Source organism: Salmo salar, chromosome ssa10 (genome assembly GCF_905237065.1).
Source record: "Salmo salar chromosome ssa10, Ssal_v3.1, whole genome shotgun sequence".
Classification (NCBI taxonomy): domain Eukaryota; kingdom Metazoa; phylum Chordata; class Actinopteri; order Salmoniformes; family Salmonidae; genus Salmo; species Salmo salar.
In genome coordinates, this window is record NC_059451.1 from 92,707,488 (window position 1) to 92,851,666 (window position 144,179).

At 43.6% G+C, this 144,179-nt stretch overlaps 1 protein-coding gene and 1 pseudogene across 1 annotated transcript; one reads left to right on the plus strand and one right to left on the minus strand.

Moving 5' to 3' along the window:
• The first annotated feature begins 27,242 nt into the window (after positions 1-27,242).
• LOC106561222 (endosome/lysosome-associated apoptosis and autophagy regulator family member 2-like) lies at positions 27,243-51,561 on the plus strand (annotated as a pseudogene).
• A 4,687-nt stretch (positions 51,562-56,248) lies between these two features.
• On the minus strand, positions 56,249-117,884 carry grm3 (glutamate receptor, metabotropic 3). Its single transcript, XM_014124894.2, has 13 exons — positions 117,642-117,884; positions 105,605-105,670; positions 91,575-92,205; positions 90,904-91,047; positions 86,897-87,166; positions 85,846-86,470; positions 63,703-63,945; positions 63,252-63,441; positions 61,139-61,448; positions 60,791-60,984; positions 60,522-60,654; positions 60,034-60,211; positions 56,249-59,886 (listed from the first exon to the last, which is right to left on the minus strand). The coding sequence occupies exons 3-13, from the start codon at positions 91,893-91,895 to the stop codon at positions 59,816-59,818; spliced, it is 2,679 nt and encodes an 892-aa protein (XP_013980369.1). The 5' UTR covers positions 91,896-92,205; positions 105,605-105,670; positions 117,642-117,884; the 3' UTR covers positions 56,249-59,815.
• Positions 117,885-144,179: the final 26,295 nt, after the last annotated feature.

Genomic DNA, 144,179 nt, shown 5'->3' on the forward strand with positions numbered 1-144,179 from the left:
CACAAGAAATGTTGTTTTTGTTCGAAATAATCCATAGTTATGTACAAATACCTCCGTTTTGTTCATGCGTACAGATCACTTATCCAAAGGCATAACGCGCGAGCGCGGAACGAGAGACGAAAAGTCAAAATGTTCTATTACCGTACTTAGAAGCATGTCAAACGCTGTTTAAAATCAATCTTTATGGTATTTTTAATGTAAAAGTTTGATAATATTCCAACTGGACAAGAGAATATTCATTCAAGAAGAAAAAGAAGGAACGGCGTTCTCGCGTGACCGTGCATATCCAATCCCTTTGTTGCCAGGCAGACCACTCAGTGAATGAGCTCCTATACTCTGCCCAGTGACAGGAGAAGGCTCAAGTCACTTTCTGAAGGCTTTAGACAGCCAATGGAAGCCTTAGGAAGTGCAATGTCCCCCACAGACACTGTAGTTTCGATAGAGAATCAAATGAAGAATTACAATTCTCAGACTTTCCACTTCCTGCTTGAATTTTTCTCAGGTTTTTGCCTGCCATACGAGTTCTGTTATACTCACAGACACCATTCAAACAGTTTTAGAAACTTCAGAGTGTTTTCTATCCAAATCTACTAATAATATTTATATTCTAGTTTCTGGCCCAGAGTAGTAACCTGTTTAAATTGGGTACGTTTTTCATCCGGCCGTGAACATACTGTCCCCTAGCCCAGACAGGTTAAGGAGAAGTGTATCTTTCAAATGGTGTAAAATAGTCGCATGTTTGAGAAATTGAAATTATTTGATTTTTGAGGTTTTGTATTTCGCGCCGTGCTGTTCCATTGGGTGTCGCTAGCGGAACGCCTGTCCTCAACAGGTTTTAACTAACCTCCAGACGAGCTTCAATGCCATACAACTCTCCTTCCGTGGCCTCCAACTGCTCTTAAACGCAAATAAAACTAAATGCATGCTATTCAACCGATCATTGCCCGCACCTGCCCGCCCATCCAGCATCACTACTCTGGACGGTTCTGACTTTGAATACGTGGACAACTACAAATACCTGGGTGTCTGGCTAGACTGTAAACTCTCCTTCCAGACTCATATTAAGCATCTCCAATCCAAAATTAAATCTAGAATCGGCTTCCTATTTTGCAACAAAGCATCCTTCATTCATGCTGCCAAACATACCCTCGTAAAACTGACCATCCTACCGATCCTCGACTTTCGGCGATGTCATCTATAAAATAGCCTCCAACACTCTACTCAACAAACTGGATGCAGTCTATCACAGTGCCATCCGTTTTGTCACCAAAGCCCCATACACTACCCACCATTGCGACCTATACGCTCTCGTTGGCTGGCCCTCACTTCATACTCGTCGCCAAACCCACTGGCTACAGGTTATCTACAAGTCTCTGCTAGGTAAAGCCCCGCCTTATCTCCGCTCGCTGGTCACCATAGCAGCACCCACTCGTAGCACGCGCTCCAGCAGGTATATCTCACTGGTCACCCCCAAAGCCAATTCCTCCTTTGGTCGCCTTCCAGTTCTCTGCTGCCAATGACTGGAACGAACTACAAAAATCTCTGAAGCTGGAGATTCCCATCTCCCTCACTAGCTTTAAGCACCAGCTGTCAGAGCAGCTCACAGGTCACTGCACCTGTTCATAGCCCATCTGTATACAGCCCATCTATCTACCTCATCCCCATACTGTATTTATTTATTTATTCTGCTCCTTTTGCACCCCAGTATCTCTACTTGCACATCCATCTTTTGCACATCTACCATTCCAGTGTTTAATTGCCATATTGTAATTACTTTGCCACCATGGCCTATTTATTGCCTTAATTCCCTTATTTTACCTAATTTGCAGTCATTATATACAGACTTTTTGTTTTCATTTTTTTCTCCTGTATTATTGACTGTATGTTTTGTTCATTCCATGTGTAACTCTGTGTTTTATGTGTCTAACTGCTATGCTTTATCTTGGCCAGGTCGCAGTTGCAAATGAGAACTGAGCCAGAACTGCCAACTATCATGTCCTGTCAAACGGGTTGCATTTCTTGAACATGGCTAAATAAAGGTGAAATAAAAAATATTTAAAAAAATAAAAATAAAAAAAATCAAGGTGTTAGAAAATAACATGCTATAGGTTTCCTCTCCTTTCACCTTCAATGTGGATAACGTTCAGACTGACCTAAAACTTGAGCTTATCGATCTGATGCAGTGATTGAAGAACTATTCAAAACAATGTCATTGACGAGGTTCTATGCATCTCTCGATGAACAAAACTTTCCAAAGATTAGGAGTCATGCTCAGAAGATGTTTGGGTCAACCTATGTATGTGAACAGACATTTCCAGTGATGAAATATAACAAGTCAAGGTACAGATCATCTCTTACTGACTCTCACCTCTCAGCAATCCTGCGCATAGCGACGTCAGACTTCACTGCTCTAGTCAATGCCCATCAGAGACCTCACTCCTCACACGGACTGAGTAGTTTAAATGTAATGTTGAGCTCTCTCTCTTTCTTGTGTTTTTGTGCATACCTATTAAGAAGAGTTCTGTCCATGGGGCTGAATGCACCGTGTATTTTCCCTACGTGTAGTTCATTGCATGTTTAATAATGAAAATACCTACCAAAAGGAAAACATGGATGTGGTTCATTTCTGTGCATGTTAAAAAGTTAAATAAGTATCATATCTGGATGTGATTTACATTTAATATATCTGTCTACACAGTCATACACATGATGTATAATCCTGTAATAGGATTCCGGCCCGCAATGGTAAATATATTCTAATGTGGCCCTCCATGGAAAATAATTGCCCAGGCCTGGTATAGGCAGATGTTATCTCTCCTGACCAAGATAGTCAAACTACAATAATGTTCTGTATGTCATGTCCTGACCAGTAAATGGGTCATTTTGTTATTGTAGTATGGTCAGGACGTGGCAGGGGTGTGTTTGTTGTGTGTTGTTGGGATTTTTGGGTACTGTTCTATGTCATGTATTTCTATGTTTGTATTTCTAGTTCTATTTCTATGTTCAGGGTTTTGGTTTGGCCTTCAATTGGAGGCAGCAGTTCTTCGTTGCCTCTAATTGGAGGCCATATTTAAGTAGGGGTTTTCAGCTTGTGTTTTGTGGGTGGTTGTTTCCATGTATAGTCATAGTACCTTACAGGACTGTTTTTCGTCATTGTTTTGTTTCAGTGTTTTGTATCCTCTTAATAAATAAGAAGATGAGCATTCACATACCCGCTGCATTTTGGTCCACTCAATATGATGATTGTGACAGAACCACCCACCAAAAGAGGACCAAGCAGCGGAGGAAGGAGCAGCAGAGGAGCTATAAGGAGTCATGGACCTGGGAGGAGATCCTGGATGGGGCAGGACCATGGCACCAGGCTGGGGAGTACCGGCACCCTAAGGAGGAGCTGGAGGCAGCTAAGGCGGAGCGGCGCCATTATGAGGCGTTACACACACTGATTGGTAAGTGCAAGAGGCAGCCCCCAAAAAATTTTGGGGGGGGGGGCAACACGGGTAGTATGGCTAAGTCAGGTCGGAGTCCTGAGCCAACTTCCCATGCTTATTATGGGGAGCGACGGATCAAGAAAGCACCGAGCTATGCGGAAATGCGCACTGTATTGCCCAGACACATTCAAAGGCCGGTGCGATCGGTGAAAGCTCCTCAGCGTTGCCAGGCTAGGTTGAGCACTCAGCCAGGAAGGGTTGTGCAGGCTGTACGCTCCAGACCTCCAGTGCGTCTCCAGGACCCAGTGTACCCTGTTCCTGCTTCCCGCACTAGCCCTGAGGTGTGTGTTACTAGGCTGGCGCCTCCAAAGCCAGCGCCACGCATCAGGCCTCCAGTGCGCCTGCCCAGTCCAACACGTCCTGGTCCTGCTCCTCGCACTAGCCCTGAGGTGCGTGTCCCTAGTCTGGCGCCTCCAAAGCCAGCCCCATGCATCAGGACTCCAGTGCGCCTGCCCAGTCCAGTACGTCCTGTTCCTGCTCCTCGCACTAGCCCTGAGGTGCGTGTCACTAGTCTGGCGCCTCCAAAGCCAGCCCCACGCATCAGGCCTCCAGTGCGCCTGCCCAGTCCAGTACGTCCTGTTCCTGCTCCTTGCACTAGCCCTGAGGTGCGTGTCACTAGTCTGGCACCTCCAAAGCCAGCCCCACGCATCAGGCCTTCAGTGCGCAGTCCCCGTCCATAGTTTCCGGCGACAGTTCCCCGTCCAGAGCTTCCGGCGACAGTTCCCCGTCCAGAGCTTCCGGCGACAGTGCCTCGTCTAGAGCTTCCGGCGACAGTGCCCCGTCTAGAGCTTCCGGCGACAGTTCCCCGTCCGGTGCTTCCGGCGACGTTCTACAGTCCGGAGCCGACAGAGACGGCCCACAGTCCGGAGCCGACAGAGACGGCCCACAGTCCAGAGACGGCCCACAGTCCGGAGCCGCCAGAGTCGCCCTCCAGTCCTGCGCCGCCAGAGTCGCCCTCCAGTCCGGCGCCGCCAGAGTCGCCCGCCAGTCCTGCGCCGCCAGAGTCGCCCGCCAGTCCGGCGCCGCCAGAGTCGCCTGCCAGTCCGGCGCAGCCAAAGTCGCCCGCTGCGAGGGTCCCCAGTCTGGGGTCGGCGAGGGACCTCGCTCTAGAGGCGCTACCAAAGTGGGGTGAGCCAGTGGTGGAGCGGGGTCTGCGTCCCGCTCCTGAGCCACCTCCGTAGGGGGGAGGATTGGGAAGGGGGGGTGTTTCACAAGAACCGTCGGTGACGGTGGCCACCCTCCCTTCCTTCCCTTTAGTTTGGGGTTATTGTTTTTGTGAGTTTTTTTTCTCAGGTGCATTCGGGGTCTGCACCTTTGGGGGGGGGTACTGTCACGTCCTGACCAGTAAAGGGGTCATTTTGTTATTGTAGTATGGTCAGGACGTGGCAAGTGTGTGTTTGTTGTGTGTTGTTGGGATTTTTGGGTACTGTTCTATGTCATGTATTTCTATGTTTGTATTTCTAGTTCTATTTCTATGTTCAGGGTTTTGGTTTGGTTTTCGTTTATTTTTCTTCTAGATTGTTCTGTTGACCAGTATACAGGGTTTTGGTTTGGCCTTCAATTGGAGGCAGCTGTTCTTTGTTGCCTCTAATTGGAGGCCATATTTAAGTAGGGGTTTTCAGCTTGTGTTTTGTAGGTGGTTGTTTCCATGTATAGTCATAGTACCTTACAGGACTGTTTTTCGTCGTTGTTTTGTTTCAGTGTTTTGTATCCTCTTAATAAATAAGAAGATGAGCATTCACATACCCGCTGCATTTTGGTCCACTCAATACGACGATTCTGATACTGTATGATAACCTTCACCACAATTTCTCTCTCACTCTCACTCCAATTTCAATTCAAGGGGCTTTATTGGCATGGTAAACATATGTTAACATTGCCAAAGCAAGTGAAATAGATAATAAACAAAAGTTAAATAAACAATAAAAAATTAACAGTAAACATTACACTCACAAAAGTTCCAAAAGAATAAAACCATTTCAAATGTCGTATTATATCTATATACAGTGTTGATGATGTGCAAATAGTTAAAGTACAAAAAGGAAAATAAATAAACATAAATATAGGTATTTACAATGGTGTTTGTTCTTCACTGGTTGCCCTTTTCTTGTGGCAACAGGTCACAAATCTTGCTGCTGTGATTGAACACTGGTACTTCACCCAGTAGATATGGGAGTTTATCAAAATTGGATTGGATTACGAATTCTTTGTGGGTCTGTGTAATCTAAGGGAAATATGTGTCTCTAATATGGTCATACATTTGGCAGGAGGTTAGGAAGTGCAGCTCAGTTTCCACCTCATTTTGTGAGCAGTGTGCACACGTAAGTTTGAGTCAGTCACAGTGGTCAGGCATTCTGCCACTGTGTACTCTCTGTTTAGTGCCAAATAGCATTATAGTTTGCTCTGTGTTTTTGTAAATTCTTTCCAATGTGTCAAGTAATTATCCTTTTGTTTTCTCATGATTTGGTTGGGTCTAATTGTGTAGCTGTCCTGGAGCTCTGTGGGGTCTGTTTGTGAACAGAGCCCCAGGACCAGTTTGCTTAGGGGGCTCTTCTCCTGGTTCATTTCTCTGTAGGTGATGGCTTTGTTATGGAAGGTTTGGGAATCGCTTCCTTTTAAGTGGTTGTAGAATTTAACTGCTCTTTTCTGGATTTTGATAATGAGCGGGTATCTGCCTAATTCTGCTCTGCACTTGGAATTTTACGTTGTACACGGGGGATGTTTTTGCAGAATTCTGCATGCAGAGTCTCAATTTGGTGTTTGTCCCATTTTGGGAATTCTTGGTTGGTAAGCGGACCCCAGACCTCATAACCATGAAGGGCAAAGTATTTTTAGCCAGATCCTAATTGGTATGTCGACGTGTATGTTCCTTTTGATGGCATAGAAGGCCCTTCTTGCCTTGTCTCTCAGATCGTTCACAGCTTTGTGGAAGTTACCTGTGGCACTGATGTTTAGGCCGAGGTATATATATATTTTTTTGTTTGCTCTACGGCAACGGTGTGGAGATGAAATGTGTATTTATGGTCCTGGCAACTGGACCTTTTTTGAAACACCATTTCTTTTGTAATACTGAGATTTACCGTCAGGGCCCGGGTCTGATAGAATCTGTGCAGAAGATCTAGGTGCTGCTGTAGGCCCTCCTTGGTTGGGGACAGAAGCCCCAGATCCTCAGCAAACAGTAGACATCTGACTTCAGATTCTAGTAAGGTGAGGCCGGGTGCTGCAGACTGTTCTAGTTCCCTCACCAATTCATTGATGTGTGTCTGTTAAAAATATATATATATATATATATATATATATATATATATATATATATATATATATATTGAAGAGGGTGGGGCTTAAGCTGCAACCCTGTCTCACCCTCCGACCCTGTTGAAAGAACTGTTTTATTATTTTTATTTTAACTGCACACTTGTTTGTATACATGGATTTTATAATGTCGTATGTTTTTCCCCAACACCACTTTCCATCAATTTGTATAGCAGACCCTGTTGCCAAATTGAGTCAAAAGATTTTTTGAAATCAACAAAGCATGTGAAGACTTTGCCTTTGTTTAGGTTTGTTTGTTTGTCAATAGGATGTGCAGGGTGAATACGTGGCCTGTCGTACGGTACTTTGGTAAAAAGCCAATTTGACATTTGCTCAGTATATTGTTTTCACTGATGAAATGTATGAGTCTGCTGTTAATTGTAATGCAGGAGATTTTCCCAAGGTTACTGTTGACGCATATCCCCCGGTAGTTATTGGGGTCAAATTTCTCTCCACTTTTGTGGATTGGGGTGATCAGTCCTTGGTTCCAAATATTGGGGAAGATGCCAGAACTGAGGATGATGTTTAAGTATAGCCAATTGGAATTTGTGGTCTGTATATTTTATCATTTCATTTAGGATACCATCAACCCCACAGGCCTTTTTTGGGTTGGAGGGATTGTATATTGTCCTGTAGTTCATTCAATGTAATTGGAGAATCCAGTGTGTTCTGGTAGTCTTTAATAGTTGATTCTAAGATTTGTATTTGATCATGTACATGTTTTTACTGTTTGTTCTTTGTTACAGAGCCAAATAGATAGGAGAAGTGGTTTATCCATCTCCATTTTGGATAGATAACTCTTTGTGTTGTTGTTGGTTTGAGTTTTCCAATTGTCCCAGAAGTGATTAAATTCTATGGATTCTTCAATTACATTGAGCTGATTTCTGACGTGCTGTTCCTTTTTTTCCGTAGTGTATTTCTGTATTGTTTTAGTGATTCACCATAGTGAAGGCGCAGGCTCAGGTTTTCTGGGTCTCTATGTTTTTGGTTGGATAGGTTTCTCATTTTTTTCTTAGATTTTTGCATTCTTCATCAAACCATTTGTCATTGTTATTAATTTTCTTATGTTGTCTGTCATAGCGGTCGATGAAAGGGGACCAAAACGCAACGGGTATAGTGCTCATCTTCGTATATTTATCTGATTGGAAACCATACTCGGCCACACAATGAAAACGAACATAGAAAATGAAAACTAGAACAAATCCCCTCTAAATAAACCAACCCCCAAAACACACAAAAACAACACCCCCTGCCACGCCCTGACCATACTACAATGACAAATGACCCCTTTACTGGTCAGGACGTGACATTGTCTGCTTGACATTTTTAGATTTGATAAGGAAGCTGAGGTCAAATATACTATTTAGGTTTTCTACTGCCAAGTTTACACCTTCACTGTTAGTGAAACCTTTTGTCCAGGACATTGTCTAGAAGGGATTGAATTTGTTGTTGTCTAATTGTTTTTTGGTAGATTTCCACACTATTTTCCTTCCAGTTATAGCATTTCTTAATATTATTCAGTTCCTTTGGCTTTGATGCCTCATGATTGAGCATAGCTCTGTTCAAGTAGAGTGTGATTTTGCTATGATCTGATAGGGGTGTCAGTGGACTAACTGTGAACGCTCTGAGAGACTCTGGGTTGAGGTCAGTGATAAAGTAGTCTACAGTACTACTGCAAAGAGATGAGCTATAGGTGTACCTGCCATAGGAGTCCCCTCGAAGCCTACCATTGACTATGTACATACCCAGTGTCCAACAGAGCTGCAGGAGTTGTGACACGTTTTTTTTTTTGTTATGTTGTCGTATTTGTGCCTAGGGGGGCATATGGGGGAGGGAATGCTGTCACCTCCAGGTAGGTGTTTGTCCCCCTGTGTGCTGAGGGTGTTGGGTTCTTGTCCAGTTCTGGCATTTAGGTCGCCACAGACTAGTACATGTCCCTGAGCCTGGAAATTGTTTATCGCCTCCTCTAGGAGGTAGAAGCTCTCATCGTTAAAGTATGGGGATTCTATTGGGGGGATATAGGTAGCACACATTAGGACATTTTTCTCTGTTGAGACTAGCCAGATGTAAAATGTTCCTGTTTTAACAGATTTAATTGAGTGGGTTAGGTCTGCTCTATTCCAAATTAGCATACCCCCTGAGTCATTTCCCTGTTTCACACCTGGTAGTTTGGTGGATGGGACTACCAGCTCTCTGTAACCTAGAGGGCAACCAGTGGGTCCATCTCCTTTATACCATGTTTCTTATAGGATGACAATGTCTGTATTTCCAATTTCTTTCATGAAGTCTGGGTTCCTGCTCTTTAGGCCAAAAGCAGATGACCTCAGAACTTGTATATACCAGGATAAGATAGTAAAAGCTTTGTGTTCCATAGTGTCGAGTTTTGTTTTTGTGTTGTTTCGGCACTCTCTCTCTCTCTCTCACTCTTAAACTCCTCCCCAACTAACTCCTTCTCTTTCACTTATTTCCATCTCTGCCTCTAACCTCTGTCTCTGCCTCCAAACAGTCTGGTCACATTCTTTCCACTGCCTTTCTCCTTCCTCCTGGAGTCTCCTGCTATAGTTCTGGTGCTATAGTTCTGACATATCCTCACTATACGACCAGGGAACCTCAAGAACACCATCATATGTGTGTGTGTTTTTCCAGAATTATGATGTAATGTAGTCACAGGATGCCATCAGTTTGCAGTGAAGACTTTTTTGTATTTCAGCTTTACTTCGAATAAAGTTATGTCTCTCCCTCACGTCCTCAAAAACAGTGTTTCAAATACAGTATCTAGCTGGATTTCACCATGACTAAGCTCTCCCTCTTATGCTGTCAATAAAGGACAGACAATTATTCCTATCCTATTTTGTTCCTTTTTTTTCATATCCTCTCTCTTTCTCGCTGTCTCTCTCTGTCTCTCAGTCTCTCTCTGTGTGTGCATGCGCGTGTTCGATTAGTGTGTGTGTGTGTGTGTGTGTGTGTGTGTGTGTGTGTGTGTGTGTGTGTGTGTGTGTGTGTGTGTGTGTGTGTGTGTGTGTGTGTGTGTAAATCACAATAAAGCATATGCAAGCTGTCACTCTGGCTATAGTTACTGCTCCTGACACACAGACAGATTTACATAGCCATACCATCAACAGCCTTTCCACAGCTTAATGGGTGCCCATGCATTCTAATGAACAGAGCCGTCTCTCTCTCCCTCTCTCCGTGTCACTGTTTTTCATAGACACGGTATCTCACACAACCCAACACAGTCACTAAAACAGAACAGATCAGTCGATTAAGTACCATGCTCATGAGGAGTAAAGAAGTAAAGCACCATTTCTCTCTCTCTCTCTCTCTCTCTCTCTCTGCATCTGTATGCGTGCGTGTGCATTTGCATGTGCATGTGTGTGACTGATCACACAGATTTAGACCCTGCCAGAGTAATCAATAGGAATAAATCCTCTTTTAATCCTGTAAATGCCACAGAGACCTACTGCATGCACAGTGGGGAATCAGTACATGGCTCTGCCTGCTGACTGAGCATAGTCATTCCCAATGGATAAGAATTACTAGAAGTGACATTCCCTGATCTGTAATGGGTGGAACGGCAACCACATTAGGTGTACAACAGGGAACGTTCAAGATTGAATACAGCTTTATGAAGAGCCAAATCAGCTGACATTGAAATATTCAATTATTTTTAGTTGTCTCACTCTCAACACAACCCATACCACTACACCAGAAATGGTTTACTGTTGTTGTGGTGTAAGCTCTGTCTTTCCTGTGTTTGGAGTAAGAGACTAATTGTTTACGTTAGCTGATACTCCAGGGTACACTCTTTCTGTGTCACTTCTAGGCAAACATACTGAAAGCATTTATAATTTAGTTTTCTCTTTATGTTGCTGGTGTATGGGTAAAAACAAGTCTTCAGCCACTGATGTCATTGTCCATACAGTAAGTAGAAAAACACAAAAACTTACAGGAGGGACACAATGAACTGTACCAATAAAAATAACAGTAAAATGTGGGAGGTGAACCTCGAGAAGATAGAAACTCTCTATTGTTATCTCTATCTGACTGTCCATCACTCCATCCGCCCATCTTTCTGGCTGTGTGTGAATAAGCTGAATAAGTAAGATTTCCAACACAGGAAGGAGTTCACAGAGAGGCCTTCCCAAAACACACACCATGACCAAAGGAAAAGACATTGGGAAATCAAGGTCAGTGTGTGACAATGTGTGTGTGTGTGTGTGTGTGTGTGTGTGTGTGTGTGTGTGTGTGTGTGTGTGTGTGTGTGTGTGTGTGTGTGTGTGTGTGTGTGTGTGTGTGTGTGTGTGTGTGTGTGTGTGTGTGTGTGTGTGTGTGCGTCACACTCTCTTTCAAACCACAGTCTGTAGGAAATGGGAACGCACTGTTCCAGTATTGTCAGGAAATAAAGAAACCCCATTGTGTCTGAAATTAATTCTCATACCCTATCTGAAAATAACCGGAAAATAACGAACTTACACCATGACAGGGACAGCCCACTGGGAACAGACCTCAATTCAACATCTAGTTTTGGTTTACATTTGGTTGTCAACTAACAGGAATTCTACGTGAAATTAAACAAAAATGTCACCGTCATTAGATTTATAGTGCATTTGGAAAGTATTCAGACCCCTTCCCTTTTCCCATATTTTGTTATGTTTCAGCCTTACTCTAAAATGGATTTTAAAAAATCCTCATCAATCTATACACAATACCCCTTAATGGCACAGCGAAAACAGGTTTAAAAATACTTATTTACATAATTATTCAGACCCTTTGCTATGAGACTCGAAATTGAACTCAGGTGCATCCTGTTTCCATTGATCATCCTTGTCACGTCCTAAGATGTTATTTTCTATGGTAGAGTAGGTCAGGGCGTGACAAGGGGTGTTTTTCTATGTTTTGTATTTCTATGTTTATGTTCTAGTTTTGGTATTTCTATGTTGGTCTTGTTTGGCATGATCTCCAATTAGAGGCAGCTGGTCCTCATTGTCTCTAATTGGAGATCATACTTAAGTAGGGTTTTTTTCCACCTGGTGTTGTGGGATCTTGTTTTTGTATTGCTCAGTGAAGCCTGCAGAACGTGACGTTCGTGTTTCTTTGTTTATTGTTTTTGTATAGTGTTCTGAGTATAATAATAAATATTTATCATGAGCACTCAACACGCTGCACCTTGGTCTACTCCTTATGATGATTGTCACAATCCTTGAGATGTTTCTACAACTTGATTGGAGTCCCCCTGTGGTAAATTCAATTGATTGGACATGAGTTGGAAAGGCACTGTAACGGTCGTCATATATAGTAGACCAAGGCGCAGCGGGTTGAGTGCTCATTTTAACGTTTATTATAACACTATTATCAGGAAATATTGACAAAACAAGAAAACGAACAAACGCACAGTATTGCAGGCTAAACACAGCAGTGCAAAAACAACTTCCCACAAAACACAAGTGAAAAAAGGGCTACCTAAGTATGACTCCCAATCAGCAACAACGATGTACAGCTGTTCCTGATTGAGAGCCATACCAGGCCAACAAAGAAATACACAACATAGAAATCATAGAAATACAAAACAGAACAATACCCCAAAACCTCGGAACACATAAAACAAACACCCCTCTTACATAAGGACATATCCCAACAAACCTATATAAGGTCCCGCAGTTGACAGTGCATATCTGAGCAAAAACCAAGCCATGAGGTCAAAGGACTTGTCCGTAGAGCTCTGAGACAGGATTGTGTCGAAGGCACAGATCTGGGGTAGGGTACCAAATCAATTCTGCAGCATAGAAGGTCCCCAAGAACACAGTGGTCTCCATCATTCTTAAATGGAAGAAGTGTGTAACCACCAAGACACTTCCTAGAGCTGGCTGCCCAGCCAAACTGAGCAATCGGGGGAGAAGGGCCTTGGTCAGGGAGGTGACCAAGAACCTGATGGTCACTCTGACAAAGCTCCGGTGTTCCTCTGTGGAGATGGGAGTACCTTCCAGAAGGACAACCATCTATGGAACACTGCACCAATCAGGCCTTTACTAAGCCACTCCTTAGTAAAAGGCACATGAAACCTGGCACCATCCATATGGTGAAGCATGGTGGTGGCAGCATCATGCTGTGGGGATGTTTTTTAGCAGCAGGGCTGGGAGACTAGTCAGGATCGGGGGAAAGATGAACGGTAAAGCAAAGTACAGAGAGATCCTTGATGAAAACCTGCTCTAGAGCGCTCAGGACCTCAGACTGGGGCGAAGGTTCACCTTCCAACGGGACAACGACCCTAAGAACACAGCCAAGATAACGCAAGAGTGGCTTCGGGACAAGTCTCTGAATGTCCTTGAGTGGCCCAGCCAAAGCCCGAACTTGAACCCGATCGAACATCTCTGGAGAGACCTGAAAATAGCTGTGCGGTGACACTCCCCATCCAACCTGACAGAGCTTGAGAGAATCTGCAGAGAAGAATGGGAGAAACTCCCCAAATACAGGTGTGCCAAGCTTGTAGCGTCATACCCAAGAAGACTCGAGGCTATAATCACTGCCAAAGGTGCTTCAACAAAGTACTGAGTAAATGGTCTGATACTTATATAAATGTAATATTTCAGTTTTTGCTTTGCCATTATGGGGTATGGTGTGTAGATTGATGAGGGGAAAAAACTCTTGAATCCATTTTAGAATAAGGCTGTAACGTAAGTGGTCTGAATATTTTCTGAATGCACTGTATGTTAAATGTTGGATGAAAAAATATAAAATTCCCTTACATTGATAACTTTTTGCAAATCCAATCAGTTTTCCACGTTGATTCAACGTCATCACATTTCATTTTTTGGTTAAAATTAAGTGTAATGGCCTTCCCTGTAGCTCAGTTCGTAGAGCATGGTGTTTGCAACGCCAGGGTTGTGGGTTCGATTCCCACGGGGGGCCAGCACAGAAAACAAAATGTATGAAATGAAATGTATGCATTCACTACTGTAAGTTGCTCTGGATAAGAGCGTCTGCTAAATGACTAAAATGTAAAATGTGAAAATGTAATAAAAAACTTTCCACCCAGTTTTTGCCCAGTGGGAGGATGTTGGATCTTGGAATAGATTGGACATACTGTATGCCAACATCCTCTATGAGAAGCTTACAGATGTTCTGTCTGTCTGTGTACAGTTAGTGTGTTTATGTGTGTGTCACAGACAGAAAGAGCTGAAGAGGTTAATCCTTTGAAAGTGTCTGGAACATGAACATCTTCTATACTGACAGTTTTTGTTATGGTTTCACAGCATCACTGATCTGACCTGCTGCTTTTCTCTCTCTCGCAATAATACAGTACATTACTCTAAAATCATTGGGCATTTCATTGTTGACAGCAATGCTATATACACACACACACACAAACACACTGGCTGATATTTGACAAAATCAATGCACCTCCCCTTTGTAATGTTAATTGAGGCACAGTGACATCATCAGTAATGGACAGGGAACAAAGGACAGATTGGACAGCCAAAGCCCACTCATGCCCAGTCTTTGTTACCCTTTGTCCCCTGGGTACCACTGGCACGCATGTTTGCACACACACACCCGCACACACACACACACGCACACACGCCCTTGCACACACGCGCACACACACACACCCAAATGATCAGCCTCCCATAGGCCCCACCCAGACATTGCCCCGAGACCCATCACCTAGGTAACCGACAGTACTGAGAATCCCTCAGACATCCTGGCAAGGTGATCAAACACACACAGACACACAAACACACAGTCCTTTTTTCAGCATTCCTATTTGAGACAGACAGAGACGTCCTAATCAGTACTGTAGTTAACTTCAGTCAGACCATAACAAGATATTGAGGGGAAAAGGAAACTCTCCCTCTGTTGTATTTTTTTTTGTAACAAGAGTTTAGATGTGACAGTAAAAGGGAAAACTCTAAGTGAATTGCTCAGATTGTTGTTTTTGAATGCAGTTAAAAATTAATGAAGTCAAACTGTGAATCAATGCAAGCCTAAAGTGGTTTAATGAAGAGAGAGACTGATTTGCGTGAGAATGATATATGCTTATATTTTCCAGGCCCATCTTTCCACACAGACATTTAAAGTTTTGTTTTTCTGTTATGAGGACAAAGCACATGCCAGGGGTTTTCCTCCCTGAATCTATGTCCAGAACTAGGGTGAAATGGGGGAGGAGAAACAAGAGAGGAGGAAGAGAGGAGAGTTCCTTTCTGTACCTGATATTGTCCCATCCTCCATATATTCCAACCTGTCAGATGAAGCTTCCTGGAATTCTGATTCCTGATGAGAACGCCGAGACGAAACAGAAAATAACACTGTCAGTTACCACCCAGGTCACACATACAGATACACGCACACACACACACATACACGCACACACACATGCAACCAGGAACATCAAAACATAAATAATGCAAGAAATAGCAATATAAAGAAATTGTGTTGTGACTTATGTTCAGACTGAAACTTTTTAAATCATTCTGAAAACGGCATATAAGTGTTGTAAAGTTTTATCAATGTCCTGATCTCTTTTTATTCACTGCTTGTTCTCTCTCTCTCTCTCTCTCTCTCTCTCTCTCTCTCTCTCTCTCTCTCTCTCTCTCTCTCTCTCTCTCTCTCTCTCTCTCTCTCTCTGTGTGTCTCTATTCTGACCATCCAGTCTATTTGGTTAATGACAGTGGTTTCCTGCTTCCTCTGTCACAGCGAGATCACTCAAGATTGACTTTGAAATTGGAAGTCTGCCTTACGGGCAGCAGTGAGAGCTATTAGTATTTTGCTAGGGCATTGTGGATGAGGGTGGTGGATAGATGTCATGTGACCCCAGATGCAAAGGTTGTGTGTTCAAACCCCATCCCAAACCTTAACTTCGATATTTGACATTTAGAGCAACTTTGAAATTTGATGTTCGGAGAAAAGTGCAAAAACTTCTGGACTGTGAGAGCCTGTTGTCCTTCAAAAACACATCTGGCTCTGACACACACACACACACACACACACACACACACACAGGGTAGGGGTCAAGAGATCAGAGTCACACTGTGCATCTCTTCCAGTTGATGGCTTAACGAAGATACAAACGATTAGGAGAAAATAATATCACACATCAGAACACATTACAGTATCTGGACAAGGATAGCCTATTTAATGTTTTAATGCAAAACACAAAATGTCAGTATTAGTAGTAGTGTTTATGCGTAGCTCAGTCATAAAGCGGAATAGTGCATATCGTGATTGCAACACTGTCATCCACACACCGTCCTATTTGGCCACCCATCTGATCTCACACTCACACAGGACACTTACCGAGGACACAGTATAATAGGCTAGCTTTTCTTTGTAGTACTGCTGACCTGCCAATCTTTTTGTCTTTGGTGACCCTTACACGCTGTGAGGGTGTCCATGTTTGTGATCATGATTCATGTAAAATGTATGGCTTAACACAAAATAATGGTTTTCGGCATAATCCTCAGGACTGATCTCACTGTACAGACATTCTGCTATCTGACACGTGCTTTTCCTGTACCTCTCTGCATTCCTATTAGACATGGAGCACCCTCCCCGCTCCTGCAGCTTCCATTGATCAGTACTATACTGTACACTGAGTGTACAAAACATTAGGAACACCATCCTAATATTGAGTTGCACCCCTTTTTGCCCTCAGAACAGCCTTAATTCGTCGGGACATGGACTATAAGATGTCGAATGCGTTCTATAGGAATGCTGGCCCATGTTGACTCCAATGCTTTCCACAGTTGTCAAGTTGGCTGGATGTCCTTTGGGTGGTGAACCATTATTGATGCACACGGGAAACTGTTGAACGTGAAAAACGCAGCGGTGTTGCAGTTCTTGACATACTCAAACCAGTGTGCCTGGCACCTACTACCGTACCCCGTTCAAAGGCACTTCAATATTTTGTTTGCCTGTTGACCCTCTGAATGGCACACATACACAATCCATGTCTCAATTATCTCAAGGCTTAAAAATCCTTCTTTAACATGTCTCCTCCCCTTCATCTAAACTGATTGAAGTGGATTTAAGCGGTGACATCAATAAGGGATCCTAATATTTAGTACACTCAGTGTAATGGATCAATCTCAGTGTGACTGCCAGGATGTGTACGACATGGGACATTTCTGCCTTGCTGATGCATGTGAAATAGTGGACCCTTACGAACAGAGGAGGAGACAGGAACACAGACCTGCAACAAGGTCTTCAAGGGCTAAATGGTTCATTTACTGGTGCAGGAGTGCAGGGTGTTCGTAAGAACTGTGATTGAATGATGAAAGACAAAATCTATGTAGACCTACACGAAACAAAAATTAAATTGTCTTATCTGAATAAACTTTTCAAGACATAAATCAACAAATGGCTAAAAACAAATGTGTAAGCTGCATGGAACAGCTCACAGAACCATTGTGCATTGGGCCTGTAGCCCCTCTGTTCCAGAACAACCTAAAGTAAACTGTGTTATGGAGTTTTTCCTAGGGAGTTTTTCCTAGCCACCGTGCTTCTTTCACATGCTTTGCTTGCTGTTTGGAGTTTTAGGCTGGGTTTCTGTACAGCACTTTGAGATATCAGCTGATGTACGAAGGGCTATATAAAAATAAATTTGATATAAAAATAAATTTGATTATGCTGCATTCATGACCAAGTGGGAAAGTGGTTATTACCAGTTGTGAAATATGAGTTGGTGCATTCACATTTCGAACTGGGAAATATCATCAAACATGTAGGTCATTAGAAGACTTCCAGAGCTAATTTCACTTTCTAAATCAAAAGTAAAATGAACAGTTTACATTTTGTATGAACAATTTGTATTTTGTTCATACCATAAACAACAACTGCTGAAGATGTGTAATGCTTGCTGTCTTCTTTTGTTGACAAATGATGTCAGAGAGGTGCAAGTGGGAACCTGGGATGATAGATGAGTTTCCCACTAGTAACTACCAGTTGGAGGGGCGTTCAAGTCGCATGCGTTACGAAATTACGAGATGTTGTGAATGCAGCATTAGCACACAAGGCAATTGCTTATCTCTTCCCTGGACAATATAATCTGGTCCAATAACAGGGGTATATATGGTGCTTTCAAGACAACTCCGAAACATCCGAACCTCCAAATTAAAATGTGCTTTAGTTATTTGCGTAGAGCTTCATCCTGGTTGATTCTGTGCCTTTCCAAGAGGGAAACTCGGGGCTCAACTTTCTACAACGAGTTTTCAAGTCTGAAATTTCGGAGTTTCTGAGTTCTGAGTTGTCTTGAAAGCGGTAAAAGGCCTTCAAACAGATATGCCTAAACTAAGTAGGTGTTCTTAATAATAAACAATTAATTGTTAACAGGAATCATCTCAATGTATTTCCAGTACACAATCAATAATAAACATTAGTGAACATTAGGTAAAAATGTCTTCCGCAATTACATCATACCAATTAATAACAGTGAAAAATAAGAAATAGTCAGGTAATATTCAGGGACTAATGTTGTAGTCCTTGAATGGGGGGATGAATGGAAGAGAATTAGCGCGATTGAGTAATGAAACCTATATGTGCAAATGCCTGTGCTGGCTGCAGTCCACAAAGTCACACCATCCACTGTAGCCTACTAAATAAGAAACTCAAGACTGACAATACATTAGCTACTATACTGAGACAGTAATGTGTGTGCCTACAGATGCACCACAGAATCAAGGCAGACATTGTCAGTCATGTAGAACATGATCTGAGACAGTGTCACTGACACACTATCTGCAGCTACAGGCAAGGGGATAGCTGTGTGTGTGTTTACACGTGTTTTTAATTTTGATGGAGAAAAGGTGATCTCAACTGATATACAAGGGTAGGCTACTGACCCCCCTTGTGGTGGCTTGGTGAACAACATCAAACTTTAAGAATGGCCCAAACCTGGTGATGTCAACAGTATAACATTATCTTAATCAGACCAACATAGTGATAGAGTAATGTCTTGCAAACCTACACAACATACCTTGGGTTGTCTGCTAATGTGGGAGGGTCTGGGGATGATAGGGTACTTTACCGCAACCTCTAAACCCATCACTACCTCAGGATCCCCCTCAGGACTGTCTGACAGGCTAGGGCAAGCCGGAGGGGTCTTAAATATGTGGTTCTCTCTCCCTGCTGGTAGACCGTTGGAGTTGGAGTTGGTACCATTCAGAGTTCTTGTTCTGGTGTGTATAGAGATACAGCTGACAGTTCTGTGATGCGGCTGGTGTTCTACGGGAGCGTCTGGTTTGGGAACCAGCTGGCAGAGAACCGGGCCTACCGTCACAGGGGGTTCTAGATCGGTTCTGCTGGATTGGGAGGGGTCCGGGTCCAGGGACTGTATAGAGTCAGCTGTAACGTCTGGAGGACTGCCGAAACAGTGGCGCAACGCAGAACAGGGGAAACCTTGCATGCTGATGGGATATAGAGTCACAGGAAAAATAACCAAATAAAACCCCCACGACAACACCACTGTCCGGGTAGAGTTTCCCCACAATGGCTCTGTCAGGAGTCAGTCAAGCTTTGTCCCCGTGTAGAGGCTGCTAGAGACACCTGTTCTCTGCTTTGATCAGTCCGTCCATCAGTCTATCAGTCAGTCAATCTCACCCTGGGTGTTTCTGAGTCCTCCAGCTTCAACACATCTTTTTTCTCCACCCATGATTTAGTTTGATCTAAATACTTTGTAAGACAATTCTTTATCTCTGTCTGGCTCAGTCTGGGGGTCCTGGTCTCCACTCCTCTGCCTGGTTGTGAATAGCTCTTTTCTTCCTCTCTCCTCCCTCTCTCTGTGGTAGTATACAGGCTGGAATGAACTTTTCAGCCCATCGAACCCCTCTACCTGCCTTCCTGCTGTGTGTGTGTGTTTGTTTGTGTGTGTGTTTCAGGGGCAGTGTGTGTGCTGGGTGTCTGATTACCTATGCAGATACTCCCCCGTCCGCCAGTCAATTGGTGGAATGCTGGGTCTGGGCCAAGCTGTTCAGTTGCTGCTGGCCTCTGGTTACCCACTGATTCAGAGTCAGCTACTTTTAAACCTTATTTCAATCTTCACAACTCTTTGCTAATGAACACATTGGAACCTAGAACAGGGGTTAGCGTATACAGGGTAAATTGTGTGTTATGGTTGGGTGGGTATCAAGGTCCATGACAGCTCAGGTAAGACCTCCAGTAAAAGAGAGCATTGATGGAAAAAGTACCCAATTTTCATACTTGAGTAAAAGCAAAGATACAGTACATTAATAGAGAATGACTCAAGTAAAAGTGAAAGTCACCCAGTAAAATACTACTTGATTAAAAGTCTAAATGTATTTGGTTTTAAATATAAGTGTAACGGCCGTCATTAGAGAAAGACCAAGGTGCAGCGGAGGATGTGTTCATTTTGAATGAATTTTAATACAAAAGAGAACACTACAAAAATGAACAAAAGACGACAGCAAAACAGTCCTGTTAGGAAATACTCTAAACAGAAACAATCACCCACAAAACCCCAAAGGAAAACCAGGCTACTTATGTGTGACTCCCAATCAGCAACAACGAACTACAGCTGTGCCTGATTGGGAGCCACACACGGCCCAAAACAAAGAAATACAAAAACATAGAAAAATGAACATAGAACGCCCACCCAATGTAACACCCTGGCCTAACCAAAATAAAGAACAAAAACCCCTCTCTATGGCCAGGGCGTTACAATAAGTTTTAAAAGTAAATGTTATTGCTAAAATATACTGACTATACCAAACATTAGGAACACCTTCCTAATATTAAGTTTCACCCCCTTTTGCCCTAAGAACAGTCTTAATTTGTCAGGGCATGGATTCTACAAGGTGTCGAAAGCGTTCCACAGGGATGCTGGCCCATGTTGACTCCAATGCTTCCCACAGTTGTGTCAAGTTGGTTGGATGTCCTTTGGGTGGTGGACCATTCTTGATGCACACAGGAAACTGTTAAGGGTGAAACACCCAAAAGCGTTGCAGTTCTTGACACAAACTGGTGTGCCTGGCACCTACTACCATACCCCGTTTAAAGGCACTTACATACCCTCTTTATGGCATACATACACAATCCATGTTTCAATTGTCTCAAGGCTTAACAATCCTTCTTTAAACTGTCTCTTCCCATTCATCTAAACTGAATGAAGTGGATTGAGCAAGTGACATCAATAAGGGATCATAGCTTTCACCTGGATTCACCTGGTCAGTCTATGTCATGGAAAAAGCAGGTGTTCTTAATGTTTTGTATACTCAGTGTAAAAGTGAAAGTATAAATAATAAAAAATTAGACATCATTTACAAATGAATTTACAAACAAATGTCACGACTTCCACCGAATTCGGCTCCTCTCCTTGTTCTGGCGGTGTTCGGCGATCGATGTCACCGGCTTTCTAGCCATCGCCGCTCCATTTCTCATATTCCATTGGTTTTGTCTTGTTCCATTACACACCTGGTTTTCATTCCATAGTTACTGCATGTATTTAGTCCTCTGTTCCCCTCCATGTCTTTGTGTGTAATTGTTTGTTTTGTTATGTGGATATTGTCAGGCGCTTTACTTTTGCTATGTTCCGTGTTTTTGTCACGTTATTGTTTTTATGTGCTGTCATTATTGGAACGGAATTAAAGTGCGCCTGTTCACTACACTCTGCTCTCCTGCACCTGACTTCGCCTCCCGTACACACCCTTGACAACAAAGCGTTTGTGTTTAGTGAGTCCGCCAGATCAGAGGCAGTAAGGATGACCAAGGATGCGCTCTTTATGAGTGTGTGAATTGGGCCATTTTTCTGTCCTGCTAAGCAAGTACTTTTAGGTGTCAGGGAAAATATATGGAGTAAAAAGTACATTAAAAGTAAAAAAAATAGAAATAGTAAAGTGAAGTACAGATTTAAGTAGTACTTTTAATTATTTTCACTTAAGGACTTTATCTCTCTCTCTCTCAGTGGTGCAGAGAGAGAGCTTGGCATATCTCCCCACAGAACAAGAGAAAGGACAATAGAGGGTCAACTGCTCGGGGTGATTGACTGATACTTAAATATTCATACAGGTGAAAGTGTCCGTTTATCAGTCACTCATCCAGCCCACTCTATCATCACACATGCATATTTTATAACACTTTATAATGCTTTGTAATGATGAGTGGTGAGGCAGCAGCTTCCCATTCAATTTCAAATTGCAAAAACTTTTCCTATCTAGAACTTCTAATTGAGCAAGACAGGATGCACAGAGAGTTTACAGAGGAGTCAATAGTCAACACAGATTAGACAGGAAATAGTAGCAAATAAAGTTATCAAATCAAACTTTATTTGTTAAATGCGCCGAATACAACAAGTGTAGACCTTACCGTGAAATGTTTACTTACAAACCCTTAACCAACAGTGCAGTTCAAGAAGAGTTTTATTTACCAAATAAAAGAAAGTAAAAAATAAACAGTAACACAATAACGAGGCTATATACAGGGAGTACTGGTACTGAATCAGTGTGCGGGGGTACAGGTTAGTTGAGGTAATTAGTACATGTAGGTGGGGGTGAAGTGACAATGCATAGATAATAAACAGCGAGTAGCAGCAGTGTACAAAACAAATGGAGGGGAGGGGTGGTGTCAATGTAAATAGTCCGGTGGCCATTTGATTATTTGTTCAGCAGTCTTATGGCTTGGGGGTGGAAGCTGTTAAGTAACCTTTTGATCCTAGACTTGGCGCTCCGGTACCGCTTTCCGTGCGGTAGCAGAGAAAACAGTCTATGATATGGGTGACTGGAGTCTCTGACAATTTTATTGGCTTTCCTATGACACCGGCTATTATATAGGTCCTGGATGGCAGGATGCTTGGCCCTAGTGATGTACTGGGCCGTACGCACTACCCTCTAGCGCCTTACGGTCAGATGCCAAGCAGTTGCCATACCAGGCAGTGATGCAACCGGTCAGGATGCTCTCGATGGTGCAGCTGTAGAACTTTTTGAGGATCTGGGGACCCATGCCAAATCTTTTCAGTCTCCTTAGGGGGAAAAGGGTTTGTCGTGCCCTCTTCCTGACTGTCTTGGTGTGATTGGACCATGATAGTTAGTTGGTGATGTGGACACCAAGGAACATGAAACTCTCAACCCACTCCACTACAGCCCTGTCGATGATAATGGGGGCCTGTTAGTAATTAGGTTAAAGGTTTTGTCTTTAATAGATAATAATAATTGTATACAGTAGGCCATGACTCATTGACAGACCAAGTCTGTACAAACCATGGAGTAAGCAATAAACTATTTGCCTTTCTGAAATATGATTCACTCTGCAAAGAAACTGTACTTTGAGTAAACTTGGCTGATCCATAAACATGCCTTTGCACTTTCTCTCTCACATTCTCTCTCTGTATCCCTCTCCCCTCCCTTCCTGCCTGGGTTAAGCAGCTTCGTGGCAGGGGAGTGTTACACATGGACAAATTGAACAATGCGCTGGTGATGAAACATGCATGAGCTCCTTTGTCTGAGGATGTAAACAGAGCTTTAGTTTACTCTCACTAACCCGGGTAGTCTATGCATCAGAATACTGCGTTAGCCTGCTGAGCAGAAGCCTAGGCATTACTTTGTGGTCCTGTATGGCCCAGCTATTTTCACAAGTATGTGGTACATTTTCACAACTCTTAATACAAAATGCCAAACTGGTCACACTTGTAACGCAGCCAATCTTTCATTAAAAACCTGTCATTGTGCATTCATTTTGTTCGTATACGTGTATACGTGTATTGTAAAATGTAATGAGAACAACGGTTTAATCACCAACACTGTCACGTCTACTCCCGCTCCCCCGCTCCGCTACTCTCCACCGGTCCTGGCAACCCACCATGAGGCACACCTGGACTTCATCACTACCCTGATTACTTCCCCTTTATCCAGCACTCCGTTGTATCACCCATTAGGTAGTATTGCTTCCTGTTTAGACTCTACTCTTGTTTTTGTATTAACTCCATGTTCGTTCCTATTAAACTCACCGACTGCACCTGCTTCCTGACTCTCTGCGTCTCCGTTACAAACACAACATAATGATGTATTTTTAATGTAGTTGTTTTAACTACCAGTTTATACAATAGCAAACAATGCAAGATACAGTACGTGTTTCAAATCGCTCTTAGAATGCGGAAAGTAATATGCGACAGCACTGTAAATTACAGCAGATTACACAGTTTTCACATTAGGCAATACACTTGACATTGGTCTGCGTTGATGTTGTTGCATGCCTCATCCATGACCAGAAGGAGGGTGGCACGTTCATGGGGATGGCGATTGTACACCTTCCATCTTTATGCTGCAAAATAAATCCTCAATACGGTTGAGGAAAGGAGGGTATGGGGGCAGGTTTTGGGTCATGAATCGGGGATGGGCCCGAAACTATGCCTGTGTAACAGTTGTTAAAGTACTTTGTGAATTTCACCAGGTTCATATATTAATATGGCATGTTGATTTGTTATTATGCACGCCTGCATCCTGGGAGTAGGGGAGTGTTTCCTTACGTTTTGCCCTGCGTGCTCGTGCTCAAATCATTTTGATACACTATGAGAGGTAGGCACGCTTTTTCTGTCGTCTTCAGAAAAGTTTGATTCCTTTAAGTACAAAGTCATACACACAGTGTTTTGTTCATGAATAATGTTGTATATTTAGAGGTTACTCATAAGTGGATGGTATTGGTAAGATGCACTTGTAACTGTACTTTTTAGGATGATATTAACATTCTGAATTCAACATGTGGTTAATAGCTAGCTAAGGTATTAGCAGGCTATTGTATGTGTGAACGCTGGCTAGCTCCTCGAATGATCCCAGGCCCTTGTATTGTGCATCTGTTGTAAAAAGAGGAGATGATTTGCAGAACATATGTGCTCTACAAATGTTTTATTTTCTTTTGGATGCAGGTATGTGGTTTTATCTATGTAAAATATATGTTATGTGTTGATGCATAATAAGGAGAGGCTGTACTAATTTTTGTATTCTAAAATTATTTTGATGCGCTATGAGAGAAAGAGGCGATGATTCGCAGAACATATGTGCTCCACAAATGTTTTATTTTCTTTTGGATGCAGATGCAGGATGCAGAGAGTGAATTCTGCTCAATTAAAACAACCTGATCTCCAAAGTCGACGTCTATAGTCTCAATCAACCACACACAATGCAGAGTAACAGCGGTGCAGTACAGCACCGGTTACACCTGAAACACCTCTGCATAGTGGAACTTGACATTGTCCCACACAATGACATAGGTAACCCCTTCACCTTGACAGGCCTGCTCAATTTCATTGAGAAACACCATGAGGTGTGCAGCGTCGTAGGATCCAAGTAACGGCCTACATCCTACCACACCAACTTCAGAGATAGCTGTGCACATGGAGATGTTTCCCCCACATTGTCCAGGCACTTGGACGGTCGCCCGTTGGCCAATGCGGTTCCACCCACGTTACCGACCTTTGGCCAGGTTGAAGCCCGGTTCATCAACAGAAATATTATTTTGATTGTTCACAGCAGCATCAAGCACCATCACCCTCTAAAAATATATTTTGGTTAGTTATTTTTGACCGTATAGTTACAATATGATATTTTGAAGTAGCATGTGCATCAACTAGTAACAGTAATACAGTATATAGTGCTATACCTGAACATACTCTGCCCGGAGTTGTTTCACCCGGTTGGTGTTTCTCTCAAAATACACCAAGTAAATCTGTTTCATAGATACCTGGTGCCTCTTCAACAGGTGGGCGATTGGTGGTAGGCTGATGGATGCAATATTGGCAAAGGTGTCATCATTTCCTCAATGGCCAGCTTTTTTTCAGACAGTTGTATGTCATTCCTGGTGTAACAGTGTAGGTTCCGTCCCTCTCTTCGCCCCAACCTGGGCTCGAACCAGGGACCCTTGCACACATCAACAACTGACACCCACGAAGCATCGTTACCCATCGCGCCACAAAAGCCGAGGCCCTTGCAACGCAAGGGGAACAACCACTTCAGGTCTCAGAGCGAGTGACGTCACTGATTGAAATGCTATTAGCGCGCACCACCGCTAACTAACTAGTCATTTCACATCGGTTACACTCACCCCCCTTTTGACCTCCTCCTTTTCTGCAGCAACCAATGATCCGGGTCAACAGCATCAATGTAACAGTGTAGGTTCCGTCCCTCTCTTCGCCCCAACCTGGGCTCGAACCAGGGACCCTTGCACACATCAACAACTGACACCCGCGAAGCATCGTTACCCATCGCGCCACAAAAGCCACAGCCCTTGCAACGCAAGGGGAGCAACCACTTCAGGTCTCAGAGCGAGTGACGTCACTGATTGAAATGCTATTAGCGCGCACCACCGCTAACTAACTAGCCATTTCACATCGGTTACACTGGCCCTCACCATTTCCACCACTGCCCACTCCTGCTTGTCGGTCAGCACACGGCCACCACCATGGGGTCTTCAGTCAATTCTGAACAGAGTATACTGTCAGTAGATCATACTATAAGAATACTGTAACACGTTTTGTACATTTACATGCATTACAATATGTAATTTAGTGTAAATGTAATCATTGGCGATTTTAGCATTTAAATCTTGGTGGGGAAAACCCCCAAAAATGTGGGATGCATGCCAGCAAGGCCACTGCACAACACAACACTAAATAATACATTAATTGCACTATAAGAGTGACAAACGGTGCCCACAAACTATTAGGGCTTACATAAGTCCCAACAATAGTCCCAACACTTTAGCACTGCTACACCTGGCTATCAGCAGAGCCTTGCCTGGCAGCGAAACAATTCCTACAGCCTCACCACACGACAACGCCATTCGGTTCGCTGATGCTGAAAGAAAGGAGAAGGCCGGCAGAACGCTGACAGATCTAGGAGAGCAACTGAAAGCACAATCCGACAGGGAGACATTGTTCTGCTACAGCAACCAAAGCAGAACAAGTTGATAACTACCTTTGAACCAGAACCATACACTGTTATGGACAGGAAGGGGAACTCTGTTGTCCTGGAAAGGAATAGCAAGAGGGCCATGCGACATGTTCAACTTCAGCATCGACCCCAAAGACTCAGACAACAAGCTGTGCATCTGAAGGACTACAGTATGTTAGATAGACATGTTGCCATAATGGAGCAAAATAATCTCAACGGCAGTCTACCCCTAGCCATCACAGAAATGTTCTGGCAAGAACTATTGTCAAAGAAACATTGTTAACAAAAGAGTTCCTGAAATGTAACCAGTGTTATGGTTAAAGAAATTAGAAATAAACATTAGAGTATGTTGTTGTTGGAAAATATGTTAATACTGTATACGAGAGATACCTTATTTTGAGTACTAGATAATGTCTTGTTACGTTATAATGCATAGATCTACAGTTTGGAGATGTGCTATCATAGTGGTTCGTCAAGCAGAAGAGGAGGTATGTAGTGTTTTAGCGACACCTAGTGGTGCAATACCAGTGGGGCACTAGAAGTCACGTGAGGAACGGAGGGGGGATGCTTGGTGAACGAGAAATACTTTGGTAGTCAATGATTCTCGTGAGTCCGAGTCAAGTCGACACGTTACAATAACGTTTATCAGACCATTGTTTCATGAGGCGTTAGACATCGCTTTATTTCCTGCTTCCTATTATGCGGTCTCGGTCTTGGTTTATCGGTGGTAGGGCGCTCCTCCTTTCTCTCCAACTGGCAGTCGGGGCTAAGGGACCACATCCATGCACAGAGGTAAGATCCACTCTCAGGACACAGATAATGTGTGTTGTCGGAGTCATTGTTACCATAAGTATTTTCTGTAGGCTAATAATAGGCTATGCATGTTACTGGAAAACACAGGCACGTTATTTACCAGTTTACCCATTCAAATAGAGTCAGAACAGGACTGTGAGTTTAGGCACATACTGAGAACATGACCGCTAATGTAGGCTATTGTTATTCCACCAACCCGAAACTAATACGATTAAGAATTGATGACGCTACACTTCTGGTCAGATTAATATGTTTATCTAATATAAAAACACACAGCATAGAGAGACACACTACTCATCCAACTTCTCAGAGTACCTGTCAGTCATGCCATCAGGCAGTCCTGTCTGTGGGATTCCTGCGGGATTGTTGCTTAGGACACTTGTACTGTTTAGGCCAAGGCAATGCGTGACTTAGTATGGTGAAGGGGTTCAGAGGTGTCTGTCTGTGTGTTTTGCGTGTGTGCTGTGTCTCACCACTCAGGGCGACTCAGTTTCTTGCATGGAGCTGCCTCTCTCTCTCTCTCTCTCTCTCGCTCTCGCTCGCTCGCTCTCTCTCTCTCTCTCTCTCTCTCTCTCTCTGCCGTAGCACAGGGCAGGCAACAACCTCAATTCAAATAAAATTGTATGTCACATGCTTCATAAACAACAGGTGCAGACTAACAGTGAAATGCTTACATACGGGCCCTTCCCAACAATGCAGAGAAATAATAGAAAAGTAATAACACGTTTTAATAAATACACATTGAGTAACGATAACTTGGCTATACACAGGGTAACAGTACCAAGTCGATGTGCAGGGGTACGAAGTTATTTAGGTAGATACTGTTTGTACATATAAATACTGTAGGAATAAGTGACAGATAATAAACAGTAGCAGCAGCATTATGTGATGAGTCAAAAAAGTTAGTGCAAAAATGGTCAATGAAGATAGTCCGGGTAACTATTTAACTAACTATTTAACAGTCTTATGGTGCTGTTCGGGGTCTTGTTGGTTCCAGACTTAGTGCATTAGACACTACAGAGGGTAGTGCGTACGACCCAGTACATCACTGGGGCCGAACTCCCGGCCACCCAGGACCTATATACTATTGTAAGTGGTGTCAGAGGAAGGCCCAAAAAATTGTCAGACGAGTCACCCAAGTCATAGACTGTTGTCTCTGCTACCTCACGGCAAGCGGTACCGGAGCGCCAAGTTTAGGTCCTAGTACCCCCTGTATATAGCCTTGTTATTGTGTTACTTTTTATAATGTTTTTTACTTCAGTTTATTTAGTATATATTTTCTTAACTCTATTTCTTAAACTGCATTGTTTGTTAAGGGCTTGTAAGTAAGCATTTCACGTAAAAGGTTACACCTGTTGTATTCGGCGTATGAGACAAATAAAATTTGATTTGAGATGTATATTGTCCTTGTTCAGCCTCGACTCTGAGAAACATAGTATGTTTCGCCAGTGTGCCCGCACATCGGCCTCTCTTTATGCCACCTTTTTCTTTTTGAGTCTGGGGATTAGGGCCTGGTCCGGGGTGAGTAGTATGTCCTGTGCCTCCGACTTGTTGAAGATGCAATGTTCATCCATTTCGAGCCTGTTTCATTCAGACTAACACAAACTCAGAATTTACTTTGCAGTCAGTAACAGTAACTTACCAGGGCATTGCTCTGCACTTCCACAAGACTACCATGAATCAGAAAACAAGCCCTACATTTAGCCTGGGCCAACTCTCCTCCTGGAGAGCCACTGGATATGCATGCTTTTGCTCTAGTCTGGCCCTTTAGAACACACCTGATTCTGCTAATTAATGTCCCGATGAGCAGCTGCTTGGAATTAAGTATATTAGAGAAGGGCTGGAGCAAAAGCCTGCACACCCTGTAGCTTTGCAAAAGGGTTGGTCACCCCTGGTCTAGTGGAATGTCTTTAGAATGACACCATGTGAAAGTAAACCTGATATAGCAGGGCTTGAGGTTTAGCTCAAAATGATTTCTCCTGAAACAGACTTCTTCTCCTATCAGGTAACACATGACAGACGTGCAGAATATAGCCTCTTCTGTTGAGTCACGGTATGGAGGAATAGATAATGAATGTTTATGGCCTGATTATTGATTGGCATGAATCTTAGTGTTGCATAGCTCAGTCATTCCTAAGAGAAAGAGAGGGGGAAAGTTTAACTTCTTGCGGATTAGTGGGACGCTAGCCATTTCGAAAACTTCCGGTAAAATTGCAGAGCGCCAAATTCAAATTAAATTACTATAAATATTAAACTTTCATGAAATCACAAGTGCAATACATCAAAATAAAGCTGGACTTGTTGTTAATCCAGCTGCCATGTCAGATTTCAAAAAGGCTTTACGGCGAAAGCAAACCATGAGATTATCTGAGGACAGCGCCCAGCACACAAATGCATAACAAATCATTTTCAACCAGGGAGTTGCATCACCAAAGTCAGAAATAGCGATATAATATATGCCTTACCTTTGAAGATCTTCTTCTGTTGGCACTCCAAAAGGTTCCAGTTACATTTCAAATTGACCTTTTGTTCGATAAAGTCCTTTTTTATATCCATAAAAACTCAGTTTAGCTGGCGCGCTTCAGTCAATAATCCACTCGGTTTCCCTCCTTCAAAATGCAAACAAAATGAATCCCAAACGTTACCAATAAACTTATCCAAACAAGGCTATCAACATTTATAATCAAACAATAGGTACCCTAATACGCAAATAAATGATACAATTTAAGACGGAGAATCGTTATCGTCTTTACCGGAGAAAAATACCAAAGAACATGGGAGCCACCTAGAAAAACTACAATTTCTGGCTCATTTTTCCAAAAAACAGCCTGAAACTCTTTCTAAAGACTGTTGACATCTAGTGGAAGCCCTAGGAACTGCAATCAGGCACGATTTCGCCCTATTATAAAAGTGCCAGCCATTGAAATCAGTGGTAGGATGACATTTATTTGGGGGGGATGGTTTGGCCTCGGGGTTTCGCCTGCCATTTCAGTTCTGTTATACTCACATATATTATTTTAACCGTTTTAAAAACTGTAGAGTGGTATCTATCCAAATCTACCAATTATATGCATATCCTAGCTTCTGGGCCTAAGTAGCAGGCAGTTTACTTTGGGCATGCTTTTCATCCGGACGTCAAAATACCGCCCCATCAAAAAGAAGTTAAGACTAATGGTAATAAATAAGTCAAGAAATGATTTGAAATCAATATCATGTGAAACATGGTCTGCATATGGCACTCATTTATTTGCGTCAACCCAATATTGCTGTTGGATGCAAATAGCTTCCGTTTTGAGTAGGGACGGGACGATGCAAGTATCACAATACTCGTTAGTATCGTGGTAAGGAAACAAAGTTGCAAACCTTGGGAACTCAGACATTAAATCTTAGTTGTGTCAGTGTTTAGGGACTTGTTTATGGACAACTACTATCTCCTCCTGTCATTAAACATACCTAGGATCAGTGTTCAGGGACAATCAATCACATTTATTTATAAAGGTGTAGAGCGAGGTCGGTAGGGAGAGAGGTCGGTAGGGAGAGCGCTTAAGCCCCACCCTCTTCAACATGTATATCAACGAATTGGCGAGGGCACTAGAACAGTCTGCAGGACTCGGCCTCACCCTTCTACAATCGAAAACCAAATCTACACCAAATTGAACATGTTTCATTATTTATTTGAGGCTAAATTGATTTTATTGATGTATTATATTAAGTTAAAATAAGTGTTCATTCAGTATTGTTGTAATTGTCATTATTACAAATAAATAAATTGGCCGATTAATCGGGATTTTGGTCCTCCAATAATCGGTATCGGCGTTGAAAAATCATAATCGGTCAATCTCTAGTAGATGACCAGGGATGTTCTCTTTTCCTATCAAAATGCAACGAGTACTTTTGGGTGTCAGGGAATATGTGTGGAGTAAAATGTTTTTTTTTGGTTAGTACTAGAGGTCGACCGATTATGATCTTTCAATTTTTCCAAAAATTGTTTATTTTTTAATAATAATTTTGTACTTTTTTTTATATGTGTATTTGTAATAATGACAATTACAATAATACTGAATGAACACTGTTTAATTTGAACTTAATACACAAATCAAAATCTATTTAGTCTCAAATAAATAATGAAACATGTTCAATTTGGTTTAAATAATGCAAAAACTGTGTTGGAGAAGAAAGTAAAAGTGCAATATGTGCCATGTAAAAAAGCTAATGTTTAAGTTCCTTGCTCAGAACATGAGAACATGTGAAAGCTGGTGGTTCCTTTTAACAAGAGTCTTCAATATTCCCAGTTAAGAAGTTTTAGGTTGTAGTTATTATATGAATTTGGATGCTTTGACTATTTCTTTCTATAGCATTTGTATTTCATGTACCTTTGACTATTGGATGTTCTTATAGGCACTTTAGTATTGCCAGCCTAAGAGCTGCTGGCAAATGCAGTAAAGTGCTGTTTGAATGAACGCTTATGAGCCTGCTGCTGCCTACCACTGCTCAGTCAGACTGCTCTATCAAATATCAAATCATAGACTTAATTATAATATATTAAACACACAGAAATACGAGCCTTTGGTCATTAATATGCTCAAATCCGGAAACTATCATTTCAAAAACAAAATGTTTATTCTTTCAGTGAACCGTTCCGGATTTTATCGAACGGGTGGCAACCCTAAGTCTAAATATTGCTGTTACATTGCTCAACCTTCAATGTTATGTCATAATTATGTAAAATTCTGGCAAATTAATTACGGTCTTTGTTAGGAAGAAATGGTCTTCACACAGTTTGCAACGAGCCAGGTGGCCCAAACTGCTGCATATACATTGACTCTGCTTGCACTGAACGCAAGAGAAGTGACACAATTTCCCTAGTTAATATTGCCTGCTAACATGAATTTCTTTTAACTAAACATGCAGGTTTAAAAAAATGTATACTTCTTTCTGTTCATTGATTTTAAGAAAGGCATTGATGTTTATGGTTAGGTTATTTGTGCAACGATTGTGCTTTTTTCGAGAATGCGCTTTTGTTAAATCATCACCCGTTTGGCGAAGTTGAAGTAGGCTGTGATTCGTTGATAAATTAACAGGCACCGCTTTGATTATATGCAACGCAGGACAAGCTAGTTAACCTAGTAATGTCATCAACCATGTGTAGTTAACTAGTGATTATGTGAAGATTGATTGTTTTTTGTAAGATAAGTTTAATGCTAGCTAGCAACTTAACTTGGCTCCTTGCAGCCACAAGGTCCTTTTGATGCTGCACTCGCGTAATAGGTGGTCAGCCTGCCACGCAGTCTCCTTGTGGATTGCAATGTAATCGGCCATAATTGGCATCCAAAAAAGCTGATTACCGATTGTCACTAAAATCGTCCCTAATTAATCGGCCATGCCGATTAGTTTAGTCCCAGGGTCCTGAGCTTTGAGGGCACTATGGTGTTGAATGCTGAGCTGTAGTCAATGAATAGCATTCTCACGCAGGTGTTCCTTTTGTCCAGGTGGGAAAGGGCAGTGTGGAGTGCAATAGAGATTGCGTCATCTGTGGATCCAATGTTATTCTCATGATGCCTGCACTGCTACATATGTATTTGGACAGTGAAGCTGACATGTTTAATTTGGCTCTATGCTCCAGCATTTTGGATTTGAGATCAAATATTTCATATGAGGCGACAGTACAGAATGTCACCTTTTATTTGATACTTATGTTTTATCATTTAGCAATGAAAGCACTTTATGTATCTAGTCCCCCTTATGTGAATAAGTCATAAGTATTTGGACAAAGTAATTTATCAAAGTTGTCCCATATAGAATAAAACTTTGTTGATCCAGGATGGAGATTTTTATTTGGCATCACCTTACATTAAAAGGGTCACATCACACATACATTCTCACATCACTCACATTTAAAACAGTCAGTCCATCATATTGCATACACTAAAAACATAAAGGATATTCATACATTAACTCACAACTGACTACTGCCCCAACTGCACTGTTAAAATAGATACGTGGATAAGTGCATATACCAATACAATTTTACATTGCATTTAGTAGTCCAACAGCACAGGAATGAATCAAATAACATTTTATTCAAATCACGTTTTATTGGTCGCATACACATATTTAGCAGATGTTATTGCGGGTGTAGTGAAATGCTTGTGTTCCTACCTCCAAAAGTTCAGTAATATCTAACAATTCACAACAATAAACACATCTAAAAGTAAAGAATGGCATTAAGAAATATTTAAATATTAAGACGAGCAATGTTGGAGTCCGGAGTATGTATGCATGTCCAGTGCATTCGGAAAGTATTCAGACCCCTTGACTTTTTACACATTTTGTTACGTTACAGTCTTATGCTAAAATTTATGAAATAGTTTTTTTATAAAACAATTTCACGTAAAAAAAAAAAAATGGGTTCTTGACCATGGCCCTTCTCCCCCGATGGCTCAGTTTGGCCGGTGGCCAGTTCTATGAAGAGTCTTGGTGGTTCCAAACTTCTAACATTTAAGAATGACGGAGGCCACTGTGTTCTTGGGGACCTTCAATGCTGCAGAAATGTTGTGATACCTTTCCCCAGATTTGTGCCTCGACACAAGCCCGTCTCAGAGCTCTATGGACAATTCCTTCGACCTCATGACTTGGTTTTTGCTCTGTCATGCACTGTCAACTGTTTGACCTTCATATAGACAAGTGTGTGCTAGAGATGAAACGGTATGAAAATGTCATATCCCAATTATAGTGACCAGTATTATCGCGATTATCAGTATTATCGCGGTATTGTTAAAATGTGCCGGAAATGTTCAAAAAGTACTGATACACACACTGAAATAATTTCGAAGTTTTATATTGAAAACCAACAAACAACAAATAAAATTAGCAGCACTATGCACTTTTTGTGTGCATAAACATAAAAATAATAACATTAAAGATGGCACCATGTGGCCATGAGGTCAAAGTTTCCCTAGTGCAGTTTAATGAACACTACCTTAAGTAAGCACATCAAATGTGCATATAAAAGCAACACAAGTAAAGCAATGTGCATGTAAGAACAATACAACCATATGTAAACACATCCAATGTGCAGGTGTTGACATTAAAATAACACGACATATGTAAACAAATTAAATGAACAGCCCTGATTGTATGTCTGTTCTCTCCTTCATAAAGAAATAAGGTGCTGCTGGCCTAACATCCTGTATGTATGCATCTTTGTTCACTTGAGATTGAAATATAAAAATGTCAGCATATTTACTTTGTCCAGTTTAAGTAGTGATCTGCAAGGAGAGACAATGTGCCCGCTGCCACTGAACATTCTCTCTGATGGCACGCTGGTTGCTGGGATGCACAAAAGCTTCCTGGCAACCCTGGCAAGGTGAGGCAGCTCTGTAGCGTGGCCTCCACCACACCAGTGGATCCTCTTCTGCTGGAATGGGTGGGGCCCCTCTACCACACCAGTGGATCCTCTTCTGCTGGAATGGGTGGGGCCCCTCCACCACACCAGTGGATCCTCTTCTGCTGGAATGGGTGGGGCCCCTCCACCACACCAGTGGATCCTCTTCTGCTGGAATGTGTGGGGCCCCTCCACCACACCAGTGGATCCTCTTCTGCTGGAATGGATGGCAGAGACAGGTAGACCTTGATCTCTTCTTTCACTCTGTCTTCTGGGGAGGTCGGAATCTGACCCTCTTCACCTCTCTGCTGCCTTGTTGAGGTAATCTTTCTCAGCAATCCAGCCAGGCCTTTCCCTTCCGATGCCGCTGTGGGGATGATGGTGATGGAGGTGCTGCTGGTGCTTTGTGGTTCTACCTGACTTGTGCAGCTGCCAGCTTCAAGGCCTCCTGGACACAGCTGGCAGTGTCAACTTTTGCAGCCCCAGGCTCATCTAAAAAGCTCCTTTTGAAGCGGGGGTCAATGAAACAAGCCATGCGCATGACTCTCTTTCCCATCTCTGTGTATCTGTTGATAAGGTCTTCTCTCATTACCCTTTTCATCTCCTTTGTCAGGGATGGCTCCGTATCCTTTTCCACCAGAACATCACGGGTGATGTGGTCCAGTCAGGCTTGATGGCTGACAGTGTCACTCGTGTCTCTGATGCAAGTGCATCTGTAAACTTGCTCAGAGGTCCATGGAGCTGGCACAGTTGCTCCATGACACTTATGTTGGCATCCTTGCGCATCAGATGCCATGTTCCTCTTTCTCCAGCCAGTGTTGCAGACTGGCTGCTGTTGGCTGAGGAAACACTCAAGCATCTTGTGTGTAGATCCCCATCGGGTCACCACATCATGGATCAGAGCCTTCTGTGGCATGTTGAGGGCAGCTTGCTTTTCTCTCAGTTCTCTCCTTCTCTTCCAGCTCTGCGAGAAGCCTTGGAACAGATGACGGCAGGCCTTGACTGCTGTGTCAACTCCCTGAATTTTCAGAGCCTTTGAGATGGCCAGGTTCAAATTATGGCCAAAGCACCCAAGCCACAGATCTGGGAACTATTTAAAAGCCTTGATCTTGTTTGTGGTTATACACACCAGGTCTGTCTTGTTGATCCCCCACTCTTCCAGCATATTCTCAAAAAACTCTGATGTTGTGATCTTCTGGGAATAAGTGTGTTTCCAGGCAGTTTGATTCCAGTTGCCAGTCTGGGGTGAGGTAATGGATAGTGAAGCTGATGTAGGGTTGACCACCCCCTGCTTTCACTGGTCTAGAGGTCAGTAGTTGCAGCAAACCATGTGCCTTGAGCCAAACTTTTTCCAACATGAGTTTTAACCTGGTTGTACAGGTTTGGGATTTCAGTCTTGTAAAAGAATGTTCATGATGGCACTTTGTAGTGAGGCACGGCAACCTTCATCAGCCTCAGAAAGCCAGGCTTCTCAACAATTTGAAATGGCATCATGTGCTTTGCAATGTAATATGAAAGGACTGCAGTGAGGTCTTGAGCATTTTTTGATGTGGGTGCATAAACAGCCTGCCTTTTAAATGCTTGCTTGAGTGTCTGTCAAAACTGTAGATGAGGAGGGACCGGTAGCATCACTGGGTTTGCCTGCTGCACGCCCACTCTGTAAACAAGGGAATAGCAAATGTATATTATTATTCACTCACACACACAATCTTCTGTGTTGCATTTGAGTACATGCAATGGCCCCATGCACAATTGACATAAATACAGGAGTCTTGTGTAGGAGTCTATAGTGTTTCTCCTGTTGGAACACTTTTACAACCAAGTGGATGACTGCCGGATTTTAAATGAACAAAATATGTTGGTTGGGTGACTAAACTACATAATGTGTTATTGTGTGCAATGGGCGAATAGTATGCAGACACACGATGTAACGAGTGCGCTGAGAGTCGGGAAGCCAGTACAGGGAGTGAGTGTTTTAATAAATAAACAAAACAATAAACACGAAACACAAACAATGCACCGACATGAAAGAGTCAACACCTGAGGAAGATGGAGTCCAGGTGAGTGTCATGAGGCGCTGGTGCGCTTGACGATGGTGACAGGTGTGTGGGATAATCAGCAGCCTAATGACCTAGAGAGGCCCACGACGCATACAGCAGCAGAACAACGTGTAGTGTTTTTACAAGAGTAGGTAACACTGAAAGCTTCAGTTCACATTATTGACAAGCTATTAGCAAGTTAGACAGACAAACATGACATTTTCCCCCATTCTGAAGTCCCCACACCATGCATTGAGCTAAAAGTTAACTTACCTTGCATTCGCTATAAAGTAGTGGGTGATGGTCACGAAGATGATTTATAAAAAAAAAAAATGATGTTCTGCAGTGACCATCTTTGATTAAGTTTCCCTCAGCACTCTTGTAAAACCAAAAATACGACCACACTTCAGATTTGGACCTCTTAGAAGGCAACAAAAAAAATCTCCAGAGCGCTGTCACTGCCTTCCACCATGTTTTCACACAAAACAAAATCCACGTTGCATGCTGTGCCTGCGTCAGACTGTTGCTAACTTTGGTTGATGCTGGACAGTATTTACCGAGAGTTTTTCAAACCACGGTAATCAAACATGGTTTTAATGATAATTAAAATTTGAAATGGTAATACTAACCGTGTGGAATTTTATTGTGAACGCGGTAACTGTGTCATCCCTAGTGTGTGTCTTTCCAAATCATGTCCAAATTGAATTTACCACAGGTGGACTCCAATCAATCTGTAGAAACATCTCAAGGATGATCAATGGAAACAGGATGCACCTGAGCTCAATTTTGAGTCTCATAGCAAAGGGTCTGAATACATATGTAAATAAGCTATGTATTTCTATTAAATTTGCAAAAAATTGTAACGTTTTTTTTCGCATTGTTATTATTGGATATTGTGTGTAGATTGCTGAGGCATTTCTTTTATGTAATCCATTTTAGAATAAGGCTGGAATGTGGAAAAAGTCAAGGGGTCTGTAATACTTTCCGAAGGCACTGTATATATGTGTGTATGTTGCACGGGGCAGGAAGTCCGGTGTCCAGTTGTCCAGATGGGATAGGGCGGTGCGCTGGTGATTGCATCATCTGTGGACCTATTGGGGTGGTATGCAAAATGAAGTGGCCTAGGGTGTCGAGTAAGGTGGAGATAAACACTCCAGCCACCTGGTCTGCACGTGCTCTGAGGATGCTGCTAGCGATGGGCCAGCAACCTTGCGAGGGTTAACATGCTTAAATGTCTTACTCACGTCGGCCACAGAGAACGAGAGCCCACAGTCCTCGGGAGCGGCCCACGTCGGTGGCACTATGTTCTCCTCAAAGCGGGCAAAGAAGGCGTTTAGCTTGTCCTGGAGCAAGACATCGATGTCCGCAACATGGCTGGTTTTTCCTTTGTAGTCCGTGATTGTCTATAGACCCTGCCACACACGTCTCGTGTCTGAGCCGTTGAATTGCGTCTCTGTACTGACGTTTTGCCTGTTTCATTGCATAAAGGAGGGCATAACTGCACTGTTTGTATTCTACCATGTTCCCAGTCACCTTTCCGTGGTTAAATGTGGTGCTTCGCGCTTTCAGTTTTACGCGAATGCTGCCATCTATCCACAGTTTTTGGTTTGGGTAGGTTTTAATAGTCACAGTGGTAACAACATCCCCTATACAGTTCCTGATGAACTCAGTCACTGTGTCAGTGTATGCATCAATGTTATTCTCAGAGGCAACCCAGAACATATCCCAGTCCGCATAATCAAAACATTCTTGAAGCATGGATTCTGATTGGTCAGACCAGCGTTGAATAGACCTTAGCACGGGTACTTCCTGTTTGAGTTTCTTTCTATAGAAAGGGAGGAGCAGAATGGAGTCGTGATCTGATTTGCTGAAGGGAGGGCGGGGGAAGGCCTAGTAGCCATCCCGGAAGGGAGAGTATACATGGCTAAGACTATAATCGTAGATAATTCTCTTGGGAGGGAATACAGTCTGCATTTGATTGGTGAACCAAAGGACTTGAGTTCCTGTACATTTTCCCAATCAGACCATAAGTAGTTAATCATGAAACATACACCTCCGCCTTTCTTCTTCCCAGAGTGTTCTTTATTCCTGTCTGTGCGATGTACTGAGAACCCAGCTGGCTGTATGGACGGGGACAGTATATACAGAGAGAGCCATGATTCCGTGAAACAGTATATGTTACAGTCCCCAGTCCCTAGAATTAATGTTTTGAACATGTTCTTCTTGGCCGTGGGCATTCTGCAGTGCCGGCCAGAGGGAAGCCTCTTGAACTGAGGGTGTAGAGGGTTCGCCAACGACAGCCAGTACCTTCCTTTTGGTTGCCTTGTGGAACAGACTGCTCAACTGTGCCTGAGGTCGACCAATTACTTTGCTGGCTGTGCTTACTATGCTGGTTTTGCTTTTGCTCCTCACTCTCTAATCACCATACCAGACTGTCAAATTAAATGTGAGGATACTCTCCACCAGACGGCTTTACACCCTCTCCAGAACATCCTGGCTGATCCTGAACCCCTTCAATTTCCTGATTAAAAAGAGGTACTGGCTTCCTTAAAAAAAAAAAAAAAAAATTCTCCGCATTCTCTGTAAAGCTCAGCTTGTCATCAATTTGTGGCCCTAGGTATTTAAAAACAACCAATTATTTCCACTGGTTGGTCCTTCAGGTAGAGTTGTTGAGACATTGGCAGGTTGTTGCCATTGATGATCAGCTCATTTGTCTTGTCCACACTGATGTGGAGGCCACTTGACCAGCACCATTCTTGAAGGTTGTTGGCCTGTTTAAAATAGCTGTCCCCATCTGACGTAGCATCTTTAAAAAAAAGCCATGTCATCCGTGTACTTGAAAAGGCACACATTGTTTCCTTGGATCTTCATCTTGTTAGTGTAGATAGAAAACAACTATGGTGAAAGGACACACCCCTGTGTTTAGGGTCAGTTCATCAGAGGGCCCCATTCATGAGAACCCTGTGTGGGTGGGTGGGCGAGCAGTCAGTTAACCTCTTACATCTAGACGTTCCGCTAGCGGAACACCTGCTCCAATATCCAATGATAGGCGTGGCGCGAATGAGAAATTCCTCAAAAATCCCAAAACTTCCATTTTTCAAACATATGACTATTTTACACCATTTTAAAGACAAGACTCTCCTTTATCTAACCACACTGTCCGATATCAAAAAGGCTTTACAGCGAAAGCAAAACATTAGATTATGTCAGCAGAGTACCCTGCCAGAAATAATCAGACACCCATTTTTCAAGCTAGCATATAATGTCACAAAAAACAAAACCACAGCTAAATGCAGCACTAACCTTTGATGATCTTCATCAGATGACACTCCTAGGACATTATGTTATACAATACATGCATGTTTTGTTCAATCAAGTTCATATTTATATCAAAAAACAGCTTTTTACATTAGCATGTGACGTTCAGAACTAGCATTCCCACCGAACACTTCCGGTGAATTTACTTAATTACTCACGATAAACGTTCACAAAAAACATAACAATTATTTTAAGAATTATAGATCTAGAACTCCTTTATGCAATCGCGGTGTCCGATTTTAAAATAGCTTTTCGGTGAAAGCACATTTTGCAATATTCTGAGTACATAGCCCAGCCATCATGGCTAGATATTTTGACACCCACCAAGTTTGGCCCTCACCAAACTCAGATTTACTATAAGAAAAAGTGGATTACCTTTGCTGTTCTTCGTCAGAATGCACTCCCAGGACTTCTACTTTAATAACAAATGTTGGTTTGGTTCCAAATAATCCATAGTTATATCCAAATAGCGGCATTTTGTTAGTGCGTTCAAGACACTATCCGAAGGGTAAAGAAGGGTGACGCGCCCGGCGCGTTTCGTGACAAAAGAATTCTAAATATTCCATTACCGTACTTCGAAGCATGTCAAACGCTGTTTAAAATCAATTTTTGTGCGATTTTTCTCGTAAAAAAGCGATAATATTCCGACCGGGAAACCCTGTTTTCGTTCAAAGACGAAAAAATAAAAACATGGAGTCGCCTCGTGCACGCGCCCCCAGTCTCATTGTTCTCAGATCGACCACTATCCAAATGCGCTACTGTTTTTCAGCCATGGCCTGCAAAGTCATCATTCACCGTTCTGGCGCCTTCTGAGAGCCTATGGGAGCGTTAGAAAATGTCACGTTACAGCAGAGATCCCCTGTTTTGGATAGAGATGATCAAGAAGGCCAAGAAATAGTCAGAGAGGGCGCTTCCTGTTTGGAATCTTCTCTTTTGGCCTGCCAAATGAGTTCTGTTATACTCACAGACACCATTCAAACAGTTTTAGAAACTTTGGAGTGTTTTCTATCCAAAGCTAATAATTATATGCATATTCTAGTTTCTGGGCAGGAGTAATAATCAGATTAAATCGGGTACGTTTTTTATCCGGCCGTGAAAATACTGCCCCCTATCCATAACAAGTTAAGTCCTTGATCCCATCTGCGAGGCCTCCATTGACATTCAGATCCAGTAGCCGATTGAGCAATGTGTGTGTATTTGCATTGCATTAAAATCAAAAGTAACAGTCAGTATCTGGTGTGGCCACCAGCTGCATTAAGTACTGCAGTGCATCACCTCCTCATGGACTGCACCAGATTTGCCAGTTCTTGCTGTGAGATGTTACCCCTCTCTTCCACCAAGGCACCTGCAAGTTCCCGGACATTTCTGGGGGGGAATGGCCCTAGCCCTCACCCTCCGATCCAACAGGTCCCAGATGTGCTCAATGGGATTGAGATCCGGGCTCTTCGCTGGCCATGGCAGAACATTGACATTCCTTTCTTGCAGGAAATCACACATAGAACGAGTAGTTTGGCTGGAGGCATTGTCATGCTGGAGGGTCATGTCAGGATGAGCCTGCAGGAAGGGTACCACATGAGGGAGGAGGATGTCTTCCCTGTAACGCACAGCGTTGAGATTGTCTGCAATGACAACAAGCTTAGTCCGATGATGCTGTGACACACTGCCCCAGACCATGACGGACCCTCCACCTCCAAATCGATCCCGCTCCAGAGTACTGTCCTCGGTGTAACGCTCATTCCTTCGATGATAAATGCAAAAAGTGGTCTTCACTGACAAGTTGCGGTTTTGTCTCGGGGTGGTGAGACAAAACCGCAACTTGTCAGTGAAGACCACTTTTTGCCAGTCCTGTCTGGTCCAGCAACGGTGGGTTTGTGCCCATAGGCAACGTTGTTGCCGGCGATGTCTGGTGAGGACCTGCCTTACAACAGGCCTACAAGCCCTCAGTCCAGCCTCTCTCAGCCTATTGCGGACAGTCTGAGCACTGATGGAGGGATTGTGCGTTCCTGGTGTGACTCGGGCAGTTGTTGTTGCCATTCTGTACCTGTCCTGTAGGTGTGATGTTCGGATGTACCGATCCTGTGCAGGTGTTGTTACACGTAGTCTGTGAGGACCATTAGCTGTGAGGACGATTAGCTGTCCGTCCTGTCTCCCTGTAGCGCTGTCTTAGGCGTCTCACAGTACGGATATTGCAATTTATTGCCCTGGCCACATCTGCAGTCCTCATTCCTCCTTGCAGCATGCCTAAGGCACGTTCACGAAGATGAGCAGGGACCCAGGACATCTTTCTTTTGGTGTTTTTCAGAGTCAGTAGAAAGGCCTCTTTAGTGTCCTAAGTTTTCATAACCGTGACCTTAATTGCCTACCTTCTGTAAGCTGTTAGTGTCCTAACGACCGTTCCACAGGTGCATGTTCATTAATTGTTTATGGTTAATTAAACAAGCATGGGAAACAGTGTTTAAACCCTTTACAATGAAGATCTGTGAAGTTTTTCACCACCCTGAACCCTAACCCCTAAGAACACTGCTACTTCCCCCTCTCTGTCTCTGACACTTCCAACCAGTGGTATAATTCTCTTCTCCATGTTGTGTCCACTTGTAACCCCCCCCCCTCTCCTGGAAGTAAGAGGAATGGACACTAAGAAATGTAGTCAAAACTCCCTCTAGCCTTATTAAGTGGCCAGCCTACTACAGTGTGCAGCAGGTACCTACGCTCTGGGCAGCGGCATTCGCGTCAATGACTGGGAAACCATCCCTACCGGGTTCAGCTCCCTAGCAACTTACCTCAACAACGGTCCCCATGGAAACATCAGCCTCACCTGCAACAGGTGTGTGAAGGGGAGGGGTTAAGCCTGTTCTGATTTAAATCATTTTGGCGTTGCAGTTCTCACATACATCTCATTAATGTCTGCTGTGTGTGTGTGTGCCCAGATCGTCCTGGTTCCCCCAGAGTAGTTACCTGGAGTCTATCAGATGAGTGTGCTGTCTCTCTGATCTATGCTGTCCATCTGAAGGAACAGGGATCAGTCTCCTTTGAACCAGTACACTGACCATAACCTCTTCTTTGACTTCTTTGTGAGTCTTCTACTTCATTCACACATTTCTATGATATCTGCTAGTCTCATCTGCAATACCTTCCAGAACACTAAATATACTGATATTCACAAATGTATTGATTGGTTGATGTTCTTATTGGTTGGCAGATCCAGAATGACCAGTGTCAGGAGATGGACCAGACTGCTGATAAGAAGTGGCTCAAGATCACCAGTCACGGGGAGTGGGCCACACACACTACACTGTAAGAGAAACATACTCGTTTGATAGGTTAGGCATCCTCTGTGAGGTTACAGCACCATCTAGTGTCCAGTCTTGGGATGCTCTTAGTTCGTAGATGTGCATTCCATTCAGTGGTCATTCCATACAGGCCTCTACTACAAAATACATGTGGTAAAACACAGGTTGGATCATTTGTGCATTGATTAATAAGTTGATCAGTTGTGTGTGTGTGTGTGTGTGTGTGTGTTCCAGGTAAATCTGAAGTCTGTCACTAAAATCTTGTACTGGAAGACCGCAGGGGTCCTGGGAGCTAAAGTAATGAAACCTGTTCTGCTGAAGAACGTCCACATCGAGGGTAGGACCTATGTTTGTGTGTCTTTATTGTAGTTGATCATGCCAGTTTCCCTCTGTACTGTACTGTAATATTTTCTCTCTCTCTCGGAGTGGTGTATGCGTCAGTGTTTCCCTTGTAAACCAGGGACGTTCAGTCAAACCCCAGGCTCCTCCACATGTCAGCCCTGCCCCAGAGACACCCACTCTGGCCACGGAGCCAGCTCCTGTACCCCCTGCAACACCACCACACACTATACTCGTAGGTACACATGCATTTAAGCATGCAGACAAGTCTAGGTACACACACCCATACACAGTCTGTTTTTAGAAGTCCTGCGTTAGAACAGGAGTGTGAAATGTTTTAAACGTATTCTCCCTCTCACACATTCTCTCCCCCCTCTTTCCTTCTCTCTTCCAGCGACAGGTGTGTGCAAAACGAGACCACCATGATCCAAGAAGGATTATTTTCAGATCCACACCTCCTGTGACCTCGAGGGCAAGGTCAGAAGACCAACTCACCCTCCCAATACCACATCCATTATTGCTAGATTGCAAGTGCCCATGCAGGGGTTAGCCATTCTAGCTCCTGTATCCCTATAATTTAGTGTCTGTGTCCTCCATGCTCTCTGTATGATTACAGTTTCCTCATCCTCCATGTTGTCTCTCTGTGTGTGTGTGTGTGTGTGTGTGTGTGTGTGTGTGTGTGTGTGTGTGTGTGTGTGTGTGTGTGTGTGGTTTGACACAGGTGATCTACAGGTGGGTGGAGCCTCAGATCTGTCTGGTCAGTGAGGCTGGGGGTGAAACACTGCCCCCTTCGGGTGACCGTGAGACATGCCCCCCTGCAACCCAGGTTTCTATAACAACACAGCTACCTGCTCTCCCTGCCCCCCTGGGACATTCGCTGATGGGGTCAAAGGTAACAAAATAGCCCATTCTCCCTTGTCCTCTTTCTGCTTTCCCAATGGGTGCTGGTTTTTATTTAGGTTTGATTTCTAAAATGTTGATCTCTTTCTCTCCCTCTCATCTCCCCATTCTCTCTCTCTCCCAGTGTGTGAGTCGTGTCTGGCAGGTACTGAGCCTGCTGTAGGTTATCAGTTTAAGTGGTGGAATGTTGTACCAGCCAACATGAGAAGCTCCAAGTGTCACGGCATTAATGGTGGGTTGGTGCAGCTGCTCTCTCTGAGGTCTAGAGGGCACTGTTGCTCTTTACTGTTGTTGACATGTTCCTCTTAGGCTATGGGGTAAGAGGAACAACCCTCCTGGAAAGCTGCTGGGTATGCAGGCTTTTACCGCAGGATAAGAATAAAGAGAGAGTATCTCTCCAGATGGAGGGTTGGGTACCCCTGTCTTCAGCAAAATGCATAGGTGGGCCATGAGACACATTTGAGTTAGTCAGGGAAGACCCTGTTGTGTGTGTGTGTGTGTGTTCTGATATGTATGCATCTCCCTCAGGTTGGGAGGTAGCGGGGGATCATATCTGCAGTGGAGCACGGGGCTCTGATAATGACTACCTCATCCTCAACCTCCACGTACCTGGCTTCAAGTGAGTAATAACCTCAGTCTGTCTGTCACTGTCTCTCGCTCTCTTCCCCTCTCCTTCTTGCGCTCTCTTAATTTGTGTGTGTGTCCATCCTCAGGCCTCAGTAACAAGTGGTGTAGGGACAGTGTTTGACCATATCATCTTTGAGTTTGAGATGGCGTGTTCAGCTGACTGTGAGCTGTACTTTATGATGGTGAGAACAACACAAGATAAAGAAAAACCCACAACTCACTGCAAACTACACAGTAGCATATACACAAGTTTGTGGGTATTTCTATTCCTTTAATATGACTTTTGTAATTGGCTCCTGGAAAATAGTTGGACATGTGTAAACTACTTTTGAATGTGTAAAGGAAATGACATCACTGTGTGTAGGATATAAACAGGAAGTCGTGGGAGGGCAGTAAGGTCAGACAGTCATACACTTACATTGTGACCAAGAACACCTCTGTATCATACACATGGGCCTTCCAGAGGACCAACCAAGCCTCTGACGTAAGTACACAGACACACAATGCAGTAACACAGACACACAATGCAGTAACACAGACACACAATGCAGTAACACAGACACACAATGCAGTAACACAGACACACAATTGTATACTAATAGAGCACTTTCTCTCTCTCTCCTCCTGGTGCGTCAGAATGTGAACGGCATGGTGCATATCTACTCCATCTCAGTAAGTAACACAGTAGACGGTGTGTCGTCAGAGTGTCAGGCCTGTGCCCTCCTCTCCCAACCCTCCGGCTCGCTGTGTGTCCCCTGCCCTCCAGGAAACTACATACACACACACACTAGCCAGTCCACAGAGTGCCCCCCAACACACACCTCACCTCACACAGCACCCAGGGCCCAGAGGCCTGCAAACCCTGTGGACCATCCAGCAAGACTAACAAGGTGTGTTTGTGTGTGTGTGGACGTGTTTAACTATTCTTGCGGGGACCAGAAGTCCCCACAAGAATAGTAAACAAACAAAAAATGGACCAACTGGGGACATTTTGTTGGTCCCCACGATGCTATTTCTAGGGGGTTTAGGGTTAAGGTTCAAATTAGTGTTAGGGTTAGAATTACGTTTAGGGTTAGGAGCTAGGATTAGTTTTAGGTTTAGGAGCTAGGGTTAGGGTTAAGGTTAGGTTTTTGGATTAGGGTAAGGTTTAGGGTTAGGGAAAATAGGATTTTGAATGGGACTGAATTGTGTCCCCCCACAAGGTTAGCTGTACAAGACTGTGTGTGTGTGTGTGAGGGTGGGTGGGTGGGTCGAGCTTGGTAAATAAAAGTGTGTGTCCATTGTTTCTTCCACAAGATGCAAAGTGCACAACTGAATGTTTGTGTTTTTCCTACTCTGATAACAAAGTGCCTCAGAGTTTTGAACGGACCCAGTTTTACCTCTAAAGGAACTAAGTACTACCACCTCTTCAACATCAGCCTCTGTGGAGAGGTACGCAGGCGCATGCGCACAAGCACACACACACACATTGATGAACAATATTTTCAACCTACAATTACATTGTGATCCTGAATTGAGCTTCAATTTCTCAGGATAGGAGGGCTGTGTGTACAGATAATGTGACTGACCTCCAGCGCCGACTCTCAGAGAGAGACAGGGGAATCAGCCAATGTGGTGAAGAGTTTCATCTGTCAATCAACCATCATCCCCTCCAGTGGGCGGGGCTTCCGCACAGCACTATCCTCCCAGTCCATCAGCTTAGCAGACACGTTCTTGGGTGAGTACACACAACCCCACACACTTTCCTTGTAACCTGATGCCAATCTTTGGCACTGGTATAGAATAGGTGTTTTATTGATTTAATGGACAGGGTTGGGGAGTAACGGATTACATGAAAACTGATCCGTTACGTTACCAGCAAAACATTTGTAATCTTATTACAGATACTTTTGAAAAACTTGCTGATTACTTCATGGATTACTTTTCAATTCAGAAAGGATTTTTGTGAGACATTTTTTGCGGACACCTTTCTGTTTTCTCAATGACATTCAAATCAGCATTGGAAAAATGCGCAAGTTAAGTTTGTTCTGTCTGAGTGAGTCTGACCACAAGTCAGAGAGCACTGATGACACAGCAAATGCGTTGATGGATTGTGGGAAAAGAGCAGGAATAGGCTTTTGTAAACTACAGTTCAAGCTATATCTTCCAATGGTGTGACTGCTGTCGGCATCCAAAGATTATCCAACTTGAATAAACGCTTGGAGGTAAGGATGATAGCAGTGGTGTAGTCTACGGGCAATACGATATCCCTTACTATTGACATCTACATAGCGCATTGGTGTGAATCACATTGCTACTCTCTCATTTACCTATTTGCACCTTACGGATTGTGGTTGTTGTGGATGGCTTTTCACAAATGTATATATTTATTATAATTTTTTTATTTTTTATTTAACCTTTTATTAAAGTAGGCAAGTCAGTTAAGAACAAATTCTTATTTACAATGACGGCCTACACCGGCCAAACCCAGATGACACTGGGCCAATTGTGCACCACCCTACGGGACTCCCAATCACGGCCGGTTGTGATACAGCTGGGATTCAAACCAGGGTGTCTGTAGTGACGCCTCTAGCACTGAGAGGTGCACCACTCGGGAGCTGCGCCACTCGGGAGCCCTAACCCAATAATGGTTGAATTGAAGACGTTTAAGCTGCCTATCAATCATTATTTTTGCGACCAGCGGACAGCCGGTGAAAAATGCCCTCTTGCAACAGCTGCATGGTGCGGATCCCAGCCTATGGAATACAGGTGTGAGGGAGTTCCTACATTCTAAACTCCTCCACGGTATTATGCTCCAAACTGTCCAAAACTAGTTTCATTTAAGAAGACCACGAGTGGAGCTTTTATTGCTCAATCTAATTATTGCTGGAAAAGGCCTAACAGACACATGCTCAAACTCATGCATTTTTGATAGTCTTAAAAGGGGCAATCTGACGCATTAAGAAGGAAAGAAATTCCACAAATGAACTTTTAACAAGGCACACCTGTTAATTAAAATGCATTCCAGGTGACTACCTCATGAAGCTGGTTGAGAGAATACCAAGAGTGTGCAAAGCTGTCATCAAGGCAAAGGGTGGCAATTTGAAGAATCTCAAATATATTTTGATTTGTTTAACACATTTTTGGTTACTACATGATTCCTCATGTGTTATTTCATAGTTTTGATATGTTCACTATTATTCTACAATGTAGAAAATAGTGAAAATAAAGACAAACCCTTGAATGAGTAGTTGTTCTAAAACTTTGGACCGGTAGTCTATATCCATTGATTCTTGAAGAATATAACTTCTAAATGCCTAATGAGCTTAGTTGAACTGTCACACTTGAGAACCCAAAATATAAAGTTGTTTTTCTCCAATGTTTGTAAACATTGTAAATGTACACAAACACTGTGTAGCCTAAAAATATGGTTAAAACAATACTTTTTATTTCATGGATGGTCAGTCCTTGCATTCATTACTCTGCCTATTAATCTGAGCGTGATCAGCTTTTTACCAAAACAGAGGCAGGGTAAGGCTTTGTTATTGTTTCAACTGTAGATTTACCCTTTAAACGGCTGCAAATTATTGAGATATCAAAGTGTCACCAACAAAAACGTAAACAATAGGCCTATAGCAAATGCAGCATATAGCATACATTTTCCACATGAAATAGCACTTTGCGGTAGTGCTCAAAGAATGCCATTACATGAGAGCAGCATAAACAACAACAGAGTAGGCTAATAAGTCCTTGGCTTGGGTGTTAAGCTTAGGTAAAACTATTTGGCTAATATATATCTCCATAATTCCAAGTTCTATTCTGGAAGATCAAATGAATTGGAATGACTCAATCTGACAGATTTTGCATTTTAATGTAAAGATATAATTATCTGTAGTAGAAATCAATGGGTTAGAAGAAGCCTACATAACCAACCCATAAAGTAAAATGCATAAATTTATAGCCAGCTATGCAAACTCTAACCATGATTTATCCTGCAATAGATGTCGTTCAATTGGTAATATGCATTTTTGTCTTCTAATGCCCCTTAAGGGGAAAGTAATCTAAAAGTATCTGAAGAAAATAGATTACATTAGGTTACTTATTACTTTGACGTCGGAAGTTTACATACACTTAGGTTGGAGTCATTAAAACCAGTTTTTCAACCACTACACTAATTTTTTGTTAACCAACTATAGTTTTGGCAAGTTGGTTAGGACATCTACTTTGTGCATGACACAAGTAATTTTTCCAACAATTGTTTACAGACAGATTATTTCACTTATATTTCACTGTATCACAATTCCAGTGGGTCAGAAGTTTACATACACTAAGTTGACTGTACCTTTAAACAGCTTGGAAAATTTTAACTTCTGACCCACTGGGAATGTGATGAAAGAAATAAAAGATGAAATAAATCATTCTCTCTACTATTATTCTGACATTTAACATTCTTAAAATAAAGTGGTGATCCTAATTGACCTAAGACAGGGAATTTTTACTAGCATTAAATGTCAAGAATTGTGAAAAACTGAGTTGAAATGTATTTGGCTAAGGTGTATGTAAACTTCCGACTTCAACTTTATCCTGCTCTCTCCACAGGACACACTGTATGTGTGGAATGAACCAAAGCTGTGTAAAGGAGGGGTGTCCGTCCCAGAGAACAAGACCTGGCCGTGTAATACCATGGACTTCTTGGTAAAGATGGGGGTGGCGATAGGAGCATTCAATTTTAGAAAGGTAGCTAGTAACTGTAATGGATTACATTTAGAAAGTAACCTTCCCAACCCTGTTGATGGATGGATGTGTGTAGGAGCAACAGTGGCCTTGACTCTGGATGAAGGCAAGACCAGACCAGTTCCATAAGACCACCAACAAAGTCCGAAATGCAAACTTGTACCGGTAGGTTTATGTTCTCTACATCTTAAAACACATTCTAAAACATAACTTCTTCTGTGGATACTGTTATTGGGGCCCAACTAATAGTTTTTAGTAGCTCTTACAGTAGTACCCTGCTGTATTTTCACCATATGTTGTGTTTCTATTGATTAGTTCTCTGGGGCAAACTTGTCATGTGAAGCAGGTCGTAATGTGGTGGTGACACTTCGCTGTAACTCGGATAGGAGCTCACAAGGAGAACTCACAGTACTTACAGTACTTACTGTCTGTCTGGCTCCTTCCCGCTCCTCTTCCCCTCTCTTTCTCTCTCTTTTCCTCTTTCTGTCTTTCTCAGAAACTGCAGCCTCATTGGAGTTTTCTACTAAAAGGAGCGACTTGAAAGAAGTCCAAGCTCGACATGAACCGCAAGCTGAATTCACAGAAAATCTGAATCCTCTTATGACTGTCAAATTAGTATGAAGTAGTTTGTTTTTACTCCTAGGCAGCTAGTTATCTAACTCTGTGTGATGAGGCTGCAGGCTGGGGGAATGAGGGAAGCTGAAGACAAACATGGATTTAGCATTCAGATTTGATTAGATTAAATCTCATTGAGACTGTCCTTATAAAGTAATGGTTACATACATAACAGTTACGGTATGTTTCTCTGTTGTAGCCAGTGTCCGGCAGGGACATGTGACGGCTGTACCTCGAGGGCGTGTCCACAGTGTACCGCCACGGACTACCACCAGATAGAGGCAGCCTGCAAGGGAGGTGTGTGCGTGTGTTTTACTTACCATTCTCTATGTTCAGTTATAAACCGGGTGGTTCGTGCCCTGAATGCTGATCGGCTGAAAGCCGTGGTATATCAGACCATATACAACGCGTATGACCAAAAACGTATTATTACTGGTCTAATTATGTTGGTAAACAGTTTATAATTGCAATAAGGCACCTCAGGGGTTTGTGGTATATGGCCAAGATGGGGGCAGCGATAGGAGTATTCACCGCCACACTGCTCTTCTCCATCACCTGCTACTTCTGGAAGAAGAACAAGAGGTAGGAACTGATTCAGTCCTTCACTCCATTCATTCATTCATACTTCAGGAAGAACGAGTACTGTAGGTTGACTTTTCTAAGTCTCCCCGTCTCTGATAGGCTGGAGTATAAGTACTCTAAGCTGGTGATGTCGTCCAATAAGGAGTGTGAACTGCCGATGTTTGGACAGCTGTGCTGTGATGGAGGGAGAGGTGGAGGATGAGGTAGTCTACTCCAAAAAAAACATTCCTGTTAGGAAAATCTAAGCCATCACATCTACGGTAAGAATCAAAAACTATGCAGAAATCAAACTAATATACCTACGTGTGTGAATAAATTGGCGAGAGCAGAATCTATTTCTCTCTTGGTAATGCTAGATCATGGACTAATGTGTATATGTGTCTGTTTCATCCACAGGGAAACAGAGAAAGGTATGAAACTGAACAGTTGAACTACTCACAGTCAAACGGATTGGTGTGGGGGTGAAGAAAGAGGAAAGAGAACAAAGAGAGAGGGAGAGAGACCAACCCCTCAGAGACTTTTTCAACAGATCACCCCTGTTGAGTGTTTGAAACCTTAACACATACATACCACAGGAGGTTGGTGGCACGTTAATTGGGGAGGAGGGGCTCATGGTAAAGGTTGGAGTGGAATGAGTAGAATGGCATCAAATGCATCACACATGGTTTCCATGTGTTTGATGTCATTCCATTCGCTCCGTTCCGGCCATTACTATGAGCTGTCCTCCCATCAGCAGCCTCCTGTGATACATACACATATGCAGAGTACACACACACCCTGAGAGAACATGCACGCGCACCGACACAAACACATGTGAAAGAGCATTACACCCTTCTTTCATTATCTCTGGATTGTTGGTATATGGCTGGCATGATTTAAGAGGGTGTGTATGGTGTGGTGTAATTTAAGAGGGTGTGTATGGTGTGGTATATTGGTGGTATAATTTAAGAGGGTGTGTATGGTGTGGTATATTGGTGGTGTAATTTAAGAGGGTGTGTATGGTGTGGTGTAATTTAAGAGGGTGTGTATGGTGTGGTATATTGGTGGTGTAATTTAAGAGGGTGTGTATGGTGTGGTGTAATTTAAGAGGGTGTGTATGGTGTGGTAATGGGTCGTGTAGAGTCTAAATGAGGGATGTTTTTGTGTTGTTTTCCATCACTCTGTTATCAGGTTGCTTTGGTGGCCATGTTGTTTTTATTCAGGTGTTTTGCCATCTGAGACCAACTTCACACCAACCCTTAAACTCTTTCTTAATCATCTGGATATGAGGAATGAAAGTGTTCCACGTGCCCTCTGAAAAGCTTGGTGGGATTTTCTTTCTGTCCAATCCTTTGAGATCGGTAGAAGTGCACACATAGCCCTAGATACCTTGCCGACTTACACATACACACCCTAGTACAGTCTCATCTCAGTCTGACCAGCACCGTCCGTGAGCCGTGACACATTTGATCTGTCTGGTTTGTTTTAGGGGGGCTGCATAGGCTTTGGGTTACCATAGTGATGTTGAAGAGGGAGTGTCCCTCACCCTCTCCTAGTTCAGTCAGGCGTGGCGATGTTACATTATGCATACGATGATACAATTCTGACCTTCTTTCTGTTATTTCAAGTTAAATAAACTGTTTGTGTACACTTTGAATCTGTCCCTTCACTTCTAATGAAAGTCCTGCACACACAAGAAACAGCAAACAACACAGGTGTATCATTTGTTATTGTTTATTATGATGTCATCATGTCTTCATTATTGCACGCATCATGAGCTCTATTGCTTTGTGATTGGCCAGTCCAAAGAGGTCAGGGTTCACCTTGACTCCAGATTGTGGAGTAGGGTGAAATTGTCCCTAACCACTGATCTAGGGTCAGATACGTTGTCATCCTCTAATGGTTACAGATAGAATTGAGGATCTGATCCTAGATCTGTGCTGATAGGAGCAACTTCTACCTCGACTCTGGAATGTTCTGGCCTGTTCCTTTAACATCTGGGGTACACTGGTTAATTCCAGTTTAGAATACGCTGTGAAAGCGAACACATAATTTGTTAACATTATTAAAGACCCCTTCGGACACACTTGGTACCATTAGAATTGACACTGATAATGGTAAAACACTGACTTAACATCACTGTTCTGTTGTACTGATCTACATTGCTAGTGAATGACCAGTCACTTTCATTGCCTATTATCATATGTACACATTACAATGCCTGTCATCTGTTGGTCAAGCTAAGTAGTAGTCTTTCAAAGGGAGTAGTTATATGCCTCCTTATATCTGTACTATTTTTACAGGATGAAACTGCTTCGAGTTGAACACAGCTAACACAAACAGCTCACACAAACAATCTGGCTTCAACACCAACTCCTCTCTCCCTCTCCATCTATCCCTCTTCCATCTCCTCAAGGCTCCTGTTGTGACAGCCCCATATCCTTGGCTTGTATATGAGTCCGGCTCTGTTTCCGTGTGCTTGGCCTGTTGGAGTGGGCTCACAGAACCCTTCTTGGCATGATGTGTTGCAGTGGGCTCAGGATCCGTACAGAGCCTGTCTTAAGCTATCTTGGCTCAGACAAGTGCACCAGCAAAGTTTCACAAATGAGAGAAGGGATACTGGTGTGGGTGACAGAGAAAGATGGGGAGACAAAGGCTGGGAGTGAGATGGAGAGGTGGAATGTGGAGAGAAGGGTTGGTTGAGAGAGGGCGTTTTCCACCAAGTCCCATTATTAGAGAGCCGGTGTAGTAAGATTGAATCCTACTACACCGGCTCTGATGCTCGTCGGATGTGGCAGGGCTTGAAAACTATTATGGACAACAAAGGGAAACCCAGACGTGAGCTGCCCAGTGACGCGAGCCTACCAGACGAGCTAAATGCCTTTTACGCTCGTTTCGAGGCAAGCAACACTGAAGCATGCACGAGAGCACCAGTGTTCTGGATGACTGTGTGATAAAGCTCTCGGTAGCCAATGTGAGCAAGACCTTTAAATAGGTCAACATTCACAAAGCCGCGGGGCTAGATGGATTACCAGGACGTGTACTCAAAGCATGCGCTTACCAACTGGCAAGTGTCTTCACTGACATTTTCAACCTCTCCCTGACTGAGTCTGTAATACCTACATGTTTCAAGACCACCATAGTCCCTGCGCAATCTCAATCGCACTCCACACTGCCCTTTCCCACCTGGACAAAAGGAACACCTATGTGAGAATGCTGTTCATTGACTATTTCTCAGCGTTCAACACCTTAGTGCCCACGAAGCTCATCACTAAGCTACAGTGAGGGGAAAAAGTATTTGATCCCCTGCTGATTTTGTACGTTTGCCCACTGACAAAGAAATGATCAGTCTATAATTTTAATGGTAGGTTCATTTGAACAGTGAGAGACAGAATAAAAAAAAAAATCCAGAAAAACGCATGTCAAAAATGTTATTGATTTGCATTTTAATGAGGGAAATAAGTATTTGACCCCTCTGCAAAACATGACTTCGTACTTGGTGCCAAAACCCTTGTTGGCAATCACAGAGGTCAGACGTTTTTTGTAGTTGACCACCAGGTTTGCACACATCTCAGGAGGGATTCTGTCCCACTCCTCTTTGCAGATCTTCTCCAAGTCATTAAGGTTTCGAGGCTGATGTTTGGCAACTCGAACCTTCAGCTCCCTCCACAGATTTTCCATGGGATTAAGGTCTGCAGACTGGCTAGGTCACTCCAGGACCTAAATGTGCTTCTTCTTGAGCCACTCCTTTGTTGCCTTGGCCGTGTGTTTTGGGTCATTGTCATGCTGGAATACCCATCCACGACCCATTTTCAATGCCCTGGCTGAGGGAAGGAGGTTCTCACCCAAGATTTGACGGTACATGGCCCCGTCTATCGTCCCTTTGATGCGGTGAAGTTGTCCTGTCCCCTTAGCAGAAAAACACCCCCAAAGCATAATGTTTCCACCTCCATGTTTGACAGTGGGGATGGTGTTCTTGGGGTCATAGGCAGCATTCCTCCACCTCCAAACACGCGAGTTGAGTTGATGCCAAAGAGCTCCATTTTGGTCTCATCTGACCACAACACTTTCACCCAGTTGTCCTCTGAATCATTCAGATGTTCATTGGCAAACTTCAGACTGGCATGTATATGTGCTTTCTTGAGCAGGGGGACCTTGCGGGAGCTGCAGGATTTCAGTCCTTCACGACATAGTGTGTTACCAATTGTTTTCTTGGTGACTATGGTCCCAGCTGCCTTGAGATCATTGACAAGATCCTCCCGTGTAGTTCTGGGCTGATTCCTCACCATTCTCATGATCATTTCAACTCCACGATGTGAGATCTTGCATGGAGCCCCAGGCCGAGGGAGATTGACAGTTCTTTTGTGTTTCTTCCATTTGCGAATAATCACACCAACTGTTGTCACCTTCTCACCAAGCTGCTTGGCGATGGTCTTGTAGCCCATTCCAGCCTTGTGTAGGTCTACAATCTTGTCCCTGACATCCTTGGAGAGCTCTTTGGTCTTGGCCATGGTGGAGAGTTTGGAATCTGATTGATTGATTGCTTCTGTGGACAGGTGTCTTTTATACAGGTAACAAGCTGAGATTAGGAGCACAAAGGGAGTGCTCCTAATCTCAGCATGTTACCTGTATAAAAGACACCTAGGAGCCAGAAATCTTTCTGATTGAGAGGGGGTCAAATATTTATTTCCCTCATTAAAATGCAAATCAATTTATAACATTTTTGACATGTGTTTTTCTGGATTTTTTTTTGTTATTCTGTCTCTCACTGTTCAAATAAACCTACCATTAAAATTATAGACTGATCATTTCTTTGTCAGTGGGCAAACGTACAAAATCAGCAGGGGATCAAATACTCTTTTCCCTCACTGTAAGGACCCTGGGACTAAACATCTCCCTCTGCAACTGGATCCTGGACTTCCTGACAGGCCGCCCCCAGGTGGTAAGGGTAAGCAACAACACGTCTGCCACGCTGATCCTCGGGTGTGTACTTAATCTCCTCCTGTACTCCCTGTTCACCCACGACTGCGTGGCCGAACACGACTCCAACACCATCATTAAGTTTGCTGACGACACCAGAGTGGTAGGCCTGATCACTGACAACGATGAGACAGTCTATAGGAAGGAGGTCAGAGACCTGGCAGTGTGGTGCCAGGACAACAACCTCTTCCTCAATGTGAGCAAGACAAAGGAGCTGATGGAAAAAGTGGGCTGAACAGGCTCCCATTAACATCAACGGGGCTGTAGTGGAGCAGGTCGTGAGTTTCAAGTTCCTTGGTGTCCACATCACCAACGATCTATCATGGTCCAATCACACCAAGACAGTCATGAAGAGGGCACGACAAAACCTTTTCCCCCTCAGGAGACTGAAAAGATTTGGCATGTGTCCCCAGATCCTCAAAGTTCTACAGCTGCACCATCAAGAGCATCCTGACCGGTTGCATCACCGCCTGGTATGGCAACTGCTTGACATCTGACCGTAAGGCGCTACAGAGGGTAGTGCGTACGGCCCAGTACATCACTGTGGCCAAGCTTCCTGCAATCCTGGACCTATATAATAGGCGGTGTCAGAGGAAAGCCCATAAAATTGTCAGAGACTCCAGTCACCCAAGTCACACTGTTTTCTCTGCTACCGCACGGCAAGTGGTACCGGAGCACCAAGTCTACCCCCTATAGACCCTCATTATTGGTATGTTATTGTGTTTTTATTATTTTTTACTTTAGTTTATTTGGGAAATATTTTCTTAACTCTTCTTGAACTGCACTGTTGGTTAAGGGCTTGTGAGTAAGCATTTCACGGTAAGGTCTACTGTGCACTTGTTGTATTCAGCGCATGTGACAAATAAAGTTTGATTTGAACTTGTGTGAATCAACATCCCTCACCTCTGTTGTTCATGCTTGACTCCCCCATCCCACTCTATCAGAACAAAAGGAACTGTGAAAGTGGATGTTGCAGTGGTTTGCCATAGCGATGTGCAATGCGGTGAGGGAATAGGAGGGTCTAGTATCTGGTGGGTGCAAGGCTGGGGAGTGAATGCATAAGCCTAGGGACAACAAAGCCTCCCAATCTCTGAGCTGTGTGTATGTTAGTGTGTGTCTGGGCTGAACAATGCTGCTCTGCCTCCTGGGCCATGGGATGCTTTTACATAATCCAGGTCCTCTCTGCCTGCTGCAACACACACACAAACTTCTTTAGGTTCACTCAATCACAGAAACGCTCTCTCTCCCTCTTTCTTTGTGTCTGTCTTTCACCATTGCTAAGCCTTTGGGGAAATGTTTGACAGGTGCACTGCGTCAGAGGTGTAACACCGGTTATCACACCCAAGGAAATCCTGTTAGCAGAGACGGGTGTGGCCTCATTCTCCTGGACTCCACTTCCTTAATGTTTCACATTACGGAAAAGTGGGATGAAGGAAAGAAGACGAGGCGACCAGGATAGGAATCCATTTGAGATGGATTTCCTCCCACCTGCTCTTATATACACAATGAGACCAGGGGAGGCTATAGTAACACTGGGAGTCGGATGACTATAACCACAGACACTGCTCTAAGGTCAGTTTGACATCTTTACCCCTATTGGTTAAGGTTAGGATTGGTGGACTGTAAACGGATCCTAGATCTATGCCTATAAGGACAGCCTCTACCTGGAGCATAAGCCTAGCAGACACACAGCGCATAGCAGTTAATAGAACATCACATGACTACAGGACACATTGACATGGGAGAGCGCACTACCCATTGGTTTAAAGGATGCAGGGAAGATGTGTGTTCAACTAGACTTGTTCACAGCAAAGTCTTTTCTACAAACCGTGCTCGTGGAATGATTTCAAAGAATGTCTGTAAATGCTAAATTAAACATCAGTGACTGAGTTTATGATTGTGGCATTGCATCGACAATGTTTCTTTAATATTGACAGTTAAGACTTGGAAAGAGTCGCTTTTAATTAACTACCTTGTGTTGTCACACTGATGCTAACTTTGATGCGAAAATACCAGTTAAATAGAAACCTTGTTGTGTTGTAGACGTCTGTTACTATGGCCATCAAGGTAAAGGGACCCTCCTATACAGTGGCTGTTCCATGGAATTAGAATGAGTAGAAGGATTCCAGTTCAAAACCATGGTCCATATTGGGTGGACTGGCTGCCATATTGGGAAAGTTTAATACATATTTGATACTATTCTGCTATAATAAGGGCAAATGTGTGATTCAACATACTATATACATTTTGGAGACTATGTCCGTTCCAGCCATTCTATTCCTATGGGCTAGTCAACACACAGAGCTTCATCCACAGTCAGTTCACAGTAGTGGGAATCCTCCTGGAGTTTCATAATACTGTCAACATTGTGCTGTTCCAACCATCAGTAATATTATATACAAATATACAGATACAACATACAAATGCATACTGACTGGGTTATTACAATGAGACCTACAAAAAAGCACAAGAGTAGAAAGTCTGTGGCCTATTGCAGGTGAGGCTGTTGCAGCCACTACTCGTACAGAACATCTGTTTTCAGACACCCCTAACACACACACACACACACACACACTCCTATCACAACTCTAACACGCCAACCTCACAGGCCACATTGTGTGCACGAGCGTTGCAAAATAAATGGACACATACAGTATATATTATTCAATCATTTCATAAACACCGCTCTCGCGCTTGAACGAGCGTCTGCATAGCCACACGCTAAAATAGATCTTGGTTCTATTTGAGACGCTCCACGGACTGATATCCTTATTGAACATCAGGAAGATTTACAAACACAGGAGGAGAGAATTAAAGATAACATAACTAAGTAGGTTTCCATTTTTTATCTGTGGATTAATCGTCGGAGTAGAGAAACAAGATTTTGTATGACTCCGGGTCAAAATGTTAAAGTTAGAAGACCATATGCATGTCAGGTAAAATATCAACCCAATGTTCATCTCCCAGGACAAACTAGCAGTCCCAACAGCTAGCTAGCTAAATGTCCATGAATGTTTCATGTGTGTTTCGACCTGTCCCCAAATTAATATAGTTGGTTTTGATATTTCAACCTGCGTGTCCTGATTGCGTCTGGTGTGGATGTACAAAATCAACATGCGCACAATGGCACATGCAGACGCACGCACGTGGCCGATGATGTCAGCATGTATTGCAGACAACACACTCCTATCACAACCCTAACACAGACACACTCCTATCACAACCCTAACACACATACACAACACACTCCTATCACAACCCAGCGCAGTTATAAATAAATGAACACAGCCTTTTAACAAAGCTATCAAAAACAAAGCCTCAAAAAAAATCCTCCTACAAAGTTTTTTTGGTTCTTTTGTATGTCTACAACAATGTCGATTCCATTATATGTACAGCACTAGAAAATAATGTAATCATAATACACACTTTCTACAGACATGAAATGGTACTGTGCTAGTCCACGTGGTGGGAGGAGGGGACAGGGGGGCACAATGTGTGCCTATTGGCTAAGTCTCTGGGGGGGTGGGGATAGAAAGGTGAGTGGGTGGGGTCACAGAGAGGAAGTGGTGGAGTCAACAATTTCTCTCCCATTACACACTGTCGGTACATACTGGGCACTCACTGATGTGTGTGAGAGAGAGAGAGAGTGCGAGAGAAAGAAAAAAAAATGGGAAGAAAAAAGATTGAGGAATTTAGTTAAATTATACCTCGGCAATATAAAGGAACCATGCACAGTGGTCAGTGTCTATGACCGTAACTTAACCATACCGTGTGAAGCGCATGTGGTGGCAGGACCACTGACACTGAAGCGGTTGATATTGAGGCGGAGACTGGTGACGTTCTTCTGTGGTTGGAACATGATGATGTGGACCTTGGGAGCGAACATACAGCCCAGCACCACAAAACCACTGAGACTGACAGAGATACACATGGTGGTGGTCTGGACCTGTAGAGGGAGACAGATAGCATGGTCACTCCACTGGAACAGAGGAGCAGAGGAAGGAAGGGAGGATTCTTTTTGTGGACATATGCATGAACAGACACGAAAGCACACATGCTCGTGTTCCTGCTTCACACACACCCTACCTGACTAATCACAAAGTCAGATTAACGAGACCAAAGCAGCGGTTTATTTTTTCCACAGCCTAAGGCTGTGTGTGTGTGTGTGTGTGTGTGTGTGTGTGTGTGTGTGTGTGTGTGTGTGTGTGTGTGTGTGTGTGTGTGTGTGTGTGTGTGTGCGTGAACCATGCTCTCACCCTGTAGTCACTGGATGTGACGTAGAATATGGGCAGGAAGGCTAGCCAGATGATACAGGTTGTGTACATGGTAAATCCTATGAACTTAGCCTCATTGAAGTTCTCTGGACACTTCCTGGTCTTGAAGGCATACCTAGATCAGATTAAGGACATGAAAGGAAAGACTAAATAATCATTCAAGTCAAAAGCAATAAACAGAATAATACATCTTGAGAAGTACACACACACACACACACACACACACACACACACACACACACACAACCTACACGGTACACAGGATGACCAGGAGCACGTCATATACTAGTGACAGCAGCATGCTGGAGTCACGGACGTTACACTTCAGGATCACTGTCTGCCGTCGCTCCGGTAACGTAAACCTCCTGGTACCAGGAACCTCCAGCAGCAACCACACAGACACCATCACTAACTGGACCGATATCAGACTGAGACAGATAAACACCTGGGGGAGGGCAAGGGGGGAGGGGAGACCATCAGACAAAGGAACACCATCATCATCTGAACTATAACTATCCATCCCTACATTTCCCTCCCTACCTTCCTCCCCTCTCCTTCCCTCTATCCCTGTTGGATTGACAGCTATGATGACCTCTGACCTGAGAGGTGGGGCTTATGAAGCGTGGCCTTGTGGTCCCGCCCCCATCCTTTACCCCGCTGAAGATCCGGGCGATCCGATTGGTCTTAGTGAGCAGGGCTGAGTAGCAGACAGCGAATGAGGTGCTGAGGCCGAGGCGTCGCATGGCGCAGATAGTAGGCGAGGGCTTGGCCAGGAAGAGGAAGGTGAGGGAGTAGGACATGAAGACACCCAGCAGTAGAATGTAACACAACTCTCTGCCTGACGCCTTTACCAGGGGCGTGTTGTTGTGTCTCACAAACACCCAGAACACCAGAGATGTACACAGGAACCTGCAGAGAGAGAGTAAATCAGTTTCAGTTGACTTTATTGAATCCCCTAATTCATCTAGAATTAGTACTAGGCCTAAACAAAAGCCTGCACTTTACACCTATGCCCAGGGCCATTTTGGGGCAAAACATTTTAGTGGCCCCCCTCTTAGCATGACGGAGAGAAAAATGTGCAGCAATTCTACACATTGTCCATTGTGTGCAAAGCTTTCATCAAAGCAAAGGGTGGCTACTTTGAATAATCTAATTTGTTTAACACTTTTTTGGTTACCTCATGATTCCATATGTGTTATTTCATATTTTTGATGTCTTCCCTATTATTCTACAATGTAGAAAATAGTAAAAATAAAGAAAAACCATGAAACTTTTGACTGGCACTGTGGACAGTGCATTGGGAAAGTATTCAGACCCCTTGGCCTTTTCCACATTTTGTTACGTTACAGTGTGATTCTAAAATTGATTGCATTGTCTTCTTTCGTCATCAATCTACACACAATACCCCATAATGACAAAGCAACAGCAGGTTTTTAGAAATGTTTGCAAATGTATAAAAAAATCTCAAACTGAAATATTACATTTACATAAGTATTCAGACCCTTTACTCAGTACTTTGTTGAAGCATCTTTGGCAGCGATTACAGCCTTGAGTCTTCTTGGGTATGATGCTACAAGCTTGGCACACTTGTATTTGGGGAGTTTCTCCCATTCTCCTCTGCAGATCCCCTCAAGCTCTGTCAGGTTGGATGGGGAGCGTCGCTGCACGGCTATTTTCAGGTGTCCCAGAGATCTTCAATCGGGTTCAATTCCGGGCTCTGCCTGGGCCACTCAAGGCCATTCAGAGACTTGTCCTGAAGCCACTCCTGCGTTGTGTTGGCTGTGTGCTTAGGGTCATTATCCTGTTGGAAGGTGAACCTTCACCCCAGTCTGAGATCCTTAGCGCTCTGGAGCAGTTTTCATCAAGGATCTCTCTGTAATTTGCCCCCCGTTCATCTTTCCCTCAAGCCTGACTAGTCTCCCAGTCCCTGCTGCTGAAAAACATCCCCAGAACGTGATGCTTTTACCACCATACTTCACCGCAGGGATGGTGCCAGGTTTCTTCCAGACATGAGGCTTGGCATTTATGCGAAAGAGTTCAATCTTGGTTTCATCAGACCAGAGAAGGGCTGACCAAGGCCCTTCTCCCCCAATTTCTCAGTTTGGCTGGGTGGACAGCTCTAGGAAGAGTCTTGGTGGTTCCAAACTTCTTCCATTTAAGAATGGTGGAGGCCACTGTGTTCTTCAGGACCTTCAATGCTGAAGACATTTTTTGGTACCCTCCCCAAGATCTGTGCCTCGACACAATCCTGTCTCTGAGCTTTACGGACAATTCCTTTGACCTCATGGCTTGGTTTTTGCTCTGACATACACTGTCAGCTTTGGGACCTTATATAGACAGGTGTATGCCTTTCCAAATCATGTCCAATCAATTGAATTTACCACAGGTGGACTCCAATCAAGTTGTAGAAACATCTCAAGGATGATCAATGGAAACAGGATGCACCTGAGCTCATAAGAAAGGGTCTGAATACTTACGTAAATTAGGTATGTTTTATAAATTTACAAAAAGTTTGAAAAACCTGTCTTTCGCTTTGTCATTATGGGGTATTGTGTGTAGATTGATGGTGATACAAATATATATATTTTAGAATAACGCTGTAACTTAACCAAATGTGGAAAAAGGGAAGGGGTCTAAATGCACTATATATATATATATATATATATACCAACTGATGAGACTAATCCCTCTTCCTCTCCTCTAAAGTCTCACCCGACAATGGCGATGCTGATGGGTCCGATGGCCCAGGCGTCCTCCCACATGATGTAGTCCTCGGGCAGGTCGTAGCAGAAAGTGAGGTCTTCACTGGGCCACTGGCCGGGGGCGCAGGGCGAACAGGTGAACTCATCAGCCAGGTACTCATGAGCCTCACATGCCGTACAGATCCAACAACAGTACTCTCCTACAAGATACAGGTATAAAACATATACATTAACTTAGGCAGAGTTTATGTTAGAAAAGGAAACTAGGTTGTTTACATAAAAGCCAGATGCTCCAATCATTTCATTCTCTAAAACAAATTACATGGAAACTTCTACTAGTGCTGTCACTAGATCGCAGTGAGCAGCCTGCTCAAAGCCCTATGTGTGTGTGTGTGTGTGTGTGTGTGTGTGTGTGTGTGTGTGTGTGTGTGTGTGTGTGTGTGTGTGCGTGTGTTCCTCACCAGCCTGCATCTTCTTCATCTCATTGCGGGCACATGGGTCACTGCACTGGGATGGGGGCACCACCTCCCTTGGCCAGCGAATCAGGTCACTGCTCAGGCTCAGAGTCTCCGCCCACTCGCCGATGGGCACGTAGCCATAGCGATCAGCGTTGCGCTGGTAACTGAAGATGTTGTAACGTCCCATCCCGTCGCCATAGGGATCAAACTTCACCACAGTCTCACTGCCGAGAGGAGAGAAGGGAGCTGAGAGGGAGATAAGGATGAGGGGAAAGAGAAAGAGACAGCGAGAAAGAGAGAGGGGGATGAGGAGAGAGGAGGGGCGGAAGGGTGAAAGAGAATGGTAGGGTATGAGAGGAGAGAGATCGGGAGAGAAGATAAGAAACAGAATGGAACTAGTGTCAGGATTTCAATTTCATTTGAAGTCGATTTGAACAAAGCAGTGTCACAGAGGAGTGTATTGAATTCCAAGGCATAAATTACATACAAAACCAGTCGAAGTGACAAAGTGAGAATGTAGCAAGTGTATCTAGTGGTTTAAATGTGTGTTACAGCATCTCACTGAGGTCAATATACTGTACACAGCAACACAACTGCAGAGAGTAAGAGAGTGTTACACCAGTGTTAACTAACTTGGTTTGAACCCTTGGGGGACTAACACAAGTCTTCAGGTTTCAGGAAAGTTTACTCACTACAAGATGAAACATGAGTGTTTATCCCTCTGAGGTAGGCTTAAACATAGCTGAGACTGAGACTGAGGGACATTGCAACAGTGTTTTCATGATCAAGAAAGAGTCAGGTTGTGTTTACTGAGGGGTTGTATACGCTCAGTGTGTCATAGTGAGATCTGTTTCCCCATGATGCTGCTGTGTGTTTTATATAGACCCTGTGTTTTATATAGACCCTGTGTTTTATATAGACCCTGTGTTTTATATAGACCCTGTGTTTAATATAGATCCTGTGTTTTATATAGACCCTGTGTTTTATATAGACCCTGTGTTTTATATAGACCCTGTGTTTTATATAGACCCTGTGTTTTATATAGACCCTGTGTTTAATATAGACCCTGTGTTTTATATAGATCCTGTGTTTTATATAGACCCTGTGTTTTATATAGACCCTGTGTTTTATATAGACCCTGTGTTTTATATAGACCCTGTGTTTAATATAGACCCTGTGTTTTATATAGACCCTATGTTTTATATAGACCCTGTGTTTTATATAGACCCTGTAGAAAAGGCCCATGGAGTTGGTGGAAGAATCCTTTAATTCATGTCCACTTACTCAGCTGGGCCAGAGGCGCTTTAATTAGGTCAGGTGGAAATGTCTGACAGATCTCAACTCCATAAAAGGAGGAAATTGCCATCGCCCGATCTCGCTGCTTTCTCTTCCTTAACTCCATCTAATCCAGAAGTTCTGTGCTTCCATGAATCCACGTAAATCCACCGAATCTGTTACCTTTCAGCTGAACCTTTCATCTGAACTATCTGTTGCGATCAGGAGAGTGGGCCATCAGTTATTGTTTATAGTTATTACCGCGGAGCGCGGCTTGGAGCGCTTCAAACCTATTATGTAATGTGAATGGTCAATGATCACGGCCCTACGGATCATCACAGGCCAATTATGCCATCGATATATGGTTAATATGTCATGAAATTACATGTTCACATGAAGACACTTGAAAGGGTGAAATATGAAACATCATTGTTTGCTGAACTGATCGATTCTGATATCAAACTAATGGGGATTATAGATTGAATAACCGATCACTGTTTGTATTCTTCTCATGATTATGATAAATAGTTCCGTGCCTAAATGACTCAAGGATGATTCCTATTGACTTCTTAATGAACTGGATTGGATCTTTGTGATTATGAATTTGATTGGATACATGTTATGAATTTGATTGGATAACTGTTATTCTGTTTTCTTTGTTATGCAGCACAGACTACTCAGTAAATGTACCACTTTATGTTTAAAGGAATTCCTGCCTCATCCATTCCTCTGTCACCTGACCCGTGACCACCTGTTCACCTTCACTGTCAGTCATCCTACCTGTCCAGCTACCCACACAGATTCCACTAATCTTTTAGACCCTGTGTTTTATATAGACCCTATGTTTTATATAGACCCTGTGTTTTATATAGACCCTGTGTTTTATATAGACCCTATGTTTTATATAGACCCTGTGTTTTATATAGACCCTGTGTTTTATATAGACCCTGTGTTTTATATAGACCCTGTGTTTTATATGGACCCTGTGCTATATTTTTTTTATTTATTTTTTTATTTCACCTTTATTTAACCAGGTAGGCAAGTTGAGAACAAGTTCTCATTTACAATTGCGACCTGGCCAAGATAAAGCAAAGCAGTTCGACAACATACAAAAACACAGAGTTACACATGGAGTAAAACAACATACAATCAATGATGCAGTAGAAAAAAAATAAAAAATAAGACTATATACAGACCCTGTCCTATATATAGACCCTGCGCTAGATATAGACCCTGTGTTTTATATAGACCCTGTGTTTTATATAGACCCTGTGTTTGATATAGACCCTGTGTTTGATATAGACCCTGTGTTTTATATAGACCCTGTGTTTTATATAGACCCTGTGTTTGATATAGACCCTGTGTTTTATATAGACCCTGTGTTTTAGATATACCCTGTGTTTTATATAGACCCTGTGTTTTATATAGACCTTGTGTTTTATATAGACCCTGTGTTTGATATAGACCCTGTGTTTTATATAGACCCTGTGTTTTATATATACCCTGTGTTTTATATAGACCCTGTGTTTTATATAGACCCTGTGTTTGATATAGACCCTGTGTTTGATATAGACCCTGTGTTTGATATAGACCCTGTGTTTGATATAGACCCTGTGTTTGATATAGACCCTGTGCTAGATATGCACCTCAGGATCAGGTCATATAAGGACTACCATCTACTGTACACGTGGTATTCTAGAGGAGACAATGGTAAGGTTATTTTAATTCAAATTTATTTTTTATTTAACCAGGCAATTCAGTTAAGAACAAATTCTTATTTACAATGACGGCCTACCCCGGCATTCAGGCCAAAGAGTTCAATCTTGGTTTCATCAGACCAGAGAATATTGTTTCTCATGGTCTGAGAGTTCTTTAGCTGCCTTTCGTCAAACTCCAAGATGGCTGTCATGTGCCTTTAACTGAGGAGTGGCTTCTTTCTGGCCATTCTAGCGCAAAGGCCTAATTGGTGGAGAGCTGCAGAGATGGTTGTCCTTTTGGAAGGTTCTCCTCTCTTCACAGAGGTACTCTGGAGGTCTGTCAGAGTGACCATTGGGTTCTTGGTCACCTCCCTGACCAAGGCCCTTGTCCCCCGATTGCTCAGTTTGGCTGAGCTGCCAGCTCTAGGAAGAGTCTTGGTTGTTCCAAACTTCCTCCATTTAAGAATAATGGAAGCTACTTTGTTCTTGTGGACCTTCATTGCTGCAGAAATGTTTTGGTACCCTTCCCAAGATCTGTGTCTTGACACAATCCTGTCTCGGAGCACTACGGACAATTAATTCGACCTCATGGCTTGGTTTTTGCTCTGACATGCACTGTCAACTGTGGGACCTTATATAGACAGGTGTGCGCCTTTCCAAATCATGTCCAATCAATTGAATTTACCACAGGTGGACTTCAATAAAGTTGTAGAAACAACTCAAGGATGATAAATGGAAACAGGATGCACCTGAGCTCAATTTCGAGTCTCATATTAAAGGGTCTGAATACTTCTGTAAATATGGTATTTCTGTTTTTTATTTTTAATAAATTGGCAACAAAATAAACAACAACCTGTTTTCGCTTTGTCATTGTGGGGTATTGTTTGTAGATTGCTGAGAATAAAAAATATTTGATCAATTTTAGAATAAGGCTGTAGCGTAACAAAATGTGGAAAAGGTCAAGGCATCTGAATACTTTCCAAATGGAAGCATGATAGCACCAGGTATAAACAGGGCTTCTGTGTTGGTAGGCTCTGTTAAGACCTATTCTAACTGGTTTAGAGCACATGGTTCTGAGCATTGTGGCAGATACGCTGACTGGGACTAAAGCTGATATTGTTGTGTGTGAGTGTGTGTTTGTGTGCTGACTAGGACTAGAAGAAGAATGGAGTGTCAGACCAGAGAGGTTATGAAATCCATTTATCACAAAGACAACCTACTTCTCTTCCCCACTCCTTTTTATGCCTCTCTTTCTCTCTTTCCATCTCCCTCTCGCTCTCTCCCTCATTCTCTCTCCCCATCTCTCCCTCTCTGTCTCTCTCTCTCTTTTAGGATATTGGCAGTGTTTAGGCTTCTTTCAGAGATAAACGTTAAATGATTTAAATAAGGAAAAGCTGATAAGATAATCCGTATCTATATAATAAAGCAAAATAGCCACATGCACGCACGCACGCACACACACACACACATTCACACACACATTCACCCACACACACTTGCTGACAGTCAATACATAACTGCATAACACTGTAAGATACAAACACTGCAACACTGCAAGATTAGTTGTTTATCGCTTTGGTGCTATTTTCACAACAATGTGGTGAATTGCCAAAACTCTTTGTACAAAACTCATGCGGACGTGTTTTTAGCGCTCTCCTGACAATTTCGGCTAAACTTCTTTTAATCTCTTATTTTCCATCCTCGTAACACGAACAGCAATTTTCGAAAACAATTTCAGGCGTATCTAGATCCATTATGAATCGACTTAAACATAGTCCTCCTAAAACAAGAAGAACATCTCACATCGACAACGTGGTCCAGGCTAGACTGTCACGCCTGCTCCCGCTCTTCCTCTCCAGGATCCCCAGCATTACGCACTCAAGCCACCATCAGTACGCACACCTGCCTTCCCCTGTCATGCGCATCAGCAATCATTGGACTCACATGGACTCAATTCCTTGTCATTACCTTACCTATATCTGTCTGTTCCCAAACTCTGTTCCCTGCTTCGGGATTAATTGTCTCATGTCCGTGTTACCCGTGTTCCGACACTGTTTCTGTCTTGTTTCCTTGTCTGTTCCCAAATAAATGTCTGACTCCCCGTACCTGCTTCTCCTGTCCGGCGTCGGCCCTTACATAGGCCAGTTAGCCCTGCTATTTCAGCCAGCTCTACTAACCCAGTTAGCCCTGCAAGCTCCTCACACCACAAATCCGACATGACAATCAACAATGTAGACGACCTAAACCAGAACCAAAGGGTTTTGAAAGCAATCTCTGCCATGAGGGTGGACTTTTCCACCAAACTCGAAGGTGTCCTAACAGGGATTGATGAGGTTAAACGTGACCTTCAAGCCTACTCTACACGCTTGGACGAAGCAGAGGAACGCATTAGCACGGTGGAAGATACTGTTGTCACTGTCAAAACAACAACCGAACAGTTGAAAATACAGGTGGCGGACCTTACTTCAAAACTAAACTCGCTCAAGAACCACCAGAGGAGGTCTAGTTTGAGACTGGTTAATCTACCCGAAAAAGTGCATTTCTTGAGAGATGGCTTCCAGAGGCATTGGGGCCGGACATCTTTCCGGACCACCTGCGCAATCAAAGAGCCCATCGGCTTCCGGTTCCTACAGGCCTGAGAAACTTTCAAGACGATATCTGAGTGATGCGGAAAGCCAGGGCTATAGGCAAGGTGATGTACGGGGACCAAGAGATCATGTTCTTCCCTGACCTAGCCGCAGACCTGCACCAAAAAAGAAAAGGCTACATCGGGGTTGAACGCCAACTCAGGTCCCTCAACATTGCCTATGGAATAGCCTTCCCAGCTAAACTACGTCTAAACTACGTCTTACAATGGACGGTCACAAGAGTTTGAATCTCCCTCTCAAGCCGAGGCATTCATCCGTGGCATACAACGTGAATCTTCTTCCTAGTCATGTTGCCACTGTGAAGTTCACCACCACTCTGGACTACGGAGAATTAAACCACCTTGGATTATGTGACTGTTGGCAAGCTAACTGTAGTACTGTAGCTAGCATAACAGTTAAGTGAATAATATGGCGAGCTAGCCCACACAAAGTTTCCTTATATTATTTGTAGCCTGTATGTACTCATCACTTAGCTCAGTTTCTTCTATATGACAGGCGAGATAGCTGTCCATTGAAAGTTGGACGTCATGTTTAAGTTTATTTTTGTTATGTTGATAATTCTCTTCCATTGGATTACAAAAAAACACTGTAAAATCCTGGCAAATATATTTAGCTCCATGTCAATGGACACATCGGGTGTCACACCCTGATCTGTTTCACTTGTCTGTGTGCTTGTCTCCACCCCCCTCCAGGTGTCGCCCATCTTCCCCATTATCCCCTGTGTATTTATACCTATGTTCTCTGTTTGTCTGTTGCCAGTTCGTTTTGTTCATTCATACCTACCAGCGTTTTTCCCTGCTCCTGCCTGTTTTCCTGCTCCTGTTTTCTAGTCCTTCCTGGTTTTGACCATTCTGCCTGCCCTGACCCTGAGACTACCTGCCATTTTGTACCTTACCCCACCATTCTGGATTATTGACCCCTGCCTGCCCTGACCCTGAGACTGCTTGCTGTTCTGGACCCTGTATACCTTCTCTGGATTATTAGGAATAAACTTTTGTTTCTTCAACGCTGTCTGCATCTGGGTCATACCTCAAATGGGTTATCGGGAGCTTATTCATTCATCCTGCACCACGAGAAGTATCGGAACTACTTTATATGAAGACTTAAGTTTCGATCATATCCTTGGACTAAAATGATTGACACTCACATGCAAGCCTGACAAAAAAAGAGCCTGACATCAACATCATGTGCAAGGGCCTTTGGGACATCAACATCATGTGCAAGGGCCTTTGGGTAACGTAGCACATATTCAATGGTATCGCTTTCTCTCACGTAGCCTGTTCATTTCTGATCTTTGATACTTTTTTGGGGTTATAAACTTACCATGGTGTACTACGTTAACGCTACATGTATGGGCCATTTTGTTGCTTGGTAGCCACTAGCAGCAGACCCTATGTTATGGATCATCTACAACTATTTTGGATTGTCCAGGCTTCACTGACTAGCGTTACTGTTTTAGGTGGAGCTATTCTTTGCTACTTTTCAAACGAATACTATGTGATATGCCTTTTGTTGTGATATTTCACATAACATCTTGCAAGATATGGATTTTGTTTTGTTTGGGAGGAGTAATGGCCGAGAGAAGGCAGGAGACACTTTATTTTGTTTAGCATTGCTTAGGTTAAACTGCTCCCTTTAATGGATCAGTCGTCCACCAGGCTACACTCTACGATTAGGGGGAGATGGGAGAGGAATCGCTGTGTGTCTCGGTTAGGGAGAGATGGGAGAGGAAGCGCTGTGTGTCTCGGTTAGGTAGACAAGGGAATGGGGTTCAGTTTTTTACTGTTAGGATAGATTTGTTTGTTCGTTCCAACAGATCTTTACATATTTTCCTTACTACAAAATATTAATGTGGTCCTTATGGTTACTAAACATATTTTAGATATGCCTTTATGCTATATCTTATACCATGTTTACAGTTTTGGTTAACCTGTTAGGGCTAGGGGGCAGTATTGACACGGCTGGATAAAAAACGTACCCGATTTAATCTGGTTACTACTCCTGCCCAGTAACTAGAATATGCATATAATTATTGGCTTTGGATAGAAAACACTCCAAAGTTTCTAAAACTGTTTGAATGGTGTCTGTGAGTATAACAGAACTCAAGTGGCAGGTCAAAACCTGAGAAGATTCTGTACAGGAAGTACCCTGTCTGACCATTTCTTGGCCTTCTTTGCCATCTCTATCCATTACAGAGGATCTCTGCTGTTACGTGACACTTCCTACGGCTCCCATGGGCTCTCAGAAGGCGGCAAAAAGCTGAATCGTGGCTTTGCAGGCTCTGGCTGAAAAAAAGTAGCGCGTTTGGGTAGTGGCTGGTTACAGTACTGTGAGACTCAGGCGCGTGCCCGCGTCGACCGAATGCTTTGTTTTCTTTCCTCTGTTTACCTAAACGCAGATTCCCGGTCGGAATATTATCGCTTTTTTACGAGAAAAATGGCATAAAAATTGATTTTAAACAGCGGTTGACATGCTTCGAAGTACGGTAATGGAATATTTCGATTTTTTTTGTCACGAATTGCGCCATGCTCGTGACCCATATTTACACTTCGGATAGTGTCTTGAACGCACGAACAAAACGCCGCTATTTGGATATAACGATGGATTATTTTGGACCAAACCAACATTTGTTATTGAAGTAACAGTCCTGGGAGTGCATTCTGACGAAGACAACAAAGGTAATCAAACTTTTGTAATAGTAAATCGGAGTTTGGTCAGGGCTAAACTTGGTCGGTGTCTAAATGGCTAGCCGTGATGGCTGGGCTATCTACTGAGAATATTGCAAAATGTGCTTTCACCGAAAAGCTATTTTAAAATCGGACACCTCGATTGCACAAAGGAGTTCTGTATCTATAATTCTTAAAATAATTGTTATGTTTTTTGTGAACGTTAATCGTGAGTAATTTAGTAAATTCACCGGAGGTTTGCGGGGGGTATGCTAGTTCTGAACGTCACATGCTAATGTAAAAAGCTGGTTTTTGATATAAATATGAACTTGATTGAACAAAACATGCATGTATTGTATAACATAATGTCCTAGGTGTGTCATCTGATGAAGATCATCAAAGGTTAGTGCTGATACTTTATATAATATTCTGAGTAGATAGCCCGGCCATCATGGCTAGCTATTTTGACACCCACCAAGTTTGGCACTCACCAAACTCAGATTTACTATAAGAAAAATTAGATTACCTTTGCTGTTCTTCGTCAGAATGCACTCCCAGGATTTCTAGTTTACACCCAATGTTGTTTTGGTTCCAAATAATCCATAGTTATATCCAAATAGCGGCGTTTTGTTCTTGCGTTCAAGACACTATCCGAAGGGTGATGCGCCGGCACGTATCGTGACAAAAAATGTCAAAATATTCCATTACCGTACTTCGAAGCATGTCAAACTCTGTTTAAAATCAATTTTTATGCGATTTTTCTCATAAAATAGCGATAATATTCCGACCGGGAGACGTCGTTTTCGTTCAAAAACTGAAAATCTAAAATGGACTCTTCACGTGCACGCGCGGACCCGTTTCATTGTTCTCAGATTGACCACTCTCCAAATGCGCTACTGTTTTTCAGCCAGGGACTGCAGAGTCATCATTCAACGTTCTGGCGCCTTCTGAGAGCCTATGGGAGCCTTAGAAAATGTCACGTTACAGCAGAGATCCTCTATTTTCCATAAAGAGGCTATAGATGGCCAAGAAATGGTCAGAGAGGGCACTTCCTGTATGCAATCTTCTCAGGTTTTGGCCTGCCATATGAGTTCTGTTATACTCACAGACACCATTCAAATAGTTTTAGAAACTTTAGGGTGTTTTCTATCCAAATCAAACAATTATATGCATATTCTAGTTTCTGGGCAGGAGTAATAACCAGATTAAATCGGGTACGTTTTTTATCCGGCCGTGAAAATACTGCCCCCTATCCTAAACAGGTTAAAGTATGCAGGAGAAGGCAAGGGCAAGCAATAGCACCCTGTTTTTCCTCTCATTCTCATGGTGTTATGGTTTTAATTCACAAATCTGTTCTGTTTCAAGTGGATAATATTACTGATACAGCTGGTAGATACATTTTGATGCAAGGAACTCTTTTGAATGAGCGTATTACTCTGGTTAACCTCTAGGGGACCCCTTCCCGTTCTTATCCCGTTAACGGGATTGATTTTGACAACAGCCAGTGGAAAATCAGAGCGGCAAATTCAAAACAGCTAAAATCTCATAATTCCATTTTCTCAAACAATCAACTATTTTACACCATTTTAAAGATAAACTTCTCGTAAATCCAACCACATTGTCCGATTTCAAAAAGGCTTTACGGCGAAAGCATAAAATTAGATTATGTTAGGAGAGTATATTGACAAAAAATAATCACACAGCCATTTTCCAAGCAACTAGATGCGTCACAAAAACCCAAAACACAGCTAAATGATGCACTAACCTTTGACGATCTTCATCCGATGACACTCCTAGGACATTATGTTACACAATACATGTATGTTTTGCTCGATAAAGTTCATATTTATATCCAAAAACAGCATTTTACATTGGCGCGTAATGTTGAGAAATGTTTTCCCTCCAAACCCACCGGTGAATCAGCACAATGAGCACACATATTACAGAAATACTCATCAAAATGTTTGATCAATATAGAAGTGTTATGCACAGAATTATAGATACACTTCTCCTAAATGTAATCGCTTTGTCAGATTTCAAAAAAGGTTCACGGCGAAAGCACAATTTGCAATAATCTGAGTACAGCCCAGAAAACACCAATAACAAGCAAACTAAAACCCGCCATCTTGGAGTCAATAAAACTAAGAAATTACATTATAAATATTCACTTACCTTTGATTATCTTCATCAGAAGGCACTCCCAGGAACCCCAGCTCCACTATAAATGTTCGATAAAGTTCATATATATGTCCAAATAATCCATTTTGTTCGCGCGTTAGGTTCACTATGCAAATCCACAACGCGCATGCTTACTTAGTCCAGACGAAAAGTCAAAAAGGTTATACTACAGTTTGTAGAAACATGTCAAACGATGTATAGAATCAATCTTTAGGTTGCTTTTATCGTATATCTTGAATAAAATTCCAACCGGACCTATACGTTCTCTTTGGCAGTGAAAATGAACTCAGCTCGCTCCCAAGTCATTGTGCGTAACTGAGCCCATGCCTTATAATGGGACACCTACTTCCTTGTGCTGTAATTCCCATCAAATTCACCATAGAATCTGCAAACACCGTTCTAAAGACTGCTGACATCTAGTGGAAGCTTTAGGAAGTGCAAAATGAACCCTAAGTCACTGTATACAGTCAAGGCAATCACTTGAAAAAACTACAACCTCAGATTTTAAATTTCCTGCTTGACTTTTTCTCAGGTTTTTGCCTGCCATATGAGTTCTGTTATACTCACAGACACCATTCAAACAGTTTTAGAAACTTCAGAGTGTTTTCTATCCAAATCTAATAATATGCATTTTCTAGTTTCTGGGCCAGAGTAGTAATCTATTCAAATTGGGTACGTTTTTCATCCGGCCGTGAAAATACTGCCCCCTAGCCCCAAGAGGTTGTTTATGGTCCTAATGATGATAATCCCAAATTCTTTGCAAATTTATTTCTATTGATAGCCTCCCTTCCTGCTGAAGTCCTAATGTCAGGGAATTTTAATTGCACTCTTGATCCTCATCCAGATCGCTCCTCTTGTCACGTCCTGACCATAGAAATATGTTATTTTCTATGGTAGAGTAGGTCAGGGCGTGACAGTTTTTTTCTATGTTTTCTATTTCTATGTTGTCAGGTTCTAGTTTTGTATTTCTATGTTGGGGTTTTGTTTGGGATGATCTCCAATTAGAGGCAGCTGGTCCTCGTTGTCTCTAATTGGATATCATACTTAAGTAGGGTTTTTTTCCACCTGGGTTTGTTGGAGATTGTTTTTGAGTAGTGTATGTTTCACCGCTGCGTCATGGTTTGTTGTTTTGTTCTTTAGTTTATGTATTGCATAGTTTCACAGTGTAAATAAAATGTGGAACGACACACACGCTGCACTTTGGTCCGCTCCTTTCTATGACAACTGTGACACCTCTGGTTTAGACACCTCCCACTCGTAGAGTAGAGATTACCTTGGAGCAATCAGAAACCGAGTAAAATGGATTATTCATGTTACTCGTCGAAATCTAAATCATATTCTCGTATAGACTACTTTTTTGTTTCTTGCTCATTGATTCCCAATGTAGCAGGAAGTGGATATGATAGTATTGTTCTGAGTGACCATTCATATAGATGTTTATTTTACACTGAACACTAACCAAACGTCAGCGACTACCAGATGGGAGGCATTCAAAGCATATATTAGGGGGCAAATGATATGTTTTACCAGTTTCAAATCAAATCAATTAAATGTGAAAATGAGAGACATGGACAGAAAAATCTGAGAATTGGAGAGATAAGCTTTTTTGGATAACTCAGAAGAGGTACACAAGAAATGATTTTCTCTTAAAGCTCAGTATGAAGAACTTTCAATGGATCCTGTCGAAATAAACCAAACATTTGCTTCCTACTACAACACACTTTACAACGCTGAATCTCCTGAGAACTTAACTAATCAGACATCATTTTTGGATGGTCTTGATTTTCCCTCTATTTCAGAAGACACAAAACTGGATCTGGAAAAGGAATTGGATGGTGTTGAAATATCTGATGCTAGGAAAAGGGAGGTAAAGTGGCAGGTCCAGATGGGCTCCCAATAGATAAGATATTTAGGGACAAACTTCTAGGTCCACTTTTGGATATGTATGCTGAATTCTTTCAGCAAGGTTGTTTCCCCCCTTCTTTAATCACTCTTATTCTGAAGCCTGATAAATCCCCAAGTTACAGACCAATTTCTCCTCTGAATTTCAACAAAAATGTTTGGGCTAAAGCTTTCGCAAGGAGATTGGATAGAGTGCTCCCATATCTAATACACAAAGACCAAAATGGCTTCGTGAAAAAGTTTTTCACAATGTGAGGAGAGTACTAAAGATAGTGCACGTGTGAAGGGTCCACTGATACTTCCATTGTCTCACTTGATGCAGAGAAGGCATTCAATAGTGTTGAGTTGTCTTATTTATTTGAAGTGCTTAAGAGATTTGGGTTTGGAAACTACTTCTGTAAATGGATTAAGATGTGATATACCAACCCCACTGAAGAAGTTGCTACTAACAACTTGATTTCACAACCTTTTATGCTTTTTTGGGGCACAAGACCAGGATGTCCGGCCAGTCCAGGACTCTTTCTTTTAGATATGGTACCCTATGCCATTGCAGTAAGGTCTCACCTTCAATTAGTGGAATTAAAACGTCGGATTCTGAACATCGAGTGACCCTGTATGCCGATGATACCCTCTTATTCCTAACAGATCTAAAGAATTCCATCTCTTCCCTTTCCAATATAATGAATAACTTATCAATTTTCTGGGTTTAAAGTTAATAAAACCAAATCTTCTATCTTTTTCCTCAACAAGCAAGATAGACTGAATATAGTTGTACAGCATTCATTTGTGCATACAGAACAAGGGTTCACATATCTTGGTATTAAAAATCACACCAGAAATTAGCTCCTTGAGTTCAACAAATTCTGAACCCATGGTAACGAGTGTAACAGAATCCATCAACAGATGGACATCATTGCCTATATCTACTATTGGTAGAATAAATATAATTCAGATTAATATTCTGCCCAAATTGCTTTATCTATTTCAATCAAATCCTCTGGCTCCACCACCTTTATTTTCCCCAAAGATCAGAAACACACTCTCAAATTGTATCTGGAGCAACATAAAACCAAGACTTAAACTTTCTATTCTTTATTTGCGCTATGACAGAGGGGGGTTGCAACTTCCAAACCTACAGTGTGGTATTACTGGGCTGTACAACTTCGGGCTGCAATGTTTTGGTTCTCCAAGAAACCATGCTTACCCTGGCTGCAGACTGAAATGCTGTCCACAAAAAGCTTAACTTTGGATATTTGAACTCTGCTCCCTTTAAGAAGCTAAAGAAGAATACTACTAATCCCTTTGTTAAAAACACCCTAACTATATGGCTGTATAGCAATATCTGGGCGAATGTGAGGACTTTCTTTTTTAAATTTCTCTGTGAATATTTGGTTGTTATGTTTTGTCTCTTTGGGTTGAGGGGGGAGGTGTATGTGTGATTAAAAATTATACAATTGTATTTCTGTAATTGTTGAGCTAATAAATACACTACAGTTCAAAAGTTTGGGGTCACTTAAGATGTCCTTGTTTTTGAAAGAAATGCTCATTTTTTGTAGATTAAAATAACATAAAATTGATCAGAAATACAGTGTAGACATTGTTAATGCTGTAAATGACTATTGTAGCTGTAAATGGCTGATTTTTCATTTTAATTTTTAAGGCCAGTTTTATTGCTTCTTTAATCAGAACAACCATTTTCAGCAGTACTAACATAATTGCAAAAGGGTTTTCTAATGATCAATTAGCCTTTTAAAATGATAAACTTGGATTAGCTAACACAACGTGCCATTGGAACACAGGAGTGATGGTTGCTGATAATGGGCCTCTGTACGCTTATGTAGATATTCCATAAAAAATCTGCCATTTCCAGCTACAATAGTCATTTACAACATTTAACAATGTCTACACTGTATTTCTGATCAATTTGATGTTATTTTAATGGACACAAAATGTGCTTTTCTTTCAAAAACAAGGACATTTCTAAGTGACCCCAAACTTTTGAACAGTAGTGTATATGTGTAATAATAATATATATATACACACACATTTGAAATAGCCTTTGAATGTAGTATGCTACAGTAAATTACCGCACAGTACACTGCTTTCACATTAGGCAATTCACTTACACTAACCATTAACATTGACTGAACATCACATTTCCATAATTTCTATCCAATGTGTGATGAAAGGGGTGATCATTGAAGACATCTTTCACAATGTAATCAAATGAAATAAATGAAAGAAACAACGTTTTGCAGGCCCTAGTTTGCATCAATCCTGTCTTTAGCCTTTGGCCATAGGTTCTCATCAAAATCACAGTAAATATTCTCATTGTTCATGCACCTGGGAAAAACCTTTTGGCATATCCAAGCCTAACATAGATCTGGACTGAAATCCTTTTATGCCTCATCCATGGCTTGAAGGAGGGTGGTAATGTTCACGGGGATTGCGATCATACATCTTCCATTTGATTGTAATCATGTATTGTATTTTACAGTATTGTATTGTAATTATGTATTTTCTTTATTATTATTATATTTAACCTTTATTTAACTAGGCAAGTCAGTTAAGAACAAATTCTTATTTACAATGACGGCCTAGATATTTTTGTTTTAAGCCTATCCCAAACCTTAACCCTTACCTTAACCATTCAGAGTTAATGCCTAGCCTTAAGAATTGAGTTAATGCCTAAACTTAACCCTAACCTTAATGACTAACCTTAACCTTAAACACTTCGAAATGTTACATTTGGAACAATTTCAAAATTTGATGTTTGAAACAACTTCGAAATTTGACGTTTAAGAATCATGGATGAACGTCTAATTCTGAGACTGAGAGCTGGTTGAGAAGAAAATGCTATCAGATCCCCAACCCCACCAGTAGCGGCCTTTGTTTGTTATGGCTGTGTGATCTAGTTCATTCAGGTTTGGTGCCTTGTGGGAATGGAAGCCCCTGTCCACTGTTCACTCACATAGATGTGAGCTTCTCTCAATGCCAACTGCTGAATACACACGCACACACGCACACACACACAGTCTTGTACAGCTAACCTTGTGGTGACAAACAAATCAGTCCCATTCAAAATCCTATTCTCCCTAACTCTAACCCTAACCCGTACTCTTACCCTAACCCTAACCTGAACCCAAAAACCTTAATCCTAACCCTAACCTTAGCTCCTAACCCTAAAACTAAACTTAGCTCCTAACACTAAACTTAATTCTACATTTACATTACAATTTAGTCATTTAGCAGACACTCTTATCCAGAGCGACTTACAGTAGTGAATACATACATTTCATTTTCATTTCATGCATTGTTTTTCTTTCTTTCTTTTTTTTGTACTGGCCCCCCGTGGGAATCAAACCCACAACCCTGGCATTGCACACACCATGCTGGCATTGCAAACACCATGCTCTACCAACTGAGCCACAGGGAACACTAATTCTAACCTTAACCCTATACCCCCTAGAAATAGCATTTGACCTCGTGGGGATGCGCACACACACACACACACACACACACACACACACACACACACACACACACACACACACACACACACACACACATACACTCCTAACAAACCCGTAGACTGTTCGTCCTGCAATTTCCTATATGATGTTCTATGTGACACAGTTCTATGTGACACAGTATCTGACCCTATCAGTCTAAAGAACATCTTTAGCCCAGAGTGAAGACACATCTCTCCCCTCAGCTTGTTCTAGCAGGTTAGGAGCTCTGGGATACTTCAGTTTCCGTTTTAAAGTTGGCTTAAATCTCCTCAGGTCTCCCCAGCAGTATCTTCTGTGTGTTGAGCGCTCTAGTGGAATAACCACTGTCCTAGTCCACACTGATGTTGGAAAGAGGCTGAAGTCTGCAAATTCTACAGCTTTACGTTAGACAGTAAAGCACTGCACCGCTTTCATTTACAGAGCAAGTCTGTCCACACCATCCGTCTATTGTTTACTGCTACAACAATGCTCTCTCGCGTTCTCTCTCTCTCTCTTTCTCTCTCCAGAGACTTATGCAGCAGGATTTCTCGAACACAAACAGCTGGAGCTACACTACAGCAACTGAGACTAGAGAAAAACTGAGGAAAGAGTCAGAGAGAGAGAGGAGATAGATTTAATTCTGAGAGCAAAAGGTTTATAATAGTTTATAAAACATGCATAACTTGACGTAGTTGGGAGAGTCTTTATTATTCTACATTAATTAAAAGTAAGGGGAAAAGGAGTTTTCATTCAGAGGTTCAGAAATTAATTACGCTCTCTGCCATATCGGGCTAACATGCTGGCCGCAGGGGTTTGTGGGTATTACAGGGAGGGGGAAAGACAATCCCCTTTAATCCAATGAAGGGGGAAGAGAGGGAATACATAATCTGATACTGTAGCATGAGAGAGTGAGGGTGAGCGGGTGAGAGAGAAAGAGAGAGACAGTCCACTTGACTGGCTGTTGATGAGCTGATGTCACCACACACTAGGGGACAGGTAATATTTAGACAGGATAACAAGCTTTGTGCAACATATGCTCAGATAATCTTCACAGAAAATACTCCTCTCCTCTCTACTGTCCTTGCTGTAGATGGGTGATTTGGAGATCCCAGAGGTTCTCTCTCCCTCCTTTCCCCTCACGCTCTCTATTTCTGTTAATCTTTTTCATCATCTTTCTCTTCCACCCTCACTAGAATCTTTAGGGCTGCAATGTAAAGTGGTGTATGTAATTTGCATTAGGCACAGTGAGCGTGTGATGTGTGTTCAGTCCAATCAGGAGTGTTTGGGGTGATGATGACCTAATACATCTGTGTCCCAGGGAGAGTGAGCGTGTGTCGGGAGAAGGAACAATCGTGTCAGAAACAACACACACACAGCTACACAGCACTGCATGGTTACATAGAGTGTACACCAACACACACACACACACACACACACACACACACACACACACACACACACACACACACACACACACACACACACACACACACACACACACACACACACACACACACACACACACACACACACACACACACACACACACACACACACACACACAAACAGCACTATGGGCAAAATCTGTTCTCTCTGTGGTCTTTCTCTCCTGGGATAGAGATTCAGAGTGGACAGCAGACAGAGAAGAAGAGAGAGAAGAAAGGAAAGAGGCACCATAATAGGACAGGAAAGGAGATAAGAGAGGAGTGATAGAGGAGACAAAAGAAGGAATAGCAGGGGAGAGGAGAGGTGATAAAGAAAAGAAGAGAGGCAGTGGTGGAGAAAGAAAAGGAGGGATAGATAAGAGAGGAGACAGAAGGGGACTGACAAGATGAAAGAAGAGATAGCAGAAAAGGAATAGCAGAGAAAGAAAGGTGTGAGAGAAGAGGATGAGCTAAAGGAAGGGAAAACGAGGGCTGGAAGGGAGGAAAGGAAAAATAACAGGCAGGGAAGAAGCTTGTGAAGTGTTTATGAGTGGGAAGCACTGCTATCAAATGTGAAGGGAGATGGGGAGGGGGAGCGAGAGGGCAGGAGAAAGAGAGGGAGAAATAGAGTGAGAGAGAGAGAGTGAAGGTTGTTCTCTGGCATGTAACTGTTACAGTAAGCTCTCAGCTCAATAGTGCCCTGAAGGCACAACACCTCTCCTCGCTCTGCTAACACACACGCATGCACGCACGCACATGCACCCATAAAAGAGCACAGGAGAGGGAATATCACACATCTATGACAACTATTTGAACAGGAGGTTGCCTGTGTGTGTGTGTGTGTGTGTGTGTGTGTGTGTGTGTGTGTGTGTGTGTGTGTGTGTGTGTGTGTGTGTGTGTGTGTGTGTGTGTGTGTGTGTGTGTGTGTGTTGTGCGTGCGTGTGTGTTGACTGATCTGGTTTCCTCAGATGGGGGACGGTAGGTGGGAGTTGAATGATGGCTTAGAAAAGTGTGTGGGTTGGGGGTGTCTGCGATTTCATGGCAGCAAAAAACAAACATCTCAAGCTGTCATTTTGTGCAAATGTGTGAGTGTGTATATGTGTATGTGTGTGTGTGTGTGCATCCGTGCGTGTGTGTGTGTGTGTTCAGCAGTTGGCATTGAGAGAAGCTCACATCTACAGGATTACTTGGACAATTGGCCATAGTGTCAGCTTCATTACCATAGCAACAGCATAGCTACAGAAAGGGCTCTGTTTTAGCCTCATCCTCCTCACCTTGATCATCACCACTGTACCACATGTCTATCTATTCTGAACTGTAATATACAGGTAACTGCCAAAATAAAGGAAACACCAACTTAAGTTGTCTGGCGACTCGTGGGCCACCACGAACCACCAGAACAGCTTCAATGCACCTTGGCATAGATTCTACAAGTGTCTGGAAGGATGTGACACCCTTCTTCCATGAGAAATTCCATCATTTGGTGTTTTGTTGATGGTGGTGGAAAACACTGTCTTGGGCGCCTCTCCAGAATCTCCCATACTTGTTCAATTGGGTTGAGATCTGGTGACTGAGATACACACACACACACACACACACACACACACACACACACACACACACACACACACACACACACACACACACACACACACACCCGTTAACTTTTTAAGGTATAGGGGGCAGTATTTTCATTTTCGGATGAAAAGCATGCCCAGAGTAAACTGCCTAATACTCGGGCCCAGAGTCAAATATTTGCATAGAATTAGATTTGGATAGAAAACACTCTGAAGTTTCTAAAACTGTTTGAATGATGTCTGTGAGTATAACAGAACTCATATGGCAGGCAGAAACCTTAGAAAAATCCAACCAGGAAGTGGGAAATCTGAGAATTGTAGTCTTTTGAATCCCTATCGAAACTACAGTGTCTGTGGGGTCACATTGCACTTCCTAAGGCTTCCATTGGCTGTCAACAGCCTTTAGAAACGTGTTTCATCCTTCTCCTGTTACTGGGCAGAAAATAGGAGCTCAGTCAATGAGTGGACTGCCTGGGACCAGTGAGTTGTTTACTGCGAGGGCACATTTGGCGCGCCGCTTATGCTCATTTGAGACCCCTCTTTCAAAGTTAAAGAGATCTCTTCCCCTAGCTATGGTAACCAAAATAAAAGGAGGTAGGGGGAGAGAGGGAAGGGAGGAGAGGGTTGATCAACTTTCATGGATGTTAGCAGATCAGATAGACTCCCCCCATCTCTCTCACTTTCTCTCCAGCGCTCCCTAACTTTTCAGACTTACCTTTCCCACCTCCACTCCTGTCCTGCTCACTGGAGGCTGTGGCTGCCTCTCTGCCTCTCCCCTATCTCTCCTTCTCACCCTCTCTCCCCTATCTCTCCTTCTCACCCTCTCTCCCCTATCTCTCCTTCTCACCCTCTCCACTCTATCTCTCCTTCTCACCCTCTCTCCCCTATCTCTCCTTCTCACCCTCTTTCCTCTATCTCTCCTTCTCACCCTCTCTCCCCTATCTCTCCTTCTCACCCTCTCTATCTCTCCTTCTCACGCTCTCTCCCCTATCTCTCCTTCTCACCCTCTCTCCTCTATCTCTCCTTCTCACCCTCTCTCCCCTATCTCTCCTTCTCACCCTATCTCCCTCTGACAGTCATGATCTGAGCTCTTAGATTTGCAGCTTGAGAAATTAAGATGTGGAATTTCAAAGAGAATCCTCTTCTGCTGATTCATACTGTCCCACAACACCAGCAACTCATCTCTACCTCTCTGCCTCCATCCCTCGCTCTATCCCTCTCTCTCCACCCTACTCCCTCTCACTGGTGCCATCTTTCTCTCCTTTCTCTCCACCTCTCCCCACTTCAGTCTGCCTGTCAATCACCATATGCCCAAACCTCCCACTTTGCTCTGTCTCTGACTCCCTCTCCAGGTCTTTCTAAAGCTGTAGTGGCAGAGCTGTTTGTTGATGTATTTTGATGTCCCCTATTGGTCATGGTTAGCATTGGAATAAGCACCTGTCTGTCTGTCTTTCCTACAGCAGTGTATTTATTCCTCTGTCTTTGTGCCCCACCTGCCACTCAACCCAATCCTATTTTCCCCTCTTTCTTCTCTCCAGTCTTAAGTGACACTCTCCTGATATAGAAGACTATTATAACACACACACACACACACACACACACACACACACACACACACACACACACACACACACACACACACACACACACACACACACACACACACACACACACACAATCTCATTATTACTTCCATAGGAGTCTCTATTATAAAATGTAGAGTCATTAGTAGGTATGATAGAATATGGGGTTGGATTAACTTGAGCTGTGATTCGTCTCACCTGCTCTGTGCTGTCGTATCAATTACATACAGCTAATAAATGCCAATGGTAACTAGCAAGCATGATCGTACATGTAAATTAAGGTGAATTGTTCTTACATGTTTCATGTTGCTATGCTTGCCAAAGCAATGCTTGAATCCTTCTCCCCTCTCTCTCTCATACTCTCTTTCCTCCCCTTTCATCTCTCCCTCCCCTAAAAAAGACCCATCATGTTGAGAATTCCTCTTTACCTCTCTCTTTTTAACTCCCTCCCTCTCTCACTCCACCCCTCTCCTCCCATTATCCCAGGTCTACAGTATTGACCTGTGAAGCTGGTAATCAGTAGGTAGTCTACAGTACTGACCTGTGAACCTGAGGATCAGTATGTAGTTTCAGTACTGACCTGTGAACCTGAGGATCAGTAGGTAGTTTCAGACAGTACTGACCTGTGAACCTGAGGATCAGTATGTAGTTTCAGACAGTACTGACCTGTGAACCTGAGGATCAGTATGTAGTTTCAGACAGTACTGACCTGTGAACCTGAGGATCAGTATGTAGTTTCAGACAGTACTGACCTGTGAACCTGAGGATCAGTATGTAGTTTCAGACAGTACTGACCTGTGAACCTGAGGATCAGTATGTAGTTTCAGTACTGACCTGTGAACCTAAGGATCAGTATGTAGTTTTAGTACTGACCTGTGAACCTAAGGATCAGTATGTAGTTTCAGACAGTACTGACCTGTGAACCTGAGGATCAGTAGGTAGTTTCAGTACTGACCAGTGAAGCTGAGGATCAGTATGTAGTTTCAGACAGTACTGACCTGTGAAGCTGATGATCATTAGGTAGTTTCAGACAGTACTGACCTGTGAACCTGAGGATCAGTATGTAGTTTCAGTACTGACCTGTGAACCTAAGGATCAGTATGTAGTTTCAGACAGTACTGACCTGTGAACCTGAGGATCAGTAGGTAGTTTCAGTACTGACCAGTGAAGCTGAGGATCAGTATGTAGTTTCAGACAGTACTGACCTGTGAACCTGAGGATCAGTATGTAGTTTCAGACAGTACTGACCTGTGAACCTGAGAATCAGTATGTAGTTTCAGTACTGACCTGTGAACCTGAGGATCAGTAGGTAGTTTCAGTACTGACCAGTGAAGCTGAGGATCAGTATGTAGTTTCAGACAGTACTGACCTGTGAACCTGATGATCAGTATGTAGTTTCAGACAGTACTGACCTGTGAACCTGAGAATCAGTATGTAGTTTCAGACAGTACTGACCTGTGAACCTGAGGATCAGTATGTAGTTTCAGTACTGACCTGTGAACCTGAGGATCAGTATGTAGTTTCAGACAGTACTGACCTGTGAACCTGAGGATCAGTATGTAGTTTCAGACAGTACTGACCTGTGAAGCTGATGATCATTAGGTAGTTTCAGACAGTACTGACCTGTGAACCTGACGATCAGTATGTAGTTTCAGTACTGACCTGTGAAACTGATGATCATTAGGTAGTTTCAGGCAGTACTGACCTGTGAAGCTGATGTTGAGAAGGTAGTCTCTGTAGAGCTTGCGTCCATCCAGAGCCTTCATGCTGTCACAGAGCTTGGTGGTGTTGGAACACAATGTTCTCTGCATCTTATGGAGGGCGTGGGCCATGGCGTATACCGCATTCACCACAAACATGATCTTGGACTCCGGCTCAAAGTTACTGTCATCCACCGACACACCCTTCTCACAGGGAGGGAGGGAGAGAGACACCATCCCCCCTGACCCTACTCCTCCTGCCCCACCTCCTCCTCCACCAAGTGAGCACTGGAACTTCTGCTCCCAGAATTCCCGGTACCAGGGGTTGCGGCGGTTGTTGATTGGATCCAGAGACAGGAAGTAGCGGTTGAAAGCCGGCACGGGATTGGCCGCCAGTTCCAGGGTGATGGCCCCGTCGGCCGTGGCCTCGTTGCCCTTGACAATGCTTTCCTGTGCCCCCCAGCCATCACTGGCCACCCAGATGAAGGTGGTGTTGAGTCGTGCGGCGGCAGAGAGGAGTTCTCGAGCGTCATCACTCCTCAGGAAGAGAACTGCCACGCGGGCATTGGGCTTCTGGAGGAGTTGCCTGATCACTGCCTCATATGACTTCTTAGCGTTAGAGCGCCCCACCTGGACAGGAGGTAATTTGTTATTTAAACTGGAAACAAAGGGAGTAAACACAATTTAGGAAGAGGTCTACTACATAGAATAGCAGGCTAAAATACATAGTATCACGCTGTAGGGTTAACCCTAAATCCATATCTTCTCCTGTTGTTTCTGTCTGACCAACCCCTTATGTTCTCCATGCTTGTTCTTCTATATTCTAACCTAGGTCTACTCCTATCTCTTTCATTGTCAATCTACCTATATAATCCCTTGACAACCCTATCTCCTTCACTGTAAATCTACATATATAATCTCGTGACAACCCTATCTCCTTCACTGTCAATCTACCTACATTATATAATCTCCTGACAACCCTATCTCCTTCACTGTCAATCTACCTACAGTATATAATCTCCCGACAACCCTATCTAAACTCCTATTTCTTCCTACCTTCTCAGAGGTAGCGATGCAGATGTTCCTCATACGTGCTTCCTGTTCGAAAGCCTCTATCCCCGTCTCTCCGTAGTCTCCCTCTGATGCCACCGTGGACACGTAGGTCCAGTTGAACAGCCGCAGGATCTCTGCCATCGCTTTGGCCTGGTAGAAGTCAGGGGGCACCGTGCGGGCAAAGTAGTCATAGCGCGTCTTGTCACTGAGCTTGGCACTGGTGGAGGCATAGCTGATCTGAGGGATCTGGAAGAGGCGGAGCAGGTTGGCCACCTAGGAGAGAGAGGCAGAAAGATGTGAGAAACACACACACACACACACACACACACACACACACACACACACACACACACACACACACACACACACACACACACACACACACACACACACACACACACACACACACACACACACACACACACACGATGATGCACACACACACTTGTATAAAACACACACACACACACACACACACACACACACACACACACACACACACACACACACACACACACACACACACAGTCAATAAAGAGCAAATGCATCCATTAGTGTTGGACATCAGGGCTGGGGTCCATATTATATCCCTTTTTTATGGTCACGTTCTACTGATTTTACACATACACACACAAGCACACAAGCACACACACACGCGCACACGCACACACACACACACACACACACACACACACACACACACACACACACACACACACACACACACACACACACACACACACACACACACACACACACACACACACACACACAGTACAGCTGTGTTGGTTTAGCTCATGTTTAATCCAGTTAGGGCATGGTTCTGTGGCTCGTCTATATTTCATTTAATTCACAGCACAACTCTGAAGTTTTGAAAACATGTCAGCATCTCATTAGATTAATAATCCAGGAGATTAAAACACACTTGCAAGCACAGACAGCCACATGCACACACAGCCACATGCACACACAGCCACATGCACACACAGCCACATGCACACACACACGCACTGTACAGGTGGATATACTCATGTGTTTCTCTATCTAATCATATTACATGACTGCTGTCTGGGTCATTTTGTAAACTATGATGTGAACATTCCAGTAATGTGTGCAAGTTTGTGTGTGGACTGAGAGCGGGTGTAGCTACAGCATGTTTTTATTTGTTACGTGAGTCAGATGTTACTATACAAATGGCTGCTAGGCGTCAGTGTTTACCTCTATGATTGTAAACTAACTAAATACCTATGACAGTATGTTTGTAGGAACAGATCACCTGCAAAGAACACATATAGGAAAACACACTCTCTCTCTCTCTCTCTCTTTCTCACACAAACACACACCACACACACACACACACACACACACACACACACACACACACACACACACACACACACACACACACACACACACACACACACACACACACACACACACACACACACACACACACACACACACAGACTGCTCTGAGGCCTAACAACATCAATAACTGTCAGCCCAGAGAAAACAAGGACTAATTGTGTGTGATGAAAAAAAAGCGATGGAGGGATAACAATGCCTATCTGAGAGAGGAGGAGAGTGGGCTGAGGTCAGAATACACTGGGCTCTCCCCTTGGAGTGAGGGAGTGACAGCTTTTAAAGGCCCAATGCAGCCATTTTTATCTTAATATCAAATCATTTCTGGGTAACAATTAAGTACTTTCCTGTGATTGTTTTCAATTAAAATGTATCATCTTAGCAAGCGACTGTCTGGGAGTGGTCTGAGTGGGGAGGGAAAAACTGAAAACTAGCTGTTTTCAAACTAGAGGTTTGGAGCTGTTTTTCTTATTGATGTCACCAGGCAGGCCAAAACTCCATCTGACCAAAACAGGCAGAAATTTCAGTAAAAGGGTGTTATCATAATTCTCACAATTTCACAGTATTATTCCAACATCATAGTGTGGAAATATATATAAAACATAGGAAATCATGTTTTAGGCTGCACTGGGCCTTAATACAAAGAGTGAGATGGAGAGGAAGAGATGGGGGTAGGAGAGAGAGAGAGAGCAAGACAAAAGAAAGAGAGATTGAGGAAAAACAGAGGGAGAGTTGGAGGGAGAAATAAATTGAGAGATTAGGGATTTGGGTCTGATGGAGGAGAGGAAGGGAGGAGAGGAGAGGAAAGGAGAGGATACTTTGTGCAGTCACACACAGCAAATTGGCCAGTGTTGAAATTAACACTCAGTGGTGTAAAACAATCCCCAGTGTTGGTTTCAATAACCAGAGTTATTGTTTTACACTTTGGAGAGTCAAACAGTCCCATCAAAACTACGCCCATCATTATCATATTTCCCAGCATGCTCTACTGCAGGTGGATTTTTACAGGATTGTTTTGAATATCTGTGTTTTTGCATGCACATTGATTGATTGATTAATCTTATGCTACACAAAGATAAAGAACATACAGTTTTCAAAACTAATCCACTTAAGTTAGTTATTTTTACAGCACCAATTACTGAAATGGTTATTCCAGTTTAAATGGTTTAGGTAGTCTTCTTACATTCTTATTTAACCCTGACAGTCATTCTGAATGCAGGTTGTGGGTGAATAAAAATTGCAACTGTTGGGTATCTTAACTCTGTCTGAATTCCAATAGGAATTACACTTTACTTTGCAAGGCAGCATAATGTGACTTACAGGCCTGATGTGACCTGTAAACCAGGAGTTTCTTAACACCACTGTGTTAGGCTAAAACTAAACCATCAAAGAAAGGCCTTATGATACGGTATATGTATTGTAAAAGTATAGTTTAGTTCAGTTTTTACAATAGCATTCACCTAGGTACTCACTTGGTGAAAGCCACAGTCCTTTTAAATAAAATAATTCAATAACCATGTCTCTGTCACTAACATCTACGGTCATGGGTGGTAACTCTACAATTCACTCAAAAAGAGAGATACACTGGGAAATATGCTAATTAGGCTTTACACCACACAGTGTTAAAACAACACCCAACAATGACTTACAGATGTTAATTACTTACATTAAGAAAGTGTAACAGTGTCAGCACTAAGCAGAGTCCAGTTTACTATAAATCCAGTGTTTTGTTTTGCTCTGTAGGTGGTGCCTGTTACTCTACAATAGAGCTATGCAAACACCACAATCAAGTTTATCACTTTAAGAGTTGAATGGGGAACACTGCAACAGTTCAATTTTTAACACTTTCAAAAGTGTTATTTTAACATCAGTTCAGTTGGACTCATATGTTCACTGAAAATAGTGTATATTTAACATTTTCAGAGTTAAATGTACACCATTGATTTTGCTGAGCAGAGGAGTACAAGAGGAGGATTTATGCTGAACTATGCCAATCACCTTACTCTGTCACAATACCATATCGCTGGATGTGTGTGAATGGATTTGTGTGTGTGTGTGTGTGTGTGTGTGTATGTGTGTGTGTGTGTGTGTGTGTGTGTGTGTGTGTGTGTGTGTGTGTGTGTGTGTGTGTGTGTGTGTGTGTGTGTGTGTGCATGTGTGGTACTTGTGTCTGTTCTTTTAAAGCTGCTCTTTAATTATTTGTTACTTTAATATCTCTTACTTTTTTCAGGTATTTTCTTAAACATGCATTGTTGGTTAAGGGCTTGTAAGTAAGCATTTCACTGTAAGGTCTACACCTGTTGTATTCGGTGCATGTGACAAATACAATTTGATTTGATTTATTCAGCCAGGTCACTCGAGATCCAAGGTGATATTCAACGTTTGTCCAGGATGTCGGGTGATGCCTTCAAAACCCGCCACTAGGGGCAACGATGAGTGCTACTACAATTCCCTATCCCAAACATTAACCCTTAACTATTCAGAATTAAAGCCTAAACTTAGCCGTCAAATTGTTTCTGTTTTTTCCCTATCCCAAACCTTAACCTATACGTTAACTTCGGAATGAATGCCTAAACTTAACCCCATGACCAAACGTTGAATACTGAAGTCAAAACATGTCAAACTATGAGATCTTGTTGGTGTGTTACCTGTATAGACACGCTGCTATAGGATCCTCCTATAACTCCAGCGATTGCCAGGGGACTGTCTTCCTGTAGAGCGTAGGATCCATCAGGACAGATAAACTCTGTATCGTCCACCTTGGTCAGAGACGCACGTACAAACTCCAGCGCCTGGGGAGTACACACACACACATTCAGTCCCATTCAAAATCCTATTCCCCTAACCTAACCCTAAACCTAATTCTAACACTAACACTAATTCTAACCTCAACTCTAAACCCCCCTAGAAATAACATTTGACCTTGTGGGGACTAACAAAATGTCCCCAGTTGGTCAAATTTGTGCTTGTTTACTATTATTGTGGGTACTTCTGGTCCCCACAAGTATAGACACATGTCCACACACACACACACACACACACACACACACACACACACACACACACACACACACACACACACACACACACACACACACACACACACACACACACACACACCCATGTACATGCACTCAATAAAAACTTATTGAAAGTGTAAATGTAATATTTTCAAATCTTTTGAAAGAAAAGGTTTTACTTTTGTGATGTCAAGGTCAAGCTCATTATGCCATTTGTAGAATTTTTCTAGAACAAGAGCTCAGATAGAAAAAGCAAGAAGCAATAAAAAGTGTGTGTGGGTGTGTGTGTGCTCACCAACCTGTTCCAGTGCGTACGTATCTCTAGAACAGGTGTCCAGTATGTGAACTCCCAGACTGACTCCAGGCAGTAGAGTAGGATCAGAGTTGATCCTGTCTATAGCAAACAGCATGGCCTCCAACCTCTGGATCCCCCTGTCCTCGTTCACCCTCCCACACTCCTCTATTCCTCCCCCCTTCTCATGGACCGGGAACAGCCCCCCCAGGACCAGGTCTCCCTCGATCCGGATCTCCCGACGGGGGTGAGGGGGGTCCACCCCGAGAGACACCAGAACACATCGACACAAAACAGCTAAGAGGACTGTGGTGATACGGGATAACATGGTGGAGAGGGGAGGAGAGGACAGGACAGGAGAGGACAGGAAAGGACAAGAGATGAGAGGAAGGAAGGGAAGAAGGGAGGGGGGGAGAGGAGAGGGGGAGTAAGGTTAAGGATTAGGAAGAGTGAAGGGTTAGAGGTAAAGAGTATGGGTCAGGGGTGAGGGTTTAAAGCTATGAGGTCAAGGGTCAAGGTAAGGTAGTTGTGAGGTGCGGTCGCAGTAACTGCTGGATCTGTTTGTAGTCCATCTAATGGTCAAGGAGAGTTCCACTGGACCATACATGGAAGAGCACAGAGTCTGGACATCAGACCTTCTAAAGAAGAGAAGAGAGAGGGGGGGGGGCAGAATAGCAAGAGATCAGGCTAAACAACTTAAGAAGCCCTATGTAGGGTGACAAACTCCATGTTTTCTGCTGGTCTCAAAGATGGGAGAGTTTTGGGAGAGTTTTGGGGTATTGTTAACAAGAGCTGACAGTAATGTTTATTTCACAAACAGTCAGACCATGACTAAATGGATTTGAAGAATGCTGCCCCCCCCCCCTCATTCTCTCTCATTCTCTCTCTATTTTTCCTCTCTCACTCTCCACTTCTCTCCCTTTATCTCGCCCTATTTCTGCCTCCCTCTCTTGCCCTCTTTCCCCAATCTCTCTCTACTGCAGCAAACTCTGTTACTCTTCCTACTGCGCAATACCGTGTGTGCATGTGTGTATGTGTGTGTGAGTATGTGTGTGTATGCCTGTGGCTGTATCTGGATAAGTCTGTTCAGATGGCATGCTGATATAGACGCCCAGTGTTCTTTCTGATGCCACCGCTCTCTCTCTCTCTCTGTGTGTGTGTGTGTGTGTGTGTGTGTGTGTGTGTGTGTGTGTGTGTGTGTGTGTGTGTGTGTGTGTGTGTGTGTGTGTGTGTGCGACCGAGCTGATACTATCTCCTCAACTCCTCAACTAAAGCTCCCTCTGTCTCCCTAATCCCAGACTATCTACCAAGCAGCATAACTAGTACCACTGTCTCTTCACAACCAACAACCTAATGCCATTCCACTGAACCCCTTCAAATAATGCCTTACAACACATATGTTCCTTCTACACACCAGAGCTAGAGAGAAAGAGAGAGAGGTGGTAACTATGTATGATCTGAGTACTGTCTTCAAAATCAATCTGAACTGAGAGAGAGAGAGAATGTGTGTGTGTGACATGCATGAGTGTGCATGTGCATGAGTGTGTGTGTGTGTGAGTGTGCATGCGAACCTGAATGCATGTGTGTGAGTGTGTGTGTCAGCAGGTAGGAGGATAAAAGCGTCTCTGAGACGGAGTCAACTCTGAGCTCTGATACTGCAAGAGGCTGTTTCTGCGTATACACTCTAATCTGAATCTAACACTGCTAGGTATAAAACACACTACTATCAATGTACTCCTTTGTACTTTAGGTTCAGGTAGTCCCAAACAGTACACTCTAAAGAATGCTGGGTTAAAAACAATAAAATGTGGGTTATTTGGTAACCCAGCACTGGGTAAATATTGGACAGAATGGACAGATACATGTCCCACTCCTCTTCAATGGCTGTGCGAAGTTGCTGGATATTGGTGGAAACTGGAACATGCTGTCATAGACGTTGATCCAGAGCATCCCAAAGTTGCTCAATGAATGACATGTATCTGATGTGACCACCATTTGCCTCATGCAACGGGACACATCTCCTTCGCATAGAGTTGATCAGGCTGTTGATTGTGGCCTGTGGAATGTTGTCCCACTTCTCTTCAATGGCTGTGCAAAGTTGCTGGATATTGGTGGAAACTGGAACACGTTGTCATGCACATCGATCCAGAGCATCCCAGGCATGCTCAATGGGTGACATGTATGGTAAGTACAGTATGCAGGCCATGAAAGAACTGGGAAATGTACAGTTCCTTGCGACATGGGGCCTTGCATTATCATGCCGAAACATGGGGTAATGGCAGCGGATGAATGGCGCGATCGTATCTCAGTGCATTCAAATTGCCATCAATTGTGTTTGCTGTCCGTAGCTTATGCCTGCCCATACCACAATCCCAATGCCACCAGGGACACTCTGTTCACAACGTTGACATCAGCAAATAACCCGCCCACATGACGCCATATACGTGGTCTGCGGTTGTGAGGCCGGTTGGACATACTGCCAAATTCCCTAAATCGACGTAGGAGGCGGCTTCTGGTAAAGAAATGAACATTAAATTATCTGGCAACAGCTCTGGTGGACATTCCTGCAGTCAGCATGCAAATTGCACGCTTCCTCAAAACTTGAGACATCTGTGGCATTGTGTTGTGTGACAAAACTGCACATTTCAGAGTAGCCTTTTATTGTCCCCAGCACAAGGTCCACCTGTGTAATGATCATGCTGTTTAATCAGCTTCTTGATATGCCATACCTGTCACGTGGATGGATTATCTTGGCCAAGGAGAAATGTTAATTTACAGGGATGTAAACAAATTAGTGCCCCAAATCTTTTTAGAAATAAGCTTTTTGTGCGTATAAAACATTTCTGTAATTTTTTATTTCAGCTCATGAAGGATGGGATCAACACTTTACATGTTGCATTAATACACTATATATACAAAAGTACAGTGCATTCGGAAAGTATTTAGACCTCTTAACTTTTTCCACATTTTGTTACGTTACAGCCTTAAAATTGATTAAATAGTTTTTTCCCCCACATCAATCTACACACACACCCTATACAGACGAAGAAAAAACATGCTTTTAGACATTTTTGCAAATGTATTGAAAATGTAAAAAATCACATGTACATAAATATTCAGACCCTTTACTCAGTTCTTTGTTGAAGCACCTTTGGCAGCGATTACAGCCTCGAGTCTTCTCGGGTATGACGGTACAAGCTCGGCACACCTGTATTTGGGGAGTTTCTCCCATTCTTCTCTGCAGATCCTCTCAAGCTCTGTCAGGTTGGATGGGGAGCATCGCTGCACAGCTTTTTTCAGGTCTCTCCAGAGATGTTAGATGGGGTTCAAGTTCGGGCTCTGGCTGGGCCACTCAAGGACATTCAGAGACTTGTTCCCGAAGCCACTCCTGCGTTGTCTTGGCTGTGTGCTTAGGGTCGTTGTCCTGTTGGAAGTTGAACCTTCGACCCAGTCTGAGGTCCTGAGCGCTCTGTAGTAGGTTTTCATCAAGGACCTCTCTGTACTTTGCTCTGTTCATCTTTCCCTTGATCCTGACTAGTCAGCCAGTCCCTGCCTCTGAAAAACATCCCCAGAGCATGATGCTGCCACTACCATGCTTCACTGTAGGGATGGTGCCAGGTTTCCTCCAGAAGTGATGGTTGGCATTCAGGCCAAATAGTTCAATCTTGGTTTCATCAGGCCAGAGAATCTTGTTGGTCTGAGAGTCCTTTAGGCAAACTCCAAGCGGGCTGTCATGTGGCTTTTATGGAGGAGTGGCTTCCATCTGGCCACTCTACCATTAAGGCCTGATTGGTGGAGTGCTGCAGAGGAACTCTGGGGCTCTGTCAGAGTGATCATCAGGTTCTTGGTCACCTCCTTGACCAAGGCCCTTCTCCCCTGTTTGTTCAGTTTGGTGTGTGCCAAATCATGTCCAATCAATTGAATTTACCACAGATAGACTCCTATCAAGTTGTTGAAACATATCAAGGATGATCAATGGAAACAGGATGCACCTGAGCTCAATTTCGATGTCTCATAGCAAAGGGTCTGAATACTTATGTAAATAAGGTATTTCTGTTTTTTTATAAACATGCTAACATTTCTAAAAACCTGTTTTCGTTTTGTCATAATGGACTCTGGAGCAGTGGAAACGTGTTCTCTGGAGTGATGAATCACTCTACACCATCAGGCAGCTCCAACCTCAACTCAACTCAAACCTTTGGGATGATTTGGAATGCCAACTGCGAGCCAGGCCTAATTGCCCAACATCAGTGCCCGACCTCACTAATGCTCTTGTGGCTGAATGGAAGCAATTCCCCGCAGCAATGTTCCAACATCTAGTAGAAAGCCTTCCCAAAAGAGTGGAGGCTGTTATTGAAGCAAAGGGGGGACCAACTCCATATTAATGCCCATGATTTTGGAATGAGATGTTCGATGAGCAGGTGTCCACATACTGGTGATCATGTAGTGTATGTGTGGCGCTATGTTTGTTGACATCATACAATGCATTCTGGTTGTCACGTAAAAATCTGTCAGACCAAAGATGTTATAACAAAATGAGGTGAAGGAATGGTTCACTCGACTGACTTGATTGTAACTGATTGACTTGATTGTAACTGTTGTTACTCAGGGTTGCCAGCTCAGACTCCCCTTTCCAGGGGTTGTATTTTTATTTAGCTTATAACATTTTTTTTTTTAATGTAAAAATGTCTGCCATCATAAAGAATGTAGCTGCTGTTAGCTTAGCTGACACGCATCTCTTCTCTAAAAAATATTACATTTCTCACCTGCGTTTACCAGAGATGTGGTACATTGTAAACAAGTCTAGCTGTTAGGTCACAAACATGTTTCATTTTTTGTCAGCGCAACCTGTTATTTAGACTGGTTTATGGAATAAGTTTGACTGTGGATGTGTTCCACGTGATGCTTGGATGATGAAGTTCGCATTTATCTTTTAATATAAAAGGTAAAATTGAGGAATAAAGTTGTGAAGACCTTTATTTCCCCATCAGTACAAAACATTGAATAGATGCTTTTCAGACAACAATGCTATTTAGATGCGTTTGTTGCATCATATGTTCTGTTGCTACTGTTCCAATCACACATTTGCGATGGTACGCTGTAGGGACCAATCAACAATGATCACAAATATGTGATTGTATACGTCAAAGGGTTAACATCAAGGTGTAGAACAGGGCTGTAACCAACAAACACTGTCTCTGTTTACCCTACCTGCGCTGTCTACCCTACCTGCTCTGTCACCCTACCTGCTCTGTCTACCTACCTGCTCTGTCTACCCTACCTGCTCTGTCTACCCTACCTGCTCTGTCACCCTACCTGCTCTGTCACCCTACCTGCTCTGTCAACCCTACCTGCTCTGTCTACCCTACCTGCGCTGTCTACCCTACCTGCTCTGTCTACCCTATCTGCTCTGTCTACCCTACCTGCTCTGTTGACGCTACCTGCTCTGTCTACCCTACCTGCTCTGTCTACCCTACCTGCTAAGTCTACCCTACCTGCTCTGTTTACCCTACCTGCTCTGTTCACCCTACCTGCTCTGTCTACCCTACCTGCTCTGTTTACACTACCTGCTCTGTCTACCCTACCTGCTCTGTATACACTACCTGCTCTGTCTACCCTACCTGCTCTGTATACCCTACCTGCTCTGTATACACTACCTGCTCTGTCTACCCTACCTGCTCTTTACCCTACCTGCTCTGTATACCCTACCTGCTCTGTCTACCCTACCTGCTCTGTTTACCCTACCTGCTCTGTCTACCCTACCTGCTCTGTTTACCCTACCTGCTCCGTTCACCCTACCTGCTCTGTTACCCTACCTGCTATGTCTACCCTACCTGTTCCGTCCACCCTACCTGCTCTGTCTACACTACCTGCTCTGTCTACCCTACCTACTCTGTCTACACTACCTGCTCTGTCTACACTACCTGCATTCTCCTGCTCTGTCTACCCTACCTGCTTTGTCTACCCTACCTGCTCTGTCTACCCTACCTGCTCTGTCTACCCTACCTGCTCTGTCCAGACTACCTGCATTCTCCTGTTCTGTCTACCCTACCTGCTCTGTCTACCCTACCTGCTCTGTCAACCCTACCTGCATTCTCATGCTCTGTTACCCTACCTGCATTCTCCTGCTCTGTCAACCCTACCTGCATTCTCCTGCTCTGTCTACCCTACCTGCTCTGTCTACCCTACCTGCTCTGTCAACCCTACCTGCATTCTCCTGTTCTGTCTACCCTACCTGCTCTGTCCACCCTACCTGCATTCTCCTGCTCTGTCAACCCTACCTGCTCTGTCAACCCTACCTGCATTCTCCTGCTCTGTCTACCCTACCTGCTCTGTCTACCCTACCTGCTCTGTCTACCCTACCTGCTCTGTCTACCCTATCTGCTCTATCTACCCCACCTGCTCTGTTTACCCTACCTGCTCTGTCTACCCTACCTGCATTCTCCTGCTCTGTCTACCCTACCTGCTCTGTTTACCCTACCTGCTCTGTTAACCCTACCTGCTCTGTCTACCCTACCTGCAAATTCCTGCTCTGTGACCCTACCTGCTCTGCCTACCCTACCTGCTCTGTCTACCCTACCTGCTCTGTCTACACTACCTGCTCTGTCTACCCTAACTGCTCTGTTTACCCTACCTGCTCTGTCTACCCTACCTGCTCTGTCTACACTACCTGCATTCTCCTGCGCTGTCTAGACTGCCTCATTAATTACTGATGTTGTCACGTTCTCTTGCATAATTCAACAAGTGTGTCAATAGCAGGATACCCTCGGATAAGAAGATCAACACACTTGGCTCTCGATTAGACCTATCTCAACATTTCGACTGTATTCAATTATTACTTTTTCCAATTCTAAAAAAAATGAACACCAATCAAAATAAAGTCATCTTTCTTCTCATGTGAGCATCGAGATGGTGCATTAAATCCCAGACAAAGCATTAGCATTCTTACAGATTCAATGGAAATCCAACGTATTCCATTGAGCACATTTCAGCCAGTTTGTGTTTGACAGGTCATTACAAACACGCACCGTCCACAACCGCAAGGCTCTCCAGAGGATGGTGCGGTCTGCACAACGCATCACCGGGGGCAAACTACCTGCCCTCCACGACACCTACACCACCCGTTGTCACAAGGAGGCCAAAAAGATCCTCAAGCACAACAACCACCCGAGCCACTGCTTGTTCACCCCGCTATCATCCAGAAGGCGAGGTCAGTACAGGTGCATCAAAGCGGAGACCGAGAGACTGATAAACAGCTTCTATCTCAAGGCCATCAGACTGTTAAATAGCCAATACTAACACAGAGAGGCTGCTGCCTATATACACATACTTGAACTCATTGGCCACTTTAATAATGTCACTTTAATTATGTCACTTTAATAATGGAACACTAGTCACTTTAATAATGTTTGCATATCTTGCATTACTCATCTCATATAAATACCGTATTCTATACTATTCTACTGTATCTTAGTCTATGCCACTCTGACATTGCTCATCCATATATTCCTTACTTAGATTTGTGTGTATTAGGTATATGTTGTGAAATTGTTAGATATTACTTGTTAGATATTGCTGCACTGTCGGAACTAGAAGCACAATAATTTCACTACACACGCAATAACATCTGCTAAACACGTGTATGTGACCAATAAAATGTTATTTGATTTTATTTGATTTCCAGTCGTAACATTAAATGGGAAAAAACGACAGGCACAAGCAATAGTATGAAAGAGTCGCAGATGTAAAATGAATACAATAAATCCAGGGATATTTAAGTGACAAGTGGATTTTGTACCCCTCAAACACAGGAAATAGATCCACATGTGACACAATCTCAATCGCACACCCTTTATCACCTGGACAAAAGGAACACCTATGTGAGAATTCTGTTCATTGACTACAGCCCAGCGTTCAAAACCATAGTACCCACAAAGCCCTCAGGTGGTAAGGGTAGACAATAACAAATATGCCACGCTGATCCTCAACACTGGGGCCCCTTAGGGGTGTGTACTTAGTCCCCTCCTGTACTCCCTGTTCACCCATGACTGCGTGGCCAAACACGACTCCCAACACCATCATTAAGTCGACACAACATTGGTAGGCCTGATCACCGACAACGATGAGACAGTCTATAGGAAGGAGGTCAGAGACCCGGCAGTGTGGTGCCAGGACAACAATCTCTCCCTCAATGTGAGCAAGACAAAGGAGCTGATTGTGGACTACAGGAAAAGGCAAGCCAAACAGGCCACCATTAACATGGACGGGGCTGTAGTGGAGCGGGTCGAGAGTTTCAAGTTCCTTGGTGTCCATATCACCAACGAACTATCATGGTCCAAAAACACCAAGACAGTCGTGAAGAGGGCACGACAATGCCGTTTCCCCCTCAGGAGACTGAAAAGATTTGGCATGGGTCTCCAGATCCTCAAAAAGTTCTACAGCTGCACCATCAAGAACATCCCCACCTGGTATGGAAACTGCTCTGCATCTGACCGTAAGGCGCTACAGAAGGTAGTGTGTACGGCCAAGTACATCACTGGGGCCAAGCTTCCTGCCATCCAGGACCTATATACTAGGCAGTGTCAGAGGAAGGCCTCAAAAATTGTCAAAGACTCCAGTCACCCAAGTCATAGACTGTTCTCTCTGCTACCGCATGGCAAGCGGTACCGGAGTGCCAAGTCTAGGTCCAAAAGGCTCCTTAACATTTTCTACCCCCAAGCCATAAGACTGCTGAACAATTAATCAAATAGCCACACGGACTATTTTACATTGACACCCCCTTTGTTTTTACACTGCTGCTACTCGCTGTTTATTATCTATGCATAGTAACTTTACCCCTACCTATATGTACAAATTACCTCGACTAACCTGTACCCGTGCACACTGACACCGTACCGGTACCCCCTGTATATTGCCTAAATTATAGTTATTTTATTGTGTTGTTTTTTTTTTTTTTTACTTTAGTTTATTTAGTAAATATCTATTTTCTTAAAACTGCATTGTTGGTTAAGTGCTTGTGAGTAAGCATTTCAATGTATTCGGCGCATGTGACATAACCTTTTATTTGCTTTGACATTTGATTTGAAAAAGACAGATCCTCAGGTGGGTGGGGCATGCGCTTTGCTACTATAAGGCTAATTGAAGCTTCATATCTCTGTGTTCAACAGTAACAACCCAACATTGCTCTTTAAAAAAATATATTTCTGCCTAAATAGACATATCCAAATGTAATTATTTTTAATCAGTTGGCCATTAACAAGAACTGGTAATGTTGCTGACGTGTACTCAATTTTGGACACAAGCTCAAGTACATAGTACAAAATATTAGGAAAATATGAAAAATAATATATGATTTTTTCCCCTATTCAACGAAAGTGTGGCAGTAGGGCTTGAAATGACTGAAATGCTTTCTAAATATAGTAACAATCAAATGTTAAATGATTTCACATTTCTTATTACTGTAAAATAAATATGATCATACTTAGTGACTATTTCATATAACTGACATGCAGAGACACCCCTCAAATGTGTGCAGACTTGTTACAACTTTAACTTTAAGCACAAAGTGATTTCGTCCGTCTTTGACCAAGAGAAAGTGGCCTTGTTTCAATTCTATGAAATTATTTAGAATGGTTTCATGTTGAGAGCTCTAAATCCATCTGAGAATGTGACAGCAAGATTCGCTAGACAGCCACCGTTCATTTGCGGTTTCCCAGGCTGGGCTCACTAGCTCAGACGAAGAGAAAATCAATTCTTTGTCTGGATAGGCCAGAAAATGTGACACGTCACCCCCTATGCAAATGTAGGATATGAAACCTGACATTTCAAGTCAGCTCTGCTAAGAGAGTGGTAGGGGAGAGCAGACAGATGAGGCTTTCTGGCACTATAAGGCCCGGGACCCTACAGCGTTCACAGAGCGCTTTGTACACAAAAATGTCAGTCCGAACCAGTCCAGAACCGCTCAAAGTCTCCTATTTTGGGGACTTAACATCTAAGAGATGTGAAAGAAAACAACCCAACTATGTGACCCAATGCCTGCAACCCAGCAGTTGGGTCATCCAAAGAACCCAGCAGTTGGGTCATCCAAAGAACCCAGCAGTTGGGTCATCCAAAGAACCCAGCAGTTGGGTCACCCAAAGAACCCAGCAGTTGGGTCACCCAAAGAACCCAGCAGTTGGGTCATCCAAAGAACCCAGCAGTTGGGTCACCCAAAGAACCCAGCAGTTGGGTCATCCAAAGAACCCAGCAGTTGGGTCATCCAAAGAACCCAGCAGTTGGGTCATCCAAAGAACCCAGCAGTTGGGTCACCCAAAGAACCCAGCAGTTGGGTCATTCAAAGAACCCAGCAGTTGGGTCATCCAAAGAACCCAGCAGTTGGGTCATCCAAACAACCCAGCATTTTCATTGCTGCAGGTTGTCTCATCAATAAGATTCTCCTGCAACTATTTGGGAAATGTATCCCCCACTAGGGTCTGTGTTTATAAATGTTTCACCCATGCTCTTTCAAGCTGACGTCACACCCCAAGGAAAGGTAGTGTGTGTGTGTGTGTGCACCCGCGTGTGGGGAAAAAAGAAGTGCCTAGCGTCACCTTAACGATCGATCGAACACCCAAACTATAAACAATTTATTCCTAGATAAGTTCTCAATCTACAAAGGAGAAACCTCATAAAAAGAACATGAAAATACTGTCCTGAGAGTGAACTCCCCACCCCTCATCTCTCTCTCTTTCCATCTCTCTCTCTCCCCCTCTTTCGATTCATCTCTCCCCTCCTCTCTCTCCCCCTCTCTCTCCATCTCTCTCTGCCCTTTCTCTCTGTCTCTCTGTCTCTTTTTATCTCTCTCTGTAAGTCACAGCCCTTCAGCACAACACTGTAATTAACTTGGTTGGCCTGCGTTTTGATGAGCGCCCAGCTCAATGTTGTCTGTGTGTGTGTGTGTGTGTATGTGTGTTTTGGGTGCAGATAGCGTTTGAGACTAGCAGCCGTTCCACCCAGGGCCTTTCTTTAACAGCATGCTGTAATCTAATTGGCAACTCATAAAATCAATTTTCAACTGATGAGCCAAATAATAATATCTTCAAACATTCTTATACTACACACTCGCGCGCATGCACACACACACATACAGAAACACACTGCAATCTTACGCTAGCCAGCTCTGCCATTTCAGCGTCCTCAGAAAATGAATATTCACCGCGTGGTAACCTTTTAGAGAGAATCAGCTGCATGTTAATGATAACGTAGCTCCTACATATCATCTCTACAACTAATTAAGCCTATAGCAAACTTGGTGTAGTTATTGTGGCTATTTATGCATCACATGTAACACACATCCATGTGCACATTTTAAAAATACAGTAAGCCTCTAAACCATTTGGCTAGCTTATGATGACAGGTATTTGATTACTAATCTGGTGCTGTGTTCCATTGAGAATTGTCACGTTCGTTGGAATGATCGGACCAAGGCGCAGCGTGAGTAGCGTTCCACATAATTTATTAGAGAGTGAAACTTAGCAAAATACAAAACAATAAAGAATAAACGAACCGTGACGACAATGCAGTGCTAACAGGCAACTAAACATAAACAAACAATACCCCATAACCCACAGGTGGAAAGAATTCTAGTTAAGTATGATCCCCAATTAAAGACAACGATAACCAGCTGCCTCTAATTGGGAATCATACAAATCACCAACATAGAAAATAAACCTAGAACCCCACATAGAAAATATAAACTAGAACAACCCCCAGTCACGCTCTGACCTACTCTACCATAGAAAATAAGAGCTCTCTATTGTCAGGACGTGACAGTACCCCCCCACCCAAAGGTGCGGACTCCGACCGCAAAACCTGAAACAAAAAGGGAGGGTTGGGGGGTGTCTAGTGTCAGTGGCGCCTCTGGTGCAGGACCCTCTCATCCCGCGGGTTCGCCAGCATCGGAGGCGGCTCTGGTGCGGGACGAAGAACCCGCTCATCCGGCAGCATCGGGGGCGGCTCTGGTGCGGGCCGAAGAACCTGCTCATCCTGCGGGTCCAGCCATGGACCCAGGCTGAACACTGTGCCTGGACTGGGCACCAACGCGGAAGAAGACTCTGCCCTTGGAGCTGGACTGGACGCCGTGCTTAGACTGGGCATCGGCGCAGGGGAAGGCTCTGGCCATGGAGCGGGACTAGACGCTGTGTCTGGACTGGGCATCGGCACTGAGGAGAGCTCCTGCGATGGAGCTGGACTGGACGCTGTGCCTGGACTGGGCACCGGCGCAAAGGAGAGCTCCTGCCATGGAGCTGGACTGGACGCTGTGCCTGGACTGGGCACCAGCGCAGGAGAAGGCTCCGGCCATGGAGCTGGAGGTTCCAGACCGTTGACCATCTCAGGAGGCTCCGGACCGTGGGCCGTCTCAGGAGGTTCCGGACCGTGGGCCGTCTCAGGAGGTTCCGGACCATGGGCCGTCTCAGGAGGTTCCGGACCGTGGACCGTCTCAGGATGTTCCGTATTGTGACACGACGCCGGAAGCGCTGGACTGGAAACTGTCGCTGGAAGCTCTGGACTGGGTACTGTCGCCGGAAGCTCTGGCCTGTGAAGGCGCACTGGAGGCCTGGTGCGTGGAGCCGGGACAGGTGGCACCAGACTGGTGACACGCACTTCAGGGCGAGTGCGGGAAGAAGGCACAGGACGTACCTGACTGGGGACACGCACTTCAGGGAGAGTGCGAGGAGCAGGCACAGGACGTCCCGGGCTGTGGAGGCGCACTGGAGACCTGGTGCGTAGAACCGGTGCAGGATATACTGGACCGTGGAGGCGCACTGGAGGTCTGGAGCGTAGAACTGACACAACCCGTCCTGGCTGGATGCTCACTTTAGCCTGGCAAGTGCGGGGCGCTGGCACAGGACGAACTGGGCTGTGAAGGCACACTGGCGACAGTGCGTAGAGCTGGCGCAGGATATACTGGACCGTGGAGGCGCACTGGAGGTCTGGAGCGTAGAGCTGGCACAACCCGTCCTGGCTGGATGCTCACTTTAGCCTGGCAAGTGCGGGGCGCTGGCACAGGACGCACTGGGCTGTGAAGGCGCACTGGCGACACAATGTGTAGAGCTGGCGCAGGATATCCGGGACCGAGGAGATGTACTGGAGACCAGGAGCGCCGAGCCGGCACAACCCATCCTGGCTGGATGCTCACTTTCGCAAGGCAAGTGCGAGGAGCTGGCACAGAACACACCGGGCTGTGGATGCACACTGGAGACACATTGCGTATCTCCGCAAAACATGGTGCCTGACTAGTCCCACGCTCCTCACGGCGACTGTCTTGCTCCAGACACCAAACCATCCACTCTACCTCATCACTTCCCTCAACTATCTCACAATACTCCTCGCCCCTCGGCCTTTTTCGGGCTGTCTCTCGGGCTTCCGTCGTGGTTGCAAACCCCGGAGTCGTCGTTGATCCTCCTTCGCTGCCTCCGCCTGCTTCCATGGCAGGCTCTTGTCTCCTGCCATGATCTCCTCCCACGTCCAGGAAGTCCTCCACTCTCTTCTCTCCCGTGCCCAGGATCCCTGCTCCTTCTGGTCACGCTGCTTGGTCCTGGTTTGATGGGGTATTCTGTCACGTTCGTTGGAATAATCGGACCAAGGCGCAGCGTGAGTAGCGTTCCACATCATTTATTAGAAAGTGAAACTTAGCAAAATACAAAACAATAAAGAATAAACGAACCGTGACGACAATGCAGTGCTAACAGGCAACTAAACATAAACAAACAATACCCCATAACCCACAGGTGGAAAAAATGCTACTTAAGTATGATCCCCAATTAGAGACAACGATAACCAGCTGCCTCTAATTGGGAATCATACAAATCACCAACATAGAAAATAAACCTAGAACCCCACATAGAAAATATAAACTAGAACAACCCCCAGTCACGCCCTGACCTACTCTACCATAGAAAATAAGAGCTCTCTATGGTCAGGACGTGACAAGAATGTAGGTTATGGTGCTTGAATACCTCACCTTAACATTCCCTCCTAAATAGTGCAGTATCTTACCTGACAAGAAACAGACAAGCCAAAGAGCTGCTGGGTCATGATACATAGCTACATCCCCAGAGTAACCTACAGAGAGAGGGAGATAGAGGACGAGAAGAGAGTTGGGGGGTTAGACAGAGAATTGGTTGCCAAACAATGTTTAGGGCCACGCACACACGGACACATGCACGCATGCACAGACACACACACTGATGTATTTGTATTCTTCTTCACCAAGTTAGTCTTCGTTACATGGTTCAGAAATTGGGCAAAGAGAAAAAGAGTAAAGGGCAAAGATGTTGAGTAGCAGACCTCTATCCTGATAGAGAGACTAATCATGAACTGAAGTTACAGTACACAGGTCAATCACCTTCTAGATCATATTTTGATATCCTCCCTTTCCTCTATCTCTATGCTCTTGCTTTCCCTCCTTACTTTCCTCACGCTGTAACTCTATTACAAAAACAAGACAGTAGATATTCCATTCTAGTCAAATGTGTGCTCCGGGGCGGCAGGGTATCCTAGTGATTAGAGCGTTGGGCTAGTAACCGAAAGGTTGCAAGTTCGAATCCCACGAGCTGACAAGGTACAAATCTGTCGTTCTGCCCCTGAACAAGGCAGTTAACCCACTGTTCCTAGGCCATCATTGAAAATAAGATTTTGTTCTTAACTGACTTGCCTAGTTAAATAAAGGTCAAATAAAATACTTGCAATGAGTAAAGCACAATAACAGAATGTATTTAGTCATATGTTGTTATATTTAGTCAGTTTCATACACCGCTTGCACAGAACCCCCAAAAATGTGAACCCAGCGTTTCTCTCCCATCTCCCCATCCCCTTATCTCTCCCCTCCCTCTCTAACAGGCAGGGATGTTGTTGATGACACGTACCCTGCAGAGAGAGGACATGCAGGGTCGATGGACCACAGCATTCACTCCACTCTGCACTGTGTGTGTGTGTGTGTGTGTTGTGTGTTTGTTTATCTATACCTCTGTGTGAAAAAGCTCCACCATTGGAGCGGATCTTTCAGTGTGAGAGAGCTAACAGACCATTTCTTTGTTTCCCTTTCTTTCTGTGTGCATCCCTCTGTACTTTACTCTCTCTACGTCTCTCCATCTCTCTAGGAAGCAGATACATGAACAGTTCACACCATGTGGTATATTTAATAGAGAGAGTAATTTGTGCAGGTGTGTGTGTGTGTGTGTGTGTGTGTGTGTGTGTGTGTGTGTGTGTGTGTGTGTGTGTGTGTGTGTGTGTGTGTGTGTTAAGGTTTGGTATTCCAGACATACTCCTGCCTGTGTATTGGGTGAGATGGACAGTTCATTCATTATTTACAGAGTGTGTTTTAGGGAGGAAAGACTGTCAATCCATAAATAGGACAGAGAGGTACAGCTAAACACACACCAGCACCCTACACACACACCTAAAATGATTCAACACCAACCCACCCCCCTTGGTCTAAAGACTCTAGGAGTAGCTCAGTAAGCACAGTAAGTCAGTTTAGACTAGCGGTTAAGAGCATTAGGCCAGTAAATGAAAAGTCACTGGTTCAAATCTCTGAGACAACTAAGTGATACATCTGTCAATGTGCCCTAATCGGCACCCTAATTGCTTTGGATAAGAGCGTCTGCTAAATGACTCAAATGTAAAAATGTAGCTATATGTCCAGACCAGCCTTGTGCTGTCCTTAACAGCCCAGTTCAGAATCAAGATACACTACATGGTCAAAAGTATATGGACATCTCATTCCAATATCATGGGCAGTAATATGGAGTTTGTCCCCCCCTTTGCTGCTATAACAGCCTCCACTCTTCTGGGAAGGTTCCCACTAGATGTCAGGGCTCTGTTCAGGCTAGTTAAATTCTTCCACAGCGATCTCGACAAACCATTTCTGTATGGACCTCACCTTGTGCACAGGGGCATTGACATGCTGAAACAAAAAAGGGCCTTCCCCAAAAAGTTGGAAGCTCTTTAATTACTTGTTACTTTAATTTTTTTTAAACTGCATTGTTGGTAAGGTCTACACCTGTTGTATTCGGCGCATGTGACTAATACAATTTGATTTGATTTGACAGAATCATCTAGAATGTCATTGTATGCTATAGCATTAAGATTTCCCTTCACTGGAACTAAGGGGCCGAGCCCAAACCATTATTCCCCTTCTACCAAACTTTGCAGTTAGCACTATGCATTCGGGCAGGTAGCATTCTCCTGGCATCCGCCAAACCCAGATCTACAGGCGCTTCAGTGGTCCTGTTCTGTAAACATGTATGGCCTACCTAAGAAGTTATTGCTCCAAGATGTTTCCACTTCACAATAACAGCACTTAAAGTTGATCGAGGCAGCTCTAGCAGGGCAGAAATTTGATGAACTGACTTGTTGGTGGAATCCTATGACGGTGCCACGTTGAAAGTCACTGAGCTCTTCAGTAAGGCCATTCTACTGCCAAGGTTTGTCCATGGAGATTGCATGGCTGTGTCCTCGATTTTATACACCTGTCAGCGTACCCACATCCCCTCAACACATTGCGAGCAAAACATGTTTGCAGCCCCCCTCTTGACAGTGGAGAGAAGGTTTTAGAGTTAATTTCGTGCAATTCTACACATTTTGCCATGGGGCATAGAGAAAATGTTGCAGTTTTATAGTAAGTTTGCGTCAATTCCACACATTTTGCCATGAGCCAAGATAAGATTTTACAATTTGAATCTCAGGTCATAAAGAGAGTTGTGATTGCAAGTGAACCAAAACACTGCAGACGTAAAGACCAAGTCAACCCAAAGCTGTCTGGGGCTTCACCTACGGGTCAAACTATAGACTATACATTTAGTGACTCGATGGTAGATACACCTCTGCCACCACTACTACTACTACTACTGATGCAACACCAGTGCAGTATGTCATCAGATCTGTCTGAATTTACCAATCATAATCAATAATCCATCATTTGTGCTCTGGTCCTTAACGCCCTGCTGACCCCCACAGAGCAGGGCTTATTAGAGTAACGATCAGGCCGCACAGTCAGCTCCCTGCCGGTCACAGGTCACAGCCAGAGAATTAGAAGTAATAGAATGGAATCAGCTCTAACATCCATACCCTATCACCGTCACCCAGTGGTGCAATATAGTCCTATTTGGTTGTATGGATGTATGAGTAGTAATTATATAGTTGGGGGTGACATCGTGTACATGGTTATCCCTTTATACTAGTGTAAGAAAACATTTCATCAGATGAATTCAAAGGCTGTAGATTTAAACCTTGGTCATCTGCACACCACTAAGCCCTGTCTCTGTGGTAGGACTTTGCCTGATGCGTAGTCAGGACACTTACTGGGTGATGGGTTCAGTCCTGGGGTGAAAGGAAACGGGGTTGGCGGAAGGAGAGGAGAGATGATAATGGCTATTACTGTATGCTAATCTCCAAGACAAGTTGACTGCTAGTGTCCCTGGCTGTGTGTGTGTATGTGTATGTGTTTGCCTGTGTTTGTGGGTGTGTGTGTGTGTGTCAGTGTTAGTTGTCAACAAAACAAAAATATTCGTCAAACACCTATTTTTCAGTGCCAATTGACGAGACTATAACTGACTAAATAGACACAGAAGAAGAAAAAAAAACGTTTTTTTTCTTCATTTCAGTTCCCATTTCAAACGAAACGGGATGAAATTACTATATCTCTGTGACTAAAATTTGACATCACGACAGCTGTGATGGAACAGGAAGTTTTATAAATGCTGACAGATAATTTGTTTGTTCGACATGGTGGGATATTTTTGAGTCTGTAAAATAAATTATGAGAGAAACATTATTTGTTCAGAACATTTCTTATATTACTACCTACAGCCGAAAAAAACTTTGGGATATTAGATCGTCAGAAATTCTAGCAGAAATTCTACTTCCCAGGATCTTTTGTTTGAACTTCCCGAGGCAGCTCTATTCATCCCGGGGGTTGCACCAACACCGGAAAAGAGGAAGAAGTGGGGCCTTAGTCAGACTCAGGCAGTGTGCATACCATCCACCGCTTCTGAGTATATTACGCACTAACGTTCAGTCCCTGGACAATAAAGTATACGAGCTCAGGGCGAGGTCCTCCTTCCAGAGAGACATTAGGGACTGTAACATACTCTGTTTTATCGAATCATGGCTCTCTCTGGATATATTGTCCCCGTCCATTCAGCCAGTGGGGTTCTCCATCCATCACGCGAACAGGAAGAAAGAACTCTCCGGGGTTTGTTTCATAATTAACAACTAATGGTGTAATTGTGGTAATGTACAGGAACTCAAGACCTTTTGTTCTCCCAATCTGGAATACCTCCCCATCAAATGCCGACCACATTACCTCCAGAGATAATTTTATGTGGTCATCGTCACAGCCATGTATATTCACCCCCAAACCGACACCGCGACAGCTCTCAAGGAACTACACTGGACTATGTGCAAACTAGGAAAGGGGATACCTAGTCAGTTGCACAACTGAATGCATCCAATCGAAATATGTCTTCCACATTTAACCCAACCCCTCTGAATCAGAGAGGTGTGGGGGGCTGCCTTAATCTATGTCCACGGTGCCCGGGGAGCAGTTGCTGGGGATTAACTGCCTTGCTCAAGGGCAGAACTGCTGATTTTTTCCAACTTGCCAGGTCAGGGACTCAAACCAGCGACCTTTCAGTTACTGGCCCAACGCTCTTAACCACAAGGCTACCTGCTAGGCTAGCTGCCGCCCTGGAAATCGCATGTCCTTAGGCCAAATTTATTGTAGATGGGGACTTTAATAAAGTAAATCTGAGGAAAATGCTACCGAAATTCTATCAACACATCTGTGCTATATGGGCATCACGGACTCTGTATCCTTGCTACTCTCTCTTCCTGGACGGTTACAAGGCCCTCACCCACCCAAATTTCTTCAGCCTTCTGAGTTTGAAACACTGAGTTTCAAACTCAGAAGGCTGAAGAAATTTGGCTTGGCCCTTAAGACCCTCACAAACTTCTACAGATGCACTATTGAGAGCATGCTGTGGGGATGTAACACCGCCTGGTATGGCAATTTCACAGTCGGCAACCGCAGGGCTTTTCAGAGGGTGGTGCGTTCAGCCCAAAGCATTAGCGGGGGCACACTGCCTGCCCTCTACAGCACCCGCTGTCAGAGGAAGGCCAAGAGAATCATGAAGGACCTCAGCCACCCGAGCCACGGCATGTTCACCCTGCTACCATGTAGAAGGCGGATACAGTACAGGTACATCATGGACAGAGAGACTGATAAAAAGCTTCTTTCTCCAGGCCATCAGACTTTTAAACAGTCACCACTAGCCGGCCTCCGCCCAGTACTCTACCGTGCACCTTAGAGACTGCTGCCCTATGTGCATAGTCATTAAACACTGGTCACTTTAATAATGTTTACATACTGTTTTACCCACTTCATATGTACCGTGTATACTGTACTCTAGTCAAGGCTCATCCTATATAACTACTGCTATTACAAACATTTTCTATTCGAATACGGTTCATACTTTCTATACACACCATCAGGGGCGAAAATCTGATATCAACTTTGGAGGGGACAATTACATGAAATTTTCTCAAGAGCAATTCCTGAGGGGGACACCAAAAGTAGTGCTGTAACACATAGCCTACATTGTAATATGGTAAATGTATATTGAGGAACCAAAGAAATAAGGTGTTTGCCGTACTCCTAACTACCGGTACCCAAAACTACACAACTAATCACAACAGCAATACCATTGCCTTTAACAAATCTTAGTTCAGTCACCAGTTTAAGTTGAGAGTGGGGGTATCCATGGCATTTTCCAATTATGTTCCTATTTTACAAGTAAAAAAAATTGAGAACCTTTCATAATGTTGCCAAACAAAGACTCAACAAACTTACCTGTGACTCCCTGTCTCTGCCAGTCTGTCCCTGCATATCTGTCCCCAACTCTGCTGTCTGTGTGCCATCTGTTGCCTGCTCTGCCTAATGACATCATTGTGAAACATTTCCATTAGAATTTCATTTCTTTCTTATGAACATTTTATCAACTAGTCTTTGAGATATTAGGCTACTAGGGTTCTTACTATGCGTTTTGGTGTATTGAAAAATACTCTGATGTCCGTCTTTTATTTTTCTGCCATTTTTTTACCTGGATGGCTGGCTGGCTACACACACAGTGTGTAGGTTATTTACAGTAGGAGATGGGCTTCTATCATCTTCAATCATTCTATTTGGGCTTCGATCTAAAAGGTAGCTAGCAAATGTGAAACGGATTAAAATGACAAGAGTTGACAGCTGTATGAGTTAACCATTTACACAACATATGCTGCAACCTTTTGTAATTTTAATAGTTTGTTTCATATTGGCTGGCTTCCAACAATAGCTGAATTTGCAAAGCTAGCGAGCACCATTTCAGTTTCAGTGGTGTTTGCTATAATCTTTGCTACCCGGGTTAAATAAAGGTGAAATAAAATAAATAAATAAAAGTTCCATTGTGACAATTTAGCTTTTGCAACGAGACCATGAAATATATTTAAGACAATGGTAGAAGAGAGTGTAGTTCTGTTCAGTTTGGATTTCAGTTTATCGCTAACCTTATCACAGGGACTTTGAAGCACTAACTTACATCATCTGCCTGCTGATCTTGGAATAAATTGACGATAGCAAAGATTCCATCTTTGACGACGCCACATAAATGGAATAGGTACTAGCTAGCTTAATAGTTAATATTTGCGTGCTAGCTCTGCATATTCAGCTAGTGTGTGTGCGCGATTGACTGGATTAACCTCACGTCAGTTATGTGCATTGAGTGCCTTTCAGACAGTAGATACGACCTCTCTGTTACCTAGCAAGCTAAGGAACTGGCAGTGGATCAAACCATTGTGAGGCAAAGGGTGGGGGGGTCGCAATCTTTTGAAACTTAAAAACGCGCTATTAAGTGTCTATAATCAGCACAATTGCTTTCATTGCGTATTATTAATATTATTTAAATTACATAGTTATGTTTCAGTGATATATTGGGGGGGACAAATCATATTTTTCCCCAGGATGGGGGGGGTCGTGTCCCCCCCGTCCCCCCCGGGATTTCCGCCCCTGCACACCATATACCATTATATCTGACATTCTGATATTTCTTACTTTCTTTATTTAAATGTTGGGGATTTTGTGTGTATTGTTTTGTATTGCTTGGTATGACTACACTGTTGGAGCTAGAAACACAAGCATTTCGCTGCACCTGCGGTAACCTCTGCAAATCTGTATATGCGACCAATGAACTTTGATTTTATTTTATTAGTAAAACAACAGTCTAGCAATGTTTTGCTCTCCCTTGACTATAGAAAAGTAGTCTGACTTTGAATTTGTAGTCTCGCTGAACCCTCCCACTTCCCCCATTGCATTTCTATTGTGCATTGGCGGGCCGCATTTTACATTCATAAAGCATATCGAGGGCTGTTCTAAAACGAGGCTACTTGCAGACAAGACCTTTGGCCATTTGTTAAGGCTACACCTTGTTCAGTCATGTTACCTCATTAGCTAGCTATAGCTAATAACCTGGGGCGTGTTCAGCAGGACGCAATGTTTTCCTTATTGAGGAAAAATGTACTTCCTACGACTGTGAGATGTGGTAGTTTCACCTACTGTAGCTATCTTAAGATGAATGCACTAACTGTACGTCGCTCTGGATAAGAGCGTTAGCTAAATTACACAAATGTTATGTAAATGTAGAACAAACATTCCTCTCTGAATAAGGAATAATGTCGGTTTTATTCATGAAATTGATTGACTCCTCTTGCCACTACACTATATCTGACTTGGTAAATATCTTTATTTTGAGTTAATGTGGATCCAGTGACTCAGACTTGAACACTTGGACCAGGACTCAAGCACTGGGACTCGGACTTCAGCCATAGGGACCATTGGTGACTCAGACTCGAACATAGGGGACTTGGGACTCGATTCGGACTCAAGTTCTAGTGACTCGACTACATCAATGTGTCTGCAGGGTCTATGGAACGTCAATAACAATGGCAATGACACGACCGACTGATGGAGGTGCAATCCATACAACTTTGCCAATACTTTGCAGCACCATCTAGTGATTGTGCCTCTCTCTCTCTCTCTGCGCTTGTGTATGTCTGTTTGTTTTGTATGTAATGTGCAATATCTATGTAGGATGAGTTAGGAATTTACATGGCCAGATAGTTCTTATATATTCTTAAATATGTTAGTCATATTTCTGCTGTTGGGAAGAGAATAGGATGTTACACAGAAAACATGTTGGTAGGACAAGGCTATGTATGTTTGGTCACATGGAAGTCCGTGATTTATGTTTACTATAGGTTAATAAGGCAATACAAATGTGATGTGACTAAAATGTGACTAAAATGAAAGGGCATTTAACAGAGGTGTGGAATCGAGGCATATCACTTGGACTTGAGTCTGACTCAAGTCACAAATTTGATGACATGAGACTCGACTTGATAGAAAATAAAATAACTTGATACTTGACTTGGATTTGGAACCTCACGACTCAGAACTTGAATTTGACTTGAGACTGATGACATGAAATGATCTGGCCAGGTTTTGTAATGTTTGTCACTCATTTTGTGGCACAGAGTTTCCGTGGATTACTATCCATGCAGCCAGAGACAGTCTAGTGAAACGCACACTCGGCCCTCTGATTGGACCAGGAAACTGTCAATCAACACAGGTCTGGTGAGCAAGTGCAGTGAGAATGTTTTGGGAGTGGGAAACTGAATTAATAAAAATATAGCCTTCCATTTGTATTTTATATTTATACCTTTGCTTATTCAATCTGGTCACTAACATAGGCCTATGTCATTGCACCAAAGTATTGTTTGAAAAACATCTAATCTGTGCTTCAGAGCCAAAGAGTTGCCAGTCATCAGCATTGGTGCAGGCGCACATATCCAGATTAGTGACCAGAAAGTTATTGTTACATTTTCTCCAGTTTTGCCTATCAAAAACAGAGTAGCCTACTTACGTTCATATTATCCATTAAAGTACTGTTTAGCAATCTGCTACGGACACATCTTTGCCACAACAATAGGCTACCCAGTGACATCATTGATCATTTTCATATTTCAGATATGCCTAGTTTGGGTGGGTTACAATTGTATACGTGGTACTGGCTATATGTCTAAAGATATCTGTAACTTGAAGATGTAACATATTCTAGTGAATTAATTACAATATTTGTGAGGAAGAAAAACGCCATAGACAGATCATGCATTCCATCTGATTGGGTAATCTCCGATGTAAACCGTATGACCCTGCTTGCGCTGAACCACTCGTTTCTGGTGTAGCAGGTCAAAAAGGTTTGGAAACCACAGCTAGTGAACATATTGCTGATTTGCTGTACATCTATAGGATGGGGTACAGCGCAAAGGTCAAATTGTAGGGAGAGAGGATTGCCATAAATGAATATGCATCTGTCGCTCCAAAAATGGTTTGGCAATCAAGAATATGAACCGTCTACTTTGCAAGCTCACCAGCAATGGGGCATCAAGCAGCAATTACTAGCATAGGCCTACTTGCCTTTTGGTAAGTCAAAATTGCTTGAAATGTATAATTTACTTATGAAGCTAGCATTTGGAATTTGTTGTTAAAATTAATTATTACATAATCAAAATGGGTTGTCGGCAAAATAATGAAAAGGGTTGTCTGGCAGCCTCAATAAATGGACAAAGATTTGTAGTGTATCAAGTCATAGAAGTTTTTTTACCTGACTTGAAAAGAACTTGTGACTCGACGGGGCTTGACTTGATCTTGGAATGCACAACTTGGAATTGATTCGAGACTCAAATGAACAGTCAGAGTTATTACCATGATTGTAGACCGAGCTGGTACTGTGAATGGCCTTCCAGACTCATTCAACAAACATAACATCCTCATAGATCAGTTCATTGAAACACCGCTACATCTGGACTGCATGGGCCCCATATGAATACATTTTCACAATCATAGAAAAAGCAACAAAAGCACCATCATCTGTGCTACAGGTGACAGACAGCAACAGTCCAGTGATTTGTTAACTTGCGCATGCTGTTTATGTCGATTCCCAAACCCTCTTTCCTATCATGTTTGGCTACTGCATGAAGAGACTGACTGATGGTCTGTGAGGACTGACAGACGAACAGATGGACGCACAGACAAACGCATGCACACACAGACACAGAGACACAGACAGACACAGACACGCACACACACACATAGAGAGGAACCGCCAGTTGAGAGGGCTTATTTCCCTGTGCTGAGTAAAGAGAGTGCTGTTGAACTGCTAAGGATGTGACAGAGGCTCTGTACTGCATTCAGCCCACAGAGTACAGCTCTGCATGAAAAATAGAGTCTAGAAGGCCATGCAGGAACTCACATGCATCATCTACACATATCTACACCAACACGTAGCCTATACAAACCACAAGGCCATATCCATTCACACACATGCACAGCAATATGTTGTCTTTACCTGCACACACACACACACACACACACACACACACACACACACACACACACACACACACACACACACACACACACACACACACACACACACACACACACACACACACACACACACACACACACACACACACACAATCATTCTCACTCACTCTCTTTCTCTAGGCAACCCATTGTGTAGTTTGTTTTCCAGATTTTAAATACTTATCACTCATTAGCTAAGCTATTGACAATAATAATTTAGGCTGTGAGCTGCTTGATTTATAATAGTGCTATATTTAAACTAGCCTACTACTTTTCATTGTGATAGATGTATAATAGTAACTGATTGATGGAGGCAAAGCTGTAAACAACAGACAACAAACACATATTAAATTCTGAACACACAGTGGGGGAATAAATTAGGTATCATCGCATACACACAGACTGTACCATACAGATGTACATATCCAAAGACATACACACTCTCAGACAAGCATGTATGCATGCATGTGTACACACACACACACACACACACACACACACACACACACACACACACACAGCAAAGCACTCAGGAGAGCCAGGTAAAGCTCTGTGATGTGAAAGAGCCCTTTCAGGCTTTTAGGAGAGACACCCAGTGACACACATAGACAAGTCAGGAGAGAGAGAGGGAAACACACAAACACTCACTACCTCACGCCCGCACGCACACACGTACACGCCTAGTCTGTCAGTAAGGAGAGTCCTGAGAGACAGAAGAGAACCATAGAGGCAACCGAAAACTGTCTTACCTTTAACTATAAGTGAAACGTCACATACATGATTTATCGACATGGGTTTATCGACACCATGCCTAAACAACCTGCTATCAAATCCCATAGCCGCGTGGGAGAAAATACAAGTACACGCGCTCACCTGCGGACGAGGAGGACACTGTCGCTGAGGACACCGCAGATCGATGGGTGTGTAAATCGATGCGTCCGCGCGCAGTTTGTAGGAATACAATCTTCAACCACAAACATACCCGTATGAACTCATCAGTTACTGTATCCATATATTGTGTCACCGAGGTTAGAAAGCACTTATCACCCCCTCACACGTCGTTTGTTAGGCTACTTCGATTTCGTGGAATCCTCCGTCCATTGTGTCTGTAACGAATTATGTAACAGCCAAAATAACTTATCCACACTGCAGAAAACACTGCTACTGCGACGCATGGAAATCTGACTTTTCTTTCATTTTCTCCGATATGACCATCTTACAGACATTCTGAAACTCCAATTCAGCCTTAGTTTCTCTGACAATTACTTTTCTCTAGTCTTGAAAGGAATTGAGCTGGAATTAATCAAATACTATCACTCACACATCATATCACATTATGATGAAGGATGCAGATATGATTACGTGTCTGTAAATGCAATGCAAACCGCAAGATACATTTCCATTTTACTACGTCATTAGGTCAACAGTTGACAACATAATTTAACTTGCCCTAGCGTGCGCATGTAAACTACCTGTCAAAAAAGCTCCTACCTACGTAGCCTAAATAACCGTTGTTGAAAAAAGCCACATTGTGAGTACAATGTCCAGAGATAAAATATTCTAATGACTTACCTTATTTATAATGCGAAGTGCGCAAATCTTGCAGCTATTTGAGGACTTGAGACGAGTTTCTCTTACTCCTGATCCCTCCGTGGAGTCATACTGCGAGAGAGAGAGAGAGAGAGAGAGAGAGAGAGGGAACAAATACATCTGTACCAGAGCGCGTGCAGCCCTTGCCAGAGGATGCTTCAGTCTCCTAGCAACAACAATCGATCTGGCAAGGATACATTTTTATTGGATAAAATGAAAACTTGGCCATTCACCCCTTTAACACGCTTACTAAAATAACATATCCTGTTTATCTCCAACACAGCAAGCAAACAAAAAGAGACAGAGCGAGAGAGAGAGAGATCATCACCCCAGTAGTAAAAACAACATGTAAGCAGATAGTGACACATTTTGGATGTATGAGTATGACTAATGGGATCAGATTAAATTCATGTTTGTTGTATTAAGCATTGCCGAGAAAAGAATATTGCTACCTAAGGTTGAGAATAAGATCCTGGGAAATGAAATGATACACATAGGGGGTATACTTTCTGAACCTCTAAATTAATAAAACCAGATAAGGCTGGAAGCCACTTCCTCTCCCAATGGGAACCAAGGAACACTATTGGCCTGCACTATTACCTGAGCTCCACAGCGCTAAGACCACAGCCTTACACAGGCTATAGGCTGGAGACTGTTTGGATAGTGGGCTCTCTCCCATCCCTCATCCTCTCTTTCCCTCCTTCCTCCACCATTCTGTCACACCCTTCTTCTGAATACCTACATATCTATGTTTCTGTCAGTGTGTGTGTGTGTGTGTGTGTGTGTGTGTGTGTGTGTGTGTGTGTGTGTGTGTGTGTGTGTGTGTGTGTGTGTGTGTGTGTGTGTGTGTGTGTGTGTGTGTGTGTGTGTGTGTGTGTGTGTGTGTGTGTGTGTGTGTGTGTGTGTGTGTGTGTGTGTGTGTGTGTGTGTGCGTGTGCAGCCAGTGCCCTCTCTCAGGCCCAGCCATGCATGGAGTGCCTTTGCGTTATGTTCAAGAGGAGCTGCACACTTTCAAACTGGCATTCTAATGACTGTATGCACACACACACACACACACACACACACACACAGAGAGAGAGAGAGAGAGAGAGAGAGAGACACACACACAAACAGACACCAGCGCGGTCGGTGCCGTTTAAGATGAGGGAGGATGATAATATTTTTAATGAACATGGCCTTATTTCTGTTACAGCGTATTGGATGACTGTCATTCATATTCTATTCACCCAGCTCAATGTGACATTGATACTGTCACGTCCTGACCAGTAAAGGGGTTATTTGCTATTGCAGTTTGGTCAGGACGTGGCAGGGAGTGTTTGTTTTATGTTGTTTGGGGTTTGTTGGGCTATGGTATTATGTAGAGGGGTGTTTGTTTAGAGTGTTCCGGGGTTTTTGGTCTATGTTCTAGGTTAGTGTTTCTCTATGTTCAGTCTAGTTTTCTACTTCTATGTTTAGGGTTTGTTGATTGACCTTCAATTGGAGGCAGCTGTTCCTCGTTGCCTCTGATTGAAGGTCCTATGTATAGGGGTGTTTGTGCTATGGGGGTTTGTGGGAAGTTGTCTCCTGTTTTGTGTCTGTGCACCTGACAGGACTGTTTAGTGGCGTTCGTTGTTTTGTATACGTGATTTGTTTGTTTTTCCTTCTTTTGATTTAATAAAGAAGATGAGTATACACGTTCCCGCTGCACCTTGGTCTAATCCTTACGACGCCCGTTACAGATACGTCTATGCTACTACATGGTACTCTAATTTTCCCTGTACCAATCATGAGGTTGCTAGCCTATGAATGAAAGTTTACAACGTAGCTGTACAAACGATCATTTGAACCAGAGCTTTCAGTAAACAGATCTGTGTCTGTGTATTGGGAAGTTAGCCAAGCGTATAGAGGCATTTAAGACAAAGTCATTTTTGATTGGGAATGTAATCACAGCTTTATTGTATACTGTGCAGCCTGTCTGTTTTGTATGCATGACCAGATGACTGGGAGATGTGCAGTGTTAGACTGGTGTTCTGTTCCCTATACTTCTGCATCAACATATGGTGACAAACCCCCTAACAACATACAGCACATACTGGATACACACGCACACACACACACACACACACACACAGACACACACACACACACACACACACACACACACACACACACACACACACACACACACACACACACACACACACACACACACACACACACATACTTACACATGCTCGCACTGATGTAGTGGCGGGCCCAGCCTGTGTTGCTCTCCACATAAACCATTCTGTCACACCTCTGTAGGTGCTTTTGTGGTGACATCCTGTAGGTCTGATATCTGATTGGAAGTTAACTTAAAGTAATTGGTCAACAACTCAGATTTTGAATCGAAACAACTCACATGTTGTAAAAGGGTCTTAGCTTCATTGAGTTTTTTCTCTTTTTGTTCCTGACCTGCTGTGGTGAGATACACTCTCCCGTTCTCGCTCCTCTCCCAAGAGCTTTAGGGCATGGCCCTTGAGGCTATGACCTCTCTCTCCCTCTCTGATCATGCCTAGATTATTCATGTATTGTTAATGTCAGTATTGCCTTTTAACTTGTATAATTTAATCATACATTTTACAAAGTTATTAAATATCTGCCTTTGAGATAGACAATTCCCAGACCTTTCTTGATAGTAAATTATTCTAACTCAGCTATAGTCCTGGTTGCACATTGCTGTATTATCTTTATGGAGTCAGATAAACATGTTAACATACGTTGTTGATGTTAATTGCATAGTCTTATTACGGGTCGCATGTGAGGTATATGTAATATCGAATATTACCCCACTACACACACACACACACACACAGACACACACACACACACACACACACACACACACACACACACACACACACACACACACACACACACACACACACACACACACACACACACACACACACACATGCACACACACTCACAGCTCTGGTGCCAGTCACAGCTCTCCCAGACTACAGCCTCATTGCTCCAGTATTCCCTAGCTCCCAGTAAGCCAGTGTGTGTGTGTGTGTGTGTGTGTGTGTGTGTGTGTGTGTGTGTGTGTGTGTGTGTGTGTGTGTGTGTGTGTGTGTGTGTGTGTGTGTGTGTGTGTGTGTGTGTGTGTGTGTGTGTCAGATGCTGGCCTCCCTAATAAAGGCCTCATTGTCCCCTAGGCATGCATGTATGCAGGGAGCCCAGAAAGCTGCTGTGTCCCATAAGGGTCCCACAGCACAACAGCTTTGTCCCCTGCTTCTCCCCATAGACCCCAGCACAGTGGAAAGACTTAGAAAAAGGGATGGAGGGAGGGATGGAGGGATATGGACAGAAAGAGAGGGAGAGAGTGTTAGGCAGGGAGATGGATGAAGAGCGAGAGAGATAGATGAAGAGGGAGAGAGAGAACATAGTCTATCAGTCTATTTCTCTGCTGGGGTTGAGGGGTTGTGAGGATGAGTTGGTCAACAGGGGTGCATTTGAGCTCCTCCATATAGATCTGTTAAGGGACTAGAGACTCCTGCAGACCCCTTCCCTCATTTTGAAATATACTTTGTGTGTGCATGTTTGTGTATGTGTGTTAGGAGAGCTAGCATCCTGCAGCCTAACACTTCCCCCTCCTAGGTAGAGCCGGTCTGCTCATGCGGCAGAAAGTTGGTCCTCTGGGATAGTGTTCCCCCCCAAAACGAGCGCCTTGTCTTTGATTCCCCACAGAGCATTTGTGTCCCAGTGCTAATAGCATTAGCCATGCTCCATTACACATAGTCCTCAGCCCTGTCTCAGCCCGGTGATGTATGGACCCTCACACGGAGGAGCTAGTGCACTAAGGAGTGTACTTCGAAGTGTGCCTAGCGTCCTGTAGACAAGGTAGCTACTTACAACCATTCAATTTGGTCAATATGGCTACAGGCAGTACAGTGAAGTAAACAGGTAGACTCATAAGAACTGTGAGGTAACATTAGTTGTGGTCAAACTACTGGCCATTATAGTCAGATAAACAAGAGAGTTAGTTGGAACAAGAAGTTGTTGTCACACGTAATTCTGCATTGCGGTCTATGAAAGTGCTCTGTCATATGGTCAGTAACGTGTGTGTGTGTGTGTTTATAGCTCCTAACAGGGGGTAGGTCTCTAATTATCATGGTTACAGAGGCATGGCCAACAGATTGCTGGACACACACTCCAACGGACAGCTACTGACCTGAAGAGTGTACGTCTGCTCTCTCTCTCTCTCTCTCTCTCTCTCTCTCTCTCTCTCTCTTACACACACACACACACACACACACACACACACACACACACACACACACACACACACACACACACACACACACACACACACACATGTCGGCTCTGCCCTAATTTATGTGCTCTCTGACACCTGGAGTTGGAAGACAGAGAACAATGCCAAAGGACTAGTCAGCCCTTCACCTTTCTGAGTGGTCAAAGTGTATCTCTCTGTTACAGTATCCAGAGACTGACTGTTGAATATGATAGAGTAATACTATAGTATCCATGTCTGGTATCTCTCTTAAACTTGTTCACTAAGGATAACTCTGATGCTCTCTACAGTATTTTGATGTATGATCTCTGTGGTTACTTGTATCTGTATAGAGTTTTATGGTCCTCTCAGGAATTCTGTCTTATTTACACTGGTCTCATCTCCCACACAAGAATGTAAATGCTGTGAGACCATGTGGAGATTGGGCCTTGGTCATCAGGTTTTACTGTCAACTTGGTATAGTTTGATTGGTCAGTGGTTGTTGGTCTTGGGTTGAAAGGTTACACCTTCAGATGTTATAAATGGAATTAAATTCCTTTGTTCTCCCTCTTATCCTGTATCCAATCCATGGAGGAAGGTTGCATGATTAATTCTAATTGCCTAGAAGGCATCTCTTTGTTCATGCTTTGTCTTCTAAGTTAACCTTAGGATCTATATGCCTAGAAGTATGCTTTGTAATGGTTGTTAATTCTTGTAACTTAAGCTTTATGTGTCACGCCTGTTCCCGCTCCCCCTCCCTGACGCTCGAGTGCACCAGGCTGCCCATCATTACGCACACCTGTCATCATCGTTACTCGCAGCACCGCATCTTCGGACTCACCTGGACACCATTACTTTGTTGATTGCCCCTTCTATATCTGTCTGTTCCTCAGTTTGTTCCCCGTGTCAGCATTAACCTGTTGGGGCTCGGGGGCAGTATTGAGACATTTTGAAAAAAATATGTGCCCATTTTTAACTGCCTCCTACACCAACTCAGAAGCTAGGATATGCATATTATTAACACATTCGGATAGAAAACACTCTGAATTTTCTAAAACAGTTTGAATGGTGTCTGTAAGTATAACAAAACTCATATTGCAGGCAAAAACCTGTGAAAAATAGATTTAAAAAAATGTGAATTTTGTGACTGTACTATTTAGTGTCATTGTTTTATAGATACCATAGTGAGAAAGGATTAATTTCGCAACACCTACGGCTTCCACTAGATGTCAACGATCTTTATAAAGTTGTTTGAAGCGTCTATGATAAACAGAGAGCAAATTAGAATCCAAGGAAGTTGACATGTCATCACTTCATTTTTTTGCGCCTGCGCATAAATCTGAGAAACGTGAGTTTGTCATCATTTTTTATCTAGACATAGGATAGGTTGTGTGAAAATATTACTGATGTTTAACGTTAAAAATGGACCAAAAGATTAATGCTAAACAACATTTGACATGTTTGAACGAACATAAATAGATTATTTACTAGGTTTTTTTAGCTTTTCGGCGTGATTTTACCAGGCCCCCACCACGTTTTGTGGGAGCATAATGAACGCTAAGTACTTGGTGTTATTTGGACATAAATTATGAACTTTGTCAAAAGAAACCACATTTGTTCCGGACCTGGAATGCCTTCCGGACCTGGGATCCTGCCTTCTGATGGAGATAATCAAAGGTAAGGGGTTATTTACAATGTTATTATCGATTTTAGATGATGCTAACTGTATAGCATAGCCTGTTGTTCTTAGCATAGCACCCCGTTTATTGCAAAATGTGATTTCCCAGTAAAGTTATTTTGAGATCTGGCCATTCGGTAGCAATTACGAGATGATAATATATTATTCTTTGAATGACAATATTATAATTTACCAATGTTTTCGAATAGTAATTTTGTTATGTTCACCGGAAGCATTTCAGAGAAGAAAAAAATCTGAATTTCACGCTACTGTAAAATGCTGTTTTTGGATATAAATATGAACTTGATGGAACAAAAAAGTCATGTATTGTATAACATAATGTCCTAGGAGTGTCATCTGATGGAGATTGACAAAAGTTAGTGCATAATTCAAGCTGGTTTCTGCTTTTGGTGACGCCTGACCTTGAATTGAAAATGGATGTTTGTACTTTTGTGGCTATGTACTGTCCTAACATAATCTAACTTTATGCTTTTGCCGTAAAGCCTCTTTGAAAATCGAACAATGTGGTTAGATTAAGGAGATGTTTATCATTTAAATTGTGTAAAATAGTTGATTGTTTGAGAAATTGAAATTATTAGATTTTTGATGTTTTGAATTTCCAGCCTTGTTAGCAATCCCGGCTCGGGGTTCATTGCTAACCTGTAGCCCCAACAGGTTTTAATGTTTTTTTGTTTCCCCTGTCCAGATGCTGTCCCTGTCCTATTTCATGTCTGCTTATTAATTACATGTTCACTTCCTGTACTTGCTTTTCGTCTCCATGCGTCTGTCCTTACAGAATGCTGACACCAATATTTGAAGCATCAGAGAGTTTTTTGTTTTTGTAGGTGATGTCAGGTCCGGGTGCCACCGCCAAAGGAACCGGGGTTGCCTCAGCTGGCTCGTTGAGTTTCCACGCCTTAGCTGGCTCGAGAGGTTTCTTTGCCTCGGTTGGCTCGGCAGGCTCCCATCCCACGTCATGCCTCAGCCAGCTCGTCAGGCTCCCATGCCTCAGCCGGCTCATCAGGCTCCCATCCCACGTCATGCCTCAGCCAGCTTGTCAGGCCCCCATGCCTCAGCTGGCTCATCAGGCTCACATCCCACATCATGCCTCAGCCCGCTTGTCAAGCTCCCGCACCTCAGCCAGTTTGTCAGGCTCCCACGCCTCAGCGGGATCATCAGGCTTTCACGCTTCAGCCGAACTAATCGGGCTCCCACGCCTCAGCCGGCACTTCGGGCTCCCATGCCTCAGCCGGCTCGTCGAGCTTCCACGCCTCAGCCGGATCGTCCGACTCCCATGTCTCGGCTGGCCCGTCGGGGGGGGGGTACTCTCACGCCTGCCCCTGCTCCCTGGCACTCGAGGGCGCCAGGCTGCCCATCATTACGCACACCTGTCACCATCGTGCGTCTTTGGACTCACCTGGACTCCATTACATTTACATTTACATTTAAGTCATTTAGCAGACGCTCTTATCCAGAGCGACTTACAAATTGGTGCATTCACCTTATAATATCCAGTGGAACAACCACTTTACAATAGTGCATCTAAATCTTTTAAGGGGGGGGTTAGAAGGATTACTTTATCCTATCCCAGGTATTCCTTGAAGAGGTGGGGTTTCAGGTGTCTCCGGAAGGTGGTGATTGACTCCGCTGTCCTGGCGTCGTGAGGGAGCTTGTTCCACCATTGGGGTGCCAGAGCAGCGAACAGTTTTGACTGGGCTGAGCGGGAACTGTGCTTCCTCAGAGGTAGGGAGGCGAGCAGGCCAGAGGTGGATGAACGCAGTGCCCTTGTTTGGGTGTAGGGCCTGATCAGAGCCTGAAGGTACGGAAGTGCCGTTCCCCTCACAGCTCCGTAGGCAAGCACCATGGTCTTGTAGCGGATGCGAGCTTCGACTGGAAGCCAGTGGAGAGAGCGGAGGAGCGGGGTGACGTGAGAGAACTTGGGAAGGTTGAACACCAGACGGGCTGCGGCGTTCTGGATGAGTTGTAGGGGTTTAATGGCACAGGCAGGGAGCCCAGCCAACAGCGAGTTGCAGTAATCCAGACGGGAGATGACAAGTGCCTGGATTAGGACCTGCGCCGCTTCCTGTGTGAGGCAGGGTCGTACTCTGCGAATGTTGTAGAGCATGACCCTACAGGATCGGGTCACCGCCTTGATGTTGGTGGAGAACGACAGGGTGTTGTCCAGGGTCACGCCAAGGCTCTTAGCACTCTGGGAGGAGGACACAAGGGAGTTGTCAACCGTGATGGCGAGATCATGGAAGGGGCAGTCCTTCCCCGGGAGGAAGAGCAGCTCCGTCTTGCCGAGGTTCAGCTTGAGGTGGTGATCCGTCATCCACACTGATATGTCTGCCAGACATGCAGAGATGTGATTCGCCACCTGGTTGTCAGAAGGGGGAAAGGAGAAGATTAATTGTGTGTCATCTGCATAGGAATGATATGAGAGACCATGTGAGGATATGACAGAGCCAAGTGACTTGGTGTATAGCGAGAATAGGAGTGGGCCAAGAACAGAGCCCTGGGGGAGAGCACGTGGTGCGGAGACAGATTCTCGCCACGCCACCTGGTAGGAGCGACCTGTCAGGTAGGACGCAATCCAAGCGTGGGCGGCGCCGGAGATGCCCAGCTCGGAGAGGGTGGAGAGGAGGATCTGATGGTTCACGGTATCAAAGGCAGCAGATAGGTCTAGAAGGATGAGAGCAGAGGAGAGAGAGTTAGCTTTAGCAGTGCGGAGAGCCTCCGTGACACAGAGAAGAGCAGTCTCAGTTGAATGCCCAGTCTTGAAACCTAACTGATTAGGATCAAGAAGGTCATTCTGAGAGAGATAGCAAGAGAGCTAGCCAAGGACGGCACGTTCAAGAGTTTTGGAGAGAAAGGAAAGAAGGGATACTGGTCTGTAGTTGTTGACATCGGAGGGATCGAGTGTAGGTTTTTTCAGAAGGGGTGCAACTCTCGCTCTCTTGAAGACGGAAGGGACGTAGCCAGCGGTCAAGGATGAGTTGATGAGCGAGGTGAGGTAGGGGAGAAGGTCTCTGGAAATGGTCTGGAGAAGAGAGGAGGGGATAGGGTCAAGTGGGCAGGTTGTTGGGCGGCCGGCCGTCACAAGACGCGAGATTTCATCTGGAGAGAGAGGGGAGAAAGAGGTCAAAGCACAGGGTAGGGCAGTGTGAGCAGGACCAGCAGTGTCGTTTGACTTAGCAAACGAGGATCGGATGTCGTCAACCTTCTTTTCAAAATGGTTGACGAAGTCATCCGCAGAGAGGGAGGAGGGGGGAGGGGGAGGAGGATTCAGGAGGGAGGAGAAGGTAGCAAAGAGCTTCCTAGGGTTAGAGGCAGATGCTTGGAGTTTAGAGTGGTAGAAAGTGGCTTTAGCAGCAGAGACAGAAGAGGAAAATGTAGAGAGGAGGGAGTGAAAGGATGCCAGGTCCGCAGGGACGCAAGTTTTCCTCCATTTCCGCTCGGCTGCCCGGAGCCCTGTTCTGTGAGCTCGCAGTGAGTCGTCGAGCCACGGAGCAGGAGGGGAGGACCGAGCCGGCCTGGAGGATAGGGGACAGAGGAAATCAAAGGATGCAGAGAGGGAGGAGAGGAGGGTTGAGGAGGCAGAATCAGGAGATAGGTTGGAGAAGGTTTGAGCAGAGGGAAGAGATGATAGGATGGAAGAGGAGAGAGTAGCGGGAGAGAGAGAGCGAAGGTTGGGACGGCGCGATACCATCCGAGTAGGGGCAGAGTGAGAAGTGTTGGATGAGAGCGAGAGGGAAAAGGATACAAGGTAGTGGTCGGAGACTTGGAGGGGAGTTGCAATGAGATTAGTGGAAGAACAGCATCTAGTAAAGATGAGGTCAAGCGTATTGCCAGCCTTGTGAGTAGGGGGGGAAGGTGAGAGGGTGAGGTCGAAAGAGGAGAGGAGTGGAAAGAAGGAGGCAGAGAGGAATGAGTCGAAGGTAGACGTGGGGAGGTTAAAGTCACCCAGAACTGTGAGAGGTGAGCCATCCTCAGGAAAGGAACTTATCAAGGCGTCAAGCTCATTGATGAACTCTCCAAGGGAACCTGGAGGGCGATAAATGATAAGGATGTTAAGCTTGAAAGGGCTGATAACTGTGACAGCATGGAATTCAAATGAGGAGATAGACAGATGGGTCAGGGGAGAAAGAGAGAATGTCCACTTGGGAGAGATGAGGATTCCAGTGCCACCACCCCGCTGGCTCGATGCTCTAGGGGTATGCGAGAACACGTAGTCAGACGAGGAGAGAGCAGTAGGAGTAGCAGTGTTATCTGTGGTAATCCATGTTTCCGTCAGCGCCAGGAAGTCTAGGGACTGGAGGGTAGCATAGGCCTGTGCAGAGGAGAGAGAACAGGGATAGACTGACACATAGTAGACAAGCTACAGAAGAGGCTACGCTAATGCAAAGGAGATTGGAATAACAAGTGGACTACACGTCTCGAATGTTCAGGAAGTTAAGCTTACGTTGCAAAAATCTTATTGACTAAAATGATACAGTACTGCTGGCTGGTGGAGTAGGCTAGCTAGCAGTGGCTGCGTTGTTGACTTTGAACGTGTAGCTGGCTAGGTAACCTCGATAGTTTCAGTACTACACCTTGTCATGATACAAAGCAACTTTGTAGCTAGCTAGCTAACATAACACTAATCAAGACGTTCCTTGTAATGTATTTAGTTTCTACAATGCTGCTCGCCGGTAATAGTTGGCTGGGTTAGGAAAAATGGCGTCGCGGGGGACGGAAATAGCTGGCTAGCTAACCTCGATGGCTGGCTAGCTAACAATTATTAAGCTATGACAAAGACAACTAAGTAGCTAGCTAGGTAACACTGCACTAGTCAAATCGTTCCGTTGTAAAGTATTAGTATCTACAGCGCTGCTAGTCGGTAACGGTTGGCTAGCTGGCAGTAGGTTAATGATGACTAGGTGTGTTGAGTAAGTCTGGCGCCGCGTCGCGTCTGGCTAGCTCACCTCGATAATACTCAAACTCAAACTACACAATTATCTTAGATACAGAGACAGCAAAGACAACTATGTAGCTGGCTAACTAACACTAACACCACACTAATCAAGTCGTTACGTTGTAATGTAATAGTTTCTGCAGTGCTGCTAGTCGGTAGAAGTTGGCTAGCTAGCAGTGATGACTAGCTAGCTAGCAGCTAGCAGTGTTGACTACGTTAGGAGGACGAAGATAGCTAGCCTCGATAATTACTCAATTTCTCTAAACTACACAATTATCTTTGATACAAAGACGGCTATGTAGCTAGCTAAGAAGAATTGCTCAGATCAAACAAATCAAGCCGTTGTAATATAGTGAAGTGTAATATTACCTGTGGAGCGAAGCGTGGTGCGACTGCTCGCTCCAAACTGGCAACCCCATTACATTGTTGATTGCCGCTTCTATATCTGTCTGTTCCTTAGGTTGTTCCCCCTGTCAGGATTAATGTAATTTTGTTTCCCCTGTCCAGATGCTGCCCCTGTCCTGTTTCATGTCTGCTTATTAATTTAATGTTCACTCCCTGTACTTGCTTCTCGTCTCTCAGCATATGTCCTTACATTATGCCTTGTATGTGAATCCATTCATTGTACAATTTCATTACATATCTTCCTTTGATATATAGCATTCTCAGACCAATTCTTGCCAGTCTACGTCAACTCATTGCCTAATGCATTCATGTATATTTTATATGATCTTTATTTAAGTCAGATAAACATTCTTATTACGAGTCACGTGAGGTATTTAAAATATCATATATACTGTATATAAGCATGTCAAATATTACTGCCCACCACACACACACACGCACACACGCACACACGCACACACGCACACACACACACACACACACACACACACACACACACACACACAGAACAGAACTGTAACAGTCTGTGCCTCTCCTCCTGTCACGCCCTGATCTGTTTCACCTGTCTTTGTGCTTGTCTCCACCCCCCTCCAGGTGTCGCCCATCTTTCCCATTATCCCCTGTGTACTTGTGTACTTGTGTTTTCTGTTTGTCTGTTGCCAGTTCGTCTTGTTTGTCAAGCTTACCAGCATTTGTCCTGTCAGCTCCTGTCTTTTCCCAGCCTCTCTTTTTCTCATCCTCCTGGTTTTTGACCCTTGCCTGTCCTGACCCTGTACCCGGCCGCCTGACCACTCTGCCCGTCCCTGACCCAGCATGCCGTCCTGTACCTTTGCTCCACCTCTGAATTACTGAACTCTGCCTGTCCCCGACCCTGAGCCTGCCTGCCGTCCTGTACCTTTGCTCCACCTCTGAATTACTGAACTCTGCCTGTCCCTGACCCTGAGCCTGCCTGCCGTCCTGTACCTTTGCTCCACCTCTGAATTACTGAACTCTGCCTGTCCCTGACCCCGAGCCTGCCTGCCGTCCTGTACCTTTGCTCCACCTCTGAATTACTGAACTCTGCCTGTCCCTGACTCTGAGCCTGCCTGCCGTCCTGTACCTTTGCTCCACCTCTGAATTACTGAACTCTTCCTGTCCCTGACCCCGAGCCTGCCTGCCGTCCTGTACCTTTGCTCCACCTCTGAATTACTGAACTCTGCCTGTCCCTGACTCTGAGCCTGCCTGCCGTCCTGTACCTTTGCTCCACCTCTGGATTATCAACCCCTGCCTGCCTTGACCTGTCGTTTGCCTTCCCCTGTGGTTACAATAAAAATTGTTGCTTCACACAGTCTGCACTTGAGTCTTACCTTGATTCCTGATACCTCCAAGCCTTCTCAACAAGTCCACAATTCATTAGTAATTGACCGCAGAAGCCTTGGTCATGAAACATTAACATGCTGCTGGTATATTATTGGTTAATGATATGAAGCAATCGGCTGAGCGGACATTCTGACAATAAGACAGCAATAGTGGAATGAGAGGAGAGAGAGGCTAAAATCAACGGAATGCTGAACCAAGGCCATGACACACACACATCAACAATACCTCACAGTTTTACCAATTTGACTTCAGAATCTGACATTTCTCCAAACGTCAAATTTAAAGTTGCTCCAGATTTCAATTTTTGAAGGGTTTTTGACACCCTGGGTTGCTCCTCCTACTTAGCATCATTCCATTTCTCAAAGTCAAATTTCGAAGTTAAAGGTTAATGTTTTTGATAGGGTTAAAACATTAAGTTTAGGCCTTAATTTCTGAATGGTTAAATTAAGGGTCAAAGTTTGGGATAGGATTTAAATAAAACAATTAAAAACAAGTGTCTACCACTGGGATTGAACATGTGTCCTTTGGATCCGGAGTCATGGGATGAAATAAAAAAAATGTATGGGAGTCATGGGATTACTCCCCTGTCCACAATGCACCAACAAAACCCAAGCTTACTTGAAGGTAATAGAGCTCGCTGTTGAGGCTGGTTTTGAAGACATTCCCTGACGTCCTAAGGACATGGACAGACGTCAAATTTCAAAATCAATCTTGAGTGATCTGGCTGCACACATGCACACACAAACACATGGACATAAAATGTATTTCCATTCAAAGTCCTATTTCACCTGACCCTAACCCTTACACTAACTCTAACCTTAACCCCAAACCCTAATTCCTAACCATAAACCTAACCCCTAACCCTAATTCTAACTCTAAACCTAATTGTAACCCTACCATTTAACCAAACACCAAAGCCTAAAATAGCCTTTTGTGTTTTCCTTTATTTACTGTCCTCGTGGGGACTTTTTCTTTTTTTTAGGTCCCCACAAGGATAGGACAACGACCCAACCCACACTCACTCACACACACACACACTTTTCCACGACTAAACCTCTGAGTTTCATCAGTTCTGACAGTGAACATCTCTCTCTATAACCCCTCATCTTTTCCTATACTCCCACCGATGAGCTCTCTCTCTCTTTGCCTCTACTTCTCTTTCTTTATTTCTCTCTCTCCCTCTATGTCTCTCTCTTCCATTATTTCTCTATCTTTCTCCTTTCCCCTCTAACACTCTGCCTCTATTTCTCTCCTTCTATTTTGCTTCTCTCTTTCCCTCTCAGGCCTGGACCAATACGGACACATCACACACACTCATCTTCACCCTGGAATTACTCTCATTATCTGACTGTGTGTGCGTGCATGAATCAGTGTGTGTGCGTGTGAGAGAGAGAGACAGAAACAGAGGGAGAGAGAGGAGTGTTTGTCTTTTTTAGGCCATGCCGCAGGAAAAGTATACAAAAGAGAAAGGTAACCAAGAGGAATGGGAATGTCTTCCTTTATTTTTTCCATTCTCGCTTTCTTTCCTGTGTAGGAGATGGAAATGTATCTCCTCCTCATATCTCCGCCATCTGTCTGTGAAAGTGGCATTATCAGACGGGTGTGCATGTGTGGGTGTGCGTGTGTGTCTGTGTGTGTGTGCATGCATGTGTGCCTGTGCATGCATGCCTGTGTGTGAGAGAGAAAGACAGAGACTGCATTATCAGAGGTTGCTGTGGTTTTCTGTTATACCTGGGGAATGAGTTCTCTCAGCGTTCCTCCTGCACCAGATAAAACCACCTTTTCAGACACCCTAACTCCTCTACAGTGCCTTGCAAAAGTATTCATCCCCCTTCGCGTTTTTCCTATTTTGTTGCATTACAACCTGTAATTGAATTATATTTTTATTTGGATTTCATGCAATGGACATACACACTGACCTGTGTGGCTCAGTTGGTAGAGCATGGTGTTTGCAACGCCAGGGTTGTGGGTTTGATTCCCACGGGGGACCAGTACGGGAAAAAAAATGTATGAAATGTATGCATTCACTACTGTAAGTCACTCTGGATAAGAGCCTCTGCTAAATGAATAAAATGTAAAATATAAAAATGTAGTCTTAATTGGTGAAGTGAAATGAAAGAAATTACTTGTTACAAAAAAACACCAGAAACGTGGTTTGTGCATATGTATTCACCGCCTTTGCTATGAAGCCCCTAAATAAGATCTGGTGCAACCAATTACCTTCAGAAGTCACATAATTAGTTAAATGAAGTCCACCTGTGTGCAATCTAAGTGTCACATGATCTCAGTATGTATACACCTGTTCTGAAAGGCCCCAGAGTCTGCAACAACACTATGCACAGGGCACCAGCAAGGAAACTGCACCATAATCAGTTATTATAAAAATTTTTAAGAAAGAATATGGTACCACAACAAACCTGCCAAGCCCACCAAAATTCATGGACCAGGCAAGGAGGGCGTTAATCAGAGAGGCAACAAAGAGACCAAAGATAACCCTGAAGGAGCTGCAAAGCTCCACAGCGGAGATTGAAGTATCTGTCCATAGGACCACTTTAAGCCGTACACGCCACAGAGCTGGGCTTTATGGAAGAGTGGCCAGAAAAAGCAATTACTTAACCTCTCTTGGGTGGGGGGAAGTATTTTGACGTCCGGATGAAGAAGGTGCCCAGAGTAAACTGCTTGCTACTCAGTCCCAGAAGCTAAGATATGCATATTATTAGTAAATGTGGATGGAAAACACTCTGAAGTTTCTAAAACTGTTTGAATGATGTCTGTGAGTATAACAGAACTCATATGGCAGGCAAAAACCCTGAGAAGAAATCCAACCAGGAAGTGTGGAAACCTGAGGTTTGTAGTTTTTCAAGTGATTCCCTATCCAATATACAGTGTCTGTGGGGTCATTTTGCACTTCCTAAGGCTTCCACTAGATGTCAACAGTCTTTAGAACGTTGTTTCAGGCTTCTACTGTGAATGGGGAGAGAATAAGAGCATATGGAGTCAGATCACTGAGAAAATGACATGAGCTCAGTGGCGCACGCTCACGTGAGAGTTAGCTGTGTTCCTTTTGGCATCCTTCTCCAAATTTCACAGAGATTTCCCGCCTAAACTCTAACACGTTCTATAGTGAATTCTGGAAAAATATTCCTAACAGAGATCATGGGGAATGGTCAATGGGGAGCTGGTCAGTGGTGAGTTATAGAAAACTAATGTCATATTGGTTTTTATTTTGTGATGTCATTAAAAGTGTTCTAAAAGAAATACTGTAACTTGAAAAGTATATACACTACATGTACCAAGTCTCCATCCTTAACGTTGTATATGAAATATGAAAAATTGAAAAATTATAAAAGTATTTTTGTTAAGATGGGAATATGATTTTAGGAGCCATAAGATTATTTGACTTCTATAACTTTGCACAGTAAGTAACCACGCCCGAGTGAGTTCAGAGAGCGTGTCAGCCTGATGGAACCGTCCCTGTTGGCCAGAGTGCATAACATGATTGGTAAAGAAATTAACATTTAGACCAGAAATGCGTCAAGCTGAAGCTCATGTCCAAGTGGTTCGAAACCTGAATAACAACACGATTTGGAGAAGAAAACTCCCATCTCAGACAATCATTGGTACAGCTGACTAGCTGTCCTAAGAAAAGTATCTAGAAAAGCGATTTAAGTGGGACCACTCTACTACTCTTCTCAAATCACCGTAGTATGCTACTCTCGTCAACCAATGGGAACCATTGACACGGCTGGCTAGCCTATCTACAAAGGAGCATCGTCCAGCGTAAACAACAGTAAAAGATATAGGTCTGGACCCCTTTCGGCCAATCAGAGCCATACAAGCGTGCAGCTGAAAGGCCCATCACTCTTCCTAAGGAGGGCTGGTTCCGACAGAGATAAACGGCGAATGAAGGCATTTACACGTAAATACATTCATGATTTCTTACTCCAGAAGGGCGGCAATTCGTCTGCAAAGTATATGATTACTGTGAGTAGAGTTTTGAAAATGTATCAATGATAAGTGTCTCTTTCTCTCTTTCTCTCTCCCTCTCCATGTTATTGTGTTAAAGCCACCATATTGTGTCAGTCCGCTAAGGACCTTTTTCTAATGTATTAAGTGTGTATGTTTATTCTGTGTTTTCATTTAGTTGGCTAGTAAATAAATAATGAAACCAATTTGTGTAGCACTGAATCATAAGTAAGGCTGGGGTTTTTGCAGATGCAGGAGGTTATGAATGTTCAGAATGATGATATTATAAGAGGTTACGATTAGCCTCTCTGGGCTAGGCGGGACGAATTCGTCCCACCTACGTAATAGCCACTTTAAGCCTGTGGCGCGATTTTCAAAACCTTAAAAATCCTATTACTTCAATTTCAAAAACATATGACTATTTTACAGCTATTTAAAGACTCTCGTTAATCTAACCACACTGTCCGATTTCAAAAAGGCTTTACAACGAAAGCACAACATTAGATTATGTCAGCAGAGTACCAAGCCAGAAATAATCAGACACCCATTTTTCAAGCCAGCATATAATGTCACCAAAACCCAGAAGACAGCTAAATGCAGCACTCACCTTTGATGATCTTCATCAGATGACAACCCTAGGACATTATGTTATACAATACATGCATGTTTTGTTCAATCAAGTTCATATTTATATCAAAAAACAGCTTTTTACATTAGCATGTGACGTTCAGAACTAGCATACCCCCCGCAAACTTCCGGGGAATTCGCTAACATTTTACTAAATTACTCACGATAAACGTTCACAAAAAGCATAACAATTATTTTAAGAATTATAGATACAGACCTCCTCTATGCACTCGATATGTCCGATTTTAAAATAGCTTTTTGGTGAAAGCACATTTTGCAATATTCTAAGTACATAGCCCAGGCATCACGGGCTAGCTATTTAGACACCCGGCAAGTTTAGCACTCACCATAATCATATTTACTATTATAAAAGTTTGATTACCTTTTGTTGTCTTCGTCAGAATGCACTCCCAGGACTGCTACTTCAATAACAAATGTTGGTTTGGTCCAAAATAATCCATCGTTATATCCGAATAGCGGCGTTTTGTTCGTGCGTTCCAGACACTATCCGAAATGGTAAAGAAGGGTCGTGCGCATGGCGCAAGTCGTGACAAAAAAATTCTAAATATTCCATTACCGTACTTCGAAGCATGTCAACCGCTGTTTAAAATCAATTTTTACGACATTTTTCTCGTAGAATAGCGATAATATTCCGACAGGGAATCTCCTTTTCGGCAAACAGAGGAAAAAATCACAAAGGCGGGGGCGGTCGGGTCACGCGCATAAGCCCAGAGTCCCTTGATCGGCCACTTGAGAAAGGCGATAATGTGTTTCAGCCTGGGGCTGGGATGACGACATTCTGTTTTTTCCCGGGCTCTGAGCGCCTATGGAAGACGTGGGAAGTGTCACGTTAGAGCAGAGATCCTTAGTAAAAGATAGAGATGGAAAAGAAGTTCAAGAAATGGTCAGACAGGCCACTTCCTGTAAAGGAATCTCTCAGGTTTTGACCTGCCATTTGAGTTAGGTTATACTCACAGACACCATTCAAACAGTTTTAGAAACTTTAGGGTGTTTTCTATCCATATGTAATAAGTATATGCATAGTCTAGTTACTGGGTAGGAGTGGTAACCAGATTAAATCGGGTATGTTTTTTATCCAGCCGTGTCAATACTGCCCCCTAGCCCTAACAGGTTAATACGTTGACTGTTTTATGGATGTGATAGGTAAAGACCTTTAGAGTGTAATTCAGGAGATGGTAACTCTTTAAAAAACGGCTCTCGTGGTGCCCCAAATCCTAATGAGTTAATTGTTACATAATTAATTTAACTTCACTAGTGTAGGGGGCAGCATTCGGAATTTTGGATGAAAAGTGTGCCCAAATTAAACTGCCTGCCAGTCAGGCCCAGAAGCTAGGATATGCATATAACTGGTAGATTTGGATAGAAAACACAAAAGTTTCCAAAACGGTTAAAATAATGTCTGTGGGTATAACAGAATTGATATGGCAGGCGAAAACCTGAGGAAAATCCATCCAGGAAGTACTATTATTTTGAAAGGCTGTTTTTCCATTGAAAGCCTATCCACCATACAAATGGCTTCTTCTACATGTGGCCATTCTTTAGGCATTGTTTCAGGCTTTTACTCTGAAAAATTAGGGAGATACAGCACTTTCAATGAGTGGACAGTGGACATTTCCAGACATGAGTCCAGCGTGTGATCGGGAGCGCGCTTTTCTTGTTTTTCCTTTTCTATTGACGAATCTTTGGTCCGGTTGAAATATTATTGATTATTCATGACAAAAACAACCTGAGGATTGATTTTAAACATCGTTTGACATGTTTCTACGAACTTTTATTGTACTTTTTTAACTTTTCGTCTGGATGTTGAGAGCGCGCTTTGTGCCTTTGGATTACTGAACTAAACGCACCAACAAAACTGAGGTTTTTGGACATAAAGAGGGACATTATCGAACAAAACGAGCGTCCCACACGCCCTAGTGAGGTTAATTGGGTAACAATTTAACATAGTTAGTTGATGAGATAAATAACAGTCATCAGATTAATGAAAGAAATGTCACAACAGCAGCTAAATTATGTTGACTGTGTTCATGTGTGTGTGTGTATGCGGAGGACCTATCATCCTTTCACTCCATCCTCTCGACTTTCTCTTCCTCCCCTTCCCTCCCCCCTCTCTGTAGACGACATTGTAAAGTACTTCAAAAGAAGGTTGACGACATTCACTCCTCATTCACTCAGCCTATTATGTCCACTGGTCCCACTCACACAGAACTACCTTACTACATGACCTCTTTCTTCCCTCTCTCTCCAGACAAAATCCTGTGACTACTGAGATTCGGCCACCCGACAACCTGTCCATTTGACCCCATCCCCTCCTCCCCTCTCCAGACCATCTCTGGAGACCTTCTCCCATTCCTTACTTCCCTCATCAACTCATCCCTGACCACTGGCTACGTTCCCTAGGACTTCAAAATGGCCCGATCGCTCCCCTCCTCAAGAAACCAATACTTGACTCCTCTGACGTCAACAAACGACAGACCGGTATCCCTTCTTTCTTTTCTTTCCAAAACACTTGAGCGTGCTGTCTCTGACCAACTCTCTCGCTATCTCTCAACCCACCACAAGCTCAATCTCAATAAGATGGAGCTGCTCTTCCTCACCTTCCATAACTGCTGAGAACTCCACTGTGTCTTCCTCCCAGAGTGCAAATAACCTTGGCGTGACCCTGGACAACACCCAAACGTCAAAGCACAGACTCGCACCGGCAGGTTCATGCTCTACAACATCCATAGAGTATGACCCTACCTCACACAGGAAGTGGCTCAGGTCCTAATCCAGTTAATTTTCATATCCCGTCTGGACTACTGCAACTCACTGTTGGCTGGGCTCCCCCTTGTCCCATCAAATCAGTGCAACTTATCCAGAACGCTGCAGTTCGTCTGGTGTTCAACCTTCTTAACTTCTCCCATATCACCCCGCTCCTCCGCACACTCCACTGGCTTCCAGTCAAAGCTCGCATCAACTACAAGACCATGGTACTTGCCTATGGAGCAACAAGAGGAACTGCCCCTCCCTACCTTCAGGCTATGCTCAAACCCTACACCCCAACTCAAGCACTCCGTTCTGTCACCTCTGGTCTCTTGGCCCTCCCACCCCCGCTCAGCCCACTCCAAGCTCGTCTCTGTCCTGGCACACCAATGGTGGAACCAGCTTTCCTCTGAAGCTGGGTCAGCAGAGTCCCTGCCCATATTCCAAAAACATCTGAAACCCTACATATTCAAAAAGTATCTTAAATAAGTGGCCCCCGAGTGGCACAGTGGTCTAAGGCACTGCAACTCAGTGCTAGAGGCGTTACTACAGGCCCTGGTTCAGTCCTGGGCTGTATCACAACCGGCCGGGAACGCGAGTCCCGTAGGGCGGCGCACAATTGGTCCAGCGTCGTCTGGGTTAGGGGAGGGTTTGGCCGGGGTAGGCTGTCATTGTAAATAAGAATTTGTTCTTAACTGACTTGCCTAGTTAAATAACAGTTACATAATCTCAAAGCAGCACCCCCTCCTCACCCTTTATTTTGTGAACTTGCACTTTTCCCACTTGCTAGCTCTGGGTTTTCTCATAGCTCTTTTATTGAGAAAAATATCCTTACTCACTATGGATAAGAATGTATGCTAAATGACAAAAATGTGAATGCAAATGTAATTTGTGCGTGTACTATGTGTGTACTGTGTGTGTGTGTGTGTGTGTGTGTGTGTGTGTGTGTGTGTGTGTGTGTGTGTGTGTGTGTGTGTGTGTGTGTGTGTGTGTGTGTGTGTGTGTGTGTGTGTGTGTGTGTGTGTGTGTGTGTCAGAAGCTGATGACACTCAGGGAGAATTTTAGCAGGTCATTATCTCAGGCCTTAATATTTAATTTAACGATTTGATAAAATTATGTTTCATTCATGAGGTGATCCATCCTAGACCTTTTTCTTTTTCAACTCAGCACAGTCACTATGCAACTTTTCTCTCTGTCTGGTTTATTGTTAATAATCTGCTTTATTTATTTAATGAATTACTATTTATTTGCCCAGACAAATGGAATTGAAAAGACAAATTACAGAGGACAACCCAAAATGGGCTTGTTGGTTGGTTGTCTGTTGAGTTTGAAGTTTGTTCGACCCATTGCAACTCTCCATCTGCTTTTCCCTGTTTGTGTGTGTGCTTTTATGGGTATTTGTGTGGAACAGACACCCCTCATCAACAGACCCTCAGAGCAGCACACAGAAACAAATCACACACCATATGCTACAACACACACACATCTCAGATGCCTACACAGCGGTCGTGTCTCACAGCCTTTCTTCCACTTTGCTAATTATCTGTGGCTAATTACTAACCTCTTGGCCACGCTAGTCCTGCTCCTCTCATCTCTTCTGCTCTCCTCTCTCACAGAGAAACAGCTTGGAGGATGAAATGGAGAATTCAGAAAACCTTGAGTTTGACCTGACATGAGAACAGTCCCATTCTCTAACTCTGTAACTAAATTAGACTGCTGGCAGTATTTCCAGTCACTTTATTGTCTCATTATGCACATAGCTCTGAGAGGGGCTCTGCTCGTGTCTGTGTGTGTTGGGGCATTGTGGGTGGCAGTCGATTAGAATACATTTCCAGGTGATGGTTGGCAAAGGCACAGCTATTTCTACTATTAGAGCTTTGGACTGGGCCTGGGAAACCACCTATTTCTCACCATTTTGATAAATGTTTCTTTCTGAAATCCTTCCTTTTAAGGGGACAAATGTTTTCTCCCCCTCCTACTCCCCCACTCCTTAACCTGTTAGGGCTAGGGGGCAGTATTGACACGGCTGGATAAAAAACGTACCCGATTTAATCTGGTTACTACTCCTGCCCAGTAACTAGAATATGCATATAATTATTGGCTTTGGATAGAAAACACCCTAAAGTTTCTAAAACTGTTTGAATGGTGTCTGTGAGTATAACAGAACTCATATGGCAGGCCAAAACCTGAGAAGATTTCAAGCAGGAAGTGGCCTGTCTGAGAAGTAGTGTTTCATCTTGGCTCTTTTTATTGAAGACTCAGGAGCTGTGCAATAACGTGACACTTCCTACGGCTTCCATAGGGTCTCAGAGACCGGGAAAAAGCTGAACGATATCGAGGCAGGCTCTGGCTGAAACACTTTATCGCTTTTGGCAAGTGGCCACTCAGAGTACTATGGGCTTAGGCGCGTGCCCGCTTCGACCGAATGCTTTCTTTTCCTTTGTCTGTTTACCTAAAAGCAGATTCCCGGTCAGAATTGATTTTAAACAGTGGTTGACATGCTTCGAAGTACGGTAATGGAATATTTAGAATTTTTTTTTCACGAATTGCGCCATGCTCGCCACCCTTATTTACCCTTTAGGATAGTGTCTAGAACGCACGAACAAAATGCCGCTATTTGGATAAAACGATGGATTATTTTGGACCAAACCAACATTTATTATTGAAGTAGAAGTCCTGGGAGTGCATTCTGATGAAGACAACAAAGGTAATAACATTTTTCTTATAGTAAATCTGACTTTGATGAGTGCTAAACTTGCTGGGTGTCTAAATAGCTAGCCCTGTGATGCCGGGCTATCTACTGAGAATATTGCAAAATGTGCTTTCACCGAAAAGCTATTTTAATTAATTTAGTAAATTCACCGGCAGTGTTCGGTGAGAATGCTAGTCACATGCTAGTCACATGCTAATGTAAAAAGCTGGTTTTTGATATAAATATGAACTTGATTGAACAAAACATGCATGTATTGTATAACATAATGTCCTAGGTGTGTCATCTGATGAAGATCATCAAAGGTTAGTGCTGCATTTAGCTGTCTTCTGGGTTTTTGTGACATTATATGCTAGCTTGAAAAATGGGTGTCTGATTATTTCTGGCTTGGTACTCTGCTGACATAATCTAATGTTTTGCTTTCGCTGTAAAGCCTTTTTGAAATCGGACAGTGTGGTTAGATAAAGGAGAGTCTTGTCTTTAAAATGCTGTGAAATAGTCATATGTTTGAAAAATTGAAGTTTTTGCATTTTTGAGGTATTTGAATAACGCACCACGGGATTACACTGGCTGTTTCAAGTACAGCTTTTTTCAATCTACGTAACATTGCAAAAATCAGAAATTTTCTGTCCAAAAATTATGCAGAAAAATGTATCCATGCTTTTGTCACTTCTAGGTTAGACTACTGCAATGCTCTACTTTCCGGCTACCAGGATAAAGCACTAAATAAACGTCAGTTTGTGCTAAACACGGCTGCTAGAATCTTGACTAGATCCCCAAAATGTTATCATATTACTCCAGTGCTAGCCTCTCTACACTGGCTTCCTGTTAAAACCTGTTGGGGATAGGGGCAGTATTTGCACGGCCGGATAAAAAACGTAACCGATTTAATCTGATGCTACTACTCCTGCCCAGTAACTAGAATACGCATATAATTAGTAGATTTGGTTAGAAAACACTCTAAAGTTTCTAAAACTGCTTGAATGGTGTCTGTGAGTATAACAGAACTCATATGGCAGTCAAAACCCTGAGACAAATCCTAACAGGAAATGGAAATCTGATGTGTGGAATCACTTCAAACCTTTGCCATTGAAACACACAGGGACTTATTAATCATTTAGCACTTCCTAAGGCTTCCACTAGATGTCTACAGTCTTTACAAAGTAGTTTGAGTCTTCTATGGTAGAAACTGACCCAAAGAGAGGCTTGGGAAGTTGGTCACAGGGGGAGGGCCATTACTACTATGACGCGGGCGCCCATGGGAACCCTTTCGTTCCAAAACGTTTAGTAAGACAATGCAATCGTCCGCCTTGAATATTATTGAAGCTCTGGTTGAAAAAGGCCCTAAAGATTTATGTTATACAACGTTTGACGTTTGAACGAACGTAAATATATATTTTTTGCACATTCGTCACGACAAGTCCCGCGCGCTTCAGTACATTATGAGTAGCCTTCGGAACGCGCTAACAAGAAGGAACTATTGGGACATAAATTATTAACTTTTTCGAACAAAACTACATTTGTTGTGGACCTGGGATTTCTGGAAGTGCATTCTGATGAAGATAATCAAAGGTAAGGGAATATTTACAATAGTATATTTGATTTTAGATGGTTCCAAGATGGCGCTAACATGTATCGCCTAGCCTATTTTTCTGAGCATGCCACGTCGTTTATTGCAAAGTGTGATTTCCCAGTAAAGTTATTTTTAAATCTGGCAATGCGGTTGCATTCACGAGATGTTAATCTATAATTCTTTGAATGACAATATTAAATTTTAACAATGTTTTCGAATAGTAATTTTGTAAATTGTAGCGCCGATTCACCGGAAGCATTTGAGGGAAAATATTTTCTGAACGTCACGCGCCGATGTAAAATGCTGTTTTTATATATAAATATGAATTTTATCGAACAAAAAATGCATGTATTGTGTAACATGATGTCCTAGGAGTGTCATCTGGTGAAGATTGTCAAAGGTTAGTGCTGCATTTAGCTGTGTTTTGGGCATTTGTGATGCATCTAGTTGCTTTGAAACTGGCAGTGTGATTTTTTTTGGCAGGGTACTCTCCTAACATAATCTAATGTTTTGCTTTTGCTGTAAAGCCTTTTTGAAATCGGACAACGTGGTTCGATTCAGGAGAGGTGTATCTATAAAATGGTGTAAAATAGTCATATGTTTGAGAAATTGAAGTTATAGCATTTATGAGGTTTTGTATTTCGCACGACGAGATTCCACTGGCTGTTGACTAGGGTGGGACGCAAGCGTCCCACGTTCCCCGAAGGGTTAAGGCAAGGGCTGATTTCAAGGTTTTACTGCTAACCTACAAAGCATTACATGGGCTTGCTCCTACCTATCTTTCCGAATTGGTCCAGCAGTACATACCTACACGTACGCTACGGTCACAAGACGCAGGCCTCCTTACTGTCCCTAGAATTTCTAAGCAAACAGCTGGAGGCAGGGCTTTCTCCTATAGAGCTCAATTTTTATGGAATGGTCTGCCTACCCATGTGAGAGACGCAGAACTTGGTCTCGACCTTTAAGTCTTTATTGAAGACTCATCTCTTCAGTAGGTCCTATGATTGAGTGTAGTCTGGCCCAGGAGTGTGAAGGGGAACGGAAAGGCACTGGAGCAACGAAACGCCCTTGCTGTCTCAGCCTGTCCGGTTCCCCTCTCTCCACTGGGATTCTCTGCCTCTAACCCTATTACAGGGGCTGAATCACTGGCTTACTGGTGCTCTTCCATTCCGTCCCTAGGAGGGGTGCGTCACTTGAGTGGGTTGAGTCACTGACGTGATCATCCTGTCCAGGTTGCCCTTGAGTTTGTGCCGTGGGGGAGATCTTCGTGGGCTATACTCGTCCTTGTCTCAGGATGGTAAGTTGGTGGTTGAAGATATCCCTCTAGTGGTGTGGGGCTGTGCTTTGGCAAAGTGGGTGGGGTTATATCCTGCCTGTTGGCCCTGTCCGGGGTATCGTTGGACGGGGCCACCGATACCAGGGCCACAGTGTCTCCCGACCCGTCCTGTCTCAGCCTCCAGTATTTGTGCTGCAATAGTTTATGTGTCGGGGGGCTAGGGTCAGTCTGTTATATCTGGAGTATTTCTCCTGTCTTATTTACATTTACATTTAAGTCATTTAGCAGACGCTCTTATCCAGAGCGACTTACAAATTGGTGCATTCACCTTATGATATCCAGTGGAACAACCACTTTACAATAGTGCATCTAAATCTTTTAAGGGGGGGGGTTAGAAGGATTACTTTATCCTATCCTAGGTATTCCTTAAAGAGGTGGGGTTTCAGGTGTCTCCGGAAGGTGGTGATTGACTCCGCTGTCCTGGCGTCGTGAGGGAGCTTGTTCCACCATTGGGGTGCCAGAGCAGCGAACAGTTTTGACTGGGCTGAGCGGGAACTGTGCTTCCTCAGAGGTAGGGAGGCGAGCAGGCCAGAGGTGGATGAACGCAGTGCCCTTGTTTGGGTGTAGGGCCTGATCAGAGCCTGAAGGTACGGAGGTGCCGTTCCCCTCACAGCTCCGTAGGCAAGCACCATGGTCTTGTAGCGGATGCGAGCTTCGACTGGAAGCCAGTGGAGAGAGCGGAGGAGCGGGGTGACGTGAGAGAACTTGGGAAGGTTGAACACCAGACGGGCTGCGGCGTTCTGGATGAGTTGTAGGGGTTTAATGGCACAGGCAGGGAGCCCAGCCAACAGCGAGTTGCAGTAATCCAGACGGGAGATGACAAGTGCCTGGATTAGGACCTGCGCCGCTTCCTGTGTGAGGCAGGGTCGTACTCTGCGAATGTTGTAGAGC

What these genes read in the sequence shown, in the direction of transcription:
- grm3 (XM_014124894.2), bottom strand. Translation starts at nt 91,895, where the DNA reads ATGTTATCCCGTATCACCACAGTCCTCTTAGCTGTTTTGTGTCGATGT. An exon ending in ATAGCAGCGTGTCTATACAG is followed by an intron (nt 87,167 to 90,903) that starts GTAACACACCAA and finishes TCTCTCTCCTAG; the next exon opens with GTGGCCAACCTGCTCCGCCT. An exon ending in GCATCGCTACCTCTGAGAAG is followed by an intron (nt 86,471 to 86,896) that starts GTAGGAAGAAAT and finishes CCTCCTGTCCAG; the next exon opens with GTGGGGCGCTCTAACGCTAA.